Source organism: Cetorhinus maximus, chromosome 29 (genome assembly GCF_964194155.1).
Source record: "Cetorhinus maximus chromosome 29, sCetMax3.hap1.1, whole genome shotgun sequence".
NCBI classification, from domain to species: domain Eukaryota; kingdom Metazoa; phylum Chordata; class Chondrichthyes; order Lamniformes; family Cetorhinidae; genus Cetorhinus; species Cetorhinus maximus.
Genome location: NC_135907.1, coordinates 15,842,386 through 15,960,675, shown reverse-complemented (window position 1 = coordinate 15,960,675; position 118,290 = coordinate 15,842,386). Strand labels below are relative to the sequence as shown.

General features: G+C 43.4%; 6 protein-coding genes and 3 pseudogenes across 7 annotated transcripts; 2 read left to right on the top strand and 7 right to left on the bottom strand.

The window, feature by feature from the left end:
* The first annotated feature begins 4,452 nt into the window (after nt 1-4,452).
* On the top strand, nt 4,453-42,562 carry LOC144669297 (modulator of macroautophagy TMEM150B-like). Of its 2 annotated transcripts, XM_078531646.1 has the most exons (9): nt 4,453-4,535; nt 11,579-11,652; nt 23,030-23,181; nt 27,503-27,577; nt 34,528-34,587; nt 39,303-39,370; nt 40,640-40,767; nt 41,034-41,211; nt 42,205-42,562. In XM_078531646.1, the coding sequence occupies exons 4-9, from the start codon at nt 27,513-27,515 to the stop codon at nt 42,387-42,389; spliced, it is 684 nt and encodes a 227-aa protein (XP_078387772.1). In that variant the 5' UTR covers nt 4,453-4,535; nt 11,579-11,652; nt 23,030-23,181; nt 27,503-27,512; the 3' UTR covers nt 42,390-42,562. The 2 variants fall into 2 exon arrangements, with proteins under 2 accessions (XP_078387772.1, XP_078387773.1); XM_078531647.1 differs by lacking the exons at nt 4,453-4,535; nt 11,579-11,652; nt 23,030-23,181 and adding an exon at nt 23,296-23,600.
* Nucleotides 42,563-50,079: 7,517 nt separating this feature from the next.
* Nucleotides 50,080-52,686, bottom strand: LOC144669502 (ferritin, heavy subunit-like). Its single transcript, XM_078531968.1, has 4 exons — nt 52,585-52,686; nt 51,211-51,357; nt 50,901-51,026; nt 50,080-50,293 (listed from the first exon to the last, which is right to left on the bottom strand). Exons 1-4 carry the CDS (start codon nt 52,684-52,686, stop codon nt 50,138-50,140), a joined length of 531 nt encoding a protein of 176 aa, XP_078388094.1. The 3' UTR covers nt 50,080-50,137.
* Nucleotides 52,687-59,533: 6,847 nt separating this feature from the next.
* On the bottom strand, nt 59,534-64,152 carry LOC144669332 (modulator of macroautophagy TMEM150B-B-like). The gene is made up of 3 exons (XM_078531695.1): nt 64,030-64,152; nt 62,435-62,612; nt 59,534-61,441 (listed from the first exon to the last, which is right to left on the bottom strand). Exons 1-3 carry the CDS (start codon nt 64,150-64,152, stop codon nt 61,257-61,259), a joined length of 486 nt encoding a protein of 161 aa, XP_078387821.1. The 3' UTR covers nt 59,534-61,256.
* A 690-nt stretch (nt 64,153-64,842) lies between these two features.
* Nucleotides 64,843-67,602, top strand: LOC144669501 (ferritin heavy chain A-like). Its single transcript, XM_078531967.1, has 4 exons — nt 64,843-65,033; nt 66,297-66,443; nt 66,626-66,751; nt 67,357-67,602. Exons 1-4 carry the CDS (start codon nt 64,932-64,934, stop codon nt 67,510-67,512), a joined length of 531 nt encoding a protein of 176 aa, XP_078388093.1. The 5' UTR covers nt 64,843-64,931; the 3' UTR covers nt 67,513-67,602.
* A 4,364-nt stretch (nt 67,603-71,966) lies between these two features.
* Nucleotides 71,967-74,631, bottom strand: LOC144669500 (ferritin heavy chain A-like). Its single transcript, XM_078531966.1, has 4 exons — nt 74,441-74,631; nt 73,040-73,186; nt 72,730-72,855; nt 71,967-72,122 (listed from the first exon to the last, which is right to left on the bottom strand). The coding sequence occupies exons 1-4, from the start codon at nt 74,540-74,542 to the stop codon at nt 71,967-71,969; spliced, it is 531 nt and encodes a 176-aa protein (XP_078388092.1). The 5' UTR covers nt 74,543-74,631.
* A 5,772-nt stretch (nt 74,632-80,403) lies between these two features.
* On the bottom strand, nt 80,404-85,705 carry LOC144669331 (ferritin, middle subunit-like). The gene is made up of 5 exons (XM_078531694.1): nt 85,680-85,705; nt 83,340-83,487; nt 81,833-81,979; nt 81,344-81,469; nt 80,404-80,559 (listed from the first exon to the last, which is right to left on the bottom strand). Exons 1-5 carry the CDS (start codon nt 85,703-85,705, stop codon nt 80,404-80,406), a joined length of 603 nt encoding a protein of 200 aa, XP_078387820.1.
* Nucleotides 85,706-87,227: 1,522 nt separating this feature from the next.
* On the bottom strand, nt 87,228-89,902 carry LOC144669330 (ferritin, higher subunit-like; annotated as a pseudogene).
* Nucleotides 89,903-94,772: 4,870 nt separating this feature from the next.
* LOC144669499 (ferritin, higher subunit-like) lies at nt 94,773-98,267 on the bottom strand (annotated as a pseudogene).
* A 2,786-nt stretch (nt 98,268-101,053) lies between these two features.
* On the bottom strand, nt 101,054-109,500 carry LOC144669498 (ferritin, higher subunit-like; annotated as a pseudogene).
* Nucleotides 109,501-118,290: the final 8,790 nt, after the last annotated feature.

Here is a 118,290-nt window from a genome sequence, read left to right as displayed (position 1 = left end):
TTCCTTGTAGACCTGCGATTTCCTTTTGTCTCTTCGGATGAAAAAGGATCGAGGACAAAGGGGCGTATATTTAAAGTAATTAGTAAAAGAAGTTAAAAGTGATGCGAGGAGATATTTTTTTTCGCACAGCGGGTGTTAGGGTCCGGAATGCAATGCCTGCGAGCGTGGTGGAGGCAGGTTCAGCGGAAGCCTTCAAAAGGGAATTAGACTGTTATTTGAAAAGAATGTGCAGGGTTACGGGGAGTAGGCAAGGAAATGGAACTAGGTGAGTTGCTCATTTGGCAAAACAGGTGCAGACATAATGGGCCCATTAAATGGCGTCCCTCTGCGCTGTAACAATTCTATGATTCTGTGATAATTATCCTATTCCCTTTTGAAAGCTACTATTAAAGCTGCCTCCACCACTCTCCCGGGCAGTTTGGGGAGGCATTGGTGCTGGATTAATAATCTGGAGACCCAGGGTAATGTTCTGGGGACCTAGGTTCAAATTCCACCATGGCGGTGGCAGATGGTGGAATTTGAATTCAATAAGAATCTGGAATTAAAAGTCTAATGATGACCATGAAGCCATTGTCGATTGTCATAAAAACCCATCTGGTTCACTAATGTCCTTTAGGGAAGGAAATCTGCCATCCTTACCTGGTCTGGCCTACATGTGACTACAGATGTGACTTTAGACCCACAGCAATGTGGTTGACTCTTAAATGCCCTCGGGATGGGTAATAAGTGCTGGCCTGGCCAGTGACGCCCAGATCCCATGAATGAACAAAAAAATATCCTAACCACTCGCTGTGCAAAAAAGGAATTTCCTCACGTCATTTTTTGCCAATCAACTTAAATCGGTGTCCTGTGGCTCCTGACCCTTCTGCCAACAGCACCAGTTTCTTTCTATCTACTCTGATTTTTATCTCATGATTTTGAATACCTCCATCAAATCTCCTCTCAACCTTAGACTCAGCTTTGCCAATCTAACCGTGTAATTCAATTCTTGTTACATCACAAAACTAAAGGATATAGGTAAATATTTTTAAATTGGGGTTTCATTTGTAATCTGTGCCATTCCTGCTAATCTTTGATCACCACTCCTAACTATATGGTGGCCAAGTTGTTATCTGAAAATGGCACCAAACAAACTTCCCAACTGCTTGACCCTCACGGTGCTGGACATGCAACAATAACTACTTGTATTTATATAGCACCTTTAGCACAGTAAAACATCCCAAGGTGCTTCACAGGTGCATTACCAACAAAATTTATCATCGAGTCACGTAAGGAGATATTAGGATATCTTGACCAAAAGTTCGGTTGTTGGTAGATTTTATGGAGCATTTTTAAAAAGAAAAAAAAAGAGATGGAAACACGGGTTTTAGGGAGGGCATTTCAGAGCTTAGGGCTCAAACAGCTGAAGGCCCAGTTGACAATGGTGGAGCGATAAAAACCAGGGATGTGCAAGAATCCAGAATTGCAGGAGCGCAGATTTCTTGGAGGATTGCAAATATAGAGGGGTGAGGTCGTGGAGGAATTTGCAGAAGGGTCAACAGCCAGAGGACACCAATTTAAGTTGGTTGGCAAAAGACGACATGAGGAAAAACATTTTTTTACTGAGCAATTTAAAATTGAGGTCTTGCCAGACTGGAAAGTCAATATATGTCAGCGAGCTGGGAGTGATGAGTGAACATGCAAGTGTGTCAGTATGCCTCGGTGCAATCCCCATGCAATCACAATGTCCAATAGCTTTACAAAATGTATAGTTAAATAAAAATGAAAGCTGCTGGAAATCTGAAAGACAACAGGAAATACTGAAAATACACAGGACATCAACCAGCATCTGTAAAAGAAGACAGGCTTTGGCATTTTTCTTGTGTGCCTTTTGTTAGACCTGAAAGATAAATAGACATTCTAGTAAAGTGGAGTAAAAGAGGGACAGAAGGGAAGGGACAGAATTGACAGATAAGCCGATCACACAGGGAGACGTAGGTTGATGCTTGGAATAGAGAGTCTCTGTCAGGAAACTTGGGAGGAGTGTTTACTCCTTCGGTGTCAGCCTACTTTGTTTTGGGTTTTTGGATCCTGGCCTCTTTAAGTTATCTGATGTTTCCAATTGAGACCTGACCATTTCAACTACTCCAAAAGGCATTGTCTGTCTCATGTTTGTATTCAGTATGTTTCCAACTAACCTTCTTCTGTTTTTCTTGTAAGCACATTACCAATCTTCTGACTATATTTCCTCTCTTTTTGTTTTCCTCCCCACGTTAACCTCCCCTCTTTTCTGATTATTTAACATGGTTCATTTTGTTCAAAAAGAAAAAAATAAGAGCTGTAGTTACATATGGTGCTTTTCACGACAACTGGACATCTCAAAGCACTTTACAGGCAATGAAGCACTTTTGAAGCGTAATCACTGTTGTAATGTAGGAAATGCTACAGCCAATTTGCACACAGCAAGCTCCCGCAATCAATAATGTGATAATGGCCAGATAACATGTTTTAGTGACGTTGGTTGAGGGATAAATACTGGCCAGGACACCGGGGATAACTCCCCCGCTCTTCTTCGAAATGCGGGATCTTTTACCTCCACCTGACCAGTCAGCCAGAACCTCGATATAACATCTCATCTGAAAGATGGCATGCCTCCAACAGTGCAGCTCACCCTCAGCACAAAAGAGCTACCAGGGCAGCATCGTAGATACTTGTGCCTCGTTATCTCTGAAGAGACCACGACGACCCCCTGTGGGCTGCAGAGACCAAATTCAAAAGGAACTATACAGAGGCCATCTACACTTCGTAAGATAGGCCTGGCCAACCAAGGGCGATTCATCTGCAAGGACAAAAGACCCTGCAACCTCCCTTTAAGACTTAATGGTTGAAACATTAACAATCTCAAGGATCCAGAAAAAGGGATATACTTCATTTGTCAAAGCCAAAGTGGAGAGGCGGGAGTTGGTGGAACCAGTAACATTGCTTTATGGAGCTGCAAAGCTCAGTATGTCATTTTTCCATTTACCTAGCAGCAGCAAGGAAAAGGGGCTCTGTCCAGGTTTAAATGCCTGGCCCCATCTACATTGTTTCGACTGGAACTCCTGTAACATCGCCTACAAGACTGATTTATCTCTGCGAGTCTATCTCATTGAGGAAGTCAACTTTACCGGAAAAGTGAATTATCCAGCATCAGTTCAGCCTGCTGACCTCTGTGAAGGAATTCGCCATTGGACTTTGATGCTGGACTATGGACTCACATGAAGCAATAATTCTTTTCTCTGGTCTTCGTGCTGTAAATCTTTCTTTCTCTATCCCTCTTTTTTTGTATGAATGCACAGGGGACTACGTTGCGACCCCACCCCCCCCTCTTAACCACGTTTGAGTGTGTGCAGAATAAACTAACCATCTGAGTTTATCCTGTCTCGAGTTTGATGTGGGGTTGTTAATAGCAAATTGGACCACACCCAAGCTGAGGGTTTGGGAACCATGCCACCGCTTAGAAAGGAGGAAGCAAATCAAAACACCTTTCTGTTTATGGACGGGCGGTGAGAGGAGAAATCAGGGCTGTTTAAATTAACCCCCCTCCTGTCCGTAACATAAGCGACATCCACATTCCACGAAGGAGAAAAAAAACCTCTGTCAAAGAGCTGGCAGAGGCATATGGGACGAATGGACTTCTATGTTGTAAAATAAATTGCTCTCAGATGGTGGAGCAAAATGAGGGATATTGGATTGGCTGCCCAGCTACTACACAGCACCTGGTATTTAATTCCACTGACTGCAGTGGAACAAAGGAACCTCCTCACAGATTACTACATTTATTTGATTCAATTTCACAGCAGGCTAGGATAACCTCTGTGATACTTACCTAGTACCATAACCGCCAGGCTATTGTACCCTCGGACTGGTATTGTGGGTACATAACGGTAGATTTTGATTCCATTGAGAGAGAAAGAAATATGTGGATCGGATTTTACAATTTAGCACAGCAAATCAACGATGAACACATTTTAAAAAGATAGGTAGCATTGTAAGCAGTGTAGATGGAAGCATAACATTACAGAGGAATATTAATAGATTCCGTGAATGGGCAAAAGTGTGGATTTCAGTGCAGGCAACTGCGAGGTCTTGTAATTTGGACCAAAAAAGGATTAGCCAGGGCACTTTCTAAAGAGAAATATCCAGAAAGGACAGCAGAGGGAGTGGTGAGTCAACATAAAGACGGACAAAGTGTGCATAATCTGGTTTACGGTGAGCACTTAGAATAATTGTCACGGCCCAGCTAGAAAACGTATATAAATAAGGCTACGTTTAAGAAATATTCTACGTCCAAGTCTTTTTCTAGAAGAATCCATAATGCATGACAAATAAATAAATGATCTGATATGTTTTGGATCAACTTAAACCTCAATTATTTTTACTTTCCTTTGTACTTCAGATTAATCTCACAGGACTTTGGGAGTGTGTATCCTTGCCTTGGGGACCCAAGAAGCTTTCAGAATATGCTCACCAGGGAGGTGAACAGCAACAATGATAATAAAAACAGAAAACAGCAGGTCAGGCTGCAGCTGGAGAGATGAACGGAGTTAACATTTCAGGTTGCTGACCATCAGGATGTACAATAACTCCTGTTTACTAATTACATCTGGGTACTGGAGTGCCTCCTTCGTACATAAGCTGTAGGAGTGGTTGGGCCGTTAGGTCTCAGTCAGAAGATTGCACATTCAGTTTCAGAAACTTGAGCACAAAGTTCAGGCCAACACTCCCCGTGCAGCACTGAGTGGGTGCTGCACTGTCAGAGTGCTGCCTTTCAGATGAGATGTTAAACTGAGGCCCCATCTGCCCTCTCAGGTTTACTTTCTTCGTACTTGGGATGTAGGGCTTCGCTGGCAGGGACAGCATTTATTGCCCATCCCTAACTGCCCTGGAGAAGGTGGTGGTGAGCTGCCTTCTTGAACCTCTGCAGCCCCTGCGGTGTAGGTACACCCACAGTCCTGTGAGGGAGGATTTTGACCCAGCGGCAGTGAAGGAACGGCGATATAGTTCCAAGTCAGGATAGCGCGTGTGGCTTGGAGGGGAACTCCCAGATGGTGGTGTTCCCATCTATCTGCTGCCCTTGTCCTTCTAGATGGTGGTGGTTGTGGTTTGGAAGGTGCTGCCTGAGGAGGCTTGGTGAGTTTCTGCAGTGCACACAAAGATCCCATGGCACTATTTTAAAGAATGGCACGCGCGCGTCTTCCCAGGTGCATGCCTTGGCCAATATTTATCCTTCAAGCAAAAAGACTAAAACAGGTTATCGACTCATTATCATATTACGATTTGTGGGAGCTTGCTGATTGCAAGATGGCTGCTGCATTTCCTACATTGCAACAGTGACTACAATCTCAAAAGTACTTAATTGGCTGTAAAGCTCATCGGGGCATTTACGTGTTGAAGGCAATAACTATGAAGTTGGGGAGCAGTGGGTGGGGGGAAAGACGGTGGTGTAGTGGTAACGTAGTGAACTAATAATTCGGTAGGCCTAGGCTAATGCCTAGGGCCCATGGATTCAAATCCCACCACAGCAGCTGGTGGGGATTCAATGAATAAAATCTGGAATGTAAAGCTAGTCTCAGTAATGAAACTATCATTGATTGTTGTAAAACCCATCTGGTTCACTCATGCCCTTTAGGGGAGGAAATCTGCCATCCTTACCTGGTCTGACCTACACGTGACTCCAGATCCACAGCAATGTGGTTGACTCTTAACTGCCCACTTAGCTCAAGGGCAATTAGGGATGGGCAACAAATGCTGGCCTTGGCAGCAATGTCCACATCCCATGAAAGAATCAAAAAAAAAACCCAAATGTTTTATAAATGCTTTCTTGTAGAACTTTTAGTGGAACTCCTTAAATGGGAAATAACACGTCTCAGCTCTTGTCATTAGTTTATTATGTTATTTTTTATAGCCGCCTTCTGTAAACACAGTCTTTTGCTCTCTTATAATCTTTCTGACTACAGAAACTAGCTGGTCCACAGTATATTTTTCTTGTGAGGTTTCCAACTACTTACTCCCAGCCACTAGGAGTTTGCTGATGATGGGCCCACAGTTTAATGCCCTCCTCAATTCTTTGATATTTGATATTCTGGAACACATAGAGGTCAGTTCTGAATAGTGTGTGTGTGTGTGGTGGGGAGAGGTCGGAGGGGGTGGCATGGTGGTTATTTTGCTGGACGGGTAATCCAGAGGCCTTAGGGAGCAGAATCATCGGACGGCCGCCCATCGTGTCCTTGCCGGCTCTGCAAGAGCAACTCAGTTAGTCCCACTCCCTCGCCCATCCCGAGTTGCCCCGCAATTTTTTTTTCTTCAGATAATTATACAATTCCCTTTTGAAAGCCCGCAATTGAATCTGCCTCCACCACACGCTCAGGCAGTGCATTCCAGATCCTAACCACTCGCTGCGTAAAAAAAAAAAAGATTTTCCTCATGTCATCTCTTGTCCTTTTGCCAATCACCTTAAATCGGTGCCCTCTGGCTCTCAATCCTCTGCCAATGGGAACAGTTTCTCCCTATCTATTCGGTCCGGACCTGTCATGATTTTTGAACACATCTACCAAATTTCTCCTCAACCTTCTATGGTGTAAAGGGTTAATGTTAAATATGTAAATATATAGTCTACATAATCAGTGATATAAGATCACATGACAACAGAGTATGATGAGATATAGCTCTGTGTGACGCCTCATGCTAAGTCTGTACTGTATATAGTATAATGTTCAATAAAAGGTAACGTTTACCAGAGCTTAACCTCTAGCAGTCTCTATCAATCCTGACCAAGGACTGTGGTATAAAGGGTTAACAGATGGGAAATGCCAATGTATGACGTAGATGATGATGTAGTACTGATACTAGTCAGTCATGAGTTAGACTCTCACAAGAGAGAGGGTGGAATCATGTCTAAGAGCTACATGCCTACTATGTAACCTGCTTAGAAGTAATCCCAATAAACAAGTGTTAAGTAGATACCAGAATATGTCTACGGTCCGTCTAAGAACCAAGTCCCACATCTAGAGTTTAAGACAAAAGGGCCTAATCTCAGAACATGGTGGCAGCGGTGGAGACATCAATGTAAAAAGAGACATTGATGTTATCAAAGGGACCACAGAGTGGAGAAACCTTTGAAAGCAGCTCGAGGAATTTTAGCAGAAGAAGGAGTCACATAGGAGAGAGATAACGATGATCGTACCTGGTGAGCAGTCCCTGCCCTTGCTCTGCCTCGAGGGCCCACAGAAAAGCCAGCAGCGGGAGTTATGGAAACGTCATTTTCTCCAGTACCAAGCAGCATCAGGTCTTCATGAGAAAGAGCAAAAGCTTCAAGTTAGTTCCTTTCTTTATGCAGTACGTCCGGTAGCAGATAACGTTCTCCTAAGGCAGGATGTGCCGGAGTTTCCTGCAGATTTTGATTCCATTATTAAAACCTTTGACACCTATTTCAGCCTGAAGCAACATTTAGTAATTGAACGAGCATGTTTTAACCAGCGCTCACTATGACCTGGGTAATTGAATGAATTATTCCTAACTGACCTACATCGCCTAGCTAGTTCTTGCAGATACGAGGGGGGAGGGGGTTGGCAAGGACGAGCTAACCTGTGATCGCATAGTCGTGGGTGTCCAGGATGAAAAACTCTTCAACTTTCTGCAAACCAAAGGGGATCTTACATTGGACCGAGTTGTCCAGTGTCGACGCAGGCCAAGCATCGAGCATTTAATCAGGCTATAGTTCCCGGCAACTCCAAGGCTTCACATGACTCTGTAGAGTGGGCAGCGGCGCCACCCATAAGGAATCCCGCCAAACCAAGTGAAAAGGCGGGGAAATCCACGCCGGCAGCCATTTTGAGATGCTTGTGTTGTGGTGCGAAAACCCAGCCCGGACTGCCCAGCCTGCCTAGCAGGGAGCGTGGAACACTTCCAGTGTGGCAAAACTCAACATTTTTCAAGTGTTTCTTCAAATCCAGCAATTTTAATCAAAGTCCCTGACCAGCAAGTATTTATGAAACACATTCCTTCCAAGAAATGGAAAGTCCACAAAACGATGTCCTGACAGAATTCCTAGGGGAAGTAGATAGTCTTAATCCAGACTACTGGTCAGTTACAGTCCCAGTTCAAGGCACCTCGACTAACTTCACAAGGTTACCCTTTATCCATCAGATATCGGGTTACAAGTTCCAGGCAGCACAGACCTTCCAATCAGAGGCAGGATTATTGCTCCTCTTAGCTACAAGGGGTGACAGATCGTCAATTCGATGTTCTTCACAATCACCGTACATCCCTATTGAGTGGTGATGTCGGTATACATCTAGGAATCCTGGAAAAAGCAGATGATGCTCATCATTTGAACGACTCACTGCCTTCCCTGAAATAATCTTCAACCTTTTATTTCGGAGCAGTGGAAATTCAGCCCTTAGAAGCTGGGGAAGTTTATACACTCAGCAGCAAGCTCCTTTCTTTCACAGAGACATCATCCACTAGACCCAGGGCAGACAAGGAAGCTGTGAATCCTTCAGCCCTTCATGAAGTAAGGCCAGAGGTGATGGATACAGAAGGCATTGCAGTAGATGGTGACCATCCCCATGCAGACCTGCTGGACCTGAATTGTCACTTGCTAGAGAGTAATGAGGGGGAATCCCTTGCAGTACTTGAGTGATCCCTTGGAGGTTGAGATCCTAGAAAATGATTCATAGGGCTGAATTTTCCGTTCATCGGGCGGGCAGAGCTGACCCAATCGCAAGCTGCCATTTTGCGCGGGTGGGCCATTTAAGGCCCGCCCAGCGTGACATCCGCAGGGAAGCGCTATGCTAAAATCGAGAGTGCACTCTTTCGCGCATGTGCACGAAAAAGCGCACTCATCTCCCTGAGGCTAAGTGCTGCCTCAGGGAGATCGGCTCTACTTGCAACAATATTAAAAATAGAGAAAAAAAATTCCCTTACCTGTCCCCTCGTGACAATGTCACATGAGTTGGGACATTTTCATAGTTTCCATAACAACGTTATTAAAATTTTAAAAACCCTACATGAAACCTCATCCCGCCGGTGGATGAGGTTTCTTGTTTTCTCTGGTTGTCGCTGGGGCTCCTGGCCTGCCCGACAACCTTAAGGTTGGATGGGCAGGTCCTTTAATTGCTTAACTGATCCTGTCAATGGCCTCAATTGGCCATTGACAGGTCAGCGGGCCCGCAGCTGATTTTGCTGCGCTCCCGCCTTCCTGAAAATTTAAATGGGGCGGGGTGACGTCGGGGGTTCCGCCCAACATCATCCCGTGTCACTTTACGCGTCGGCGAGTGGGCACCGCCCCCACTTGCCGACAGTAAAATCCTGCCCATAGTTCCTGTTTATGGATGCACCTTATGATGTCTCTGTTGTCTTTTTAGAAAAATCAGATGTGCTTTCAGTGGTTGAGCAGCATTTAGATCTTAGCTCCATTGAATCTACTGATGTATGGCCTAGATTGTCTCCTGTTGCTTATGAGGAGTCTTCCACAGAATCACACTGCTCAAGAGCTGGTACCTTCCCAGGGTGAAAGTCAATTGCCCCCCCATACTTCAGTCTCAGCTGAATGCCTTCTCTTCAGAGTTGGAGGTCAGCACAGAAGCTGTGGCAGAGTTTTCAGCACTTCTGAAGCTGCAGAATCCTGTACAGCAATCTTGTCCCCGAGTTGATTGTCTACACGAAATTACAGAAGATGAGGTTGCCTTGTCTCCATATTCTCAGCAGTTCTCCCCATTCCCCAGGGCAGAACAACCTCACACAGAGAGAAGTGTGGGTCTCTTACCACTGCCAACAGAAATGAAACGGTCCTCCCGAAAAATTGGGCGATCATCCCTTCTTCTTTCCCTGACAGTGTTACAGGAATTGGGTCATATTTTCCTTTGCCACTTAAGTTCGTTGAAAGCTCAGCTCTTCAATACCTTTTCAGTCGCAGCATTTGATGATGCAGCTGTGATAGCCTTCCCAAAATTTGAAGATCTCTCCTCTTCTGAAACTTCTTCCCAGAGTCCTTCGAGGGAGCAACAAATCCCTCCGAGAGTCCTGAGTTCTTCTCTTCTAGTCCCAGAAGGTCCAAAGGTCCATTCTTCTCAAGTCTTCTCTTTTGGATCAATCTTTTGTTGCAAAGTCTTCGTTGTTCTTGTAGTTCAGTAAGTCTGCTACTGACACTTTGCTCCCCAGTAATGCTGGCAACAATGATGCTAAGGTGCTGCCCTATTCCGCATATGGTGATGTCCTAGCAAACGCAGAAGGGAACTCTCATGCCCCTAAGACTTCTTCACTAAGGGCCGAGAAAATTGAGGGAGATTGAATCCCCCAGAACTGTGACTTAGGGGAGGGAAGAGTAGGAGTTGGAGTTGGAGTTGTAGAGTCTGTAGTTGTAAAGGGAGTTACAGAAATCTAATGTAAATAGTTAAAGACATAGTTTCATGTTGTTAGAAAGTAGGAAAGCATACTCGGGGGCAGGTGTAATATAAAGGGTTAACAGGTGGGATACGCTAAGGTATGACATAGATGATGATGCATCACTGGCACTAGTTAGTCATGTGAAACAGGGCCTTGGTTAAACATCGCATCCAAAAAATGGCACCTCTGACTTTTCAGCATTCCCTCAGTACTGCACTGGCAGTGCCAGTGTAGATTATGTGCTCAAGTCTCTGTCGCAGGACTTGAACCCATGGCTTTCTAACGCAGAGTGAGCCACGCCTGACACTTTACAATACAAAGTGGAAATAGTGATCTCTATATTCAGAAGCTGACGGAGCTGCCATGCATTTTTGACATTTTTTGTGCGGTGGTGAGATATGTACCACGGAAGATATTCCATCCTCAATAAGCCAAGGTACAGCGTCGAAGTAGATTAAGGAATTTCATAAAGCCTATTTAGATTAGACAATTCAATTTTTAACCAAATTATATAGTTATTTATGTGTGTCTAAAAGCAACTAACATTCACCCATCTAAGTGCAACAGACATTCAGTGCGGATCTACAAGAATAGGATTCTTTTTTACAACATTTACACACTGAAGCCCCCAGAACTTTAAGATAAAAGCAAAATACTGTGAATGCTGGAAATCTGGAACAAAAACAGAAAATGCTGGATTATCTCAGCAGGTCTAACAGCATCTGTGGAGAGAAAGACGGAGTTAACGCTTCGAGTTCCGCACGGAGTCGAAACGTTAACTCTGTCTTTCTCTCCACAGATGCTGTTAGACCTGCTGAGTTTTTCCAGCACTTTCTGTTTTTGTTCCCTCAGAGCTTTATTTTAATTTTAGATTTTCAGCATTCACAGCTTTCTCCTTATAATCGCTCGAGAGTTATTAATGATTCACAGTTGGAATATCTTAGCAAATTCAAAACTTTAATAAGACGTCAAAGGAGCTAAATTAATCCTGGAAATGTGTGAATATATTATGTAACCCCTTGCACCTAGGCTTATCAAACAGTGCCTTAACAGTGAATGCTTTTTATGTTCAACATGTCCTTGGCATTAACCTCGGTTTGCTTTGGGGCCAAGCAGGATGTTGATGTTTATTTATCTACAGAAAGAGTGCTCAAAAGCTTCTTTATCACAGGGCTGTTCGCAGACTGAAGGGGATTCTTCCAGTCCTATCAGGGCAGCTTGTCCCTTCACAGCCGACTTCCACAGGTATGCAGAAGTTCATTTAAATATTGATTTATCCCCACCTTTTCCACTCACGCCTTTTTCCTTCCACAATGCTTCCCTCTGCATTTAAGGTTCAACACCACCCAATGCTGACTCGACAAATTGGCTGCGCTCAACACGCAGACTTGGCCCGAGGTTGGGGAAGGGTGAGTCAAACAGTTTTTACCCTCCCCCCCACCACTACCTTTCCATCTCGTAGGAACATAGGAATGGGAGTAGGCCATTCAGCCCGTCAAGCCTGCTCTGCGATTCAGTTAGATCATGGCTGATCATCTACCTCAATCCCACTTTCCCTTCAATGCCACCTTGCTGCAGCGCCTCCATGTCCCTCGATGTCACCAGCCTCCATCTATCGATTTCTGTCTTGAACATGCTCAACGACTGGTCTTCCGCAGCCCTCTGGGCTAGCGAATTCCAAAGATCCACCACCCCCTGAGAGAAGAAACTCCTCCTCGTCTCAGCCCTTATTCTGAGGCCATGTCCCCTGGTTCTAGATTCACCTGCCCAGGGGATCTCCAGATCAAACATCACAATCCAGGATCTCCCTGCCTCTCCAAGCCCAGCCAATTGCAAACAAAACGCTGCAGAACAGGCTGGAGGGGGTTCAAACAAAAAGCACTTCTGCCTTGGGGCAGTCACCAGAAGCTCTGCAAGTGCCCAACAGGTCAGCCAGCCTCTGCAGAGGGAATAGCCAAGCTAATGGTTCAAATGTGGATCCTTCTGCATAACTGGAAAAAAATAAAAGGTTGATAGGGCAGATAAAGGAGAGAAGGTTATGGGCCGAATGGCCTAATTTCTGCTCCTATGTCTTATGATAATAGAAGGACAGAGAGGAGTCATGAGAAAAAAAAGACTTTCATTTATATAGCGCCTTTCACAACCACTAAACGTCTCAAAGCGCTTTACAGCCAATGAAGTGCTTTTTGAAATGTTGTCACTATTGTAATGTAGGAAACGTGGCAGCCAATGTGTGCACAGCAAGCTCCCACAAACAGCAACGTGATAACCACCAGATAAGCCTGATATCGATTGAGTGGTAAATATTGGCCAGGACACCAGGGTGAACTCCCCTGCTCTTCTTCAAAGCAGTGCCGTAAACTGGGATTTAATTCTAGCGACAGCGGTCTGCTCCACCCCCCCCCCCACTCCCCTCACTGGTCTCACTCCCCCTGCCACCGGTTGGAAAATCAATGGGTGCCCCCATCACTTCTCTAGGATAGGGCCATGCTACTTAAATGCTCTCATGCACTTAACAGGTCAGCGCTGAGCCTTCCCCACAATCAAGCATGCCAATGGGGGTGTTGGGTGGGGGGGGGGGGGGGGGAGTGGTTGGTGGTGGGGTGAAATAGAGGCTGACCCTCGAGAGCTGCAGGTCAATTAGGGGCCGGTGGGAAGGGTGGCTGCTTCGGGTAATGCCCCCAGGCCCAGCCCGAGGATAAGCGCCACATCACTGGACACACCGAATGGTTAGGGATGAGGAGGTGGTTGCCAGAGAGAGCAGCGGAGGGGAAAACGCGATAGGGTTTGCCGGGTGGCCATCAGGAGTCACAGGAGAGCCGTGCGAGTTCCGTTTAATCCCTGAGCCACCACTCAATTCTGGTGGGCTCAGGGATAATTGCTGTCAAGTAGCTCATTAATGAGCATAATTGACATCCTGCTACTGGCGGGCAGGATTGCTGCATCGGGCCCTTTCCGACCCCAACTTAAGTGGGGGCAGTTTGCCCGATGCTGGCAATCTGAGGCGGGTACTCTTGCTCGATTGTCCCAGTTTCCCCACCACAAAGGTGGGGTGGGTTCAATTGAATTCCGTCTGTTGTACTGTTATAATATACATAAAGAGTTAGGAACTGATTGTTATGTGCACGTATACCCAGAGCGTCACATTCATTGTCGCATTGCAGTCAGGTGCTGAGCAACAATATATTAGTCCGCAGCACATGTGGAGATCTGTTCAACACACTTGATGAAAAGCTTCTGTAGTTGTGTCCTAAAATTGTGATTATTTCACACTTCTGGGAACCACAAAACATAACATGGTGGTAGCAGGTGTCTATGAGTAAAACGCAAATATTTTAAATGGGTTCAATGTTGAATTATATTGAGAAAAAGCAACCCAAATTAGTGCCAGTGAGAGAGGAAAAAAAGCTGAGCGAATCATGCAAAAATGAGATGGCCACTGTCGCAGCAATGAACGCACAGTTCGAGCTCAGGATGAATTGGGAGGATAATGTTGCTTTAGAGGCATTTGAAACTTTTAATCAAAAGTGCAGATTGATATTCAGTAGCTTTCTAAAAGGCACTAGTGAAGAGGAAAGGGTCAGCTGCATCCTTTTGTGAGCACGAGGGAAAGGGTTGCATTTGTTTATTAGCTGCGAGTCGAGTGAGGACAGCAATAAAAAACCAGACAAAGACATAGAATTTTGAAAAATTCAACACATATCTCCAGCCAAAGTCAAATCTTCAGATTCACCAATATGAATTCCAAAGGCTGAGGCAGGATCCAGGTGAGCCTGTTTACATTTCTTAACAAGATTGAAAAGTGCAGCCGGGAAACGGAAATTCAAGGAAACGGAAGAAAGGCTGGTAGATCAGCTCATTTGGTGCTCTACACAGATTTTTCTTGTAGATCTACTCTAGTGGATGATGATACTTTCCACGATGAATTTTCTCCCAGAGAGAAAATGTACGAACATACGAATTGGGAGCAGGAATGGCCCCTCGAGCCATTCAATAAGATTATGGCTGATCTAACTTGAACCTCAACTGCACGTTCCTGCCTACCCCAATAACCTTTCACACCTTTGCTTATCAAGAATCCATCTACCTCTGCCTAAAATATATTTAAGGACTCTGCCTCAATGACCTTTTGAGGAACAGAATTCCAAAGTCTCACAGCTTTCTGAGAGAAATTATTTTTCCTCATCTCTGTTCTAAATGGGGGGCCCCTTATTTTTAAACAGTGACCCCTAGTTCTAGATTCTCCCACAAGAGGAAACATCCTTTCCACATCAACCCTGTCAAGTCCACTCGGAATCTTATGTTTCAGTCAAGTTGCTTCTTACTCTTCTAAATTCCAGCGGATACAAGCCTAGCCCTTTTTGTATTCATTTATAGAATGTGGGCGTCACTGGCTGGGCCAGCATTTATTGCCCATCCTTAATTGCCTTTGAATAGGTGGTGGTGGGCTGCCTTCTTGAACTGCTGCAGTCCGTGTGCTGTGGGCACATCCACAGTGCTGTTAGGGAGGGAGTTCCAGGATTTTGATCCAGTGACAGTGAAGGAACGGCGATATATTCCCAAGTCAGGATGGCGAGTGTCTTGGAGGGGAACTTCCAGGTGGTGGGTGTTCCCATGTGTCTGCTGCCCTTGTCCTTCTAGATGGTAGTGGTCCTGGGTTTGGAAGGTGCTGCCTAAGGAGCCTGGGTGAGTTTCTGCAGTGCATCTTGTAGGTGGTACACACTGCTGCTACTGTGCGTCGGTTGGTGGTGGAGGGAGTGAATGTTTGTGGAAGGGGTGCCAATCAAGCTTGGATGGTGCCGTGCTTCTTGAGTGTTGTTGGAGCTGCACTCACCTGGGCAAGCGGGGAGGACTCCATCATACTCCTGAATTGTGCCTTGTAGATGGGGACAGGCTTTGGGGAGTCAGGAGGTGAGTTACTCGCCACAGTATTCCTAGCGTCTGACCTGCTCTATCCAGCCTTTCCTCATAAGACAACCCACCCATTCAGGTATTAATCTAGTAAACCATCTCTGAACTGCTTCCAACGCATTTACATCTTTCCTTAAATAAGAAGACCAGTGCTGTACGCAGTACTCAGTAATGCCCTGTATCACTGAATATGTGTGGAATTTGTCACAGCCATGCATGAATAAAAAGGCCTGATTGGAAAAGATAAGCTCACAATATCGCAGCTTGTGGACACTACCAGAGCACATGGAATCGTGACTCAACAAATGAAGACGCTGACTACCCAAACGGCTAGCCTTCAGTTAGGTTAAAGTAGAGGCAGTGGGGTCGATGCTGTGAAGCAGCTACAGAAGAACGTACACCAGACAGAGAGAAAGATGCGCTGGTGCTACGAATGAGCACGAGTTCACAAGAGGGCAGGAAATGTCCCACGCACGGATCAAACTGCAGGGCCAGTGGGAAGCCCAATCACTGGGAAAAGATGTGCAGAACAAAGATAGAAGATGGTAAACGAGTCATCAGGGACAGGGTAACAGGGCGAATGAGAAGGAAAAGAAACCAAAACGTCCATACCCCGGAAGGCGACGATGAGTTTGAGAACACAATTAGGCACAGGAACGATACAACTGCCTGAAATGGCTGAATACGACAGTTCTCAGAGAAAAGAAATTCGCGCATCCATTCAAATCAGGAAAAGGGTGACAGATAAGTCCACAACCATAATTCTGAAGCTGGAGCTTGATGGCAGAGCGCAGAGTAATATTATCCCGCTCGGACTATACCAGATATTTCCTGAAAATTTGAAAGAAAATGTGCACCCAAGGAAGGAAGATCTGCAACCGAGAAATGTCATGCTAACGACATACAGGGAAACTGAGACGCGACAGCTAGGAACAACCCAAATCAGGGGTAGGCACAAAGGAAAAAATTATAACTGTATGTTCTGCATCACTGAGACAGATAGTCCTGCTCTCCTGGGGTGGAGCGGTTGCAAAGAGCTGCAGCTTATCTGAGGTGAAGGAGGCGACACTAAAGGTAGCACTCATTGAAAAGGGGTCTCTGATCAAAAGCAAGGAAGATCTGGCACAAATGTATCAGTGAGTTTGATGAGATGGTTGGATGCTTTGAAGATTGAGTATCACATCACAATTGATCCAGCAATGAACCCAGGCGATCCATCCCCCACGTAAAATACCAACGGAACGAAAAGGAAAGCTTGAAAGAGCGCACCAAGAGATGGAAGAAAAGAATGTGATCACCAGAGTCACAGAGCCTACAGACTGGGTAAATCCCATGATGGTGAGAGGTTACTGAGTGCCAATGGTCAGAGTCACACGAGAAATTCTACAACAGAAAGAAAAACTGTCACTCTCAAAGTAGATGCTTCTTCAAAAGGTCTGTGAGTGGCCCTGGTGCAAGATGGAAAACTGATAGCATTCACATCCAAAGTCCTAGCGTCAGCTGAGACCAGATATGCCAACATAGAAAGAAAGCTTTTGGCGGCTGTGTATGGGTGTGAGAAGTTCCATACATACCTCTAAGGAGAGAAAGATCATAGTGAGAGTGATCATCACTCGCTGGAGCAGATCTACAGGAAAAATCTGTGTAGAGCACCAACAAAGACTGCAGAGGTGACTTTTGATGTTTCAGAGTTATGGTTTCACAGCCAGGAAAAGAAATGCAGCTTACAGATACTTGTCACTACAGTAGAAACATATTTGCCAGGAGTACAGAAACATACAGGAGAAAGAGGAGGTGATAGTTACTGAACTACCACCCAGACCACGTCAAACTGTGGGAGCCAGTTTATTCAAACACAATCAAGAATGGTATCTCATTGTTGTAAACTACTCCTCAAAGTTCCTTTTTAACCAGACAGGTGAAAGACTTGAGAGCTGCAATAATCATCTCAGTAATAGGAGTTCTCTTTACAGACCAAAGGATTCCTGAAAGAATAATACGAGGTAATGGAACCCAATCGCCTCCAAAGAGTTTAAGGAATTCACTGAATAGTATGGGTTCAACATACTATTGTCACCATCTTACCCTAGGGAACATGGGTTTACATGGGTTTATAGTAAGACACATACAGATGGTCAAGAAAACTCTCACAAAATGCCGAGAGACAAAGGAAGACCCAAACCTTGGCTTAAATAAAAACAGAAAATGGCTGGAAATACTCAGCTGGTCTGGCAGCGTCTGTGGAGAAAGAAACAGAGTTAATGTTCCGAGTCGAATATGACTCTTCTTCAAACCTTGCCTTATTGTCACTCCGATGTACACCTCTCAAGGCTAACATGAAATCATCTCCGGAACTATTGTATGGAAGAAAGTACAAGACTGCTCTGCCAAGCAAGGTACTCCCTCCAAGTGACCAGGAGGAAGTTAGACAACAACTGGCTGACGCACAAGTAGAAGGAGGTCAATACTGCAACAAGCATGTCAAATCCGTGCCTGAGCTGTTGAGATCACGTACAGGGTTCAATCGCAAAAACCTGGAGCCCAATATACATCAAATGTTGTTGGGTGAAGTGGAGACTCCAGGTTCATATATTGTTGAGGCTGAAACTCGCAAGCAAATGAGGAGGGACAGAGCCCATGTTCCACCAAGGCTACACCTGAGCTGGAAAAGCAGAAAAGATCATGAAAAGCACCAGCAACGTCGCTAACCAGCAGAGCTGCATCAACAATGTCACTAGCAAGTGACACAACAGGCGGAATTTAATCCAGGCGATGGAGGGGGGGGGTCCGTCCGCCAGCTGGAATGCCGGCAGGAGCTCCACGTCGCCTCTGTTGGGGAAGGCCCACCGGAATGAAGTGGCCCAGCTGGCAGCGTGGGGGCCTTCTCTGGGATTCGGATTAGAAATCCCACCCCCGACCACTGCCTCCCAATCGGAGGCCGGCAGCTCCCCCATTACAGGCAGCGCCGCTGGGAGCAATTCGCATAGCAGAGGCCTAGGGTCGGTGAGGTGCCCAAGCCACAGGTGAGTTGGGTGGGGATGGGGGTGACCGTGAGGTGTGGGGGACGGGAGGTCGCTGGCTGGTGGCGAGGGCCACCGGCCTCCCTTTCCTGATGCCGGGTCCCTCGATCAGGCACTGAGGACCTTTTGAGCCTTTGAACGAGGAACCCAATGCCTCCCCCCGGCCCTTTGGTTTGCTTCAGGGTCTCCTGGTGTGACGACCCATCTACCCACATTAATTGCCCACTTAAGCCCTGCCCTGGACTTAATCGGGCAGAGGCGAGAAGGTGCCAGCGTCCTCACCCCTGACCCTCCACTCCCCCCTCCCATCCAATAAAAATATGCCCCTCCACCTCCAAACTCACCACCAGGGGCTGGGGGGAGGGCATTAAATCCCACCCAACGTTAGCAACATCAGGCACAATTCTTACAACACCAGGAGCAACATCGCCAGTGCCGTGTGCCAACTCACCACCGAGAGCGATGAACGTCAAATCCACGAGAAGGAGGTGCTATCTAAATGATATCGTGAATTATGTTTTTAAGAAAAGAAAGCAAACAATAAAAGGGTCTTAAGCGTCCACTTTAATTATAAAAGTCGATTGTCAATCTTTATTAATTTAGATATAATATTAAAAAATGTACATGGTTGGAACAGTTATATTGATTGAGAGGCTTTTTGTTAAAAAAAAGGAAGTGGAAGGTTTTACTGTTATACTATTTGTAAGGAGTTAGGGACTGATTGTTATGAGAATGTGTACCCAGAGTGTCACATTCGTTGTTACACCGCTGTCAGGTATTCAGCAACAGTGTGTCAGGCCCTAGCACACGGAGAGATCTGCAAAAACAGACTTGGTGAAAAGCTTCTGCCTCTGTCTCTAAGAGCGTGATTATTTCGGACTTCTGGGACCCACAAGAAATCATACCGCGCGCGGGATCTTCCGCATCCACCCGAGCAAGCAGATGGCGCTCCAGTTTAACATCTCATGCAAAAGACGACACAGCCGACAGTGCAGCACTCCCTCACCACCGCACTGGGAGCGTCAGCTTTGATTTTTGTACTTAAGTCCTGAAGTGGGACTTGGGACCCAGAACCTTTGGACTCAAAGGCAAGTGTTACCTAACGAACCACACGCTGACATTGGAGGAATGATGGTAATTTGGAGTTGGCTGCTCAACTACAGGAAGCAAACAGACCACTCAAAATATTGACTCCCTGCATTATTAATTTATACTTCTGTCCCCTTTAGATATTGGGTGTCAGTTAGCTCAGGTGGCTAGAGTGTGATGCAGAATGATGCCAACAGTGCGGGTTCAATCTCCCTATCAGCCGCGGTAGTTTTTTAAAAATTCTTTCAAAGGATGTGAGTGTCGCTGGCTAGGCCAGTATTTACTGCCCAACCCTAATTGTTCCTTGAGAAGGTGGTGGTGAGCTGCCTTCTTGAACCACTGCAGTCCATGTGGTGTAGGTACACCCACGGTGCTGGTAGGGAAGGAGTTCCAGGATTTTGACCCAGCGACAGTGAAGGAACAGCGATATATTTCCAAGTCAGGATGGTGAGTGGCTTGGAAGGGAACTTGCAGGTGGTGGTGTTACCATGCGTCTGCTGCCCTTGTCCTTCTAGGCGGTAGAGGCCGTGGGTTTGGAAAGTGCTGTCGAAGGAGCCTTGGTGAGTTGCTTCATGGAACCCTGGCTCCTTGGCCCACACTTGCAGAGTGATGCCCCTCCCTTGTGGCAAATTAGCTACCTCTTAGATTCCTCCCTCCCCTAAGCATCAAATACCATTCACTGACAGACCTGCCTGGACTAAGGGTGGCACCTCTGAATGTGGCAAGTGTTAAAAGATCACAGGCAGGATTTTGAGTTTGGCCTGCGGACGCCGTCGGTGGGCGGGCCCAGGAGTGACCGGGAGACTGGCCGCCATCCGTGATCGGCCCCTGACCACGACTTCACGCTGACAGAAAGCTCCCCGAAGGCAGAGAGCTGCCTCAGGGAGCTGAAGAATCCAAAAGCCACAAATAAAGATTTTCAGATGCCGAAGACAATGTCCACGCATCAGGATCAGTCACCTGAACATGCGGCTGATGTCATTTTTGTCCAAACATTTTAATCTGTTTTTCAATTAATATTGGAAACCTCTTACTGCCCCTTGGATGAGGTTTCCTCTAAACGGCGAAGGCCGCTTGGCCGATTTGCCCGCCCGCCAACTGTAATGTTGGATGGGAAACGAAAACTCACCGTTGATTACTACGTTAATGGTCTTAACAGGCCTCTTAATTGTCGGAGGGGCAGGATGCTGACTCACGCACGCGCCCGCCGACCAAAATATCGCGCTGGTGTTTGATGACGTCAGGATGCTTGCCCAAACCCCCGTCGACCCACTATTTCATGCTCGAGTGGGTCGGGCAGGCAGGCACCCACACGCCAAGCGAAAAATTCTACCCCAGAAGTGCTCAGTGCCTATTCTGCAGCAATGGTTCCCCACTTCTTCAGCGCAGTTTTAGTTTTCATACTGGCAGCTGTCTTCAGTCTGATCATATCACTAATTCCTTTTTATTAAATCACTCAAGAGGTTTATTTAATCACCCCCCTACCCCCCGCACCCTTAATTTAAGCCCCCAATTTCTGCTTCATTCTCTCATGAATGTGAACCACACTCTATTCCCTATCATCCACTACATGATTGTACATGTCAAGTAACGCTATGTAACACAATATTCCCAAAGACCACCCACTTCCAGTGCCTCTCGAACTTCAGGCTTGTAAACCACCTACACAGGGAGTACCTGAGGGCGTAGTGGAGGCAGATTCAGTTGTGGCTCTCAAAAGGGAATCGGATAATTATCTGGAGAGAAAACATTTGCCGGGCTACGGGTAAGGAGAATGAGACTAGCTAAACTGCTCTTCCAGAGAGCTGGACGGGCTGAATGTCCTCCTTTGGCACAGTACTCATTCTCTGATTCTACCTGTTCATGATATTTTTATACATTTGTTGTGGGTTATGGGTTGTGGGCATCACTGGCAAGGCCGGCATTTATTGCCTGCCCTTAGTTGCCCTGAGAAGGCAGTAGTGGGTGTTGTCTTTGAACCGCTGCATTCCATGTGCTGACGATACTCCCTTAATGGTGTTAGGAAGGGATTTTACCCCCGTGATGTTGAACGTCAGTTTACAGATACAGAATTTACAGGTCATTCAGCCCAACAAGTCCATGCTGGTGTTAATGCTCCTCATGAACCTCCTCTTCATAGGAGCAGGAGTAGGCCATTCAGCCCATCAAGCCTACTCCACCATTCAATACGCTCATGGCTGATCATCCACCTCAATGCCTTTTTCTCCACATCCCTTACGTCATTGGGTGTTGTTTTTAGACAGGAGGTGGTTTAATTTAGACAAACCCCGATTTCTCCTCTTACCACCCGTCCGTAAACAGGAAGGTGTTTTAATGTAAATCGGACTTAAGGATCAAAGTCAAATTGACTACCAACTGGAATACAGTTAACACTTGAGATGTCATTTGTCACATGCCTAAAGGATGTTGAGGTAATGTGTCAAAAACAAGGAAGATAATGATATCATTATCATTGCTCATGATATCATTACAACAGTTTCATTCACAATCAAAACAACCCAACACAAACTGCATTCAGTTAAGTATAATTTATATTATTGTCATGGACAGGAGGGGGTTGAGTTTAAACAGCCCTGATTTCTTCTCTCACCACCCGTCTGTTAACAGAAAGGTGTTTTTGATTCCGATTTCCCCCTTTATAAACAGTGGCGTATTTTCCCAACCTCTCAGTTTTGGTGTGATCCAATTTCTATTAATAACCCCACAGCAAACTCAGTGGGTTAGTTTACTCGCGCACACTCAAAAGGCGGGAGGCGGTGTCGCTATGCAGCCCCCTATGCATTCACACAATAAACGAGGGGTAGGGAAAGAAGAATTTACAGGGTAAAGAACACGGAGCAAAGAATTATTGTTTCGCATGAGCCCAGAGTCCAGAATCAGGAGTCCAATGGTGAATTCCTTCACAGAGGTCGGCAGGCTGAACTGATGCTGGATAATTCACTTTTCCAGTAGAGTTGACTTCCACGATGTGATCGACACGCAGAGATGCATTAGTCTTGTCGGCAATGGTATAGAAGTTTAGAAGTTCCAGCAGAAACAGTGTAGATGGGGGCCAGGCGTTCAAAGCTTATCTGTGCTGCTGCTCGGTCTGCCATATTCTATCTACCAAGCAGCCGCACAGAAAAGGGGCTCTGTCCACGTTTGAAGGCCAGGCCCCCATCCACACTGTTTCTACTGGAACTTCTGAACTTCTATACCATCGCCGACAAGACTAATTCACCTCTGCGTGCCTATCACATTGTGGAACCCATCTGCATAATCTTCTATCCCTCACCTCCTCATGTGTTTATCTAGCTTCCCCTTAAATGCATCTATGCTATCCGCCGTAACTATTCCGCGGGGCATTAAGTTCCACATTCTCAGCACCCTTTTATATAAGGACACAAGTGATTTGGAGTGGAACTTGGAGATGATGGTGTTAATACAGCAGTGGTAGGAGATTGACACCATAAAATCAATCCTAAAATCGTGGGAGTATAATCTACTGGAGAAAGGTAGCATTTTAATTGAAAAAAAAGGATATTGATATATTTTAATTCATGATTCTAAACTAACCCTGGTGACTTTGATTTTTCCATTAGGGCAACTTATATACTCTGTAGGCTTATACCTGAGTATATACGGTAACTCTCTGAATGAAATTCAAGGTTTTCTAAATGGAAACTCTCTCTGCACACGTGTCGTGGTAAAGTTCACTCAAGGGATTGGTTCTATTACTTTCAGTTGGAAGGAGGTGAGTGAGCTATATTTTAAATATATATAAATATATATAAACAGCAAATTAAACAGGAAATGAGACTTTAAAAATAAATTCAAGGAGCCCTGTTCTGGAAAATGCTAGTTGGCCAAAAGCAATGCTGAACCAAGAGTTGCAGACCCGGGTCTGTGCTATGTAAACCGGCCTCAGCTGAAGTGGATGTAGGATTGCCGCAATATTCCCAGCTCTCCCGCATTAGGCAGAGGGGGAGGAATACTAAAGAAAAAGGAAAGTATCAGCCGGGATTCCTGGTCCCGATTGACATAAAGGCTGGATCAGTTTTCCCGATGAAGCCCCACACGGTTGAACATGCCAACTTATATATGAATCTTTAATCACTTGAGTGAGGCATTGGAATATTCCTCTGCTACTCAACGCCATCAGGCAGAGTATTGGTAAGTAAAATAACCAATTTAAAAAAGCAATGTCTTTTTTTAAAATTAGATATATTCATTACTCTTATCACAAACTGTTCTAATATTTTAAGAATATGTGATTTTGTCAACGACTTCATCTCATAACTTGATTTTTGGAGTTAACCCCTTGTGAACTGAATGTAACTTCATTCATTCATTCATTCATAAAACAACAGCAAAATATAAGCTTGAGTTAACGTTTCGAGTCCGTGTGACTCTTCTTCAGAGTCATACGGACTCGAAACTTTAACTCTGTTTCTCTCTCCACAGATGATGCCAGAGCTGCTGAGTTTTTCCGGCACTTTTTGTTTTTATTTCAGATTTCCAGCATCCGCGATATTTTGCTTTCATCAAAGTATAAATTAACTCCTCCATAAATCCGTTGTTTTTTTACCTTTCATGGGATGTGGGCATCGCTGGCAAGGCCGGCACTTGTTGCCCATCCCTAATTGCCCTTGAACTGAGTGGCTTGATATGTCATTTCAGAGCCAACCACATTGCTGTGCGTCTGGAGTCACATGTAGGCCAGAAGACTCCCTTCCCTAAAGGACATTACGATGATTGATGGAGTGGATGTGGGATTGCTGCAATATTCTTAGCTCTCGCTCACATTTATTAACTGAATTTAACTTCCACCAGCCATGGTGGGATTTGAACCCACATTGCCAGAGCATTAGACTTGGGGGGGGTGGGGGGGGGGGTCACTGGATCACTAGCCCAAAAACATTACCACTACTCCATCACCTTCCTTGTAGATGAGTAAAGAAAAATGTGGGAGAACCTCATAAACCTACAGGATTAACTGGGGCCTCTAAACCTTTTCAGTCACTTGGCCTTTCATATGGAATGATAGGGAAGACAAGGTACAATCTTCTCCCATAGTTACCGTGCAAAGTTGCTTGCCAAGAACTTAGTGACTGCAACAGCAAATATCTTAGACTTTCTTTCATCTTTTTTTCTAAAGAAACAGGCTTGTCCACATGCTGTGTAAGGTTGCTGTTTGTTCTCTTTAAGCATCCCTTGGTCCATGGATGATGGTGGTGCAGTGGTGATGTCACTCGCCTAGCAATCCTGAGGCCCAGACGAATGCCCTGGGGACACGGGTTTAAATCCAACCACGGCAGCTGGTGAAATTTTAAATTCAATTAATGAAATAATATGGAATTAAAAGCTCGTCTCAGTAACGGTGACCACGGAATTATCATTGATTATCATTAAAAACCTTTCTTGTTCACCCATATCCAAGGGAAGGAAATCTGCCACCCTTACCTGGTCTGGTCTATATGTGACTCCGGAGCCACAGCAATGCGGTTGACTCTTAACTGCCCTCTGAAATGGCCTAGCAAACCACTCAGTTCAAGAGCATTTAGGAATGGGCAACAAAGGCTGGCCTTGCCACCGATGCCCACATCCATGAAAGAATAACAAAAATATATTTTTGCTTCTCTATAATATTACATCGGTCAATAAATTTAACCACCTAATCTTAGCCTGTGAGCACTGATCTGGTGGTGTGTTCCTTTCTGTTGTTGGACATAAAATGGGAATGATATACTTTGTGGGCATCCCCTGTATTTTGCAGTAAGAGATATGGAACAAAAATATGTCAAAACTGGACACGGTAATTATAAGAGGGGGGAGAAGTGTTGATGCAAGTGTTGGTTCATGATGGAATCTCTGCTTGTAGAGATTATATTCCAGCCATGAACAGAAGAGGACTTGTTGGAGAAAGCTTCTGTGTTCCCATGGAGAGAGATTGACTGAGCTGTGCCAAAGGATAAATATACAAATTATGGTCAAGTAAATATTTAGTGATTATAAATAGTTAATATCCTGCATATGAACTTCTATAGGGAACCACATTGACACAGACATCCTCTCGGCTAGTTCCTGGTAGAGTACAGAAGACAAGTAAGCTATGTGGGATTTAGTGGGAAAGAGTGGGGAATAAAAATATAAAAATTATGATATACTTATACAAACTTTGCTTGAAAGCCACAATTTATGATGTATGGCGGTTTAGTAAGCAGGGAATGTACATGCAACATTTTGTCTGAAACGATTTAGTGCAAGAAACGAAGTCTGTGGGATTAATGGTCCCTTTGAATTGCCACTTCCTCCCCTCTCACCTCCTTTCCAGAAGGTTCAGATTCTGTTCAGTACATGATAGTGTCGGACTATTCAACTATGTAGGGCATTGCACTAGAGAATGTCCACATCCTCCCTAAGTCAAATTGTCCTTTCCAGTTGTGAGGTAGCTGCCCCTTCAATGGAGTCCGACTGATTCAACAGAGACCAGAGGTTAAAATTGCAACCATCTTGGTTTGGTACAGAAGGTGGGGTGGTTACTTACTAAACCGTCAGTGCAGCCCTTAAGGATTAGTAACCAGCCATAGCATCGGATTGAATGCCTTGTGGATGTAATATTCACTATTGAATGCCTTGTGGATGTAATATTCACACAGAATCTCCTTACCCAGTGGCAGTGCAACAAAGGTTCACTAGGCTACTTTGTGGCATGAGGGGAGATTGAGTAGGCCAGGCCTATATTACTTGGAGTTTAGAAAAAAACAAGAGATGATTGAATTGAACCATTTGAAATTCTTAAGGAGCTTGACAGGGTAGATGCTGAGGAAAGGTTTTCCCAGGCTGGGGAATCTAGAACCTGGGGTTCCAGCCTGAGAAGAAAAAGGGGGCGGCCATTTAGGACTGAGGCGAGGAGAAATTTCTTCACTCCAAAGGGTTGCGAATCTTTGAAATTCTCTACCCCAGAGGGTTGTGGATTCTCTGTCATTGAGTATATTCAAGCCACAGGTCGATAGCTTTCTTTGGGGTACTAAGGGTACAGGACATTTTGGTTATTAAGACATTTGGAAAGTGGGAAGTGTGGGAAGTGGAGTTAAGGTAGAAGATCAGCCATGAATGATGGAGTATCCTTGAAGGACCAAATGGTCTACTCCAGCTTGTCTTTCTTCTGTTCTTATGGCTCCACCTGGTGAGATTCACCATTAAACCCAAACACTTGAACAATAGACAAGTATGCAAAGCTGCTGAAGGAATTTCTTGGAACTGTATTTTCATTTAGGGGGCAACACCTTCAGGAGAGAAGAGAAAGAGAGGAAATTGGCAGAGAAAAGGCAAGGGATCAGTGCCCCAAATGACTTGACAGATAGCACCATGTTTTCATTGTCACTGGAACCCCCTACCTAACAGCATTGAGGCTGGACCTTCACCAAAGGGACTGCAGTGGTTCAAGAAGATAGCGCATCACTACCTTCTCAAGGGACAATTAGGGATAGGCAATAAATACTGGCCTAGCCAGTGCCGCCCATTATCCTGTGAATGAATAAATAAACTGTCCCTGCCCACCCCGTGCTGCTCTATTGAAAGACAATCTGTACAAAGAGAAAACAATAAATGCCGTATGATTATGAAGATAACCATTTGGACTTGAACCTTGATCAGAGAAAACACTTCCTCAGCACCTACCCTGCGGAACTCCTTAAGAATTTCGTATGTTACCGTTTTTCATGGCTAAAACTGGACAAAAGACAGGATTGTGGCTTGAGTTGTGACATTGATTTTACTGAAGAAGACTCAGCAGAAACCTTAACAATCTCAATCTGTCTGCAAAACGCACAACAGTGAATGGACAAATGAACTTACTTTAAACACTGGGTTTGGGTTAAAATCTAGAGGTACCTCTAATACCAGCCAAAAGCTCATCTACAAGCAGACACTGGCTATCTTAGTAAAGAGGCCACTGCCTGTGACGATACCTTGTGACAAGGTACACAGATGATTGCTTGAGGAATGTTTTATGGTATAGCATTGGGTAACGTTATGTTTCAGAGTAACCACTGATTTGCAACTTGTTCCAGATCGTGAAGGATGTGGGCATGGTGTCTACTCCCCATCTTGCTGGCAGTCACTGCTGTAGGAGGCTGCTGGGCTGTGTAAGTATGCATTGAGCACTTGTGCATGTCATGTTTATGGACGTCGCCGTGACAACCTAGTTAGATTACTCTCGGTTCCAGGCCAGGTCAATGATCAGCGAATGAGGTTCCAATTCACCAATCTATCCCCTTCCCAATTCATTCTCCGTATACAGATAAAACAACAAGCCACTACGTTGCTATAACAGCCCAAGTCGTTCTCTACTTCTAGTATGGTCTACATGTGCCTCCAGCCCCATATTTTGAGCTCAAATCTTAATGCATTCCCTGTAACTAGGGATGGGCAATAAATATGCTCTCTCCAATGTTACCCAAGTGCCAAGGACAAATTATATCTGAAGGAACTTTCCTAATACATTCCTCTTCTACAATAGACCAAATCTCTTCCCATCATCCTCCTTATTCTAATAACAACAAGTTGCATTTGGATAGAACCTTTAACATAAGAAAACCCTCAAAGGCGTTTCACAGAAACTGGGACATAGAAGGAGATATTAGGATGGGTAACTAAAAGCTTGGGTAAAGCTATTTGTTTCAGCTAGTGTCCTAAAAGAGAGAAGGAGGCAGAGAAGTTTAGATAGGGAATTCTGGTATTGTAAAACTTACAAAATTCTTAAGGGGCCAGACAGAGTAGATTCAGAAAGGATGTTTCCCTTGGCAGGGCGGGTCTAGAACCAGGGTACACAATCTCAGAATAAAGGGCAAGCCATTTAGGACTGAATTTCCTCACTCAGAGGATGGTGAATCTATGGAATTCTCTACCCCAGAGGGCTGTGGAGGCTCAGTCATTGAGTATGTTCAAGACTGAGATCGATAGATTTCTAGATACTAATGACGTCGAGGGATAGCGCGGGAAAATGGGATTGAGGTAGACGATCAGCCATGATCTAGTTGAATGGCAGAGCAGGCTCGAGGGGCCGAATGGCCTACTCCCGCTCCGATGTTGCTACGCAGGCTGAAAAAGCTGAAGGCACGGCTGCCGCTGGTGGGGTAAATGGAGAGGGGAATGTATAAAAAGGCAGATTCAGAAGAACAGAGAGTTCATTGTAGGACTGGATGTTACTGAGATAGAGAAAGACGAGGCCACAAATACAGTAATGCAATGAAAGAATCAGTCTAGTCTGTGTGCTCAATCTCAGAACAAGGTAATCTTCAGATTCTGAGTGAGTGCACTACCTCTAATGAAAGGCTGAAAATTAAGGCTGTTAGTAGTTTGTTAGTAGCCTATGAGAATTTCAAAGAAAACTTGTTTTATGTCTTTATAGAGTTAAAAATAAATAAGTGTTTTGTGACTCAGAAGACGCGTGGCCAAGAACAATGAATATTTCTATATTCTATGGCAATACCTTGACAGTGGGAGGAGGAAAGTGCTCAAGCTTAACCTGAACACAACAATTTCCCTTCAGCCTGCTGTTCATTAACCAGCTCATACCCTACCTATGCCATGGCCCGATGGGTGGGGACCTGGTTATCGCTTGAAGCCCAGGAAGAGATGAGAAGAAGGATCTGGTAGGATTTGCTGCAAGAATATGGGCAACATGGCTCGGGTAGCCCCCAATCTTGGGGCAAGCGCTGATCATAGCCAGATAACGGTAATGATACTGTGATCCACTGCAGTGCACAAGGGGAGCAGAAGGTAACATTCCTGCCCTTTATCACTATCTTGGTGGAGTTAAGCTCGGGAAACATGCCAACTTCCAATGTCCAGGCTTTCACATAAAGAGTTCCCATTTGGGGAGGTAACTGTGGAATTGCAACTGATCTTTATTCAGGAGAGGAGGGGCGCTACGGGAATAAGAGACAGACATAAAGCTAGGCTAAGAGCAGGCACGTCTCAGAGAAATTGGAGGAACCCCATCCACCATATTTGAAGTATTGTGCTCAGTTCTAGCCACAAAACTAGAGAAGGGTTCAGAGAGAACAATGAGACTGGTCCCATTAAAATGCTCTTCCTTGTTTTCAAATCCCTCCATGGTCTCGCCCCCTCCCTATCTCTGTAACCTCCTCCAGCTGCACAACCCTCCGAGATCTCTGCGCTCCTCCAATTCTGGCCTCTTGTACATCCCCGAGTTTATTTGCTCCATTGGCGGCTGTGCCTTCATTCGTCTCAGCCCTAAGCTCTGGAATTCCCTCTATAAACCTCTCCACTTCTCTCTCCTCATTTAAGAGCCTCTTTAAAATGTAGATCTTTGACCAAGCTTTTGGTCACCTGTCCTATCACATCGCCTTATGTGGTTCAGTGTCCAATTTAGTTTGATAGCCCACCTCTGAAGTGCTTTGGGATATTTTACTGCATTAAAGATGCTATATAAATGCAAGTTGTTGTTAAGGCTATGAACTATGAGGTAAGCTTTAGCTGTATGGGTCTAATTGGATGCTGACGATTAGGTATGGGGTAGAAATGTTGAAGCATACAAAATGTTAAACTGTACAGAGAAGATAAGACTCGCATTTATGTAGCGCATTTCACCTCACATCTCAAAGTGCTTTAAAACCAATGAAATACTTTTTGAAGTCTAGTCACTGTTGTAATGTAGAAAACACATCAGCAAGTTTGTGCACAGCAAGCTCCCACAAACAGCAATGTTTTAATGACCAGGGGGAGGCATAGTGATTTTGTCACTGGCCAGAGACCCAGGGTTAATGCTCTGGGGACCTGGGTTCAAATCCTACCATGGCAGATGTTAATATCTGGAATTAAATGCCTAATGATAACCATGAAATTGTCATAAAAACCCATCTGGTTCACTAATGTCCTTTAGGGAAGGAACTCTGCTGGCCTACACGTGACTCCATACCCAAAGCAATGTGGTTGACTCTTTAAAAAAAAAAAAATGCCCTCTGAACAAGGGCAATAAATACTGGCCTTGCCAGTGACACCCACACACGTCCATGAACAAATAAAATAAAATAACCTGTTTTGTGATGTTGATTGAGGGATATATTGCCCAGGACACTGGGGAGAATTCCCCTGCTCTTCTTCACAATAGTGCCAGGGGATCTTATATATCCATTCACACAGGCAGATGAAGCTTTGGTTTAATGTCTCATTCAGAAGGCAGCACTCCGACAGCGCAGCACTCCCGACAGTGCAGCACTCCCGACAGCGCAGCACTCCCGACAGTGCAGCACTCCCGACAGCGCAGCACTCCCGACAGTGTCAGCCTTGATTTTTGTGCTCAAGCCCTGGAGTGGGACATGAATCCAGAACCTCGTGAGGCAAGAGAGCTACCAACTGCGGCAGGGCTGACTTGGGACAGAATATTACTTTAAAGTAAGATTAGAGATCACACGTTTGAATAAGTGAGAAATAATTTCAGATCAAATACTAAGAAGAGATGCCTTTCTCGAAGAACGAGACATGTTTGGCGCAATCTGCTTGGTACAAGGAAGGTGAGGCAAATAGGTTCATTCCACTGAGGGTGGATACTTTACTGAGTGAGCTAGGATGCTGGAGTGATGAGCTGAAATGAGCTGAATGGACTATCTGATTCTTAGTGTGCACATTTGCTGCCATATGTCACAGCACTTTGCTCTAAGTGATTCATCGTGCTAAGAACTTTGAAACGATGAACCCTGATAAAGCGTCATATAAAATGTCGAAATTCATATTGCTTCGGGAGTTATACAGGATGCCAGATTTAGCTCATCCTTTATCACCCAATGTCAATTGGACTAAAGGATCAAAGTCAAATTGACTGCCAGCTGGAATACGGTTAACACTTGAGATGTCATTTATCACATGCCTAACGGATGTTGAGTTAATGTGTCAAAAACAAGGAAGATAATATCATTCACGATATCGTTACAACAGTTTCACTCACAATCACAGCAGCCTAACACAACCTAGATTCAGTTAAATATAATTTATATTATTGTTACAGATCGGGGAGGGAGTTCAATTTAAACAGCCCGATTTCTTCTCTCACCACCCGTCCGTAAACAGAAAGTGGCTTTGATTTGGATTTCCTCCTTCAGAAGCAGTGGTGTACTTCCCAACTCCCTCAGTTTTGGTGTGATCTAATTTCTATTAATAACCCCACAGCAAACTGGAGATAGGGTAAACTCAGAAGGTTAGTTTATTCGCACATGCTCAAAACGTTGCCGGGGGGGGAGGCGTTGCTACGTAGCCCCCTATGCGTTCATACAATAAATGGGGGATACGAAAAGAAGGATTTACAGGGCAAAGACCAAAGTAGAAACAGTGTAGATGGGGGTCAGGCATTCAAACTGGGACAGACCCCCTTTTCTCTGCTGCTGCAGGTAGATGGAAGCTGGCAGATCGATTTGCAGTATAGCAAGATAGTATAACTGGTTCTCCCAGCTAGGGGGGGTCATGTCACATGACTCCAACCTCTCCACTTTGGCTTTGACAAAGGATGTATATTCCTTTGTCTGGGTTCCTGAGATTGTTAATGTTCTAACCATTAAGAATTTGAAAGGAAGGTTGCAGGTCTTTTTGTCCTAGTAGACAACTTGGCTTTGGTTGGCCAGGCCTGCCCTATGAAATATAGATGGCCTTCGTATGATTCCCTTTGAATTTGGTCTCTGCAGTCCACAGGGTTCGTTAGGGTAGAGATAATGAGGCGCAAGCTGCTGCAATACTGTCAAATAGCTTATTGTTTGAGGGTCACAGCCTGACATGGCTTCAGCCATTTTAAAAGGTCATTATCCAGTTTTAAAATTTTATATATTAGCCATGAGGGTATATACATATAAATATTTTATAAAAATATAAGTGCATCTTAGCCCTGTTGCATTATGGATTCAAAATTAAAATACCGGAACAAATATTGCAGAGGTTATTTGATTGCAAAGCAAGATTATAAGATCATAAGAAATAGGAGCAGAAGTAGGCCATTCGGCCCATAGAGTCTGCCCCGCTATTCAGTGAATTCATGGCTAATCTAATTGTGGCCTTAACTCCACTTTCCTGCCTACCCCCCATAACCCTTGACTCCCTTTTCAATCAAAAATCTGTCTAACTCAGCCTTGAATATATTCAATGACCCAGGCCCCACTGCTCTCTGGGGAAGAGAATTCCAAAGATTAACCAGCTCACACCCTACGTATGGCATGCACAATTGGCAGAGACCTGGTTATCGCTTGAAGCCCAGGAAGAGATGAGAAGAAGGATCTGGTAGGATTTGCTGCAAGAATATGGGCAACATGGCCTGAAAAATCTTAGGCCCAGGTAGCCCCAATCTTGGGGCAAATGCTGATCATAGCCAGATAACGGTAATGATACCATGATCCACCGCAGTGCACAAGGGAAGCAGAAAGTAACATTCCTGCCCTTTATCATTATCTTGATGGAGTTAAGCTCGGGAAGCCTGCCAATTTCTAATGTTCAGATCCTCTGAGAGATGAAATTCCTCCTCATCCCCATCTTAAATGGAAGACCCCTTATTTTGAAACTGTGCCCCCTAGTTCTTGATTCCCCCATGAGGGGAAACATCCCCTCAGCAACGACCCTGTCAAGCACCCCACCCCCTCAGAATCCTTTACGTTTCAATAAGCTCACCTCTCATTCTTCTGAACTCCAATGAGAGTATAGCCCAATCTGCTCAACCTCTTCTCAGAAGACAACCCCTTCATTCCAGGAATTAGCCGAGTGAATCTCTGAACTGCCTCCAATGCAAATATATCCTTCCTTAAATAAGGAGAGCAAAGCACAGAATTCTAGGTCCAGTCTCACCAATGCCTTGTACAGTTGTAGCAAGACCTTTCTACTTTTATACTCCATCCCCCTTGCAGTAAAGACTAAAATTCCATTTACCTTCCTAATCACTTGCTGCACCTGCATACTAACATTTTGTGGTTCATGTACAAGGACACCCAGATCCCTCTGTACTGCAGCAACTCTCTCTATTTAAATAATATTCTGCTTTTCTATTCTTCCTGCCAAAGTGGACAACCTCACACTTTCTCACATTATACGCCACCGACCAAATTTTGCCCACTCACTTAACCTATTACTATACCTTTGCAGATTCTTTGTATCCTCCTCACAGCTTGCTTTCCGACCTATCTTTGTATTCTCTAGAAATTTGGCTATAATACAGTCAGTCCCTTCATCCAAGTCATTAATGTAGATTGTATATAGTTGAGGCCCCAGCGCTGATCCTTGTGGCACTCCACTAGTTACAGTTTACTGAGCTGGAAATGACTCGCTTATGCCGAATCTCTTGTTTCCTGTTAGTTGACCAATCCTCTTTCCATGCTAATGAATCATCCCCAACACCATGATTTCTTATCTTGTGCAGTAATCTTTTATGTGGCACCTTATTGAATGCCCACCACATCTCAAAGTCTCCCATGAGGCAGATCCCATTGTGGTTTGAAGCCTCACAATTCTTTTCTCTGACTGCTGAGAACTCCTCTTGCGTTACTGTGTTTCATATACTCTGAGAGCCTGGGCTACTCTTAGATTACTCTTATCCTGCAGCTCCACTTGCTCTGAACCAGAAGGTTGTTGATTCAAGTCCCATTCCAGGACTTGGGCACAGAGATTCTGTGTAAATTAACTGCCCACTTTTCCTCCTTTCAAACATGACTACACTTCAAAAGCACTTTGGGATACCCTGAGGTTGTGACGGGTGCTATATAAATGCAAGTTTTTCTTTTAAAGCAGCATCAGTTTCTTCGTCCTTTTTTGGGAGGCCTGCATTTCTATTTATTCAGGCATGCCCAAATATTTTTTTGATGGTAATTTAACAATTGTTAAGTTTGGACTTGTGTTGACTCTTTGCCAACACATTACACCCGATACGCGATTATGTCATTGTGAAGTTTAGTAACTCTTTTACAGTTGGCAACTCTGTCAAATATCAGTTTACAGTTTAATGCTATCTTGCCTGGTTCATTTATTGTGTTGTTTTATGTGGTCATGTGTTAACATTAACCAATCCATTTCACACCAAACTTACTTTCTTGTAAATTTCCTGCAGGTTTGGAATAGCGATGGTAAATGGCTCTGTGAACATCACCGTGCAATTCCCCTACATCAGGTAATTTAGGAATTGCTGGCAGATGTACTCTGCAAATCTTACAAGATATTGCGTTATTTCCCGCACTTAATAGTGTAGAAATGCAAGGTGTGTCAGACTAGGTGTCAGCATGACTGCCGCATTGCTTCCCAATATCCCCACTCTGCACAGCCAGTGGTGTTCCAGTTAATGTTTTCAAGCCTTAGGGATCATCTTCTTTCACCTCTCTCCCACTTTCTCCCCTCCTCTCTTGGAGACACTCACTTTTGCTTCGAAACGATTCCAGAGGCACCTGAATCCTGTACCATCATGGCCAACTAACCAGTCTCAACATGCGAGCTCACACTGAGGGTGTCAACAGTGCCGTGTTTCCCTGTTTGTTGTACATTTTATATATTTGATTTTCCTCAGAGCAATGCAGAGGTGACACTAGCGTCTAAGTGTGAAACAGGTTCATTTACAATGCTTTGAAATATCTCTGCAATCACAAAATGTCCGCATTCATGCTTCTCCCAGCTCTAGCTTCTTCTAGCAGCTTCTGTGGTGTCTGTTTACTTTGCTCTGAGTCAAAACCCAGACTTAACCAATCAAGTACAGTGAGCATAGATCAGTTACCAGACTTTCATAAGCGAACACTGAACAACTGAACACCACAAACAGGGTATTATACCATGTGAATGAGCAAATGCTACAACTTTTGTCATTGATCAAAGTACAAATGTCAATGGGAGCTAGTTTATAGTATTGGAGATCAGGAAGGCCCAGGCATAATCTTCAACTGAAGTTTCCTTTCCCCCTAGCCCAGTGACACTGAAGTCAGTTGTTCCTCACAGCTGTCACAATTGTGACAGCAAACTTAGTGTTGACCTTCCTGTTCAGTACAAATCATTCAAAGTATGGAATTCTGCAGCAACTCACCTCCTGACTCCCAAACCCTGTCCACCAGCTACAAGGCACAAGTAAGGAGAATGATGGAATACTCTCCACTTGGCTGGATGAATGCAACTCCAGCAACACTCAAAGAAGCTTGATTGACACCCCATCCACCACCTTCAACATTCACTCCCTCCACCACCAACGCACAGTAACAGCAGTGTGTACCATCTATAAGATGCACTGCAACAACTCACCAAAGCTCCTTCAACTGCACCTTCCAAACCTGAAACCTCTACCACCTAGAAGGACAAGGGCAGCAGATGTATGGGAACACCACCACCTGCAAATTCCCCTCCAAGTCACTCACCATCCTAACTTGAAACTAGACTGCCATTCCTTCACTATCGCTGGGTCAAAACCTTTGAACTCCCTTCCTTACAGCACTGTGGGTGTAACGACACCACATAGACTGCAGCAGTTCAAGAAGGCAGCTCACCACCACCTTCTCAAGGGCAATTAGGGATGGGCAATAAATGCTGGCCAAGCCAGCGAAGCCCACATCCCATGAAAGAATAAATTCAAAAAAAGTGGCAATGGAGGTTAACAAAGCCAGAAAAAGTGCAAACAAAACACATAGGAACGTAGGACTTGGGAGCAGGAGGAGGCCATTCAGCCCTTTGAGCCTGCTCCACCATTCAATAAGATCATGGCTGATCTGGTTGTGTTTCAAGCCACTTTGCTGTCTGACCTCCCATAACCCTCGACTCCCTTGTCTATCAAAAGTCTGTCTAACTTAGCCTTGAATAAATCCATTGACCTGACTTCCACTGCTCTCTGGGGAAGAGAATTCTACAGACTAATGACCCTTTAAGAAAAATAAATTTTCCTCATCTCTGTCTTAAATGATAGACCTCTTATTCTTAAGCCGTGTCCCCTGCTTCAAGTCTTTCCCACAAGTGGAAGCATCCTCCTGATATCTACCCTATCAAATCCCCTCAGGATCTTATATGTTTCAATAAGGTCAACTCTCATTCTTCTAAGCTCTAATGGGTATAGGCCCAACCTGTTCAACCTTTCTTTATAAGATAAGTTCCTCATCCCAAGAATGAGTTGAGTGAACTGCTTCTAATGCAATTATGTCTTTTTTCAAATAAAGAGACCAAAACTGTACACAGTACTCCAGCTGTGGTCTCACCAAGGCCCTGTACAGCTACAGTAAAACTTCCCTACTTTTATATTCCGTTCCTCTTGCAATAAATGACAACATTCCATTTGCCTTCCTAATCACTTGCTGTACCTCCATATTGATTTTTTGTGATTCAAGAAACACTGGAGTTTGTTTCTGGAGAAATAGAATTCAAAACCAAAGAACTTATCTTAAACTTATATAGAGCCTTGGTTACATCTCACTTTGAGTACTGTGCACATTTCTGGTCTCCATGTTACAAAAAGAATGTAGGAACAGTGGAGAAATTTCAGAAAGGATTTACCAGAGCTGGGAGAGTACAACCATCAGGAAAGACTGAACAGGTTGGGACTCTTTTGTCTAGAAAATAAACGGCTGGTCTGCTAGAGATCATTAAAATATGATCAATCGGGTACATACATACGAACATAAGAATTAGGAGCAGGAGTAGGCCACTCGGCCCCTCGAGCCTGCTCTGCCATTCAATACGATCATGGCTGATCTGATTGTAACCTCAACACCACATTCCCGCCTACCTCCGATAACCTTTTACCCTCTAGCTTATTAAGAGTCTATCCCAGCTCAGCCTTAAAAATATTCAAAGACTCTGCTTCCACCGCCTTTTGAGGAAGAGAGTTCCAAAGACTCACGACCCTCAGAGAAAAACATTTCTGCTCATCTCTGTCTTAAATGGGCGACCCCTTATTTTTAAACCGTGACCCCTGATTCTAGATTCACCTCCCCCTGAGGAAACATCCTCTCCAAATCCACCCTATCAAGACCCCTCAGGATAAAATAACGTATGTACGAGTTGCCAGAATTGGAGGAGTGCAGAAGCATTGGCAGCATAGTTAACTGTGCCAAAGGTTGTGGACAAGTCAACAAGAGTTGCTTGGGGGGATTAAACTAGCCTGGCAGGGGTTGGACACCTAAGCATAAATTCATAAGGAACAGAAGCAAAGTTGGAATTTGAAGGCAGCAAATTAGCAGGTGAGTTTGGAAGGCCGGGTAAACAAAGGCTAGAAAATAGACAAAGGAGTTGTTAGTGATCAGTACAATACAAGGAGCCCGGTGAATAAGACTAGGGCACAGATGAAAGTATGATAGCATAATCTATTATTGAAATACAGCTGCAAGGGCAGGAAAGGCGTGCCAGCATTGCCAGCATAGCCGGTCAGAGGGTTTCCGACAGCAATATTGCAACATTGGTTAAAGGAACAACTACAGCTGCGAGGATGGATAATATGCTGGAAGGATCATCGAATGAGGCTATGTGGGTTGAAGTGAAGATCAGAAAAGGGGAAATTACACCGCTAGGAGTGCACTACAGCCACCAAAACAGAGGGAGATGGAAGAGCAAATATGTAGACAAAGTGCAGAGAAATGCAGAAGCAATAGGCCAGCAGTAGTAGGGGATTTCAACTATCCTAATATTAACCGGAATAATATCAGTGTAAAAGGTATAGAGGATGCAGAATTCTTAAAATGCATTCAGGAGAACTTTTTTTAACCAATACATAATAAGTCCGAGAAGAAGTGGAAATTCTGGACTTAGTTTTAGGCAATGAAACTGGGGAGGTGAAACTGGTATCAGTTAGAGAGCATTTTGGTGGTAGTGGTAATAATTCCGTTAGATATAGTATAGTCTAGTTATAGGAAGGAATAAAGATAGACCAAGAGTAATCGCCCCAAATCAGGGAAAGAACAATTTTACTGAGCAGAGATGCGACTCGTCAAAAGTGGACTTGAAATAGCTATTTGAAACGTCAGAGCCGTGAGAAGCATTTAAGGAGGATCAGTCTTCACAAAAGAGGTGGACGATGCAGTCATTAGACTGAAGGGTGTTTGTGAAATATTGGATGGGATAAACATAGCGAGGGGCAAATATTAAGGGGTTTAGCATCTTTGAAAGTGGATAAGCCACCAGGCCCATGTGAAACATATCCCAGGCTGCCAAGGGAGGAAATAGCAGAGGCTGCGACCATCATTTCCCCAACTTCTAGCTCCAGGTACTGCTAATATTATACCGTGGTTTAATAAGGGGGGGGAAGGGATAGCCCTAGTAGGGAAGGGACAGTTCCCTGAGGAACTGGTGGGAAGAAGGGTCATACAGACTCGAAATGTTAACTCTGTTTCTTTCTCCACCGATGCTGAGTGTTTCCAGCGTTTTCTGTTTCTTACTTCGCATTTCCAGCTTCCGCAGTATTTTGCTTTCATCTTAGGGAAGGGTCGGCCCTGAATTACAGGACATTCGACCCGTGTTGGAGTTGTTGAAAAAAATTCTGAGACGAGACATAGAGAAGTTTCTTCCTGCAGGGGAGTCCAAAATTAACCGCCATAAATATAAGATAGTCACCAACAAACCCAGTAAAGAATTCAGGAGAAACGTCTTCACTGAGAGTGTGGAACTCGCTACCACAGGGAGTAGTTGAGGTGAATAGCACAGATGCGTTTAAGGGAAAGTTGAATAAATACAAGAGGGAGAAAGGAATAGAATGATATGCTGATAGGGTTAGATGAAGTAGGCGTGAAGGAGATATGTTTGGAACAACCACTGGCATTGACCTGTTGGGCCAAATGGCCTGTTTCTGTGCTGTAAATTCTAGTAATGTAAGTTACTGTGAGCTGGTTGAGTGATAAACGTTTCACCTTTGACTTCCTGTTTCCTCCTCAGTGTCTGTGGGGCTGAACCTCCCCAGAGCTGCATTTTTGGCCAAATCATGAACATCGGGGCTTTTCTGGGTGAGTAGGTCTCGGATGAGATCTTCAATTGGATCTTCTTTGAGAGAAGTATTTCAATCATACCTCATGAAGACAAGTTATTGATCCAGGGTTTAGTGAGTAAATCCCCTGCTTGCATAAAGAGCACAGGATAAATCGCTGGTCGGTGCCAGGTTACCCAATGATAAAGAGGGAATGGCCTGGCTGGGGTTGCCAACTCTACTTGGATGTATCACTGGAGGTTTCATCACATGACCTCTTGCCTCCAACTGCCCCACCCCTAGGCTACTGCTATTGGTCACTTGACATGTCTATCATTGCCGCATCCTGCTTCCCTAAACCAATTGGAAATCGAAAGGACGTCATTCCCTGGTGGTGCTTGACTGTCAGTCAAAAAGCCTTTTTTCCCTTTCTCTAATATTTTTATAACTTATAGACAGAATTAGTCAAAAAAAAATGAAAAACAACACTACTTTTTAAACCACCCTATGATTTGCCTCCAGGGTTTGCTTACAGGGATTAATCTTGGAGAGTCCAGGACAATCCAGGTTGGGTGCCACAGTTCCCCTCAAGTGGTGGGGGATGGGATGGGATGGGAGGGTGAGGGGGTGGTTCGTCTTCACTAGGGACAGGTGCCATAGCTTAGAAAACTCATGTCTTCTAAGCCATGCAAGATAGTCATGCAAGATAGTCACCACGAAATCCAATAGGGAATTCAGAAGAAACTTCTTAGGCCAAGGAGTGGTGAGGATGTGGAACTCGCTACCATAGGGAGTGGCTGAAGCAAATAGTATAGATGCATTTAAGGGGAAACTAGACAAGCATTTTGAGGGAGAAGGGAATAGAGGTTCGCGATGATAGATTTGGATGATCAAACTTGAGTGGAGCATTGACGCTAGCATGGACTGGCTGAATGGCCATATATCCCATGTAATCCTATGTAATAATACAGAAAAGAGACACAAATGTTGGAAAGAAATCTGAGGGATTCATCATAAAGGAAGACTAGAAAGATCTTACATTTATGTAGCACCTTCCATGACCTCAGGATGTCCCAATGTGCTTTACAGCCAATGGAGTACTCTTGAAGTGTTTTCACTGTTGTAATGTGGGTAATGTGGCAGCCATTTTGCGCATAGCAAGCCCCCACAAACAGCAATGTGAGAACAGCTGGATCATCTGTCTTCGGCGTTGTATCACTCATGACCTAAAAGAGGTTACGTTGCAAACAATCTATGATTGGGAAAGGCTGTTTGTCTTTTTTAAGCTGCTCTTTCTCATTCTTTGCAGTCACTTGGGTTTGTGTCATCCGGTACCAGCAAGTGGTAGACTACGGATACCAGTCCTCCCTGAACATTGTCAGTCTGGTGGCCGGGTGTTTGTGTGCAGTTGGAGGCTCTTTGGTGGGGAATTTTCAGGTAACTCGTGGGCCAGGATTTTTCAGTCGGCGTGCTGGGGCGGGCCCGACAGGCCAGAACGTAAAATGACGCGCGGTGACATCAGGCGTGCGTCCCGACGCCATCGCGCTGTCTCGCGACGCTTCGTTTGGCGGGCGCGCGCCGGAGTCTCATTATTGGCTAGTCGCACAATGTTACTTCAAGTAATTCAATGCAGGCGGAGAAGAGACAATAAGAAACACAAATTCAAGCAGAGGAACTAACCTCTCCATTTATTTTCTCAATAGACCGTCAACCAGATTCACGTGCACCTAATTGGGGCCTTTCTCACCTTCTTTATTGGGAACCTCTACTTCTGGCTCCAGGTGGCACTCACCTACAAGATACAACCAAGGCATGGAGGGAAGTGGATTGGCCCTGTCCGGATAATCTGCTGCCTTGTATGCACAGTCTGCCTCATCCTGTGTATCCTTTAGCCAGAAGGCAATATATTGATTAACATTGTCAACGCGCACAAAGACTGTGTGACTGCATCACCTTCGTTCAAATCCGACCCAGGATAAGAAGGGATGGTGAAAAGAATGGTTCCAGGGAGGAACTTCAGTTACATTGATAGCTTGGAGAAGCTGGGGCTGTTTTCCTTGGAGAAGAGAAGGCTGAGAGGAGATTTGATAGAGGTGTTCAAAATCATGAGGGGTTTGGACAGTAGATGGGGAGAAACTGGTGGAAGGATTGAGAATGAGAGGGCACAGATTGAAGTTAATTGGTGAAAGAAGCAATGGAGACGTGAGGAGAAACTTTTTCACACAGCGAGTGGTTAGGATGTGGAATGCGCTGCCTCAGAGCGTGGTGGAGGCAGGTTCCATCACGTTAGGGAATTGAAGAGAGAATTGGATTATTATCTGAAAAGAAAGAATGTGCAGGGTTACGAGGAATGGCACTAGTTGCATTGCTCATTCGGAGAGCCAACACCTCATGATGGGCAGAAAGGCCTCCTTCTGTGCTGTGCTGTGATTTTGTGAAGATCCCATTCTCTGAAGAGGTTCAGTGAGCCAGAAAGACATTTCTTCTCAGGGACCCGATCAAATTGGCACTCTCAGCTCCCTCGGGCGCTTTAGTGTTGGTAGGCCCCGGAGACCAGAAGGCCTCAGGCTCTATTCCTGCTTTTCGGTGGTGCAGCAGGTACTGACACTTTGGTTGTCCTCTGGGCCCTGGGACTAGATGGAGAATCCGGGGTCAGGTGGGACGGGGTAAAATCAACCTGAATTCTTGCTCACTATGGAATGTCAGCCAGTTGGGATAGATACTGGAGGCGAGCCAGCATTTGGGGAATAGTCACTTCATGACAAGTTAGGAGACTCAATAAGACAGATCAGGAGAGAAAGTCCTTCACCTCATAGGCGGTATTCTGGAACTAAACCACCATCTTTGAGCCTGTTTCCTTGACCATTCCACCAGTGGTGCTGCTGCACAATTTGAAGAGAAGAACAGCTGCGGCGATATGTGAATGGATTGCTGGGATGGTTCTCCTCCTGCTCTTTGGCCTCTTTGCTGTGGATTTTCGGCACATTAACGGTCAATACTTCCACGTCATGCTGGACAAGACCAGAATTCAAAACTCAACCACCACATTGGAGTTATAGCAGGAGCCACATTGAACTGCAATGCCTATTCTTTTTTAAGAGAAAAATAACATTTTATAGAGTTTGACTGGTCTCTTTTGCTGCTCTGTGGGGCTGGGAAGACTGTGGGATGATTCATCACACGCCCGTGATGTGGCCTGGGATGTTTTATTGCATTAAAGGTGCTACAGGAATTAGGGGAAAAAGGAAATCACCATTATGATCAATATCCTTCTGCTTGTTTTTACCCAGTTTGATTAATCTGTGTTCGCCAAATCTAGTAATCTCTGTATGGCATTAAGATAGATGTCACCATGATCCATTGAAGCCAGGAACAAGCTGGATGGGCTGAATGGCCTCCTCCTATTCCTACCAATCAACTCATGGAATTGTTATGGCGAATTAACTGTGCCTGACCATTTCAGGGCACTGGATTAACAGCAATACAGATACAAAGGCATTTCTATGCCACCTTTTTATAATCTCAGGATGTGCCAAAGTGCTTTACAACCATTGAAGTATTTGCACTCACTGTTGGAATGGTAGGAAGTACAGCAACAACAACTTAGATTTATATACCACCTGGAATTTAGTGGAACAGTCCAAGGCGCTTCACAGGAGAGATTATCAAATAAAATTTGACACCGAGCCACCTAAGGAGATATTGGGGCAATTTACTGAAATTTTAGACAATGGAATAGGCTTTAACCTGAGTCTAAAGGAGGAGGGTAAGACAGGAAGAGAGGTTTAGAGAGGGAATTGCAGAGTTTAGGGACTTGGCCATTCGAGGCACGGCCGCCAATGTCGGAAAGATAACAATCGGGAGTGAGCAAAATGCCAGATTTGGAGGAGTGCAGAGATCTCGGAGGGTTGTAGAGCTGGAGGAGATGACGGAGAGTGGGAGAGGCGAGGCTGGTAAAAACAAGCATGAGGATTTTAAAATTGTGGGTTAGCGAACATAGGGATGATGGATAAACGACAATCAATTTGTCCATAGCAAGCTCCCACTAACAATGTGATAATGACCAGGTAAGCTGTCTATGTGATGTTGATTAAGGGATCAATATTGACCAGGTCACTGGGGAGAACCCCCCCTGCCCTTCTTCGAAGCAGTGCTGTGACATCTTTTACTTCCGCCTGTGAAGGCAAACGGGGCCTCGCGATGTTAGCATCTCATCTGAAAGATGTCACCTCAGCCCTGCAACTGGAATGTTATCTTGTGTAGAGATACAGACAACAGCACAGGAAACCAGACGGGAGGGTCATTGAGCCCACAGCGTGAGAACTTGATGAGAGAGAGAGAGAGAGACACTGCCGGAAAGCTTGATTAATGTCATACCGTCACTGAGCTGGGTTCATCGGTCTTCTGCTTGTTACCTCACATCCTTCTTAATGTCAAAGTTCAATGACTCCTTTTGTCCAGTTGATTGGAGTTAGCAACACACTCCATTTATTGACATTTAGTAATATGAGCAGATATATAGGGAGCAATTAAGTTCAATGATGTTTGTTAGCAGTATGACTTCTAATGATGTGAAGACTGGCCGTGTGCCTGTACATTAGCAATCGTCACCCAGACACCCCACCCCTCCCACAGGTTAATCCACAATATCGAGCAGTGTGGGGAGATAGTGGCATAATGGTATTGTCACTGGACTAGTATTCCAGCAACCCACCATCATGCTCAGGGGACCCTGAGTTCAAACCTCACCACTGAAGATGGTGAAATTTAAATTCAATAAAAATCTGGAATTAAAAGTCTAATGATGAAACCGTTGCTGATTTTTTTGTAAAAACCCATCTGGTTCCCTAATGTCCTTGAGGGAAGGAAATCTGCTGTCCTTACCTGGTCTGGCCTACATGTGACTCTAGACTCAAAGCAATGTGGTTGTCTCTTAAAACAAAATGCCCTGTAAATGAGGGCAGGTAGGGGTGGGTAATAAATGCTGGCCTAGACAGCGATGCCCACATCCCATGAATGAATAAAAAAAAGTAGAGGTACTAATATTATACTTAGCAAAGATCACGTTCTCTAGGAGAGGGACATTTCTGTATAATTATATTACATACAAGATTCTAGAACAAAGGGAAGAAAAGAAACTGGAAAAGAGGTTGATCATTGTATTTATTTAATTTATATGTTGTCCAATGGCTTGTAATGAATTCTGATGAACAACGGAAACTGCATGATTTGTACATTGACAGACTGGAATTTAAACCCAGCCATGGAATCAGAGGCTTGGTCTTATTTCAGCAGAACGTGGCCTTTTGTAGAAGAATGCAGTATAGAAGGAGGCCATTTGGCCCACTGGGTCTGCACTAGCTTTTTTGAAGAGGATCTCAGTCCTACTGCCAGGCTCCTTCCGCATAATCTTGCATTTTTTTTCCTCTTCAAGTTCGGTCCCACCTTCTGCTGGGAAATGATCATAAGATCATTAGTTCATAAAAAATAGGAGCAGGAGGAAGCCATTCAGCCCCTTGAGCCTGCACCACCATTCAATGAAACCATGGCTGATCTGATTGTGGCCTCAGCTCCACCTTCCTGCCTGTTCCCCCATACCCTTGATTCCTCTGTCAATCAAAAATCTGTCTCACTCAGCCTTAATATATTCAGCCTCCATTGCTCTCTGGGGAAGAGAATTCCAAAGATTATTGACCCTCTGAGAGAAGAAATTCCTTCTCATCTCAGTCTTAAATTGGAGACCCCTTATCTTTAAATTGTGACCCCTAGTTCTAGATCCCTCCATGAGAGGAAACATCCTCTCAGCATCTACCCTGTCAAGCCCCCTCAGAATCTTACATGTTTCAATAAAATCACCTCTCATTTTTCTAAACTCCAATGAGTACAGGCCCAACCTGCTCAACCTTTCCCATAAGATAACCCCTTCATCCCACGAATCAGCCTGGTGAACCTTCTCTGAATTGCTTCCAATTCAAGTATATCCTTTCTTAAGTAAGGAGACCAAAACTGTACACAGCACTCCAGGTGTGGTCTCACCAATGTCCTCTACAGTTGTAGCTAGACTTCCCTAATTTTATACTCCCATCCCCCTTGCAATAATGGCCAATATTCCATTTACCTTCCTAATTAATTGCTGTACCTGCATGTTGACATTTTGTGATTCATGTACAAAGACATCCAGATCCCTTTGAACTGCAGCTTTTTGCAGTCTTAGGATGACCAAACATTTAGTAAGTGGTGCCTGACAGGGACGCACCACAGGGAAGGGAGAGCATAGTCTTCACCTTCAACCATCTCCAGTAGTAAGGCTGAGACTGGGTTATCACTGCCGTGGGAAATCACTCATGCTTAACCAACCCAGTAGTATCCAGTAACATGTATTTCTTTACCGTGTCTCAGGGAAGAAATGATTATGCCACAAAAGACTTTTTCCAACATTGAGTTCCGATGTCAACATGATCTTTTTTTTCTGATTGTAGTGTTTTTTATTTTACACATTTATATGGTGGAACTGCTTTGCGCAGGGATGAATTACCTGTCTCCTTTGTATTCTGACATTCAAGCCCTCGGAGCCCTAGCGACTCAGGTCTTTCTGCACAATTTCAAATTTAAAAAGACTGTTCTTAGTGCTGTTGTCTCATTGGCGAATAAACACTAATTCTGTATTGACAAATTGAGATATCTGCAAATGAACAGCAACATGGACTTAAAGTATTCTGTAATAAAGAGAATCGATTCCAGTTCAGTTTTTTGACCAGCCACATAAACACAATGGCTACAAAAGCAGGCCTGGCTCTGGTTATACTGTGAGTGACTCACCTCCTGACTCTCCAGAGTCCTCCTCAGCAAGAGTGAAGTGAAGAGTGTGATGGAGTACTCTCCACTTGCCTAGATGAGTGCAGTTCTAACACTCAAGAAGCTTAGCATCACCCAGGTTAAAGCAGCCCCCTTGATCGACACCCCATCCAGCACCTTAAACATACACTCCCTCCACCATCAGACTACCATGGCTACAGAGTACAAGATGCACAGCAGCAACTTGCCAAAGCTGCTTTGACATCACTTTCTAGACTTGCAACCTTTCTCATCTAGAAGATGAAGGGCAGCAAATGCATCGGAAAACCACCACCTCCGAGCCCCCCCATCCCATCCCCAAGTCACTCACCATCCTGACTTGGAACCATATCAGTGTTACCTCACTGTCGCCGGGTCAAAATCCTGGAACTCCCTCCCTAACAGCACAGTGGGTGTATCTACACCACATGGACTGCAGCGGTTCAAGAAGGCGGCTCACCACCACCTTCTCAAGGGCAATAAATGCTGGCCTTGCTAGTGATGCCCACAGCCCAAGATTAAGTTTTAAAAAAAGGACAAGGGGCGTAACATTAATATTAGAGTTAGGCTATTCAGGGGTGATGTCAGGAAGCACTTCACAAAAAGGGTGGGGGAAATTTGGAACTTCCACTCAAACAGTTGCTGAGGCTGGAGGGTGATCAATGAAAATGTCAAATCTGATATTGATAGATTGAACTTTGGCAAGGTTATTAAGCGTTATGGAACTAAGATGGGTAAATTGAATTAAGATACAGAGTTGCTGTAATCTAATTAAATGGCAAAGCAGATATGAGGGGCTGAATGGCCTCCTCCAGTGCCTATGCCCCTTCCTAAGAGACCTGGGTAACACATGAACACACCCCTACATAGTACAAAAAGTCAAAGGTTTGACAAGTCCTAACATAGCTCACTAGCACAGGAGGACACTTTAGTCATCCTCTGGAATAAGCCTACAAAATAGAGTTGTAGGGTGGCTGAGTTGTGCTGTTAATGATTGAGTTGATCTGCAGACACTTCTTGACTGGAAACATTAAGTTTATTTACAATATACTTAGCAGCAACTACACGTGTGCTTTCAACTCCAACTCCACCGTTAGACTGACTGCTGAGGTGGCCCGCACTACTCTCCTATTGGTTACTACAGATCCTGTGATCTTCCTTAACCAGTATTATTCTTAAAGGTACATTGCACACTAAATAAAACCATAATTACTACAAGTCGTCAAGCTTCCCGACATATTCCAAGAGAACTCATCACATGACCTTTCACCTCCAACTCCTGCCCCCACATTCCTGCCATTGATCACCTGATCTAGCCATCCTTGTGATGCCCCATTTCCCACGCCAGTTGGAAAGCAAATAGACTCTCCCAAGGATCTTCCCCAGATCTCCAATAGTTTGTGTAACTAAATGAAAGCGTTCAAAGAAAATGATTTTGTTTGGACCATGATTTATCTCCCAGTTTTGCCAACAGCAATATACAAGCGATTAACATTTAATTCTTGGAAACCCTGGGGTAATCCTGGAGAGTTGGCAAGCCCACCCTTCACTATGGCACAGCATCATTGCCAGTACCCGCAGGACATCTGATTGATGTAATCTGCAATTATTCAAATTGTTCTTTTTTAAAAATTAAGTGCCATAACTTCTGATAGAGTGGCAATTGAGTCGGATTGAGCCTGAAAATCCAGCTGATCTTATCACGCTCGACCTTCCGACTCAGGCCAGGCGAGATCTGGGCAGTGCAGCGCGTCCCCGGGCCTAGCGTCGAGGGCTGTAGAGGCGAAGGTAAGTAAACCACGCCCCCTTTTTTACAGCACCAGCTGCTGTAAACCAGGTAAGGTTAAAGGTCCAGCCAAGTTTTAAGGTCTTTGACAAGGAAAGTGCACTTAAGGTAAGTGGGTAGGATTTGAGGGGTGGGGTGGCTGGGTTGGGTTGGGTCAGGCCTTGGTGGAGGTGGGGTGGGTGAGTCCCACAGTGGAGGGGGTTGTGGGAGTCCCAGGGGGAGGGAGGAGGTCCCATGGAGGGGGGGAATCGTGTGGATGAGGAGTCCTATCGGGGGTGGGGGGAGTAGTTAGGGGGTGGGAGGAGTCTCCTGGGGGCTTGGGATTCGAGGGGTATCCCTTTGGGGGGAGTGGGTGTGGGTCTGTACAATAATTATCCAGAAACTGGAAGTGATTTTAATTCTTCGAACTTTTTCTGGCTAACTGTTGATGTAATATAGTTGGAACCATCTGAAGTTTGCGATTTACATTGCAATTTTCAGATGGTTACCAGTGCAAAGTAATTACCCGTGGGAAGGTGCCCTGGAGCTTGGAGTAATCAGATATTGTACTTTGTTGAGTGTGAGTGGTTGGATTAGTGTCTCTGGGTCTTCAGACCCAACAGAACTGCACAAAACGTTTACTGGGTCCACATTTCTAATTACGAACAAGCTTCAAATTGACAATAGATGAGTAATCGGAGAGATCGGGATCTCCGGGGATGGTCAGTTCTGTGACCACTACCCCACTACTACTCCATACTCCTCCTGCTCCCAAATACATTGTACTTCAAGTTAAGATTAAGGGGTGATGTTATATTGAGGTGTTTAAGATGATTAAAGGGTTTGATAGTTTTGCCCTATTTCCATGAGTCCTGAACAAGGGGGCAGAACCTTAGAGCTTGGACAGTCAGGGTTGATGTCCAGAAAACAGTTCTACACATATAGGACAGTGGAAATCTGGAGCTCCCTGTGCTCCAACACCCAACTCAAAAAAACTGAGGCTGACACCAATGACATTTCAAAGTTAAAATGGGTAGTGTCTTGGTAGGCAGGGCTATTAAGCCTTGTGGAACCAGGATGGGCATAAGATACAGATCAGCTATGAATTAATTCAATGGCAGAACAAGAACATAAATAGGAGCAGGAGTAGGCCATTCAGCTCTTCAAGTCTGCTCCGCCATTCAATGAGATCATGGTTCATCTTCTACTTCAACACTATTTTCCTGCATTATCCCCCATATCACTCAATGTTATTAATACATAGAAATCTATCAATCTCAGTCTTGACAAAGTCAAGGGGCTAAATGGCCTACACTGAGCCTTCTAGCCAATTGTGTGGCTGACCACAAACTTTGATTTGAAAGTGACAGCAGTAGTGGTGAGAACAGAATTGGATGTGTTCCTGAATTCTCATTTTGGGTATCTGAGAATCACATTTTGTTGCTTCAGCAGGAAATAACATCATGTCCTTTGCTGCAAACGTTTGTCTAAACTCCAGGCTATGGGGGGCCTATTTGGATTGACTAATTCCCAGATAGAAAACAACTTAAAAGTTGTAGATGATATGGCATCTAGGATGTGTTTTTTTGGGGGAAACTAGAAAAGATGGAATCTTAATCTTCCTTTCACCAAAAAAAAATCTCTGCTCATTTAAAAGACAATTGCATGATCATAGAGAGCTTAGACTCAAATGTATTCTCATTAGCACTGAGGCTGTCTGGAGGAAAAGGTGGTGGGAATGGGGAGCTTGCTTTAATTGAATTGATTTCCCTCTGGTTTTTGAAGGCTACATGGAACATTGGTGTCCAATGAAGGTTTGTCACACCCCAACATTCCTGCCTCACATTTCCATTGTAGGACTGCATCCCAACCTAAGAGAACTCTTGTTGATGATGTCAGCTCAGGAGGAGCCCATCAAGGAGACATGGACAATTGTTCACCACCCTCCCGATCTGAAGGGGAGCCCAGTGGAAGACCCACAGTCTATCAATGTTGTGTCTAGGTAAGCCAGGCAGTACTTCAAGCTACCATTAGCTCCAAGGTAGAAATTAAAGCAATTGTCAATCAAAAGATTTTTATTTCAATTCATGTGGCACAGCAATTCAATACTACAAGTTCTTTCTTCCTGGAGAAAGCCAAATTGTCCAGGTCTAGTTGGAAACATCACATACAAGCAAAGTAATCTACAATCAGATACTAGATGCCACGTTAACTGGTCTCCTCTAGTGAGAGCTTGTCAAACAGGTACTCTCCCATCCCATTCTTAGGAGCTCCCAGACGCTTCAGGTTGGTGATGTAGTCCCCAAGTTGCTTAATGGCCTTGACCTGCTCATCCAAAAAGTGAGTCTCCAGGAAGTCACACAGCTGGAAGAAAAAGAAACATTGCAACACAGTCAAAATGTGAAGACCAGGTCCTCTGCAGCCAATTCTCCTCACTCCTGCTTCTCATAGGGAGATGGCTTTCAGGAAGTTATTTGCTGCATGTTATGCTCAAGAAAAGCATCTTTTGATGAAACATAGTGCTCCATTAATGGTAAATCTTCAGGTCATGAAAGGAGCTACATAACAGAGACTGGCATTGCATATCTCAAGCACCTTCAAAGTGAAGCAGACAGTTGTGATAGCTGACTGAGACAGTTTGTGATGTCGATCAACAGATTGGATATTGGCCAGGACAATGGGGATAATACCAGTGCTGACACAGACACTAGAGACACTGATCCAGGACATTGACTCAAGGAAGTGCTACCAATAGAGCCACTGCTAAGTTGAAAAGCAAGTTCTTATTTTTTCCAGTTTTTAGTCAATTGCAGTTTGCAATGTTGCTCACTTCAGATCAGTGAGCATGGATATACTAGAATGTAGTCATTCAGGACAATGTGGTGTTGGGTCTAATTGGTTGATCATTTCAAAGGCAACAAAACTGTACAAAGTCTACCAGTGATCAGAATTAGGATGAAGTGAAGCTTACATGAGGGTCAGTCTCAGTGGTGGCAAGTTGGTGTAGATCCAGCAGACTCTGGTTCACCTTCTTCTCCAGATCCAGGGCAATCTGCATTGCCTCTAGACTGTTGCCCCACTCATCCCTCTCTGGTTTCTAAAATGGAGAAAGACAGGTCAGTTATTGCAGGGTGCTTTCATCATATCCATTTGTTCTATTATAGACTGAGCCAGTAGTGAGAGATCAGACAAGTGAAACTAAGTGAAGGAACACCTCTCTCTTTGTCAATCTAATGAATTGAAGCCACATCATTAAAAGTGGCCATTTCCCCAATTCCAACCTTAACATCCTTGAAGAGGATGTATCCTCCACGCTGGCTCTGGAATTTAATCAGCTTCTCTACATGTTCCTGCTTCTCCTCAGACTGATGTTTGAAGAACTGGGAGAAATGGTCGAGGGCGACATCATCCTGGTCAAAGAAAGACACCTGAAAGAACAATTCAAATTCCATTAACACCACTGACCCCAATTCTAATCCTCAAAGTAGAGGAAGTCCTCTTCCAGCTTTCAAACCATACTAACTATTCAATGTGAAGTCACATTAAATTCTGCCCCTTCCTCAGGTATATTGAACGGTCTTTAAAACCAACTACTTTCCAATTGTGAAGATTAGCCAGGTAGGGAACAAACCACCCAGCACTAGTTGAATGTTTGAAGGAAATGCAGTTTTGATAAAAATTCCCATTTCAGCCCTAATAAATCAGTTTGCACTTAATGAAATTGGATTAACATCTACTCAATTCAACATTAATGAATTATTGAAACAGTAACAACTAACCACTGGAAAAATATGAACTAATGTTATAGGTAATGAAAGTGGGAATTTAAAAAGTCATAATCTTGCCAGAAAGCTGTTAGACTTCATTAGGACAGTGAGAATTTAATAAATTGCTCCCATTTTCTTCCTATAGGGAATGTTAGTTGCATAGAGCATCTTTAACTACAAGATGACATTAGTTCAGCAGTGAGGTTACAGGACCAGTAACCCAGAGAACATGTTCTCAGGCAGTCTAAACATTTAAAATAAGTAAAAGAGTAAACTTCATACAATATCAGAAAAAGTAACCATGAAGCAGTCAAATTATTTAAAACACAACTAGCCCACCCATGAAAGCTGCTGTCTTTACCCAGTCTGGCCTACAAACAACACTGTTCCCACACTAATATTGATGACTCAACTCCCTTTTGAAGTAACCAAAGCCATGCAATTGTGGCAATTAAGGGGATGGGCAATAAATACCAGTCACATCCTGAGGATAAATATTCAAAGGTTAACATAGTATAAATAGCCAACAGATGGCATACACTAATGTATGGTGTAGATGATGTACCCCCTGACCCTAGTCAGTCATGGGTTAGACTTGAGAGAGGGGGATTGGAATCATGCCTGGGAGTAACATGCCTGCTCCATACTACATCTGAACAGGTTACAAACATTAAACAGACATGTCTAAGAATTAAATCACACACCTGGAGTCCAAGGTAGGACTCATCTCAGCATACTAGTTGCTTTTGGACATCACTAATTCAAATTTGGGGTTGAATTGACATTAGTTAGAACAGCAACAAAACTCCAAACACACAATGCATCAAGTTAGGTTGAAATGGGGAAAGGGTTTATTTCAGCATTTAAACCAACAGAGACAATACTCACCATGGAAAGATAAAGATAGGAGGCAGTGAGCTCCATGTTAATTTGTTGGTTGACAGCAACTTCACAATCCGGGTGATAGTTTTGACAAACCTGGTATTCCATTTTGTAAATACAGGCTTCTTTTCCTTAATTTTCACCAAAACACAAACCCTATCACAAATTTAGGATGAACACCAACAATACCTAAAACTTCACTTAACAGACTTAGATTTATACTCCAGAGCCACAGCCTCATTTTATTAAGCAGGAAGTGACAACATCAATGATGGGCAGCCACCTTGTTAACCAATCAAACAGCTGCCAGGTCCAATTGGGTTCCAATCAGCGCAGGGTCGGATTTGGGACACAGGAGCCAATCAGAATGTTAAAGGAGGGGCTCTATTGATTGACAATTCAACCATGATGAAATTGCTGATTGATCATTGATCATCTTAGAGTCATAGAGTCATAGAGGTCTACAGCACAGAAAAAGGCTTGAAAAAAGCTTCAAATTGACAATAGATGAGTAATCGGTGAGATTGTGATCACCGGGGATGGTCAGTTCTGTGACCACTACCCCACCCCCCCACCACTAGTCCATACTGCTTTTGCTCCAGTTCCTCTTGCTTCCAAATACATTGTAATCCCTCAAGTTAAGATTAAGGGGTGATCTTATATTGAGGCGTTTATGATGATTAAAGGATTTGATAGTTTCACCCTATTTCCTTGAGTCCTGACCAAGGGGGCAGAACCTTAGAGCTTGGACAGTCAGGGTTGATGTCCAGAAAACAGTTCTACACATAGAGGGCAGTGGAAATCTGGAGCTCTCTGTGCTCCAACACCCAACTCAAAAAAACTGAGGCTGACACCAATGACATTTCAAAGTTAAAATGGGTAGTGTCTTGTTAGGCAGGGATATTAAGCCTTGTGGAACCAGGATGGCATAAGTTAATATACAGATCAGCTACAAATTAATTCAATGGCAGAATAGGAACATAAATAGGAGCAGGAGTAGGCCATTCAGCTCTTCAAGCCTGCTCCGCCATTCAATGAGATCATGGCTCATCTTCTACTTCAACACTATTTTCCTGCATTATCCCCGTATCGCTCAATGTTTGTAATACATAGAAATCTATCAATCTCAGTCTTGAGAAGGTCGAGGGGCTAAGTGGCCTACACTGAGCCTTCTAGTCCTGCAAGCTAATTGTGTGGTAGATCACACACTTCGATTTGAAAGCGACAGCAGTAGTGGTGTGAACAGAATTGGATGTGTTCCTGAATTCTCACTTTGGGTATCTTAGAATCAGAAAAAAGGACACATTTTGTTCCTTCAGGAAATAACATAATGTCCTTTGCTGTACGCGTTTGTCTAAACTTCAGTATTGGGTTGTTGGAGGCCTATTTAGATTGGCTAATATATAAAGAGTTCCTGGCTACAGGCTTTAATTTATATTACCACAAGTTTTGGTTGAATTTTTCTACATCATTATCTAATGTTAACAATTATGTGAACAGCCTGTTTTAACGACAAAAGCAAAATATGGCGGATGTTGGAAATCTGAAACCAAGAACGTAAATGCTGGAAATAGTCAGCAGATCAGGCAGCATCTGTGGAGAGGGAAACAGAGTAAATGGACTGGATTTTACACTCCTCGTGGGATGAGGGAGGCTGAATGGAAACTGAGTGGTCCCAAGGGAAAAGGCACTGTGTGGTAAAAATTACTGGAATTCTAAAGATTTTCGAATCTATAAGGATAGTTGCTGAACAGAAAAGGGGACGGTTAGCTCTGCGGGTAGCGGAGTTAAGAACTTGTGGAACTGTTTTAAAGCACTGTTTACTGTGTAAAGCCATCCTTGTGTTTAAGTGTAATTATGTTTCTTTCCCCTTATTCTTTTAATGAAAGTTTAGTTTACTATAAAATCATCACAAGTAGTTGGGGACATCGTTTCCTGATTTCAGAACCTCTCCTCATACTGTACAAATTGCCAAAACCATTTTGGCAGCTGTTTCAAGTTTCCCTCTGGGATTTGGGCAGCTCGGCACATACCATCAGCTGTGCCATAGTATATGCTTCAGTTCTATAAGGCATAGGTGAGATTACATCTGGAGTACTGTGTGCAGCATTGGTCTCCTTATTTAAGGAAGGATGTAAATGCATTGGAAGCAGTTCAGAGAAGGTTTACAAGGCTGATACCTGGATTGGGCAGGTTGCCTTATGAGGAAAGATTGGGCAGACTAGGCTTGTACCCACTGGAGTTTAGAAGAGTAAGAGGCGACTTGATTGAAACATGTAAGATCCTGAGGGATCTTGACAGGGTCGATGTGGAGAGGGTGTTTCCTCTTGTGGGAGAAGCTAGTACTAAGGGCCACTGTTTAAAAATAAGGGGTCGCCCATTTAGAACAGAGATGAGAATTTTTTTCTCTCAATGGGTTATGATCTTTGGAACTCTCTTCCTCCAAAGGCAGTGGAAGCAGAAACGAAATATTTTTAAAGCAGAGGCAGATATATTTTTGATAAGCAAGGGGGTGAAAGGTTAACAAGGGTAGGCGGGAATAATTTTTTTATTCATTCATGGGATATGGCTGTGGCTGGGCCAGCATTTATTACCCATCCCTAATTGCCCCTGAGAAGGTGGTGGCGAGCTGCCTTCTTGAACCGCTTGCAGTCCTTGTGTTGTAGGTACACTCACAGTGCTGTTAGGGAAGGATTTCCAGGATTTCAACCCAGCGACAGTGAAGGAACGGCGATATATTTCCAAATCAAGAGTTGAGGTTAAAATGAGATCAGCCATGATCTTATTGAATGGCGAAGCAGGCTCGAGGGGCCGAGTGGCCTATTGCTGCTCCTAATTCGTATGTCCGCATGTCACATGGCAGAGCGAATAGGAAGTCGGTCAAGGGTAGAATTATAAAGACCCCCCCTGCTCTCTGAATCAGTCTTTAGGTCGGGCGTGATAGGATCAGCTGGATTTTCAGGCTCAATCCGACTCAATTGCCACTCCATCGGAAGTTATGGCCCTTAATTTTTAAAAAAAGAACAATTTGAATTATTGCAGATTACATCAAACAGATGTCCTGCGGGTACTGGCAATGATGCTGTGCCATAGTGAAGGGTGGGCTTACCAACTCTCCAGGTTTACCCCGCGGGTTTCCAAGAATTAAATGTTAATCGCTTGGATGTTGCTGTTGGCAAAACTGGGAGATAAATCATGGTCCAAACAAAATCATTTTCTTTGAACACTTTCATTTAGTTACACAAACTATTGGAGATCTGGGGAAGATCCTTGGGAGAGTCTATTTGCTTTCCAATTGGCGTGGGAAATGGGGCACCACAAGGATGGCTAGATCAGGTGATCAATGGCAGGAATGTGGGGGCAGGAGTTGGAGGTGAAAGGCCATGTGGTGAGTTCTCTTGGAATATGTCGGGAAGCTTGACGACTTGTAGTAATTATGGTTTTATTTAGTGTGCAATGTATCTTTAAGAATAATACTTGTTAAGGAAGATCACAGGATCTGTAGTAACCAATAGGAGAGTAGTGCGGGCCACCTCAGCAGTCAGTCTAATGGTGGAGGTGGAGTTGAAAGCACACGTGTAGTTGCTGCTAAGTATATTGTAAATAAACTTAATGTTTCCAGTCAAGAAGTGTCTGCAGATCAACTCAATCATTAACAGCACAACTCAGCCACCCTACAATACAACTCTATTTTGTAGGCTTATTATAGAGGATGACTAAAGTGTGCTCCTGTGCTAGTGAGCTATGTTAGGACTTGTCAAACCTTTGACTTTGTGTACTATGTAGGGGTGTGTTCACGTGATACCCAGGACTCATAGGAAGGGGCATAGGCACTGGAGGAGGCCATTCAGCCCCTCGTATCTGCTTTGTCATTTAATTAGATTACAGCACCTCTGTATCTTAACTCAATTTACCCATCTTAGTTCCATAATGCTTAATAACCTTGCCAAAGTTCAATCTATCAATATCAGATTTGACATTTTCATTGATCACCCTCCAGCCTCAGCAACTGTTTGAGTGGAAGTTCCAAATTTCCTCCACCCTTTTTGTGAAGTGCTTCCTGACATCACCCCTGAATAGCCTAACTCTAATTTTGATGTTACACCCCTTGTCCTTTTTTTAAAACTTAATCTTGGGCTGTGGGCATCACTAGCAAGGCCAGCATTTATTGCCCTTGAGAAGGTGGTGGTGAGCCGCCTTCCTGAACCACTGCAGTCCATGTGGTGTAGGTACACCCACTGTGCTGTTAGGGAGTGAGTTCCAGGATTTTGACCCGGCGACAGTGAGGTAACACTGATATGGTTCCAAGTCAGGATGGTGAGTGACTTGGGGATGGGACAAGGGGCTCGGAGGTGGTGGTTTTCCCTTGCATTTGCTGCCCTTCATCTTCTAGATGAGAAAGGTCGCAAGTCTAGAAAGTGATGTCAAAGCAGCTTTGACAAGTTGCTGCTGTGCATCTTGTACTCTGTAGCCACGGTAGTCTGATGGTGGAGGGGTGTATATTTAAGGTGCTGGATGGGGTGTCGATCAAGGGGGCTGCCTTAGCCTGGGCGATGCTGAGCTTCTTGAGTGTTAGAACTGCACTCATCTAGGCAAGTGGAGAGTACTCCATCACACTCTTGACTTAACTCTTGCTGATGGTGGAAGGGCTCTGGAGAGTCAGGAGGTGAGTCACTCACAGTATAACCAGAGCCAGGCCTGCTTTTGTAGCCATTGTGTTTATGTGGCTGGTCAAAAAACTGAACTGGAATCGATTCTCTTTATTACAGAATACTTTAAGTCCACGTTGCTGTTCATTTGCAGATATCTCAATTTGTCAATACAGAATTAATGTTTATTCGCCAATGAGACAACAGCGCTAAGAACAGTCTTTTTAAATTTGAAATTGTGCAGAAAGACCTGAGTCGCTAGGGCTCCGAGGGCTTGAATGTCAGGATACAAAGGAGACAGGTAATTCATCCCTACACAAAGCAGTTCCACCATATAAATGTGTAAAATAAAACACTACAATCAGAAAAAAACAGATCATGTTGACATCGGAACTCAATTTTGGAAAAAGTCTTTGGGAAAAAATCATTTCTTCCCTGAGACACGGTAAAGAAATACATGTGACTGGATACTACTGGGTTGGTTAAGCATGAGTGATTTCCCACGGCAGTGATAACCCAGTCTCAGCCTTACTACTGGAGATGGTTGAAGGTGAAGACTATGCTCTCCCTTCCCTGTGGTGTAGCCCTGTTAGGCACCACTTACTAAATAAAAACAAAAAGCTAAAAGCTACTGCGGATTCTGGAAATCCAAAACAAAAACAGAATTACCTGGAAAAACTCAGCAGGTCTGGCAGCATCGGTGGAGAAGAAATCAGTTAACGTTTCGAGCCTTCACGACCCTTCGGCAGAACTGAGTTACTAAATGTTTGGTCATCCTAAGACTGCAAAAAGCTGCAGTTCAGAGGGATCTGGATGTCTTTGTACATGAATCACAAAATGTCAACATGCAGGTACAGCAATTAATTAGGAAGGTAAATGGAATATTGGCCATTATTGCAAGGGGGATGGGAGTATAAAATTAGGGAAGTCTAGCTACAACTGTAGAGGACATTGGTGAGACCACACCTGGAGTGCTGTGTACAGTTTTGGTCTCCTTACTTAAGAAAGGATATACTTGAATTGGAAGCAATTCAGAGAAGGTTCACCAGGCTGATTCGTGGGATGAAGGGGTTATCTTATGGGAAAGGTTGAGCAGGTTGGGCCTGTACTCATTGGAGTTTAGAAAAATGAGAGGTGATTTTATTGAAACATATAAGGTTCTGAGGGGGCTTGACAGGGTAGATGCTGAGAGGATGATTCCTCTCATGGAGGGATCTAGAACTAGGGGTCACAATTTAAAGATAAGGGGTCTCCAATTTAAGACTGAGATGAGAAGGAATTTCTTCTCTCAGAGGCTTGATAATCTTTGGAATTCTCACCCCAGAGAGCAATGGAGGCTGAATACATTAAGGATGAGTGAGACAGATTTTTGATTGACAGAGGAATCAAGGGTATGGGGGAACAGGCAGGAAGGTGGAGCTGAGGCCACAATCAGATCAGCCATGGTCTCATTGAATGGTGAAGCAGGCTCGAGGGGCTGAATGGCTTCCTCCTGCTCCTATTTTTTATGAACTAATGATCTTATGATCATTTCCCAGCAGAAGGTGGGACCGAACTTGAAGCGGAAAAAAAATTGCAAGATTATGGGGAAAGAGCCTGGCAGTAGGACTGAGATCCTCTTCAAAAAAGCTAGTGCAGACCCAGTGGGCCAAATGGCCTCCTTCTATACTGCATTCTTCTACGAAAGGCCACGTTCTGCTGAAATAAGACCAAGCCTCTGATTCCATGGCTGGGTTTAAATTCCAGTCTGTCAATGTACAAATCATGCAGTTTCCGTTGTTCATCAGAATTCATCACAAGCCATTGGACAACATATAAATTAAATAAATACAATGATCAACCTCTTTTCCAGTTTCTTTTCTTTGAAAACATACTTACTTGCCTTTGTTTTAGAATCTTGTATGTAATATAATTATACACAAATTTCCCTCTCCTAGAGAACGTGATCTTTGCTAAGTATAATATTAGTACCTCTACTTTTTTTAATTCATTCATGGGATGTGGGCATCGCTGTCTAGGCCAGCATTTATTGCCCACCCCTACCTGCCCTCATTTAGAGGGCGTTTTGTTTTAAGAGTCAACCACATTGCTTTGGGTCTAGAGTCACATGTAGGCCAGACCAGGTAAGGACAGCAGATTTCTTTCCCTAAAGGACATTAGGGAACCAGATGGGTTTTTACAAAAATCAGCAATGGTTTCATCATTAGACTTTTAATTCCAGATTTTTATTGAATTTAAATTTCACCATTTTCAGTAGTGAGGTTTGAACCCAGGGTCCCCTGAGCATGATGGTGGGTTAGCTGGAATACTAGTCCAGTGACAATACCATTATGCCACTACCTCCCCACACTGCTCGATATTGTGGATTAACCTGTGGGAGGGGTGGGGTGTCTGGGTGACGATTGCTAATGTACAGGCACACGGCCAGTCTTCACATCATTAGAAGAAGTCATACTGCTAACAAACATCATTGAACTTAATTGCTCTCTATATATCTGCTCATATTACTAAATGTCAATAAATGGAGTGTGTTGCTAACTCCAATGAACTGGATAAAAGGACTCATTGAACTTTGATATTAAGAAGGATGTGAGGTAACAAGCAGAAGACCGATGAACCCAGCTCAGTGACGGTATGACATTAATCAAGCTTTCCGGCAGTGTCTCTCTCTCTCTCTCTCATCAAGTTCTCACGCTGTGGGCTCAATGACCCTCCCGTCTGGTTTCCTGTGCTGTTGTCTGTATCTCTACACAAGATAACATTCCAGTTGCAGTGCTGAGGTGGCATCTTTCAGATGAGATGCTAACATCGCGAGACCCCGTTTGCCTTCACAGGCAGACGTAAAAGATATCACAGCACTGCTTCGAAGAAGGGCAGAGGGGGTTCTCCCCAGTGACCTGGTCAATATTGATCCCTTAATCAACATCACATAGACAGCTTACCTGGTCATTATCACATTGTTAGTGGGAGCTTGCTGTGGACAAATTGATTGTTGTTTATCCATCATCCCTATGTTCGCTAACCCACAACGGCACCTCTTTCATTTTAAAAATCCTCATGCTTGTTTTTACCAGCCTCGCCTCTCCCACTCTCCGTCATCTCCTCCAGCTCTACAACCCTCCGAGATCTCTGCACTCCTCCCAATCCGGCATTTTGCTCATTCCCGATTGTTATCTTTCCGACATTGGCGGCCGTGCCTCGAATGGCCAAGTCCCTAAACTCTGCAATTCCCTCTCGAAACCTCTCTTCCTGTCTTGCCCTCCTCCATTAGACTCAGTTTAAAGCCTACTTCATTGTCTAAACTTTCGGTAAGTTGCCCCAATATCTCCTTAGGTGGCTCGGTGTCAAATTTTATTTTTCTTCTGTGAAGCGCCTTGGACTGTTCCACTAAATTCCAGGTGGTATAGAAATCTAAGTTGTTGTTGATGTACTTCCTACCATTCCAACAGTGAGTGCAAGTACTTCAATGGTTCTAAAGCACTTTGGCACCTCCTGAGATTATAAAAAGGTGGCATAGAAATGCCTTTGTATCTGTATTGCTGTTAATCCAGTGCCCTGAAATGGTCCGGCACAGTCAGTTCGCCATAACAATTCCATGAGTTGATTGGTAGGAACAGGAGGAGACCACTCAGCCCATCCAGCTTGTTCCTGGCTTCAATGGATCATGGTGACATCTATCTTAATGCCATACAGAGATGACTAGATTTGGTGAACACAGATTAATCAAGCTGGGTAAAAACAAGCAGAAGGATATTGATCATAACGGTGATTTCCTTTTTCCCCTAATTCTGAGCTCCCTCAAATGACTGGGATTGACCGATGCCTTGCACTCATTTTTACACTACAACAACCTGCATTCCTGTAGCACCTTTAATGCAATAAAACATCCCAGGCCACGTCACGGGCGTGTGATGAATCATCCCACAGTCTTCCCAGCCCCACAGAGCAGCAAAAGAGACCAGTCAAACTCTATAAAATGTTATTTTTCTCTTAAAAAAGAATAGGCATTGCAGTTCAATATGGCTCCTGCTATAACTCCAATGTGGTGGTTGAGTTTTGAATTCTGGTCTTGTCCAGCATGACGTGGAAGTATTGACCGTTAATGTGCCGAAAATCCACAGCAAAGAGGCCAAAGAGCAGGAGGAGAACCATCCCAGCAATCCATTCACATATCGCCGCAGCTGTTCTTCTCTTCAAATTGTGCAGCAGCACCACTGGTGGAATGGTCAAGGAAACAGGCTCAAAGATGGTGGTTTAGTTCCAGAATACCGCCTATGAGGTGAAGGACTTTCTCTCCTGATCTGTCTTATTGAGTCTCCTAACTTATCATGAAGTGACTATTCCCCAAATGCTGGCTCCCCTCCAGTATCTATCCCAACTGGCTGACATTCCATAGTGAGCAAGAATTCAGGTTGATTTTACTCCGCCCCACCTGACCCCGGATTCTCCATCTAGTCCCAGGGCCCAGAGGACAATCAAAGTGTCAGTACCTGCCGAACCACCGAAAAGCAGGAATAGAGCCTGAGGCCTTCTGGTCTCCGGGGCCTACCAACACTAAAGCGCCCGAGGGAGCTGAGAGTGCCAATTTGATCGGGTCCCTGAGAAGAAATGTCTTTCTGGCTCACTGAACCTCTTCAGAGAATGGGATCTTCACAAAATCACAGCACAGCACAGAAGGAGGCCTTTCTGCCCATCATGAGGTGCTGGCTCTCCGAATGAGCAATGCAACTAGTGCCATTCCTCGTAACCCTGCACATTCTTTCTTTTCAGATAATAATCCAATTCTCTCTTCAATTCCCTAACGTGATGGAACCTGCCTCCACCACGCTCTGAGGCAGCGCATTCCACATCCTAACCACTCGCTGTGTGAAAAAGTTTCTCCTCACGTCTCCATTGCTTCTTTCACCAACCAACTTCAATCTGTGCCCTCTCATTCTCAATCCTTCCACCAGTTTCTCCCCATCTACTGTCCAAACCCCTCATGATTTTGAACACCTCTATCAAATCTCCTCTCAGCCTTCTCTTCTCCAAGGAAAACAGCCCCAGCTTCTCCAAGCTATCAATGTAACCGACGTTCCTCCCTGGAACCATTCTTTTCACCATCCCTTCTTATCCTGGGTCGGATTTGAACGAAGGTGATGCAGTCACACAGTCTTTGTGCGCGTTGATAATGTTAATCAATATATTGCCTTCTGGCTAAAGGATACACAGGATGAGGCAGACTGTGCATACAAGGCAGCAGATTATCCGGACAGGGCCAATCCACTTCCCTCCATGCCTTGGTTGTATCTTGTAGGTGAGTGCCACCTGGAGCCAGAAGTAGAGGTTCCCAATAAAGAAGGTGAGAAAGGCCCCAATTAGGTGCACGTGAATCTGGTTGACGGTCTATTGAGAAAATAAATGGAGAGGTTAGTTCCTCTGCTTGAATTTGTGTTTCTTATTGTCTCCTCTCCGCCTGCATTGAATTACTTGAAGTAACATTGTGCGACTAGCCAATAATTAGCTGTGTAGTCTCTTGGTAGTAGCGAACTTGAGAATTGCTGAAAAAAGAGACATGCTATCAAAGATTTTCACCTTGCACTCACCAGGACAGATGCAAGAATGCCAAATTTCAAAGGGAACAAAAATTAAACTCCATGAGAAAAAGGTGCTGATTGGTTGACAAGTTGACTCTGATTGGTTGAGGCATTGCCGTGGAGGATGCATTTTTGAATTGAACAAAAGCTTGAGGGACAATAGCTCCCTGGTGCATTCTCCATGGTAATGCCTTGACCAACCAGAACCGACTTACCAACCAATCACCACCCTTTTCTCATGCATTATAACCCGTTGCTCCTTTTGAAATTTGGCATTTTTGCATCTGTCCTGATGAGATCAAGATGAAAAGCTTCAGCATCATGTCTCTTTTTTTTCAGCAATTAATTATGTAGAAGCACCCAGTTATGCTAAACAAAAGACCACCTGTCACTTTCTGGATTCAATTGGATTAGTCCCAGGATAGAAAATGATGGAAAACAAGAAACTGGACCCAAGATAAAAGTCCAAGGAAAGGGGAAGTGCACTTATGAGCCCATCATGGGTGGTAGCATAAGGGTTATGTTATGGAGCTAGTTGTCCAGGGGAGCACGGACATAAATGGCGTTGCTGGTTTGCCAGCAACATCTCGACGCTGGGCCATTTTCACAAGGCGGGATCTGCACTGGAAGAGCTACTGGAATTTTCCAGTCATCCTGCAGCCCCCTACCCCACCATGGTGCGGGAACCAGGCTACCAGCTTGCAGGCCTTCCAGCCCTTCTGTTGCCAATACCCTCACCAGGAACATGGTGGGGATGGTGCCAGCAGCATGTAATTTGTACCTTCCCCTCCCTTGTCCCCCATATAGGAGCAAAAAAACCTGCCCTATGTGCAGGAGAGGACGGGAAGGTGGGGGTCAAGTGAGTTTTCCCTTCATAGATTTTGCAGCAGCGTTTTTGGTTTTTATTAAGTACGTGCTGAAAGAACAGGACTTACTTCAGGGTATTTTGCTGAAACGAAGACAGCAATTTGTTCACCGTCACCTTCGCAAACGCAATTAGGGATGGGCAATAAATGCCGGCTTTTCCGGTGTTGCCCACACTCATGCTCCGGACATCATGAGTGTGGGACAGGCTTGATGGTTGATGGTCTTTTTGGGCCTGTCTGTTTTGGATGTGTGCAGTTATTATTCATGCTTGGCCGCAGAAAATGGCGGCTGAGATTGAAACCGTAACCCAGCGAGACTCGGGGCCCTTCAACCAAAACTACTCCCCTACTGCAATCTACCTCCCCACTTCGGATGCTGATCTGGAGTCTGATACAAAGACCTGAATTGTTCCCACGTTGGGCAGGCTCGGGGGAACGGGCAGGGACGGTCACAGAGCTGACCAATTGGCTCCGCGCCGCCATTTTCCGCGGGCGGGTCAATTCAAATCGCTGAGTTTTCCATAGGAACTGCCTTTCTGGATATGATCTATTTGCTATGGCAGTGTTTTAACTATGGCAATCATTTTACTTATGTTGATCCGCATTCTTAATTATTTGTCTGTAATTAGCATCTTAAATTTTCCATTAATGGTGTTAGTTTTTGTACATTAATACCTCCAATCAAATGTCAAAATAAGGTTTGAGAGTATATTCTGTTGTCACTTTTTAGGTAGAGATACTTTCAGAGTTTGCATTTGTGAATACTTAAGAAGTATTTGGATGTGCACTTGCGATGCCATAACATACAAGGCTATGGGCCTAGTGCTGAAAAATGGGATTGGAATAGTTAGGTACTTGTTTGAGCAGCGCAGACTCGATGGGCCGAAGGGCCTTTTTCTGTGCTGTAGACCTCTATGACTCTATGACTCTAAGATGGTCAAAGATCAATCAGCAATTCCATCATGGTTGAATTGTCAATCAATGGAGCCCCTCCTTTAACATTCTGATTGGCTCCTGTGTCCCAAATCCTACCCTGCGCTGATTGGAACCCAATTGGACCTGGCAGCTGTTTGATTGGTTAACAAGAATGGCTGCCCATCATTGATGTTGTCACTTCCTGCTTAATAAAATGAGGCTGTGGCCCTGGAGTATAAATCTAAGTCTGATAAGTGAAGTTTTAGGTATTGTTGGTGTTCATCCTAAATTTGTGATAGGGTTTGTGTTTTGGTGAAAATTAAGGAAAAGAAGCCTGCATTTACAAAATGGAATACCAGGTTTGTCAAAACTATCACCCGGATTGTGAAGTTGCTGTCAACAATCAGATTAACATGGAGCTCACTGCCTCCTATCTTTATCTTTCCATGGTGAGTATTGTCTCTGTTGGTTTAAATGCTGAAATAAACCCTTTCCCCATTTCAACCTAACTTGATGTATTGGGTGTTTGGAGTTTTGTTGCTGTTCTAACTAATGTCAATTCAACCCCAAATTTGGCAGTAATATTGTTGCAATAGTGATATGTTAGTGATGTCCAAAAGCAACTAGTATGCTGAGATGAGTCCTACCTTGGACTCCAGGTGTGAGATTTGATTCTTAGACATGTCTGTTTAATGTTTGTAACCTGTTCAGATGTAGTATGGAGCAGGCATGTTACTCCCAGGCATGATTCCAATCCCCCCCCTCAAGTCTAACCCATGACTGACTAGGGTCAGGGGGTACATCATCTACACCATATATTAGCATATGCCACCTGTTGGCCACTTATACTATGTTAATCTTTGAATATTTATCCTCAGGATGTGACTGGTATTTATTGCCCATCCCTGTAATTGCCACAATTGCATGGCTTTGGTTATTTCAAAAGGGAGTTGAGTCATCAATATTAGTGTGGGAACAGAGTTGTTTGTAGGCCAGACTGGGTAAAGACAGCAGCTTTCATTGGTGGACTAGTTGTGTTTTAAATAATTTGACTGCTTCATGGTTACTTTTTCTGATATTGTATTACTAGTTTTCCTTATTACTTATTTTAAATGTTTGGACTGCCTGAGACTTGACCATGTTCTCTGGGTTACTGGTCCTGTAACCTCACTGCTGAGCTAATGTCATCTTGTAGTTAAAGATGCTCTATGCAACTAACATTCCCTGTAGGAAGGAAATGGGAGCAATTTATTAAATTCTCACTGTCCTAATGAAGGTTGACAACTATCTGGCAAGATTGTTACTTTTTAAATTCCCACTTTCATTACCTATAACATCAATTCATATTTTTTTTTTTAGTGGTTAGTTGTTCCTGTTTCAATAATTCATTAATGCTGGATTGAGTAGATGTTAATCCAAATTAATAAGTGCAAACTGATTTTATTAGGACTGAAATGGGAATTTTTATCAAAACTGCATTTCCTTCAAATATTCAACTAGTGCTGGGTGGTTTGTTCCCTACCTGGCTAATCTTCACAATTGGAAACTAGTTGGTTTTAAAGACCGTTCAATATACCTGAGGAAGGGGCAGAATTTAATGTGACTTCACATTGAATAGTTAGTATGGTTGGAAAGCTGGAAGAGGACTTCCTCTACTTTGAGGATTAGAATTGGGGTCAGTGGTGTTAATGGAATTTGAATTGTTCTTTCAGGTGTCTTTCTTTGACCAGGATGATGTCGCCCTCAACCATTTCTCCCAGTTCTTCAAACATCAGTCTGAGGAGAAGCAGGAACATGTAGAGAAGCTGATTAAATTCCAGAGCCAGCGTGGAGGATACATCCTCTTCAAGGATGTTAAGGTTGGAATTGGAAATGGCCACTTTTAATGATGTGGCTTCAATTCATTAGATTGACAAAGAGAGAGGTGTTCCTTCACTTAGTTTCACTTGTCTGAACTCTCACTACTGGCTCAGTCTATAATAGAACAAATGGATATGATGAAAGCACCCTGCAATAACTGACCTGTCTTTCTCCATTTTAGAAACCAGAGAGGGATGAGTGGGGCAACAGTCTAGAGGCAATGCAGATTGCCCTGGATCTGGAGAAGAAGATGAACCAGAGTCTGCTGGATCTACACCAACTCGCCACCACTGAGACTGACCCTCATGTAAGCTTCACTTCATCCTAATTCTGATCACTGGTAGACTTTATACTGTTTTGTTGCCTTTGAAATGATCAACCAATTAGACCCAACACCACATTGTCCTGAATGACTACATTCTAGTATATCCATGCTCACTGATCTGAAGTGAGCAATATTGCAAACTGCAATTGACTAAAATCTGGACAAAATAAGAACTTGCTTTTCAACTTAGCAGTGGCTCTATTGGTAGCACTTCCTTGAGTCAATGTCCTGGATCAGTGTCTCTAGTGTCTGTGTCAGCACTGGTATTATCCCCATTGTCCTGGCCAATATCCAATCTGTTGATCGACATCACAAACTGTCTCAGTCAGCTATCACAACTGTCTGCTTCACTTCGAAGGTGCTTGGGATATGCAATGCCAGTCTCTGTTATATAGCTCCTTTCATGGCCTGAAGATTTACCATTAATGGAGCACTATGTTTCATCAAAAGATGCTTTTCTTGAGCATAACATGCAGCAAGTAACTTCCTGAAAGCTGTATCGCTATGAGAAGCAGGAGTGAGGAGAATTGGCTGCAGAGGGTCTGATCTTCACATTTTGACTGTTGCAATGTTTCTTTTTCTTCCAGCTGTGTGACTTCCTGGAGACTCACTTTTTGGATGAGCAGGTCAAGGCCATTAAGCAACTTGGGGACTACATCACCAACCTGAAGCGTCTGGGAGCTCCTAAGAATGGGATGGGAGAGTACCTGTTTGACAAGCTCTCACTAGAGGAGACCAGTTAACGTGGCATCTAGTATCTGATTGTAGATTACTTTGCTTGTATGTGATGTTTCCAACTAGACCTGGACAATTTGGCTTTCTCCAGGAAGAAAGAACTTGTAGCATTGAATTGCTGTGCCACATGAATTGAAATAAAAATCTTTTGATTGACAATTGCTTTAATTTCTACCTTGGAGCTAATGGTAGCTTGAAGTACTGCCTGGCTTACCTAGACACAACATTGATAGACCGTGGGTCTTCCACTGGGCTCCCCTTCAGATCGGGAGGGTGGTGAACAATTGTCCATGTCTCCTTGATGTGCTCCTCCTGAGCTGACATCATCAACAAGAGTTCTCATAGGCTGGGATGCAGTCCTACAATGGAAATGTGAGGAAGGAGTGTGGGATGTGACAAACCTTCATTGGACACCAATGTTCCATGTAGCCTTCAAAGACTAGAGGGAAATTAATTCAATTAAAGCAAGCTTCCCCCTTCCCACGACCTTTTCCTCCAGACAGCCTCAGACTCAAATGTATTCTCATTAGCACTGAGTTCTCTATGATCATGCAATTGTCTTTTAAATGAGTAGAGATTTTTTTTTTGGCGAAAGGAAGATTAAGATTCCATCTGTTCCAGTTGTAGTTTCCCAAAAAAAAAAGCACATCCTAGATGCCATATCATCTAAACTTTTAAGATGGGAATTAGCCAATCTAAATAGACCTCCAACAACCCAATACTGGAGTTTAGACAAATGGGTGCAGCAAAGGACATGATGTTATTTCCTGCTGAAGGAACAAAATGTGTCCTTTTGTGATTCTAGGATACCCAAAATGAGAATTCAGGAACACATCCAATTCTGTTCGCACCACTACTGCTGTCGCTTTCAAATCAAAGTTTGTGATCTGCCACACAATTGGCTAGAAGGCTCAGTGTAGGCCATTTAGCCCCTTGACTTTGTCAAGACTGAGATCGATAGATTTCTATGTATTAATAACATTGAGTAATATGGGGATAATGCAGGAAAATAGTGTTGAAGTAGAAGATGAACCAAGATCTCATTGAATGGCGGAGCAGGCTTGAAGAGCTGAATGGCCTGCTCCTATTTATGTTCTTGTTCTGCCATTGAATTAATTCATAGCTGATCTGTATCTTAACTTATGCCCATCCTGGTTCCACAAGACTTAATATCCCTGCCTAACAAGACACTACCCATTTTAACTTTGAAATGTCATTTCTCTCAGCCTCAGTTTTTTGAGTTGGGTGTTGGAGCACAGAGAGCTCCAGATTTCCTCTTCCCTCTGTGTAGAACTGTTTTCTGGACATCAACCCTGACTGTCCAAGCTCTAAGGTTCTGCCCCCTTGTTCAGGACTCAGGGAAATAGGGTGAAACTATCAAATCCTTTAATCATCAACACCTCAATATAAGATCACACCTTAATCTTAACTTGAGGAAGTACAATGTATTTGGAAGCAAGAGGAACTGGAGCAAAAGCAGTATGGAGTAGTGGGGTAGGGGAGTGGAGTGGGGTGGGGGGTGGGGGGGGAGAGAGTGGGGTGGGGGTGGGGGGAAAGAGTGGGGTGGGGGTGGGGGGAAAGAGTGGGGTGGGGGTGGGGGGAAAGAGTGGGGTGGGGGTGGGGGGAAAGAGTGGGGTGGGGGTGGGGGGAAAGAGTGGGGTGGGGGTGGGGGGAAAGAGTGGGGTGGGGGTGGGGGGAAAGAGTGGGGTGGGGGTGGGGGGAAAGAGTGGGGTGGGGGTGGGGGGAAAGAGTGGGGTGGGGGTGGGGGGAAAGAGTGGGGTGGGGGTGGGGGGAAAGAGTGGGGTGGGGGTGGGGGGAAAGAGTGGGGTGGGGGTGGGGGGAAAGAGTGGGGTGGGGGTGGGGGGAAAGAGTGGGGTGGGGGTGGGGGGAAAGAGTGGGGTGGGGTGGGGGGAAGAGTGGAGTGGGGTGGGGGTGGGGGTGGGGGGAGGAGTGGGGTGTTGGGTGGGGGGGGAGAGTGGGGTGGGGGGGGGAGGAGAGTGGGGTGGGGGGGGGAGGAGAGTGGGGTGGGGGGGGGAGGAGAGTGGGGTGGGTGGGGGGGAGGAGAGTGGGGTGGTGGGGGGGAGGAGAGTGGGGTGGGGGGGGGAGGAGAGTGGGGTGGGGGGGGGGAGGAGAGTGGGGTGGGGTGGGGGAGGAGAGTGGGGTGGGGGGGGGGGAGGAGAGTGGGGGGGGGGGAGGAGAGTGGGGGGGGAGGAGAGAGTGGGGGGGGGGGGAGGAGAGTGGGGTGGGGGGGAGGAGAGTGGGGTGGGGGGGTGGGGGAGGAGAGTGGGGTGGGGGGGGAGGAGAGTGGGGTGGGGGGGGGGGGGGAGGAGTGGGGTGGGGGGGAGTGGGGTGGGTGGTGGGTGGGATAGTGGTCACAGAACCGACGATCCCCGGTGATCACAATCTCACCGATTACTCATCTATTGTCAATTTGAAGCTTGTTCGTAATTAGAAATGTGGACCCAGTAAACATTTTGTGCAGTTCTGTTGGGTCTAAAGACCCAGAGACTCTAATCCAACCACTCACACTCAACGAAGCACAATATCTGATTATTCTGGAACTGGCAGTAAAAGTAAATCATGATTTTTGGCACCAAAAAGCTGTTTATAAACATGAAGTTCATCTCGATATCACAAATTCTCCATTATTGCTGGGTTAAAATGCACGTTGCCTGAGCCAGTGTCTATTGGATCTATACACCCAGACTGACCCTCATTTAAAATTTGTATCATTATGCTCTGCAAGGCTTTTAAAGCAATGGAATGAGTACCTTTTCCATCGTTGAGTATGAGTGGTTGGATTAGTGTCTCTGGGTCTTCAGACCCAACAGAACTGCACACCATGTTTACTGGGTCCACATTTCTAATTACAAACAAGTTTCAAATTGACAATAGACGAGTAATCGGTGAGATTGTGATCACCGGGGATGGTCAGTTCTGTGACCACTACCCTACCCTCCCACCACTACTCCATACTGCTTTTGCTCCAGTTCCTCTTGCTTCCAAATACATTGTAATCCCTCAAATTAAGATTAAGGGGTGATCTTATATTGAAGTGTTTAAGATGATTAAAGGATTTGATAGTTTCACCCTATTTCCCAGAGTCCTGAACAAGGGGCAGAACCTTAGAGCTTGAACAGTCAGGGTTGATGTCCAGAAAACAGTTCTACACATAGAGGACAGTGGAAATCTGGAGCTCTGTGCGCTCCAACACCCAACTCAAAAAAACTGAGGCTGACACCAATGACATTTCAAAGTTAAAATGGGTAGTGTCTTGTTAGGCAGGGACATTAAGCCGTGTGGAACCAGGATGGGCATAAGTTAAGATACAGATCAGCTATGAATTAATTCAATGGCAGAACAAGAACATAAATAGGAGCAGGAGCAGGCCATTCAGCTCTTCAAGCCTGCTCTGCCATTCAATGAGATCATGGCTCATCTTCTACTTCAACACTATTTTCCTGCATTATCCCCCATATCGCTCAATGTTTTTAATACATAGAAATCTATCGATCTCAGTTTTGACAAAGTCAAGGGGCTAAATGGCCTACACTGAGCCTTCTAGCCAATTGTGTGGCTGACCACAAACTTTGATTTGAAAGCGACAGCAGTAGTGGTGTGAACAGAATTGGATGTGTTCCTGAATTCTCATTTTGGGTATCTTGGAATCACAATAAAGGACACATTTTGTTCCTTCAGCAGGAAATAACATCATGTCCTTTGCTGCACACATTTGTCTAAACTCCAGGCTATGGGGGGCCTATTTGGATTGACTAATTCCCAGAGAGAAAACAACTTAAAAGTTGTAGATGATATGGCATCTAGGATGTTTTTTTGGGGGAAACCAGAACAGATGGAATCTTAATCTTCCTTTCACCAAAAAAAATCTCTACTCATTTAAAAGACAATTGCATGATCATAGAGAACTCAGTGCTAATGAGAATACATTTGAGTCTGAGGCGGTCTGGAGGAAAAGGTGGTGGGAAGGGGGGAAGCTTGCTTCAATTGAATTGATTTCCCTCTGGTCTTTGAAGGCTACATGGAACATTGGTGTCCAATGAAGATTTGTCACACCCCCACATTCCTGCCTCACATTTCCATTGTAGGACTGCATCCCAGCCTATGAGCACTCTTGTTGATGATGTCAGCTCAGGAGGAGCCCATCAAGGAGACACGGACAATTGTTCACCACCCTCCCGATCTGAAGGGGAGCCCAGTGGAAGACCCACGGTCTATCAATGTTGTGTCTAGGTAAGCCGGGCAGTACTCCAAGCTACCATTAGCTCCAAGGTAGAAATTAAAGCAATTGTCAATCAAAAGATTTTTATTTCAATTCATGTGGCACAGCAATTTAATTCTTTGCTACAAGTTCTTTCTTCCTGGAGAAAGCCAAATTGTCCAGGTCTAGTTGGAAACATCACATACAAGCAAAGTAATCTACAATCAGATACTAGATGCCACGTTAACTGGTCTCCTCTAGGGAGAGCTTGTCAAACAGGTACTCTCCCATCCCATTCTTAGGAGCTCCCAGACGCTTCAGGTTGGTGATGTAGTCCCCAAGTTGCTTAATGGCCTTGACCTGCTCATCCAAAAAGTGAGTCTCCAGGAAGTCACACAGCTGGAAGAAAAAGAAACATTGCAACACAGTCAAAATGTGAAGATCAGACCCTCTGCAGCCAATTCTCCTCACTCCTGCTCCTCATAGGGAGATGGCTTTCAGGAAGTACTTGCTGCATGTTATGCTCAAGAAAAGCATCTTTTGATGAAACATAGTGCTCCATTAATGGTAAATCTTCAGGTCATGAAAGGAGCTATATAACAGAGACTGGCATTGCATGTCCCAAGCACCTTCGAAGTGAAGCAGACAGTTGTGATAGCTGACTGAGACAGTTTGTGATGTCAATCAACAGATTGGATATTGGCTAGGACAATGGGGATAATACCAGTACTGACACAGACACTAGAGACACTGATCCAGGACATTGACTCAAGGGAGTGCTACCAATAGAGCCACTGCTAAGTTGAAAAGCAAGTTCTTATTTTGTCCAGATTTTAGTCAATTGCAGTTTGCAATGTTGCTCACTGCAGATCAGTGAGCATGGATATACTAGAATGTAGTCATTCAGGACAATGTGGTGTTGGGTCTAATTGGTTGATCATTTCAAAAGGCAACAAAACAGTATAAAGTCTACCAGAGATCAGAATTAGGGTGAAGTGAAGCTTACATGAGGGTCAGTCTCAGTGGTGGCGAGTTGGTGTAGATCCAGCAGACTCTGGTTCACCTTCTTCTCCAGATCCAGGGCAATCTGCATTGCCTCTAGACTGTTACCCCACTCATCCCTCTCTGGTTTCTAAAATGGAGAAAGACAGGTCAGTTATTGCAGGGTGCTTTCATCATATCCATTTGTTCTATTATAGACTGAGCCAGTAGTGAGAGATCAGACAAGTGAAACTAAGTGAAGGAACACCTCTCTCTTTGTCAATCTAATGAATTGAAGCCACATCATTAAAAGTGGCCATTTCCCCAATTCTAACCTTAACATCCTTGAAGAGGATGTATCCTCCACGCTGGCTCTGGAATTTAATCAGCTTCTCTACATGTTCCTGCTTCTCCTCAGACTGATGTTTGAAGAACTGGGAGAAATGGTTGAGGGCGACATCATCCTGGTCAAAGAAAGACACCTGAAAGAACAATTCAAATTCCATTAACACCACTGACCCCAATTCTAATCCTCAAAGTAGAGGAAGTCCTCTTCCAGCTTTCCAACCATACTAACTATTCAATGTGAAGTCACATTAAATTCTGCCCCTTCCTCAGGTATATTGAACGGTCTATAAACCAACTAGTTTCCAATTGTGAAGATTAGCCAGGTAGGGAACAAACCACCCAGCACTAGTTGAATATTTGAAGGAAATGCAGTTTTGATAAAAATTCCCATTTCAGTCCTAATAAATCAGTTTGCACTTAATGAAATTGGATTAACATCTACTCAATTCAACATTAATGAATTATTGAAACAGTAACAACTAACCACTGGAAAAATATGAATAGATGTTATAGGTAATGAAAGTGGGAATTTAAAAAGTCACAATCTTGCCAGAAGGTTGTTAGACTTCATTAGGACAGTGAGAATTTAATAAATTGCTCCCATTTTCTTCCTATAGGGAATGTTAGTTGCATAGAGCATCTTTAACTACAAGATGACATTAGCTCAGCAGTGAGGTTACAGGACCAGTAACCCAGAGAACATGTTCTCAGGCAGTCTGAACATTAGAAATAAGTAATAAAGAAAACTAGTAATACAATATCAGAAAAAGTAACCATGAAGCAGTCAAATTATTTAAAACACAACTAGTTCACCAATGAAAGCTGCTGTCTTTAACTAGTCTGGCCTACAAACAACTCTGTTCCCACACTAATATTGATGACTCAACTCCCTTTTGAAATAACCAAAGCCATGCAATTGTGGCAATTACAGGGATGGGCAATAAATACCAGTCACATCCTGAGGATAAATATTCAAAGGTTAACATAGTATAAATGGCCAACAGATGGCATATGCTAATGTATGGTGTAGATGATGTACCCCCTGACACTAGTCAATCATGGGTTAGACTTGAGAGAGGGGGATTGGAATCATGCCTGGGAGTAACATGCCTGCTCCATACTACATCTGAACAGGTTACAAACATTAAACAGACATGTCTAAGAATTAAATCACACACCCAGAGTCCAAGGTAGGACTCATCTCAGCATACTAGTTGCTTTTGGACATCACTAACATATCACTATTGCAACAATATTACTGCCAAATTTGGGGTTGAATTGACATTAGTTAGAACAGCAACAAAACTCCAAACACCCAATACATCAAGTTAGGTTGAAATGGGGAAAGGGTTTATTTCAGCATTTAAACCAACAGAGACAATACTCACCATGGAAAGATAAAGATAGGAGGCAGTGAGCTCCATGTTAATCTGATTGTTGACAGCAACTTCACAATCCGGGTGATAGTTTTGACAAACCTGGTATTCCATTTTGTAAATGCAGGCTTCTTTTCCTTAATTTTCACCAAAACACAAACCCTATCACAAATTTAGGATGAACACCAACAATACCTAAAACTTCACTTATCAGACTTAGATTTATACTCCAGGGCCACAGCCTCATTTTATTAAGCAGGAAGTGACAACATCAATGATGGGCAGCCATTCTTGTTAACCAATCAAACAGCTGCCAGGTCCAATTGGGTTCCAATCAGCGCAGGGTAGGATTTGGGACACAGGAGCCAATCAGAATGTTAAAGGAGGGGCTCCATTGATTGACAATTCAACCATGATGGAATTGCTGATTGATCTTTGACCATCTTAGAGTCATAGAGTCATAGAGGTCTACAGCACAGAAAAAGGCCCTTCGGCCCATCGAGTCTGCGCTGCTCAAACAAGTACCTAACTATTCCAATCCCATTTTTCAGCACTAGGCCCATAGCCTTGTATATTATGGCATTGCAAGTGCACATCCAAATACTTCTTAAGTATTCACAAATGCAAACTCTGAAAGTATCTCTACCTAAAAAGTGACAACAGAATATACTCTCAAACCTTATTTTGACATTTGATTGGAGGTATTAATGTAAAAAATCTAACACCATTAATGGAAAATTTAAGATGCTAATTACAGACAAATAATTAAGAATGCGGATCAACATAAGTAAAAACATTGCCATAGTTAAAACACTGCCATAGCAAATGGATCATATCCAGAAAGGCAGTTCCTATGGAAAACTCAGGTATTCAGAAGTGAAGTCCTTGGGAGGCAGCTAACTAGACAATCCAACTGTATTTTCAGACAGTAATGTCTGATGCACATAGCCCACACAAATTCTTAAATTGAGAAGCTTAATTGATAACCTTGTTTTTGTCAAAGAACTTGTTTTTTCCTAAGTGTTTTTGTCAAAAGACAAAGAACAATGCATAATGGAAGTCATTTTTATTCTCTGCTGAAGGTCTCTTTAAAATGTTTGACAATTCGCTTAGGCAGTCAGTCTGCCATCTATACAGGCATTGGTAAGTCTTGGCCTAGCTGGGCCTCCCTATATTTGAGACCAAGGCACTCCAGATTAAAGGAAAATTATGCTAGATTATGAGTATAAATGTCTTCAATTAATATTTGTTTATCAAAATAAAACTGTTTATTACAGTGGATCTAAAAATTGCATCAATTTTGAAACATTATTGGCGCGTTATGATTATCTTTAGTTACCATCTCTAACCCTAATGTATAAGCTGCAATCCATAATTGGTTTGAATAATAAAAATAGATTAACTAAGTATAGAATAGCTGTGGTCTCATCTACATTCTCTTGAGAGCCGACATATAAAGTAACAATATTAGAGGTCTTTAAGGTAGAATCCTAAGAGCTGATATTGGGAAACTCTAAAGTTGTTCATTGTTATAATATACCTCAATGTATGTTCTATCCTAAGATGATTTTGTTAGGTTGGGGACTCCTGGGAGAGAGGATCTTTTATTTTAGGGCCCAGTCTCTAGTTGGTCTAACAGATTATGTTCCTTTCATGATTGGAAATTTTTATCAGTTGAGATTCAAAGCTAGAACCTTGCTGCCAGGAGGCGGGGTTAAAGGTAGTAGAACCATTAACATTAAGACAGGTTTGATTCAGCCCCGCAGAGTTACGTTAGTTTGTTCCTCTGAGGAACCCTTTTTTCTAACCTTTGAGTGACAGTGTTGGAAAACTATTAGAAAATAGAGACATGGTTTGCAGAAAATGTTTTCCTGCTGGTTTAGAGCAACAGAAACAATATCCAGTATACTGACCTTTTTTTTTTATTCATGGGACGTGGGCATCACTGGCCAGCATGTATTGCCTAATCACCCTTGTTCAGATTTAAGAGTCAACCACATTGCTGTGGGTCTGGAGTCACATGTAGGCCAGATCAGGTAAAGATAGCAGATTTCCCTTCCCTAAAGGATATTAGTGAACCAGGTGGGTTTTTACAACAATCATTTCTGATGAAGAGTCATACGGACTCAATTCTGAGGAAGAGTCATACGGACTCGAAACGTTAACTGTGTTCCTCTCCGCAGATGCTGTCAGACCTGCTGAGTTTTTCCCCAGCTATTTTTGTTTTAGATTTCCAGCATCTGCAGTATTTTGCTTTTATCTATAGTTTCACGGTCATCATTAGACTTTCAATTCCAGATTTTTATTGAATTCATCTGCCGTGGTGGGATTCGATCCCAGGTCCCCAGAGCATTACCCGAGGTCTCTGGATTACTAGTCCAGCAACGATACCATGACACCATCACCTCTCCGCTGATCTGATGATAGATTGACAAATTATGACAGTGTGCAACCATCCTGAACCTTCTGTGGTCACCTTGAGAATTCTCTGGGTCGCAGGAGCCCAGTTTGAAAATCAATGTCCTAGTGTACTGAGTGCCTCAGCTACATGGTAGACCTCAGGTCTCCATGTCTAATTTCCCCAGGAATTAGTTGCTGGAAGCATATTGTGTGCCTACCATTGTATTATCCCTATATTCAGTTTTTAATTGATTCAAAGACAACCATGTATTGTCAAGAACATTTCTGACGAGATATTTTCTGCTACTGTTTGGATGGAATTACATTGAATGTACGACACAGAAACTGGTCACTCAGCCTAATTCTTTCCTGCTGGCACTTATGTCTCCACAATGTCTCCCCACCCAACAATTGATTCAGTTAAACAAACTGAAACTAAGTATAATAGACACCAATAACAGATTGGTAGCCTGTGTTGAAGTGGAAAATTGAAGATTCCCACTCAATTAAAGGGTATGATCAAACCCTTGACATAAAGATTGGTGGAAGTAAGTTACTTTTGTTCAATAGTTGCTTCAAATGCCAAGTTGCAGTTTAACCCAATCTTATTAGGTTCACTTACAAATTTGGATATTACACCAGAAACTGAACTGGACTAGCTATATAAATATTGTGGCTACAAGAGGCCAGTGGCTGGGAATTCTGCGGAGAGTAACTCACCTCCTGACTCCCCAAATCTTGTCCACCATCTACAAGGCACAAGTCAGGGGTGCAATGGAATCCTCTCCAGTTGCCTGGATGAGTGCAGTTCTAACAACACACGAGAAGCTCAACACCATCCAGGACCGAAGCAGCCCACTTGATTGGCACCCCATCCAATATGTGGAACATTCACTCCCTCCAGCCCTGATGCAAGTGGCAGAAGTGTGTACACCTACAAGATACGCTGTAGCAACTTGTCAAGGCTCCTTCAACAGCACCTTCCAAACATGTGACCTAGACTATCCAGAAGGACAAGGGCAGTAGATGCTTAAGAACAGCACAGCCTGCAAATTTCCATTCAAGCCTCTCACCATCCTCACTTGGAACTACATCTCACGCAGTCAAAATCCTGGAACTCCCTCTCTAACAGCACTCTGGTTGTTCTCGTCCCAGATGACTGCAGTAGTTCAAGAAGGTGGCTCACCACCACCTTCCGAAGTGCAATTGGGGGTGGGCAACAAATGTAGCCTAGCCATTGATGCTCACATCCCAACATCAGATATATAAAACACATGCTGTGTAAGATTACACAATAAGAATCTATTCATTTGTCTGGTACTTTAGTGAATGCATGAAGTAGCTTAAAATAAAATGGATTAACTTGGGGGACAAAACAACATATCAAGTGGCTTAAAGTTCAATTCACTTCACAAAGGCTGCAGTGAGTATCATTTTTAGGATTCGCTGTAGCAACTTGTCAGGGCTTCTTCGACAGCCCCTCCCTTACCCGTGACATCCACCATTGAGAAGGACAAAGGAAGCAGGTGCATGGGAACACCACCACCTCTAAGTTTCCTCTCTGAATTACACACCACCCTGATTTGGACAGAGATCACTGCTCTTTCATCATTGCTGGGTCAAATCCTTGAAACTCCCTTTCTAACAGCGCTGTGGCAGCACCTTCACCACATACAGCACTCAAGGCAGCAGCTCTAGAACACTAACTTCGCAAAGACAAATGCTTACCTTGCCATTGAATCTCCTGAATAAATTTCTTACCCACTAATATATATGAACATGGTGCAGGAGTAGGCCCCTCGAGTCTGCTCCACCATTAAGTAAGATCATAGCTGATCTGATTGTAACGTCAACCCCACATTCCTGACTACCCCTGATAACGTTTCACCCCCTTATCAAGAATCTATCCAGCTCTCCCTTAAAAGTATTCAAAGACTCTGCTTTCGCTGCCTTTTGAGGAAGAGTTCCAAAGACTCAATCCTCAAAATTTCACCTCATCGGTCTTAAATGAGCAACCCCTTATTTTTAAGCAGTGACCCCTAGTTCTAGATTCTCCCACAAGGGGAAAAATCCTCTCCACATCCAACCTGTCAAGACCCCTCAGGATCTTAAAGGTTTCGATCAAGTCGCCTCTTACTCTTCTAAACTCAGTGGATACAGGCCTAGCCTGTCCAACCTTTCCTCATTAGACAACCCACCCATTCCAGGTATTCATCTAGTAAACCTTTTCTGAGCTGCTTCTAACACATTTAGATCTTTCATAAAATGAGAATACTGTACATGATACTCCAGATGTGGTCTCACCAGTGCCCTGTACAACCGAAGCATAACCTCCCTACTTTTGCATTCGAATCCCCTCTCAATAAATGATAATATTCTATTAGCTTTCCTAATGACTTGTTTCACACTAACCTTTTGTGATTCATGCAGTTATTTCCGGGCCATTTTGCTTTGTTCTCTTCACCAACAGTGAGCTCCATTGAAACAAAATGGTGTAATCCAATGCTCGGCATCAATTAAAAAGGGTTTTGAGCTCAGTTCCTAGAATATTGCCGATTTTCCCCCCTGCCCTGGGGCAGCTGGCATGAGTGTCCAGGAAAATAGCACATCAGGATGGTCCAACAATGAATTCCCACCTCTAGGGGAGAATTCCGATGTGGATTGAGAGAGGTGAACACCCGGAAGCTATGCATTTGGTTAGATGTGCATTTCAGGCAGGTCGTGACCTGGGACACGAATGTCACATACTCTGCCTCCAAATCCTGATTTGGATTAACTTTTCACATGAAAAATCAACACCTTTTCGTGCCTTCCCCTCCCAGCCACCTGATAGGCAACAACTTCACTGTATGAGCATGGAATCAAGGGTTGAGGCTTGTTTACAGGACAGGAAGAGATGGGTGGTGTAACCTTCCTTCCCCAAAGTCACCTTTAAAATTACATTCCTGTACGGGTGCTAAACCTATAAGGAGAGGGCATTCACATGTGAAGCTGGGTAGCAGGTGGAAGGGCACACTTCAATTGTAGTCTTGAAAGGCCAAAAAAAAAAAGCACTTAATGCTACGTAGGATAGAAATTCTTGCTCAAGATTTGCCACCCTCCCCTCACCAAATTAGCACCTCAAATCGGAATGCTTGTTGGGAATGACAAACTCATGGGTCACCACATAAAAGAGAAACGAGAAGGTGCTGGGAAGTAAAGCATGGTCAGTGTAAGATTTCACAACAGCAATATCCCAGGAACTGAGCTCAAAAACACTTTTTCCCCACCATCCTCCCCTAATTCGAAGGGAAATCTAGCAGGGGATCCGGCCTAATCACTATTTTAATTCGTGACTAAATTATTCTGTGACTTCACAAGCTACTTTGAATGCAAAGTGTAAGATTAAAGGATCAGTGGTCTGAATGACAGATAAAGGCAAGATCAATGAAAGATTTATTTCCGTTCATGGGACACAGCAATTTAATTCTTTGCCACAAGTTGTTTCTTCCTGGAGAAAACCAAATTGTCCAGGTCTAGTTGGAAACACATCACATACAAGCAAATTAATCTACAATCAGATACTAGATGCCACGCTAACTGGTCTCCTCTAGTGAGAGCTTGTCAAACAGGTACTCTCCCATCCCATTCTCAGGGACTCCCAGACGCTTCAGGTTGGTGATGTAGTCCCCAAGTTGCTTGATGGCCTTGACCTGCTTGTCCAAATAGTGAGTCTCCAGGAAGTCACACAGCTGGAAGAGAGAGAAACATTGCAACACTGTCAAAATGTGAAGATCAGACCCTCTGCAGCCAATTCTCCTCACTCCTGCTCCTCATAGGGAGATAGCTTTCAGGAAATGATTTGTGGTTTACTGCATTATGCCACACAACCAAAACACCTTTTCCCAAAACATCGTAGTACTGCACTGATAGCAAGTCTGTTTGGGATATCTGCAGGTCAGGAACGGTGTTATAGAAATAAGAGCCGGGCATTTACTGCCTGTCCCAAAGCCCCTTTACATCCAATCAAGTAGTTTTGAAGTGCAGTCACTGTCGTGATGACATCACATATGCACAGCAAGCTCCCACAGACAACAGCGTGATAATGACAGAGTTTGTGTGATGTCAAAGATTAGATATTGGCCAGGACAAGGAAGATAACACCCCTGCTCTTCAAAATAGCACCGACTTTTTACATCCACCTGTGAGAGGCAGAGTCCAAGTTTAGTATCTGATCCGATTGTCCTGCACTGAACAGATTTTTTTTTCTTCTTTTAATTAAATAATTCAAGTTCTGGAGTTGGTCTTCAACCCAGAACATTCTAGAGTCACTGCTGAAGTGAAGTTCAAATTTTATCCAGATTCTAGCCAATTGCAGTTTGTAACATGGCTCACTTCAGGTCCATGCCCATGGCTACACCAGAATGTAGTCATTCAGGACAATGTGGCGTTGGGTCTAATTGGTCGATCATTTCAAAGGCAATGAAACAGTACAAAGTCTACCAGTGATCAGAATTAGGATGAAGTGAAGCTTACGCGAGGGTCAGTCTCAGTGGTGGCGAGTTGGTGTAGATCCAGCAGACTCTGGTTCACATTCTTCTCCAGATCCAGGGCAACCTGCATTGCCTGTAGACTGTTACCCCACTCATCCCTCTCTGGTTTCTAAAGTAGAGAAATGGAGAAAGACAGGTCAGTTATTGCAGGGTGCATTCATCATATCCATTTGTACATTCATTAAGGAAGGAGTTCAGGAACAGGTCAACACTCCCCCAGTTTTGTTCAGGGCTAGGCGACTAATGTGCACAAAGAAGTCAAAACTCCTTGTAGATCAGGGTACATCTCTGCTACAGCTCAGTCCCCACACAGGAAGATTCAAACATTGGTCTATTCTGTGTAAACTTAAGTTTCTGATCAGTCTACATGGCTAAGCAAAGAATCACTTCACTCCCCCTTCAGGGAAAATTCTGTCAGTGATGAATTGAAGCCACATCATTAAAGCAGCCATTTCCACCCTCCAATTCCAACCTTCACATCCCGGAGGAGGATGTGGCCTCCGCGCTGGTTCTGGAATTTCATCAGCTTCTCTGCACGTTCCCGCTTCTCCTCGGAATGATGTTTGAAGAACCGGGAGAAATGGTTGAGGGCAACATCATCCCGGTCAAAGAAAGACACCTGAAAGAGAACCAATGAAATTCCATTAACACACCACTGACCAATTCTAAGCCTCAAAGTAGAACAAGTCCTCTTCCAGCTTTCGAACCAAACCAACTATTCAGTATGAAGCCACATTAAATTCTCCTCGCCATCCTTCAGTATATTGAATGGTCTAACCACAATTGGAAAAAGACATTGGAAGCTTATCCTGGTAGAAAATGGAACAAAATGACCATCCAACACCAGCTGAAAATTTGAAGGAAACGCAGTTTTGATAAATGATTCCCATTTCAATTTGATAAATCAGTTTGCACTTAATAAAATTCAAGCTTTTTTTGCATTGATTCAGCATGTACTCTCAATGAATGAAGTAATAAAGTGTGGAAACAGTAACCAGAACACAACTGATCACTAGAAAAATAAAGTTGGAAAGGATGATTATGGACACTATGGAGTTGGGAATCAAGGCATTACAAATGCAATTGTTTCATTTCTTCCAGAAAATTAATGCCTTTATTAGGGCTAGAGTGAAGATTCTATAAATTTCCATTACAGAGCATCTTCAAATATAACAAAACATTGGTGTACTAATGATGCCACAGGCAAGTAACCCAGAGAACATGTTCAAACCTCAGGTAGTCTGAAAACATCTGGAAGTAAAGCTGTGTTGTAGGGTGGTTGAGTTGTGCTATTAATGATAAAAGTTGATCTGCAGACATTTGTGTGGAAACATTAATTTTACATACAACATACTCAGCAGCAACTACACGTGTGCTTTCAACTCCAACTCTACACTGACTGAAGTAGCCCATGCTTTCCTATTGGTTACTACAGATTGTGATCTTCCTTAAGTATTATTCTTAAAGATACATTACACACTAAATAAAACTGTAATTACTACAAGCTGGTATCAGGGAAGTGACTATGAAGCTGTCAAATTATTAAAAATCCAACTGGTTCACCAATAAAAGCTGCTGCCTTTACCCAGTCTGGCCCACAGGTGACTCCATTCCCACACCAACATTGCCGACTCAACTCCCTTCTGAAATAACCAAGAAAGCCACTCAGTTGGGGCCAGGCAGTAATTGCCAATCACGTACTGATATAAATACTCAAGGATTAACCATAAGACCATTTTAGCTCTATGCATATCAGTCATTGAGCAGTGAATTAACACATCAGTTGATGTTGAACATCACTACTATATTTCATGACTGTAGTAATATTACTACCAAATTTGGGTTGAGCTGACATTGAGTTAGGACAGCAACATAACTTGATAAAATAGGTGACAAATCAAGTTCGGTTGAAATGAGGGGGAAAAGAACCTATTGTGTTGAAATAAACTCTACTTTAAACCAACAGAAACAACACTCACCAAAGAAAGGTAAAGATAGGAGGTAGTGAGCTCCACGTTAATCTGCTTGTTGACAGCAGCTTCACAATCCTGGTGATAGTTTTGACAAACCTGAGTCCATTTTGTGACTGCATGCTTTTTTTTTGCTAACTCCCACCAAAACTCAAACCTTACCACAAATTTAGGATCAACACCAGCTACAGCTAAACTTCATGGCCATAAACACTTGAATTTATACTCTAGGAATACAGCATCATATTATTAAGCAGGATATTACATAATCAGCAATGGCCAACCTATCTTGTTAACCAATCAATCAGTTGGCATGTCTAATTGGATTCCAATCAGCACAGGATTGGATGTGGGACCCAGGAATCGATCAGAACGTTAAATGAGAGTCTCATGTGATTGATAATTCAACCATGATAGAATTGCTGATTGATCTTAAAATGAAGCTTAAAGTATCTCTATCTGAAAATGTTAATAAAATATACTCTAAAACCTCATTATGTCATTTGAGTGAAGGTATGAAGAGAATTGACGCAGTCCCGCAGAGTTGCATTAGTTTGTTACTGCGCAGGACTCTTTTATTCTAATTTTTGAATGATAGTGTAGGGAGCCCATTGGGAAATAGAGATACCCCAGGGTTTGGACAAAGGGAAAAGTCAGATGCTGCAATGCTCCCTTCACAGCTAACTGGCTCACTGATATTTACACAAATGGAGATACCAATAGCAAACAATATTTTCCTCTTAGCTTATAGTAACAGAAAGAATATGCTGTGGTCATCCAATATGTGGATGTGATGATAGATTGACAATTGATGGCATTGTGGACCCATTCTGAATCTCTTGAGGAATCTCTAGAGGATTCCCTGGGTCACAGGAAAGCCAGCTTGAGAATTAATGCCGTAGCAATGTGCTGAGCCCCTCAGCTACATGGTAGGCCTCAGGCCTCCATGTGTAGTTTCCCCAGGATTCAGTTGCGTATTGTCTGCCCACCATTGTATTATCTCAATCTTTAGTTTTTTTATTGTTCCAAGGACAACCATCCACTCTCAAGAATGTTTCCGAAGAGATATTTTCTGCTACTGTTTAGATAAAATTACATTGAAGGTACAGCACAGAAATTGGCCACTCGGTCCAACAGCTTCATGCTGGCATTTATGTCTTCGTGATGTCCACCCACCCTACAATTGATTCCGTTAAACTGAGGCAACTTTCAACAATGGCTTGGTGGCCTGTGTGGAAGTGGAGAATTGAAGATTCCCACTCAATTAAAGGGTATGATCAAAGTCTTGACATATAGATTGGTGGAAGTAAGTTACTTTTGTTCAATAGTTGCTTCAAATGCCAAGTTGCAGTTTAGCCCAATCTTGTTGAATTCACTTACAAATTTGGATATTACACCAGAAACCTTACTGGCCGCCCATATTAATACTGTGGCTACAGGAGCAAGTCAGGGGCTGGGAATTCTCGCCTCAAAACCTTTCCACCATCTACAAGGCACAAACCAAGAGTGTGATGGAACACTCTCCACTTGCCTGGATCCTACATAAATACTTTTTGAGCTGACATCTGAATGAATTAATGGCAAAGCCAGCACATGTTGTCTTTGAGACATTAGTGTGCTAAGCTGCCGCCTTGGGGCACTTTAGTCCATGTAAGTGCTCCAGGATTTTGACCCCCAGCGATGACCCTGCTTCAACAACACTCAAGAACCTTGACACCATCCAGGACAAAGAAGCTGATTGGTTTGGCACCCCTTCCAATTTGTGAAACATTCACTCCACCCCTGACGCACAGTGGCGGCAGTGTGTACCATCTACAAGATACACTGCAGCATCTCGCCAAGGCTCCTTCAGCAGCACCTTTCAAATTCGCAACCTCTACTATCTAGAAGGACAAGGGCAGTAGGTGCTTAAGAACACCACCAACTGCAACTTCCCATCCTAGTCTCTCACCATCCTGACTTGGAACCATATTACCATTCAGCTAAAATTCTGAAACTCCCTCTCTAACAGCACCCTGGTTGTTCCCACACCAGATGGACTGCAGTGGTTCAAGAAAGTGACTCATCACCACCTTCTCAGGTGTAATTGTGGATGGGCAATAAATGTAGCCTAGCCATTTGCACTCATGGCCGAAATGAGATCGTATTGAATGGCGGGGCTGAATTGCCTGCTCCTAGTTCTTATATCCCAACATCAAATATATAAAAAAAACATGCTGTGCAATATTACACAATAAGAATTAACTCCTTTGTCTGGTACTTTAGTGAATACATGAAGTAGCTTAAAATAAATGGACTAACTTGGGAGTGGACAAAACAACACATCAAGTGGCTTAAAATTCCACTTACTTTGCCAAGGCTGCAGCATGTACCATCTATAGGATGCACTGTAGCAACTTGTCAAGGCTTCTTGAATAGCCCCTGCTGACCCATGACCTCCACTGTCCAGAAGGACAAAGGAAGCAGGTGCATGGGAAAACCACCACCCCCAAACTTCCCCTCGGAGTTACACACGATCTGGATTTGGACAGAAATCACCGCTCCGTCATCGCTGGGGGTCAAGATCCTGGGGCACTTACATGGACTAAAGTGCCCCAAGGCAGCAGCTTAGCGCACTAATGTCTCAAAGACAACAAGTGCTGGCTTTGCCACTAATTCATTCAGACGTCAGCTCAAAAAGTATTTACTCAGTGACACTACAGTATTACTTCCAGGCCACCATTCTTCTCCAACAGTGGATGGCATTTAAAGTAAACTGCATAATCCAAAGCAGTTCAGGTCAGCGTTAATTAAAAGGAGTGTGTGGGTTTTTGAGATCAGTTCCTGGAACATTGCTGCTATGAAATCTTGTGTGGATTGTTCCCCAGCCCAGGAGTGGCTGAGAAAAACAGGGAACCACATCAGGTCAGCTCACCACTGCATTCCTGCTAAAGTGGGTGGGGGAGGGGGGGTGGGTGGGGGGGAGAAGAGAATTCACAGGGAGAATTGAGATAAATATCTATTTCCCATCGAATGGAAGTGGGCAACTCATTTGAATATTTAAAGGATCTAATAGGGAACACCCAGATTTGACCTGGGACCACCAGAGGATTGTTTACATGTCCATTTCTGGTTTTAAACACAATTACTGTTAACTTTCACATAAGAAAACACTTGTATCTGCCCCTCAGCCAACTGACAGGAACAAAGTTAAAAATTGTACAAGCCTGGAATCCAAGCATGGAGGATGGCTTTCAGAAGAGGAAGAGGTGGTGATATAATCTTCCCAAAGTCTCCTTGTAAACATATTCTTGTGAACTAAACCTATAAAAGGTGAAGGCATTCAAAGTAGAGGCTAGGTAAGGAGGTCAAGAACTTGCTTTAATTGTAGCCTTGAAACACAACAAGCACTTAGTGTTGATGTGGAACAGAAATTCTTGTTCAACATTTGCCACATATCATCAAATTTCCAACATTAGGTCTGCAGCACCTCACATCTGAATTCTGGTTGGGGGATGACAATCTCTAGGCCACCAACCAACCATCATAACAAGGGACAAGAAAAGGTACTGGCATGTGGAAGTCTGGTCATTTGCTCACCACTTTCCATGATCTGACATAAAGTCCAGGGGAGGAACAACAGTCTAATCACTAACTAACTATCAAATTACAATAATGATTCCTGACTAGCTGCTTTGGAGGTGCTAAAGGTGTCAAACTAATGCAGGTATCAGTGATCTGAATGATGAGCAATAGGCAAGGTCAATGAAAGATTTTTATTTCAGTTCATGTGACACAGCAATTTAATTCAATGCTACAAGTTCTTTCTTCCTGGAGAAAGCCAAATTGTCCAGGTCTAGTTGGAAACATCACATACAAGCAAAGTAATCTACAATCAGATGCCACATTAACTGCTCTCTAGTGCAGCTTGTCAAACAGGTACTCTCCCATCCCATTCTCAGGAGCTCCCAGACGCTTCAGGTTGGTGATGTAGTCCCCAAGTTGCTTGATGGCCTTGACCTGCTCGTCCAAATAGTGAGTCTCCAGGAAGCCACACAGCTGGAAGAGAAAGAAACATTGCGACACAGTCAAAATGTCAGTTCCTCTACAGCCAATTCTCCTCACTCCTGTTTATAGCAGATGGCTCAGGAAACAATTGGTCTTTTACTGCATTATGCCACACACCCAAACATCTTTGGATTAAAAACTTCAAAATACTATACAAATAAGACTAGAATTTACTGTGGCAGTGGAAGGTGCTTTGGGACAATCAAGTGCATTCACTGTTGTGATATAGTAAACACAGCAGCCAATGTGCACAGCAAGCTCCCACAGAATGTGAAAACAGAGACACAGTTTGAGAGATGTTGATCAAGGATTGGATATCATCCAGGACAGGGACAACACCCCTGCTCTTCAATAGAGCCTCAGGACCCTTCGTATCCACTTTAAACAGAGTGCAAGTTAACATCTGATCGGAAGGTCCTGCACAAGACTGTCAGCTTTTAAAAAAATTCAAGTCCTGGAGTTGGTCTTCAACTTGGAACATTCTAGAGTTACTGCTAAAGTCAAGTTAATTTTATCCAGATTTTTGCAGTTTGTAATGTGGCTCACTTGGATGCCCTTGGCTACACTAGAACACGGTGATTCAGGACAATGATGTGTTGGGTTTCCAATTGGTCTCTTGGTTGATCACTTCAAAGGCAACAAAACAGTATAAAGTCCACCTGTGATCAGAATTAGGATGAAGTGAAACTTACATGAGGGTCAGTCCAAGTGGTGGCGAGTTGGTGTAGATCCAGTAGACTCTGGTTCACAATCTTCTCCAGATCCAGGGCAATTTGCATTGCCTGTAGACTGTTGCCCTACTCATCCCTCTCTGGTTTCTAAAATGGAGAAAGACAAGTCAGTTATTGCAGAGCACTTTCATCATACCCATTTTTACATTCATTAAGGAATGAGTTCAGGAACAGATCAACACTTTCCCTGTTTTATTCAGAGCTATGGGACTAATGTACACAAAGAAGTCAAAACTCCTTGTAGATCAGGGTACATCTCTGCTACATCTCAGTCCTCACACAGGAAGATTCAAACATTGGTCTATTCTGTGTATAGACTTAGCCATATACATCGTGAGAGATCAGAAACTAAAATAACCATTTCACTCTCCCTTCAGGATTTGAACATTCTGTCAACGTGACATCATTTAAGCAGCCATTTCCCTCCCCAATTCCAACCTTCACATCCTGGAGGATGATGTGGCCTCCACGCTGGTTCTGGAATTTCATCAGCTTCTCTGCATGTTCCTGCTTCTCCTCGGAATGATGTTTGAGGAACTGGGAGAAATGGTTGAGAGTGACATCATCCCGGTCAAAGAAAGACACCTGAAAGAACAATTCAAATTCCATTAACACCACTGACCCCAATTCTAATCCTCAAAAGTTAGATGAAGTCCTCTTCCAGCTTTCTAATCAAATTTGAGGCAATACAAAGTCACATCAAATTCTCTTTGCCTTCCTCGTGCATATTCAATGTTCTGTAACCCAGTTTCAAATTGTGAAGATTAGTCTGGTAAAAGTAGGACAAATGACCATCCAACACCAGTAGAATATTTGAAGGAAGTGCAGTTTTGCTACATCAGTTAAGACTCCCATTTCAGTCTGATAACTCAGATTACACTTATTCAATGAAATTCGAACATTTTGCATTGGCTTAACATCTACCCTCAATTCAACAGTAACAAAATGTGGAAACTGTAACCAGAACACAACTGACCACCAGAAAAATAAATTGGAAGAGTATGAATTGGCATTATAGACATCATGCAAATGGGAATTTAAAAAAAGTAACTTCTACTGTATGTTAATTTCCAGAAAATGGCAAGACTTCCACTAGGAATAGTCAATATTGACTAAATTGTTTCCATTTCAGACTCAAAGCACAAGACAACTTTGATGTACTAGTGATCCAGAGAACACATTTTCAAGTCTCAAGCAGTCTGAAAACAACATTGAGTAAAGCTGCTAACAGAGAAACTGATCATGAAGTAGTCAAATTATTAAAAATCTAACTGGTTGGCCAATGAAAGTGGCTGTCTTTACCTGGCCTGACCTACAGGTGATTCCATTCCCAAACCAACATAGCTAACTCAACTCCTTTCTGAAGTAACCAAGAAATGCATTCAGTTGTGGCAACTAAGGGAATGGGCAGTTAAATGCCAGTCACAGAATATTTATTCTGATATTAACTCTCACTTTTGCTCTTCATATGTCACTAAGAGCAGTGAATTAATACATCAGTTAATGTTGGACATCACTACCAGATCTCACTGTTGCAGTATTATAACCAAAAATTAGTTGGACAGCAACAAAACTGAATAAAACAAGTCATAAGTCAAGTTTTGTTGAAATGCAGAGGTGGGTGGGCAGCAGGTGAAGAAATCGTTTACTTCAACATAATAGATATTTTAAACTAATAGAGACAACACTCACCAAAGAAAGATAAAGATAGGAGGCGGTGAGCTCCATGTTAATCTGCTTGTTGACAGCAACTTCACAATCCTGGTGATAGTTTTGACAAACCTGGGAGTCCATTTTGTGAATATGGGCTTCTTTTCCCTAATTTTCACCAAAACTCAAACCCTATCACAAATTTAGGATCAACACCAACTAAACCTAAAATATCGCTGCTATAGAACTTGAACTTATACTCCTGGAGCACAACCCCATTTTATTAAACAGGGATGACATCATCAATACAAAAACAGAAATACCTGGAAAAACTCAGCAGGTCTGGCAGCATCGGCGGAGAAGAGCAAAGTTGACGTTTCGAGTCCTCATGACCCTTCAACAGAACTAAGTAGAAATAGGAAAGGGGTGAAATATAAGCTGGTTTAAGGTGTGGGGTGGGGGCGGGGGGGTTGTTGGGACAAGCAAGCAGTGATAGGAGGAAATAACCAAAAGATGTCACAGACAAAAGAACAAAGAGGTGTTGAAAGTGGTGATATTATCTAAAAGAATATGCTAATTAAGAGTGGAGAACAAGACAAGCAAGGTAGCTCTAGTGGGGGTGGGGTGAAATAAGTGATGGGGGGAATACATTTAAAAATAATGGAAATAGGTGGGAAAAGAAAAATCTATATAAATTATTGGAAAAAAACAAAAGGGAGAGGGAAGAAACGGAAAGGGGGTAGGGATGGAGGAGGGAGTTCAAGATCTAAAGTTGTTGAACTCAATATTCAGTCCGGAAGGCTGTAAAGTGCCTAGTCGAAAGATGAGGTGCTGTTCCTCCAGTTTGCGTTGAGCTTCACTGGAACAATGCAGCAAGCCAAGGACAGACATGTGGGCAAGAGAGCAGGGTGGAGTGTTAAAATGGCAAGCGACAGGGATGTCTGGGTAATGCTTGCGGACAGACCGAAGGTGTTCTGCAAAGACATCATCAATGATGGCCAACTACTCTTGTTAACCAACCAAACAGCTGCCATGTCCAATTGGATTCCAATTAGCACAGGGTAGGATTTGGGACACAGGAACCAATCAGAATGTTAAGGGAGAGGCTCAATTGATTGACAACTCAACCATGATAGAATTGCTGATTAAGTTTGTATTTGTGAAGACGGTCAAAATCAAAGTGTCTCTGCCTGAAAATTATAATAAAATATCCTCTAAAATCTTATTTTGACATTTGAGTAGAGGTGTTGACAAGCTTGATGCAGGTCCACTAAGTCACATTAGTTTATTACTCTGATAGACTCTCTTTTTCTTAACTTTTGAATGACAGTGTTGGAAACCTATTGGAAAATAGAGGCATCATTTGCAGCAAATGTTTTCTTATTATTTTACAGCGGCAGAAACAATGTGCCTTGGATCATCCAATATATTGATCTGCTAACAGAAAAAGTGATCACGAAGTAGTCAAATTATTAAAGATCCAATGAAAGTGGCTGTCTTTACCTAGACTATCCTACAGGTGACTCCATTTCCACACCAACATAGCTGACTCAACTCCTTTCTGAAGCAACCAAGAAATCCAATATACTGATCTGATGATAGATTGACAAATGATGAGTTTGTTGACCCATTCTGAATCTCCTGTGATCACCTTGAGGATTCCATGCGTTGTAGGAAACCCAGTTTGAAAAATAATGCCGTAATGTGCTGAGCACCTCAGCTACAAGGTAGGCCCCAGGCCTCCGTGTCTAATTTCCCCTGGAATCAATTGCTTGAAGCATATAATATCGTATTACCCCTGTATTCAGTTTTTGATTGTTTCAAGGGCAATCATCTACTCTCAAGAACATTTCCGATTAGATATTTTCTGCTAATGTTCGGATAGAATTACATTAAGTGTACAGCATAGAAACTGGCCACTTGGCCCAACAGCTTCATGCAGCCATTTAAGTCTCCACGATGTCTTCCCACTCAACAGTTGGTTCTCTTAACCAAATTGAAACAGCCTTCAATAACAGATTGGTGCCCTGTGTGGAAGTGGCGAATTGAAGATTCCCACTCAATTAAAGGGTATGATCAAAGCCTTGACATATAGGTTGATGGAAGTAAGTTACTTTTGTTCAATAGTTGCTTCAAATGCCAGGTAGCAGTTTAGCCCAATCTTGTTGAATTCACTTACAAATTTGGATATTACACCAGAGAAGTTACTGGACCAACCGTATAAACACCGTGGCTACCAAGAGCAGGTCAGAGGCTGGGAATTCTGTGACGCGTAACTCATCTCCTGTCTCGCCAAAGCCTGTCCACCATCTACAAGACAAGAAGGGAGTGTGATGGAATACTCCACTTGCCTGGTTGAGTGCAGCTCCAACAACACTCAAGAAACCTGACACCATCCAGGACAAAGAAGCTGACTTGATCGTCACCCCATCCAATGTGTGAAACATTCGCTCTACCCCCGATGCACGGTGGCATCAGTGGGTGCTGTCCACAAGATATACTGCAGCATCTTGTCAAGGCCCCTCCAACAGCACCTTCCAAACCTGCGACCTCGACTATCTAGAAGGATGAGGGTGGTGGATACTGAAGAACACAGCCTGTAAGTTTCCATTCAATTCTCTCACCATCCTGACTTGGAACTATATCGTCACTCAGTCAAAATCCTGGAACTCCTTATCAAACAACATTCTGTTCATTTTGCATCAGATGGTTTGCAGCAGTTTAAGAAATCCACTCACCGCCACATTCTTAAGTTTAATTGGGCAAAATCTATCCTAGCCATCGACACTCACATCCCAAGTTCAAATATATGAAAAAAATATGCTGTGCAATATTGCACAATAAGAACCTATTCATTTTCTTTTTATCATTCATCCTCAGGATGTGGGCGTCACTGGCTAGACCAGCATTTATTGCTCATTCCTAATTGCCCTTGAGAAGATAGTGGTGAGCTGCCTTCTTGAACTGCTGCAGTACCTGTGGTGTAGGTACACCCAAAGTAGTTATTTTACTGTCTGGTGCTTTAGTGAATACATGAGCTAGTTTGAAATAAATGGATTAACTCAGGGGCACAAAAGATCACGTCAATTGGCTTCAATTTCCACACCCTCTGCCAAGGCTGCAGTGTGTCCCATCTACAAGATGCACTGCAGTAACTCGCCAAGACTTCTCCAACAGCCCCTCCCTATCCAGTGACCTCCACCACCGAGGACAGAGGAAGCAGGTGCATGGGAACACCACCACCTCCAGTTTCCCCTGGGAATTACACACCACCCTGACTTGGACAGAAATCACCACTCCTTCATTGTGATAAAAGCAAAATACTGCGGATGCTTGAAATCTGAAACAAAAACTGGAAAAACTCAGTGGGTCTGACAGCATCTGCAGAAAGGAATACAGTTAATGTTTCGAGTCCGTATGACTCTTCATCAGAGCATACGGACTTGAAACGTTAACTGTATTCCTCTCTGCAGATGCTGTCAGGCCTGCTGAGTTTTTCCAGCTATTTTTGTTTTATTCCTTCATTGTTGTCAGGTCAAGACCCTGGAACTCCCTACCTAACAGCATTGCGGGAGCACCTTCACATGGACTACAGCACTTCCAGGCAACAGCTCAGCACATTAACTTTGCAAAGCCAACAAGTGCCGGCTCTGCCACTAATTGAGATGCCAGCGCAAAAATCACTGATATTGCAGTGTTACTTCCAGGCAAGTGCTCTTTCCCCAACAGTAGGTAGCATTGAAAGAAAACTGTAACCCAATACAGCTGAGTGTCAAATAAACAAAGCTTTTTTTACTGCTGCAAAATCTTGGGCTGATTTGTCCCCAGCCCTGGGTGGCTGACTTGGCAGTGTGGGAGAAGCAGAAGGGAGCTACATGGTGATGGCTTGTCAATGCCACTGGTGAACATTCCCACGATGGATTAAGCAATGTATTGGTTGCCTGGAATGGAGGTGGGAAATCAATCTGAATAATTAAAGTCTAAGTGAACCCCCAGCTTTTTGGCCCAGGAACAAAAGGAAGAGTTTTATCTGTCCATTTCAGGCAGGGGAACTTCGTATCAAAAATAAGCACCTGCTACACATTGTGGAATCCTCACCACCTCAGGTTTTCAAGTCAGATGGCTGACAAAAAAAAAAGTTAAAACTCTAGGGGAATCCAAGAGTTGGAACTTGTTTACAGAACTGGAACAGACAGGTGGTCTAGTCATTTCCTGAAAAGTCACCTTTAAATTATATTCCTGTAGTACAGGAAATAACTAAACCCTGTTTTAGTATGCTAAGGGATAGCAGCAGGCCATCACTGGAAAGGCAGTGCGTCAAGTGATCATTTCACTTTAGCTTTTGAGCAGCATACACTTTGCTGCTGACATGCGGACGAAAATAGGCGAGATTAAAGACATGTGCCTAGTTTCAATAAATGAACCAACATATTTACCCAATCGCTTATGAGTGATTGGTGCCTTGATATTATCTAAACATGACAAACCTAATAAGACATACAAATGAGGTTAAGCAGGGGACAGAACTTGCTTTAATTGCAATGCTAGTCTTGAAGACCATAACATGCACTTATGTTAACATTGAATAGAATTTCTTGTTCAACACTTCCCAGTTCCTTCCTTTAAATTTCCTCCATAAGCACCTCGACTCCTGAATTTTTGTTGGGGGTGACAAGCTCATATGTCACTGGGATGTAGAAACCTGAACATCATTCTGCACCCTCCCCCAAATTAAGATTCACAGTCCAATCACTGTTGTAATTTTGTAAAGCGGTCAGTAAACATTGTAACTTAAGCTACTGCTCACTAAGGTGTCAAATTAAAACAAGTATCAGGTGGTCTGAATGTCAGGCACTAGACAAGATCAAAGATATTTTTTAAAATTTCATTTCATGGGACACAGCAATTCAATTCAATGCTACAAGTTCTTCCTGGAGAAAGCCAAATTGTCCAGGTCTAGTTGGAAACATCACATACAAGCAAAGTAATCTACAATCAGATACTAGATGCCACGTTAACTGGTCTCCTCTAGGGAGAGCTTGTCAAACAGGTACTCTCCCATCCCATTCTTAGGAGCTCCCAGACACTTCAGGTTGGTGATGTAGTCCCCAAGTTGCTTGATGGCCTTGACCTGCACATCCAAATAGTGAGTCTCCAGGAAGTTACACAGCTGGAAGAGAAAGAAACATTGCGACACAGTCAAAATGTGAAGATCAGGCTTTCACTCCTGCTTCTCAGAGGGAGATTGCTTTCAGCAAATGTGTTTTGCTGCATTATGTCACAACCAAAACATCTTTTGCAGAAACTTCACTGAAAGGAAATCTGTTTGGGATTATCTGCAGGTTAGGAAAGGTGCTATACAGACTGGAACCCTTGCAGTCAGTCAATCAAGCAGTTTAAAGTGAAGTCACTTATGATATAGGAAACAACAGCTATGTGCACAGTAAGATCTCACAGCAATAACTGAATTTGGGATTTGTTCTGGCCACCTCACCTGTTAGCCTTTTTAAAAAGTCCTAGAGTGAGACTTCAATCCAGAACATTCTGACTGAAGAGAAAGTGCTACCAATAGAGCCACAGCTAGAGTCAAGTTGAAATGAAATTTCTTATTTTATCTAGATCTTAAACCAACTGCTAACTAGTTGGTAATGTTGCTCACTTCAGATCCATGCCTATGGCTACGCTAGAATATGGTGGTTAAGGACAATGTCATGTTGGGTCTCCAAGTGGTCTCATTGAAATGATTAACCAAAGTCAACCAATGGTCAGAATTAGGATGAAGTGAAGCTTACATGAGGGTCAGTCTGAGTGGTGGCAAGTTGGTGTAGATCCAGCCGACTCTGGTTCACATTCTTCTCCAGGTCCAGGGCAACTTGCATTGCCTGTGGACTGTTGCCCCACTCATCCCTCTCTGGTTTCTAAAATGGAGAAAGACAGGTCAGTTATTGCAGGGTGCTTTCATCATATCCATTTGTACATTCATTAAAGGAAGGAGTTCAGGAACAGGTCAACACTTTCCCTGTTGCGTTCAGAGCTATGGGACTAAGGTGCACAAAGAAGTCAAAACTCCTTGTAGATCAGGGTACATCCCTGCGACAGCTCAGCTCTGACACACAAAGATTGAAACACTCTGTATAGACTGAGCCAGTCGAGGTCAGATCAGACAGGTGAAGCTGAGAAACTCTTCACTCAGGATTTGCAAATACTCTCAATCGAGTTGAAGCCAAATCATTAAGCAGCCATTCCCCTCCCCCCCGCCGTCCAAATTCCAACCTTCGCATCCTGTAGGAGGATGCGGCCTTCACGCTGGTTCTGGAATTTCATCAGCTTCTCTGCATGTTCCCGCTTCTCCTCAGACTTTGAAGAACCGGGAGAAATGGTCAAGGGCGATGTCATCCCGGTCAAAGAAAGACACCTGAAAAACAATTCGAATTCCATGAATACACCACTGACCCCAATTCTAATCCTCAAAAAAGTTAGGAGTCTTCTTACAGCTTCCTAAATCAAACTGACTATTCAGTACGAAGTCACATTAAATTCTCTGCCTTCCTTCAATATATTGAATTGTCTACAACAGGATTTCCCGAACAGTGGGGGGTCACTAGCTCCAAGGGAGCAGCCGTCCAGTGGAACCTGAATACCAACAGCTGCCAGGCCCCTTGAAACCCTCACTTTCCAATGGTGCACATTTGGCCTAACAGATCTTGGAGGTTCGATTCCTCCTGCAAAAGGCAGCTACTCCTTTGGAAAAAATACCCTAATTTAAACATTCCCACTGTGCTCAACCTCACCTCCCCCTTTCTCAACACACCCCCACTCAGCAGAAGGCACTCAACTCTTGTATCACCCACCAATTCCCCAAAAACATTCTGAGTGCACATGATGTAGGGTCACCAGGATAAGCTTGGGAAGCACTGGTCTATCACACAATCTCCACTGTTCTAATTTTGAAGATTAGCCTATTTAGACATAGAAGTGACTATCCATCTCCAGCAGAATATTGCACCTTCCTTCAGTGGGAAGATTCTCAGTCTGGTAAATCAAATCATTTTGCACCATCTATTCACAATTCAACAGTTAATTTGAAGTTGAAATAACCAGAATACAACTGGCGACAAGAAAAATACATTGAAAAGGGAAAATTGGCAACTTAGTTACCATGAAAGTGGAATTAAAATAAATTGCTAATATAATTACCACATTTCTGCCAAATTATTGCAAGACATCCATTAGCACTACAGCTCAGATTGTTACTCTTTCATTCCTCTAACCAATTTATTCAATGCTACCTGCATCAGAGCCTTCAAATTTAACAAGATGTTCACGCACTAATTATGTTACTGGACTAATAACCCCAGGAACACATGTTCCAGTCCCCGACAGACATTCTGCCAATTGAAGTTATAGAAAGCTCAAAACACAAAGCTGGTATCAGGGGACAAAGTGAGCACAGGAGTAGGCCACTCGGCCCCTCGAGCCTGCTCTGTCATTCAATAAGATTATGGCTGACCTGATTGTAACCTCAACCCCACATTCCTGCCTACCCCCGATAACCTTTCACCCTTTGCTTCAAGAATCTAGCTTTTTCAAAGACTCTGCTTCCACCATCTTTTGATGACAAGAATTCCAAAGACTCAAACATTTGTCTTAAATTAGCAACTTTTTAAAAAAAAGTGGCCCTTAGTATTAAATTCTCCCACAAGAGGAAACATCATCTCCACAATAGCCCCGTCAGACCCCTCAGAATCTTAAATCAAGTTATTTATTCTTCTTAACTCCAGCAGATACAAACCTCACCTTTCCTCATAAGGCAACTCACCCATTCCAGGCATTAGTCTAGTAAACCTTCTCTGAACTGCTTCCAACGCATTCACATCTTTCCTCAAAAAAAGGAGAGCAATACTGTACAAAGTACTCCAGATGCAGTCTCACCAATGTCCTGTATAACAGAAGCACAACCTCCCTACTTTCATATTCAAAGCAGTCAAATTTCTAGAATGCTAATTGATTCAGTACTAAAAGCTGCTGTCTTTACCTAGTCCAACCTCCCCCTCACCAACATGGTGAAGGCAACTGGCTTCTCATATTGCCTCATAAGCCACTCCATTAGGCAGTAATTGCCACATATCCAGAGACTAAATATTAAAGATCAAATCCAATTTATAAGGATAAATCTCTCTGCATATCCCTCAGAGCAGCCATGAAGCCAACCAGTTGATGGTGGACATCATCGCATCTCACTAAGTGCAGTGACAACAGAGGTAAAATTAGGTTGAATTGACATTTAATTGAGTACAGGTCAAGATCCAATAAACATACAATATGTCAAGTTATATTGTAAATGCAGGAAAGAGAATCTACTTCAACATAATAGATTTTATTTTAAACCCACAAAGACAAAACTTACCAAAGAAAGTTAAAGATAGGAGGCAGTGAGCTCCACATTAATCTGCTTGTTGACAGCAGCTTCACAATCCTGGTGATGGTTTTGACAAACTTGGGAGTCCATCTTCTGTGTCTAACAATTTTTTTTCCTAACTTGCAGCAAAACACAAACCCTCACAAATGTAGGACCCTACAACAACTACACCTAAAATATCACTACCAAATGACTTGAACTTATACTCCAGGAATTGATGCACCCTCATTTGATTAAGCAGGCAATGACATCGCCAATGATGGCCAACCACTCCTATTAACTGATCAAACAGCTGACATGTCTAATTGGATTCCAATTAGCACAGGATAGGATTTGGGACCCAGGAGAAAAATCCAAATGTTAAAGGAGAGGCTCCATTGATTGACAACTCAACCTTGATAGAATTGCTGACTGAACTTTAACCTCAGTCTCTACCTGAAAAGGCCAATACTCTAAAAGCACACTTTGACATGTGAGCAGAGGTATTAAGAGAAGCTTGATGCAGACTCGTAGAGTCACATCAATCTGAGAGATTTTTTCCCCTAATTTTTGTGTAGGGAGCTCGTTGGAAGTGGAAAACATTTTCCTGTTAGTTTACAGCAACAGAAACAATGTGTGGTGGGGCATCCAGTATAGGCATCTGATGATAGATTGACGAATAATGACTTTGTAGCCCCATTCTGAACCTCCTGTGATCTCCTTAAAGATTCCCTGAGTTGCAGGAAACCCAGTTTGATAAGCAATGCTTGTGCTGAGCATCTCAGCTGCATGCCCAGAAGGAAAAAAAGCAAAAACTGGAAAATAAGAATACTGGTCCGAACTGGTCTTGTGTACCTTAAAATGGAACATCAGTGAAACTGGGAAATAAGAGTACTGGTCTGAACTGTTTTCCCCTTCTGGGTGGTAGGCCTCAGGCCTCTATGTCTAATTTCCACTTACTAGATACATATTGTGTGGTTGCCATTATATTATCTCTATATTTTGTTGTTAATTGTCACAATAACAACCACCCACTCTCAAGAATGTTTCTGTCAAGATATTTTCTGGTACTGTTTATGTAGAGTTACATAGAATGTACAGCACAGAAATGGGCACTTGGCCCACCTGGTCTATGTCAACGTTTATCCTCCACATAAACCTCCTCCTATCCTCCAATTGATAGTGTTAAATAAGACAAACTGAAACAGCCTTCAATAATGAGATTGTGGCCTGTGTGGAAATCGAGGATTGAAGATAAACCATTCAAAGGGTGTGATCGAAGGCTTGACAGACAGATTGATGGAAGAAAGATGCTTTTGCCCAACAGTTGTTTGAAATGCCAGGTTGTAGAGAATTCTCATCTTATTGGTTTCATGTACAATTTTGGGTCTTTTACTGTACAATACTATAAGAACACGTTCCTTTTGTCCTTTAGTGAAGACATGAACTGGTTAACATAAGTGGATTTATTTGGCAGAATAAAACAGAAGGTCAAGTAGCTTAAAGCTCCACTTCCTCTGCCAAGGCTGCAGTGTGTACTATCCACAAGATGTACTGCAACAACTTGTTCTCCGACAGCCTTTCCCTAACACATCCACCACCTAGAAGGACAAAAAGCAGACACACAGGAACAACAACGCCACCTCCAAGTTTCCCCTCCGAATCATAGCATCCTGACTTGGAGATAAATTGCCATTCTTTCATCATCGCTGGGTCAAAGTCCTGGAACTTCCTGTCTAACAGAACTGAGGAAACACCTTCATGTTCAAGAAGGCAGCCTGCTCCCACCTCTCAAGGGCAGTTGGGCACAGGCAATGAATGCTGGCATTGCCAGTACATCCTCAACTCAAGAATAAATTAAACAGAAGTATTTGTCCAGTCATATTGCAGTACCATTTTCCTACATGTTCACTACATTAACAGAATGCAGCATTAAAGGCAAACTATAACATAAGAGAGCTCCCCAATGTAGTCCGATTGCCAGGGAAATTTCCCCATATTAGATTTGGGGCATAGATTGGTTTTTTGTTCAAAGGTAGGCAGCTGTAATGTGAAAAATTAAAACCCAACAGGGAGCAGCATCTTTTTGAGCCCGGAAGTATGGAGGAATGGTGATATGTCTAATTAAGGGTGGCTGAGATATGCAGAGGGACTTCAATGTCATGTGCACCCCAAATCACTGGCGTAGGCTTTGTTCAAAAAACAGACCCTCGTTGTACCCTGTGGAAGCCTGTTCTTCTCCGCCTCAGCCATCTAATAGCAAACAACTTAAAAGCACTTCCTTCCCCCAAAAAGCTGTTTTAAACAATGTTCTTGCACTACACTAAAAAGCAAAATCCAATAAAACAGTCACATCTGCAGTTAGGTAGAGGGGATCTGAGAATTGCACCTTGTATTGCTTTCATAACCTTCAAAAGGCTATTTCATTCTGGTGTGAAATTCAATATTCCTGCCTCACCTCTCCCCAGGTCCAAATTTGCACCATTTGGATTGTACTGCCTCATGTGAATGACTTAAGCTCCTTGATCAAACGATCAGAAGTCACTGGGAAGTAAAACCTGGATATTCGTTCTCCACCCTCCCTGATCTAAAGCAAAGTCCCATGAAGACCCACAGTTTAATCACTATTGTAATGTGATTTAAAAATGTGTCAGTAATCACTAACTTCACTAAGCTACTGTGAACACCAAGGTGTCAAACTAATGCAAGTATCAGTGATCTGAATGGAGGACAATAGGCAAGGTCAATGAAAGATCTTTATTTCGATTCATGTGGCACAGCAATTTAGTTCTTTGCTACAATTTCTTTCTTCCTGGAGAAAACCAAATTGTCCAGGTCTAGTTGGAAACACACCACATACAAGCAAAGTAATCTACAATCAGATACTAGATGCCACGTTAACTGGTCTCCTCTAGTGAGAGCTTGTCAAACAGGTACTCTCCCATTTCCCCTAACTTAGTCTACTGCATTCGTTGCTCCCAATGTGGTCTCCTCTACATTGGAGAGACCAAACGCAAACTGGGCGACCGCTTTGCAGAACACCTGCGGTCTGTCCGCAAGAAAGACCCAAACCTCCCTGTCACTTGCCATTTTAACACTCCACCCTGCTCTCTTGCCCACATGTCTGTCCTTGGCTTGCTGCATTGTTCCAGTGAAGCCCAACGCAAACTGGAGGAACAGCACCTCATCTTCCGACTAGGCACTTTACAGCCTTCCGGACTGAATATTGAGTTCAACAATTTTAGATCTTGAACTCCCTCCTCCATCCCCACCCCCTTTCTGTTTCTTCCCCCCCTCCCTTTTGTTTTTTCCAAAAATTTATATAGATTTTTCTTTTTTCTTTTCCTACCTATTTCCATTATTTTTAAATCTATACCTGTAATGCCCTGTCAGTCTTTCCACCCCACCCCCACTAGAGCTGTACCTTGAGTGTCCTGCCATCCATTCTTAATTAGCACATTCTCTTAGATAATATCACCACCTTCAACACCTCTTTGTTCCTTTGTCTGTGACATTTTTTGATTATCTGCTCCTGTCACTGCTTGCTTGTCCCTACTACCACACCACCCCCCCCAACTTCTCTCCCCCCACCCCCTTAAACCAGCTTATATTTCACCCCTCTCCTAACTTTACTCAGTTCTGTTGAAGGGTCATGAGGACTCGAAACGTCAACTCTTTTCTTCTCCGCCAATGCTGCCAGACCTGCTGAGTTTTTCCAGGTAATTCTGTTCTTGTTTTGGATTTCCAGCATCCGCAGTAGTTTTTTTGTTTTTATCTTTGGTACTCTCCCATCTCATTCTTAGGAGCTCCCAGACGCTTCAGGTTGGTGATGTAGTCCCCAAGTTGCTTGATGGCCTTGACCTGCTCATCCAAATAGTGAGTCTCCAGGAAGTTACACAGCTGGAAGAGAAAGAAACATTGCAACACAGTCAAAATGTCAGTTTGTCTACAGCCAATTCTCCTCACTCCTGTTGAGATGGCTTTCAGGAAACAATTGTTTCACAGCATTATGCCACACCCAAAACATCTTTTGCTGAAACTTCACTGATGGTAAAGCTTTTTGGGATGGCTACAAGTCACAAAAGGCACTATATTAATAAGAGCCATGCATTTATCGCATGTCACAAAGCACCAAGTGTTGTCACTTGTGAGATGGGAAATGCAACAGCTAATGTTCACAACAAATCCCATAGTGGGAAGGGAGTTTGTGGGATTTAGGTCAGATTAGATATCGGCCACCTCAGCTGATGGTCCTGAATTGCACTGTCAGCTTTAAACCTAACAAATAGAGTGGGACTTCAATCTGGAACATTGACTCAAATGGCAGTGCTACTAAAAGCCACAGCTAAAGTCAAACTGAAGTGAAACTTCTCATTTTGTCCAGGTTTTAGCCAATGACAGTTTGCAATGTTGCTCACTTCAGATCCTTGCCCATGGCTACACCAGGATGTAGTCATTCAGGACAATGTGGTGTTGAGTCTAATTGGTCGATCGTTTCAAAGGCAACAACACAGTACAAAGTGATCAGAATTAGGATGAAGTGAAGTTTACATGAGGGTCAGTCTCAGTGGTGGCAAGTTGGTGTAGATCCAGCAGACTCTGGTTCACATTCTTCTCCAGATCCAGGGCAACTTGCATTGCCTGTGGACTGTTGCCCCACTCATCCCTCTCTGGTTTGTCAGTTATTGCAGGGTGCTTTCATCATATCCATTTGTACGGTCATTAAGGAAGGAGTTCAGGAAGAAGTCACCACTGACTAACAAACAAATTCAAAACTTCTTGTACAGTAAGTATCTGATGCAGCTCAGCTACACAGCAAGATTGTATACAGAGGAGAAGAATGTCTGAGCCAGTACTGAGAGATCAGGCAGATTAAGCAAAGAAACCTCACTCTCCCTTCACAATTTGTGAAATGTCATATGACTTGAAGCCATATCATTAAAGCAGCCATCCCCACAACCACCACCACCACCACCCCCCACACCACACAATTCCAACCTTCATATCTTGTAAGAGGATGCAGCCTCCACGCTGGTTCTGGAATTTCATCAGCTTCTCTGCATGTTCCTGCTTCTCCTCAGACTGATGTTTGAAAAAACTGGGAGAAATAGTTGAGAGTGACATCATCCCAGTCAAAGAAAGATACCTGAAAGAACCATTCAAATTCCAATAACACATCACTGACCCCAATTCTGATCCTCAAAAGTAGAGGAAGTCCTCTTCCAACTTTCTAATCAAATTAGCTATTCAATATGAATTGACATTAAATTCTCTGCCTTCCTCAACTATATTGAATGGTCTATAACAAGGTTTCCTCAAAATGGAGGTGGGGTCCACAAGCTCTTACTGAATGCCAAAAGCTGCAATGCCTCAAAATTCTCACTTCTAATAGCGTACATTTAGCCTATTGGACAAATCTTTGAGGCCTTTTCCTGCTAAAAAAGGCTGAATAGTTAGGTGCTCCTTTCTTAAAAAATTCTTTGGCTTAAACATTTCTCACCATGCTCACCCCCACTCAACAGCTGAAGACACACAACTCAAGAGCACACCCCCATCCTCTCGGTGCAAAGTGAGGAAATAAAATGGAGTCACTAGGAAAAATGTTTAGGGAGCACTGGTCTATAGTACAATGTACTCAATTCCCAATTGTGAAGATTAGCCAGTGGGAAATGGAACAAGTGACCATCCAACACCAATAGGATATCTGAAGAAATGGTAGCCTGCGTGATAAGGGGAAGATTCTCGATCTGGTAAGTGACTGGAGCATTTTGCATCATCTATTCACAATTCAACTTTAGAATTTGAAATATAACTGACCAAGGAAACAATGTTGGAAAGGGTGTATTGGGAACTTTGGACACCATGTGTGAATTAAAGTAATTATTTCTAATGCAATCACACCTGTCAAATTATTTCAAGACATCCATTAGCATCAGTTAGAAGGAAATAGCAGCAATTTATTCAATGTTAGCTGTAATAGAGGACATCCAAATTTAACAAAAGACATTCATGCACTAATTATGTTACAGGAATAGTAACCCTAGGAACACATTCAAGTCCCATAGACATTCTGCCAAATAAAGTTCTGGGGAAAAAAAAGGGAAACAAAGCAGGTATCAGAAAAAAAGTGATTACATCCAATTTGAAAGGAAACTTATTCCCACACATCTGAGCAGCCACCAAGCCAACCAGTTGTTAGTGGACATTGCTGCATCTCAATGACAGAGGTATAATTTGGTGAACTTAACATTGTGCACATCAAAACTCAATAAACAGGTCAAGTTACACTGAAACAGGGAAAAGAGAGTCTACTTCAACTTAATAGATTCTTTTGTAAATCCACAAAGTCAAAACTCGCCATGGAAAGATAAAGGTAGGAGGTAGTGAGCTCCACATTAATCTGCTTGTTGACAGCAGTTTCACAATCTTAATGATAGTTTTGACAAACCTGGGAGCCCATTTTGTAAGTATATTACTTATTTTTACAACTTGTACCAAAGCACCACCCTCACAAACACAGAATCGACATCAACTATACCTAAAACTGCATTGCTAAAGGGATTGGATTTACACTCTAGGAACCAACCCCGTTACATTAAGCAGGAAATGACATCAAGGATGGCCAACCACTCCTGTTAACCAATTAAACAGTTGCCATGTATAATTGGATTCCAATCAGCACAGGATAGGATTTGGGACCCAGGAACCAATCCGAATGTTAAAGGAGAGGATCCATTGATTGACAACTCAACCTTGATAGAATTTCTGATTGAACTTTGACCTCAGTCTCTACCTGAAAATGCCAATACACTAAAAGCTCATTTTGACATTTGAGGGGAGGTATTAAGAGAAGCTTGATGCAGACTCATAGAGTTACTTTAGTTTGTTACTTTGAGGGATTCTTTTATCCCTAATTTTTGAATGATAGCACTGGGAGCCAATATTGGAACATTTTCCTCTTAATATACAGCCACAGAAACAATGTGTTGGGCGCATCCAGTTTGGTATTTGTTGATAGATTGACAAATGATGACATTGTGGACTCATTCTGACTCTCCTGTGATCACTTTGAGGTTTGGTTGGAGTCATACCTAGCACAAAGGAGGATGGTTGGGGTAATTGGAGGTAAATCACCTCAATCCCAGGACATCACTGCAGGAATTCCTTAGGGTTGTGTCCTAGGCCCAACCATCTTTAGTTGCTTCATCAATGACTTTCCCTCCATCATAAGGTCAGGAGTGGGGATGTTCGCTGATGATTGCAGAATGTTCAGCACCATTCACGACTCCTCAGATACTGAAGCAGTCCATGTCCAAATGCAGCAAGACTTGGACAATATCCAGGCTTGGGCTGAGAAACTGGCAAGTAATATTCATGCCACACAAGTTCCAGGAAATGACCATCTCCAACAAGAGAAAGTCCAACCATCTTTCCTTGACATTCAATAGCATTACCATCGCTGAATCCCCCACTATCAACATCCTGGGGTTACCACTGACCAGAAACTGAGCTGGACCAGCCATATAAATGCTGTGGCTACAAGAGCAGGTCAGAGGCTGGGAATTCTGCAGAGAGTTATTCACCTCCTGACTCCCCAAAGCCTGTCCACCATCTACAAGGCACAAGTCAGGAGTATGATGGAAGTCTCTCCACTTGCCTGGATGAATGCAGCTTCCAACACATTCAAGAAGCTTGGCACCAACAAGGAGAAACCTTGATTGGCACCCCATCCACCACCTTCAACATTCACTCCCTCCACCACCGATGCACAGTGGCAGCAGTGTGTACCATCTACAAGATGCACTGCAGCAACTCACCAAGGCTCCTTCAACAGCACTTTCCAAACATGTGACCTGTACCACCTAGAAGGACAAGGGCAGCAGACACATGGGAACATCACCACCACCTGCAAGCTCCCCTCCAATCCACACTCCATCCTGACTTGGAAATATATCACTGTTCCTTTACTGTTACTGGGTCAAAATCCTGGAACTCCCTCCCTAACAGCACTGTGGCTGTACCTATACTATACATGGACTGCCGCGGCTCAAGAAGGTAGCTCACGACCACCTTCTCAAGGACAATTAGGGGTGGGCAATAAATGCTGGTCTAGTCAATGATGCCCACATCCCATGAAAGAAATTTTAAAAATTCCCAGGGTTGCAGTAAGCCCAGTTTGAAAACCAATTCTATAATTGGCTGAGCACCTCAGCTATATGGTGGGCCTCAGGCCTCTGTCTAATTCCCAATTGCAGGAGGCATATTGTGTGACTGCCATTTTATTAGGTAACTTTCTTCCATCAACCTATCTGTCAAGCTTTTGATCAGGTCCTTTAACTGAATGGTAATCTTCAATTCTCAAGTGCCACGCAGGTCACAATCCATCATTGAAAGCTGTTCCATTATCACTATATTTGGTTATTAATTGTTACAGTAACAACCATCCACTCAAGAATCTTTGCATTGAGGTATTTTCTGCTATTGTTTTCATAGAATTACATAGAATGTAGAGCCCAGAAATTGGCCACTCGGCCCATCTGGCCTATGCCAACATTTATCCTCCACACAAACCTCCTCCTACCCTAACATTGATAGTGTTAAATAAGACAAACTGAAACAGCCTTCAATAATGAGATTGTGGCCTGTGTGGACATAGAGGATTGAAGATAAACCATTCAGTTAAAGGGTGTGATCGAAGGCTTGACAGACAGATTGGTGGAAGAAAGATGCTTTTGCCCAACAGTTGTTTGAAATGCCAGGTTGTAGAGAATTCTCATCTTATTGGTTTCATGTACATTTTTGGGTCTTTCACTGTACAATACTAAGAACATGTTATTTTGGTCCTTTAGTGAAGGCATGAACTGGTTAACATAAGTGGATTTATTTGGCAGAATAAAACAGAAGATCAAGTGGCCTAAAGCTCCACTTTCTCTGCCAAGGCTGCAGTGTGTACTATCTACAAGATGCACTGCAACAACTTGTTCTCTGACTGCCTTTCCCTCACAAGCCACATCCACCACCCAGACGGACGAAGAAAGTAGACGCATAGGAACAACACCACCTCCAAGTTTCCACTCAGCAACCTGACTTGGAGATAAATTACCTTCATCACTGGGTCAAAGTCCTGGAACTCCCTGTCTAACAGAACTGAGGAAGCAGTCACCTTTAACAGCTCACTCCCACCCCTCAAGAGCAACTGGGCATAGGCAATGAATGCTGGCTTTGCCAGTGTCCCCGTCTCAGGAATAAATTAAACAAAAGTATTTGTCTAGTAATGTTGTAGTGCCATTTCCCTACATGCTCACATCACCAACATGAGGTAGTGTTGAATGCAAACCATAACACCACAGTCCAGGCTAGCATCAATTCAAAGTAGACTTTTTTTGAGCTCAGTTTCTGGAATGTTGTTGCTGTGAAATCTGGATGTCAGGAGGCAGTGTGGTAAAATGCAGAAACCACCCAGGGACAACTCTGCAATGTATTCCTGCTGCCAGGAAAGTTTACCCAAGCTGGACTGTGATGCAGATTAGTTAGTGCATAATCATTCTGTAACTCAATTCCAAACACGTGAGCTTTAAAACAAGTATCAGCGGTCTGAATAATGAGCAATAGGCAAGATCAATGAAAGACTTTATTTCAATTTGTGGGGTGGCACAGCAATTTAATTCTTTGCTACAAGTTCTTTCTTCCTGGAGAAAGCCAAATTGTCCAGGTCTAATTGGAAACATCACATACAAGCAAAGTAACCTACAATCAGATACTAGATGCCACGTCTCCTCTAGTGAGAGCTTGTCAAACAGGTTCTCTCCCATCCCATTCTCAGGAGCTCCCAGACACTTCAGGTTGGTGATGTAGTCCCCAAGTTGCTTGATGGCCTTGACCTGCTCATCCAAATAGTGAGTCTCCAGGAAGTCACACAGCTAGAAGAGAGAAACATTGCGACACAGTCAAAATGTGAAGATCAGATCTTTTGCAGCCAATTCTCCTCATGCTCCTGCTTCTCATAGGGAGATGGTTTTCAGGAAATCATTTGCAGTTCAGTGCATTATGCTACACAACCAAAACATCTTGCTGAAACTTTGCAGCGCTCCATTGATCGGCAAGTTAGTTTGGTCAGGAAAGGTGCAAAATAAGAATTTACTGTATTTCCCAAAGCACCTTAACCAAAGCTCATGGTGTGGGCCAGGGGTAACATTAGCCTAGATAGAGGATGGGCTGGCAGAAAACAGTATACATGAATGGGTCTTTGCCAGTTGGCAGGATATGACAAGTGGAGTCCCACAGGGGCCTGGTCTGGGGCCTAAACCTTTTACATCAATGACTTAGATGAGGGGAATGAAGGCATGGTAGCCAAATTTGCAGATGACACAGATAGCTAGGAAAATATGTTGTGAAGAGTTTGCAGACATATGGGCAAAAATCTGACAGACAGAGTATAATGTGGTAAAACGTGAAGTTATTCACTTTGGCAGGAAGAATAAAGGCAAAGTATTACTTAAACAGAACTGCAGAATTCAGAGATCCAGAGGATCTAGTGTTCTTGTGCAGGAGTCAAAGTTAGCATGCAGGTACAGCACGAAATAAAGGCAGCTAATGGAATGCTCCCCTTGAGGGGAATTGAACATAAAGATGTTATTCTTCAGTTATACAGGGCATTGGTGAGACCATCTCAAAAAACTGTGCAGTTTTGGTCTCCTTATTTAAAAGGACGGATGTAAATCTGTTGGAGGAAGTTCAGGGGAGGTTTACTAGATTGATACCTGGAATGAGCAGGTTGCCTGATAGGTTGGACAGACTGGGGTTGTTTCCACTGGAGTTAAGAGCGAGGGGGCAACTCCTCTTGGAGGATCTCAGAACTGGGGGCACAGTTAAAATTAGGGGTCACCCTTATGAGAAAGGGATGAGGAGAAATTCTCAAGAGGGTTGAGACACTTTGGAACTCTACCTCAGAAAGTGGCAGAGGTGGGGGTCATTGAGTATTTTTAAGGCAGAGGTAGATAGATTGTTAGGCAAGGGAGTTGACAGTCATCAGGGGTGGATGAGAATGTGGAACTCAACACAAATCAGCCATGAGGGCAACTAAAAGCCTAGGCAGCAAATTCTAGTCATGGAACAAGACTAAATCTTCAAAAAAAACTCAACCTAGTTACAAAACTCAATAAAATATGCAAGTCAGGTTGAAATGGAGGGAAAAGAGTTTATTTCAATATGATAGATTTTCATCAAACCCACAAACACTCACCATGGAAAGATAAAGATAGGAGGCAGTGAGCTCCATGTTAATCTGCCTGTTGACAGCAGCTTCGCAATCCGGGTGATAGTTTTGACAAACCTGGGAGTCCATTTTGTAAATGTTAAGTGTTCTTTTTTTTCTCTAATTTATACCAAAACACATTCCTATCACAAACTAACTTACAGCAAATATCTAAAACATCACTGGCATAGGACATGAATTTATAATCCAGGATCCAACCCATTTGATTAAGCAGGAAATGACATCATCCATGATGCCAACCATTCTTGTTAGCCAATCGAACAGCTGCCATTTCCAATCAGCACAGGATAGGATTTGGGACCCAGGAGCCAATTAAAATGTTAAAGGAAAGGCTGCTTTGATTGACAACTCAACCTTGATGGAATTGCTGATTGATCTTTGACTTTCTTCACCAGTGCAAACTCTGAAAGTGTCTCTACCTGAAAATGACAAGGAAATATGCTCTAAAACCTTATTTTGACATTTGACCAGACGTACTAAGACAAGCTTGACACAGACTTGCAGAGTTACATTAGTTTCCCAACTTTGGAATGAGAGTGTTGGGGAGCCCATTGGAAGGAAGAGACATTGTTTGCAGATAGCAACAGAAATAATGCGCTAGTGGGCCATCCAATATAGGCATCTGATGGTAGATTGACAAATGATGACATTGTGGACACATTCTGGACCCGCTATGATCACCTTGAGGACCCCTGGTGGTAAGAAGCGCCTCATCTACATGGTAGGCCTCAGGTCTTTGTGTCTAATTTCCAGTTACTGGATGCATATTGTATGGCTGCCATTGTGTTATCTCTAGTTTCAACAACAACTATCTACTCTCAAGAATATTTCCGATGAAATATTTTCTGGTAATATTTGTACAGAATTACATAGAATGTACAGCACTGAAACTGGCCACTCAGCCCATCTGGCCAATGCCAACATTTATCCTCCACCCAAACCTCCTCCTACCCTACAGTTGATAGTGTTAAAAAAGACAAACTGAAACAGTATTCAATAATGAAATTGTGGCCTATGCAGCACTCAAGAATTGAAGATAACCATTCAGTTAAAGGGCATGATTATAGGCTTGACAGATAGCTTGGTGAAAGAAAGATACTTTTGCCCAATAGTTATTTGAAATGTCAGGTTGCAGTTTAGTTTTATCCTGTTGGATTCATGGACAGTTTTGGATCTTATACCGTGCAATATTCTTCCGTAAGAACGTGTTCCTTTGGTACTTTAATGAAGGCAAGGATGGGTTAAAATAAGTGGATTAACTTGGGGGACTAAACAATATATTAAGGGGCTTCAAGGTCCAGTCCCTCCATCAAGGCAGTGATGTGTATCATCTATAGGATGCACTGCAACAACTAGCTAAGGCTTCTCTGGCAGTCTGTCCCTAACCTGCAACCTCCACCAACTAGAAAGACAAAGGAAGTTGGTGCATGGGAATGCCACCACCTCCAAGTTCCCCTCTGAGTCATGTCATTCCGAGTTGCACATATATCAATGTTTCTACCTCTTTGTTAAAATCCTGTCTCTTGCTGCCTAACAGCACTGTGAAAGCATCTTCACCACATGGACTTTAGCAATTCAAGAAGGCTGCTCACCTCACCACTACCTTCTCAAGGGCAATTGGGATTGGCAATAAATGCTGGCCTTGCTAGTGGGTCCCCCATATCAAGAATAAATTAAATGAAAGTGTTTACCCAGTAATATTGCAGCGTCATTTCCAGGCCACCTCCTCCATGTTCGCTGACACCAACAGTAGCTGACAGCGACAGCAAGCTGTGTAATCCAGCGCAGTTCAGCTCAGTGCCAGTTAAAAAGAGAATTGATTGAGCCCAGTTCCTGGAATATTGCTGCTGTTAAATCTTGGGATGAATTTTCCCAGCCCTGGGCTGACAGGCTTGGAGGTCAGAGTGGGGAATTCAGAAAGGGGGAGACGGTGGCATAGTGGTAATATCGCTGGACTAGTCACCCAGAGACCCAGCTACTGATCTGGGGACATGGGTTTAAATCCAATGCTAGCTGGTGTAGTTTAAATTCAGTTAATAAATCTGGAATAAAAAATTAGCCTCAGTAATGGTGACCATAACAACTATTGTCGATTGTTGTAAAATCCCATCTGGTTCACTAATGTCCTTTAGGGAAAGAAATCTGCCCAACCTGTTCAATCTTTCTTCATAAGACAACCCCTTCATCCCAGGAATGAGTTCAGTGAGCCTTCTCTGAACTGCTTCTAAAGCAATTATATTTGTTTTTAAATAAGGAGACTAAATGTGTGCACGGTACTCCAGATGTGGTCTCACTAAGCCCCTGTACAGCTGTAGTAAAATTTCCCTACTTTTGTATTCCATTCCTCTTGCAATAAATGCTAACATTCAGTTTGCTTTCCTAAGCACTTACTGTACCTGCATACTAACTTATGTGATTCATGTATCAGGACACCTAGATCCCTCTGTACCATTGAGTTCTGCCATCTTTCTCCATTTAAATAGTATACTGCTTGCCAATCTGAAAAAGATCTATTTATCTCTACTCTGCTTCCTGTTAGCCAATCAACCCTTTATCCACGCTAATATGTTACCCCTTACACCCATGTGCTCTCATCTTGTGTAGTAACCTTTGATGCTTATCAAATGTCTTTTGGAAATCCAAGTACACCACATCTACTGGTTCTCCTTTATCCACCTTGGATGTTACTTCATCAAAAAACTCTAACAAATTAGTTAAACATGATTTCCCTTTCACAGAGCCATGTTAACTTTGTCTGATCAAATTGTGAATTTCTAAGTATCCTGCTATAACCTTAATAATAGATTCTCGCACTTTCCCTATGACAGATAGTATCCTGCTATAACCTTAATAATAGATTCTCGCACTTTCCCTATGACAGATAGTATCCTGCTATAACCTTAATAATAGATTCTCGCACTTTCCCTATGACAGATGTTATGCTAACTGGCCTATATTTCCTGCTTTCTGCATCCCTCCTTTCTTGAAAAAAGTTGTTACATTAGCTAATTTCCAATCCACTGGAACCTTTCCAGAATCTGTCGAATTTTGGAAGATTATAACCAATGCATCTGCTATCTGTGTTGCCACTCCTTTTAAGACCCTAGGATGCAGGCCATCCAGTCCTAGGGTTTTGTCAGCGTTTAGGTCAATAGTTTTCCTAGCACCCTATCCCTGGTGATGGTGATTGTATTAAGTTCATCCCTTCCTATCATCTTTTGACTTTCAAGAATCTTTGGGAAGTTTTCTAAGTCCTCTACCAAAATACCTGTTCAACACCTCTGCCATTTCCTTGTTTTCCATTATCAATTCCCCAGACTCACTATCAAGGGGACCAAAACTAGCTTTAGTTATTCTTTTCCTATTCAAATACTTGTAGAAACTTTACTCTCTGTTTTTATATTATGAGCTAGCTTTTTATCAATACTCTGTTTTCTGCCTCTTTATTATCTTTTTAGTCATTCTTTGCTGGTTCTTAAAATCTGTCCAGTCCTCTGACCCACCACTAATACTTGCAGATTTGCAATCCTTAACTCCATTATTCAGCCACAGATGATGCATCCTTCTCAAAGAGTCTTTCTCACTTACTGGGATAAATCTTTTCTTATTAAATATCTCCTTAAAAGTCTGTCACTTCCACTTTACTGTGCTGCCTTTTAACCCCAGTTTTGCTTCCCCCTCACCTTCCCAGCCATCTGATGGCAAAGAACTTAAAACTGTGGAGGAACTCAGAATCTGAGATGACTGGTCTTACTCTTCCTTTCCTCCAAAAGGGCTCTTCGAAAATATATTCTTCACTATGGCAAACAGCAAAACCTAATTCAGGTCTGAGGCTAGGTACGGGGCAGAGAACTTGCATTGCTTGGAGATATCACCTTCAAAGGCCACAAAAAACATCGCATTTTGATATGGAATAGAAATTCTGGTTTAATTTTCCCTCCCTCTCCAAATTTCCAGCATTACGACCTCAGTACCTGAACCTGAGTGTTGCTGAAAAAAAAGAGAGACATGCTGTCTTACATTCATCAGGACAGATGCAAGAATGCCAAATTTCAAAGGAAGCAACAATTTGTATTGCTGATAGTTGTTTGGTAGTTCAGAGCTTGAGTATTGCTGGACAAAGAAAGAGACATGTTGTCAAAGCTTTTTGTCTTGCACTCAAGACAATTTCATAAGTATACCAGTTGTAGAGGGAACAACAATTAATACTGCATGAGAAGAGAGTGCAGATTGGTTGGCAAGCAGGCTGTGGTAGAGGCGTTACCATGGAGAATGGCACCAGTGAACAGTTAACTGCCAAGCATTTGTTTAAGCTCAAACCAGGCAGGTTGACTGGGCAAGGCATGGTCATGGGGGGAATGAACCAGTGAATTACTGTCCCCCTAGCTTCTGTTTACTTGAAGCAGGTGCAATGTGTGGACATGCACCTTCTGTCCACAAAAGGACGGCCCCATGTGTGAATAGATGTAGCTTCTACCACGCTTAAGTGAGACACACTGCAAGTCCGACTGAATCTTGAATCGGTTGTTTAGGCAAGTGCTGCCTATACTTGAAAATCTATCCTGATGTGTGAAAGATGAAAAGCTTTGACAACATGTCTCTTTTCCCAGCAATTTATACTGCATGAGAAAAGGGTGCTGATTGGCTGGCAGGTCAGCTGGTTGGTGAAGACCTTGCCATGGAGAATGTACCAGGGGGATCTATTATCATTTCAAAATTGTGTTTAATTCAACAAGAGATGCAATACCAGGAAACGTTCCCTCAAACCCTTGAATTCTTGTAAATGGCTTGAACTGATGTGTCACCTCACAACGTAATGAAGGAAGTCACTGGGAAGTAGGAGCTTGGATATCTGTTCACCACCCTCCCCTGATCTGAAGCAAAGTCCAGCGGAGGATCCACTGTCTAACCGTTATAGTAATTTGATAAGCCAGTTAGCAATCGTCCTGTAACTGAACAGCTTAGTTCATGGTCGCTTGAAGTCAAATTAAAGCAAATAGGATGGTCTGAATGATGGGCAATAGGCAAGATCAATGAAATATTTTTATTTCAATTCATTTTGCACAGCAATTTGACTCTTTGCTACAAGTTCTTTCTTCCAGGAGAAAGCCAAATTGTCCAGGTCTAGTTGGAAATGCACATCACATACAAGCAAAGTAATCTACAATCAGATACTAGATGCCACGTTAACTGGTCTCCTCTAGTGAGAGCTTGTCAAACAGGTACTCTCCCATCCCATTCTCAGGAGCTCCCAGACGCTTCAGGTTGGTGATGTAGTCCCCAAGTTGCTTGATGGCCTTGACCTGCTCATCCAAATAGTGAGTCTCCAGGAAGTCACACAACTGGGAGAGAAAGAAATATTGCGACACAGTCAAAACGTGAAGATCAGATCCCCTGCAGCCAATTCTCCTCATATTCCTGCTTCTTGTAGAGCGATTGCCAGTTTGCTGTATTACGCCACAAGCAACCGAAACCTCTCCTGCTGAAACTTCAATGTAAATCATTGGCGATAAACCCAGAGTTTTTAAAAATGAGACTGGCATTTACAGTAGTTTGTCAAAGACCTAGCCAATGCATTACGTTTGGAATGTAGTCACTATTGTAATGTAAGACATAGCAGTCAATGTCTGGTCTTTGTGCACAGCAAGCTCCCAATCTGTTTGCAGTCAGCCAATGAGAGATTAAATATTGGCTCGGACAAGAGGATAACTCCCCGTGCTCTTTAATACCCTGGGCTCCTCTACGCCCACCTGAGACAGGAAATGGGGGCTACAGTTTAACATCTCATCTGAAAGATGGCACCTCTGGGCAGTCCACAGCAGTAGAGGGAGTGCTGCACTGGCGGCTTTGTGCACTCAAGTCTTGCAGTGACACTTGAATCCACAGCCTATTTCCTCAAGCAAATAAAAAAATGCAGCACATAGAGGCACAGCTAAAGTCACGTTAAAATGCAAGTTCCTATTTTATCTAGATTTTAACCAACTGCTAAGCAGCGTGTAATGTGTCTAACTTGGATGCCTATGGCTACACTAGAATGTGGTGATTCAGGACAATGTTGTATTGGGCTTGCCAATTGGTTGATCATTTCAAAGGCAATGAAACTGTACAAAGTCTACCAGTGATCAGAATTAGGATGGAGTGAAGCTTACATGAGGGTCAGTCTCAGTGGTGGCGAGTTGGTGTAGATCCAGCAGACTCTGGTTCACATTCTTCTCCAGATCCAGGGCAACTTGCATTGCCTGTAGACTGTTGCCCCACTCATCCCTCTCTGGTTTCTGAAATGAAATAAAGACCGTCAAATTTCAATTGATTTACGGGATTTGGGTGTCTCTGGCTAGGCCGACATTTATTGCCCATCCCTAATTGCCCTTGAGAAGGTGGTGGTGAGCTGCCTTCTTGAACTGCTGCAGTCACTGTGGTGTAGGTACACCCACTGTGCTGGTAGGGAGGGGGTTCCAGTGACAATGAATGAACGGTGACATAATTCCAGGTCAGGATGGTGAGCGGCTTAGAGGGGAACTTCCAGGTGGTAGTGTTCCCATGTGTCTGCTGCCCTTGTCCTTCTAGGTGGTAGCGGTTGTGGGTTTGGATGGTGCTGTTTAAGGAGCCTTGGTGAGTTCCTGCAGTGCATCTTGTAGATGGTACACACTGCTGCTACTGTGTGCCAGTGGCAGAGGGAGTGAATGTTTATGGATGGGGTGCTAATTAAGTGGGCTGCTTTGTCCTGGATGGTGTCAAGCTTCTGAGTACTGTTGGAGCTGCACTCATCCAGGCAAATGGAGAGTATTCCATCACACTCCTGACTTGGGCCTTGTAGATGGTGGAAGGCCTTGGGTAGTGAGGTGGCAAGTTACTCTCTGCAGAATTCCTAACCTCTGACCTGCTTTTGCAACCACAGTATTCACCTGGCTGGTCCAGCTCAGTTTCAGGTCAATGATAACCCCCAGGATATTGATAGTGGGGGATTCAGTGATGGTGATGCCATTGAATGTCAAGGAACAATAGTTGGATTCTCTCTTGTTGGAGATGGTCATTGCCTGGCACTTTGTGGCATGTATGTTACTTGCCTGCCCAAGCCTGGATATTGTCCAGATCTTGCTGCATTTGGACATGGGCTGCTTCATAACAGCACAACTATCAGGCATTGCATGGTTGCTTTCACTTTGCTATTTATACTTGATCTCACTGAAGCGTGAAGGTCAGGAACAGGTCGACACATACATTACGGGGTTAACTCCTTGGGCGGTATTTCACAGCCCCATCACATTGGGGGCGGAGCCACAGAATGCAGCAAGTTGGTCAAAATTCCGCTGACTTCAGCAGGACTGGAAAATCCCGCCGGCAGAAGGGGCTGGAAAATTCCTGCCTTTGAACTTGAGGGTACATCTTAAAGATTGATACAGATTTGAAACCTTGGCATCTGTGGAGAGAGAAACAGAGTCGTCAGACCTGTTGAGTTTTTCCAGCATTTTCTGTTTTAACATCTTGTTACTGCTTGGTCAGGTCCACGGCAAGATTGAGATATTGTTCTGCCCTGTGTAGAGTTGCTGGTAGCCTGAGATCAGACAGTGAAACGGATATGTTTGAAATTCCTTGGTTAGTTTGGAGTTGGTGAATCTTAAGGTTATGAGCATGAGGAGCTCTTTGAATTCAGAAAGGCAGGAGAGAGAAAGAATATGGGAAAGGGAATTAGAAATGGCAAGGTTAGAAAAGGAAGAAAGAGAAAAACAGAGAGAGAGAGAGAATTCTAGCTTAAAGTGCTGGCAGTTAGAAACGAAATGAAGGACTTATTTCCAAATCAGAACCCAGTGGGGAGGTGTTTAAATTTGTACAAGCTCTTCCAAAGTTTGAGGAAAAAGATGTTGAAGCATTCTTTATTTCATTTGGGAAGATCGCTAAACACATGAAATGGCCACAGGAAAACTGGACATTGTTGTTACAATCCAGGTTGGTGGGTAGAGCACATGAGGTTTTTGCTTCATTGTCAGAAGAAATGTCGGTGAACTGTAATGTGGTAAACAAGGCTATTTTGAGTGCATATGAGTTAGTTCTTGAGGTATACAGGCAGAAATTTAGGAATATGAGAAAACAGCCTGGGCAAACTTATATTGAGCTTGAAAGAGTAAAACAAAGTAATTTTTACTGGTGGATACGGACATTAGAGGTAGAGATAACATGTGCAGCTCTTAAAGAAGTAATTCGTTTGGAGCATTTAAAGATTCAATTCCTTCGGTATTGAGCATTCATGTGGAGAAACAGAGGGTTGAAATGGTAAGACAAGCAGCAGAGATAGCTGATGATTATGAGATAGTTCATAGAGCTAAACCTTTTTTTCGTCACCCTTTTAAATCAGAAAAGGATAGAAAGCGGGAAGGTGAAAGGAAGGTAGGTAGTCAGGGAAGAGAAGGAAGAGAAGAGTAGGTGGAAATTCCCAGGAAGATTTTTCTCAGAATAAAAAGGAAGGTGCTGAGGGTGGAAGTGACATTTGAAAGTTGAGGTGTTTTCATTGTAATGAAGTTGTACAGACAAAATCCGTGTGTTGGAAATTGTATGGAAGATCTGTTGCGATTATTGGGGTGCAGAAAAGTTCTGGAAGTAAAAGTACTGTGGGTTCTGAGGTTCAGGCACAGGAAAACCCAGTGGTCTGTGTACAGATGAAGCAGGAAGAATCAGTGATAGGTAAAGAAGTGGGAGTGTGTTCACAATTTACCCAAGAGAGTTCTGAGGAGCAGGTTGCAGAAGCGTTTAAAGATTTTGTACGTGAAGGGAAAGCCTTTCCACGTGTACAGGGTGGAGTAGGTAAAGATAAAGGTAAAATTTTAAGAGACACAGGGGCTAGTCAATCCTTAATGTTGTGGG

Coding starts and splice junctions, on each gene's coding strand:
- LOC144669331 (XM_078531694.1), bottom strand. CDS start 85,705: ATGGTACATGCTGCAGCCTTGGCAAA. Junction 83,488..85,679: donor CATGCTGCAGCCTTGGCAAA/GTAAGTGGAATT, acceptor ATTTGTGGTAAG/GTTTGAGTTTTGGTGGGAGT. Junction 80,560..81,343: donor CCACTGAGACTGACCCTCGC/GTAAGCTTCACT, acceptor TCTCTCTTCCAG/CTGTGTGACTTCCTGGAGAC.
- LOC144669332 (XM_078531695.1), bottom strand. CDS start 64,152: ATGGCGGCGCGGAGCCAATTGGTCAGCTCTGTGACCGTCCCTGCCCGT. Junction 62,613..64,029: donor TCAGCATCCGAAGTGGGGAG/GTAGATTGCAGT, acceptor TTTTCTCAATAG/ACCGTCAACCAGATTCACGT. Junction 61,442..62,434: donor CACAGTCTGCCTCATCCTGT/GTATCCTTTAGC, acceptor CCATTCCACCAG/TGGTGCTGCTGCACAATTTG.
- LOC144669502 (XM_078531968.1), bottom strand. CDS start 52,686: ATGGAATACCAGGTTTGTCAAAACTATCACCCGGATTGTGAAGTTGCT. Junction 51,358..52,584: donor CCTATCTTTATCTTTCCATG/GTGAGTATTGTC, acceptor TTGTTCTTTCAG/GTGTCTTTCTTTGACCAGGA. Junction 51,027..51,210: donor TCCTCTTCAAGGATGTTAAG/GTTGGAATTGGG, acceptor TCTCCATTTTAG/AAACCAGAGAGGGATGAGTG.
- LOC144669297 (XM_078531646.1), top strand. CDS start 27,513: ATGTGGGCATGGTGTCTACTCCCCATCTTGCTGGCAGTCACTGCTGTA. Junction 34,588..39,302: donor GTGCAATTCCCCTACATCAG/GTAATTTAGGAA, acceptor TTTCCTCCTCAG/TGTCTGTGGGGCTGAACCTC. Junction 39,371..40,639: donor GAACATCGGGGCTTTTCTGG/GTGAGTAGGTCT, acceptor CATTCTTTGCAG/TCACTTGGGTTTGTGTCATC.
- LOC144669501 (XM_078531967.1), top strand. CDS start 64,932: ATGGAATACCAGGTTTGTCAAAACTATCACCCGGATTGTGAAGTTGCT. Junction 66,444..66,625: donor TCCTCTTCAAGGATGTTAAG/GTTGGAATTGGA, acceptor TCTCCATTTTAG/AAACCAGAGAGGGATGAGTG. Junction 66,752..67,356: donor CCACTGAGACTGACCCTCAT/GTAAGCTTCACT, acceptor TTTTTCTTCCAG/CTGTGTGACTTCCTGGAGAC.
- LOC144669500 (XM_078531966.1), bottom strand. CDS start 74,542: ATGGAATACCAGGTTTGTCAAAACTATCACCCGGATTGTGAAGTTGCT. Junction 73,187..74,440: donor CCTATCTTTATCTTTCCATG/GTGAGTATTGTC, acceptor TTGTTCTTTCAG/GTGTCTTTCTTTGACCAGGA. Junction 72,856..73,039: donor TCCTCTTCAAGGATGTTAAG/GTTAGAATTGGG, acceptor TCTCCATTTTAG/AAACCAGAGAGGGATGAGTG.